The sequence below is a fragment of the Hydra viridissima genome, unplaced genomic scaffold (genome assembly GCF_058129835.1).
Source record: "Hydra viridissima isolate aposymbiotic clone 2 unplaced genomic scaffold, HvirCarnegie_v1 scaffold_5, whole genome shotgun sequence".
Classification (NCBI taxonomy): domain Eukaryota; kingdom Metazoa; phylum Cnidaria; class Hydrozoa; order Anthoathecata; family Hydridae; genus Hydra; species Hydra viridissima.
In genome coordinates, this window is record NW_028324304.1 from 5,005,115 (window position 1) to 5,127,010 (window position 121,896).

The 121,896-nt window shown below is 29.9% G+C and overlaps 10 protein-coding genes and 2 long non-coding RNA genes across 17 annotated transcripts in view; 10 read left to right on the plus strand and 2 right to left on the minus strand.

The window, feature by feature from the left end:
* Window positions 1-13,823, plus strand: part of LOC145188553 (diacylglycerol kinase theta-like) — a 19,618-nt gene extending 5,795 nt beyond the window's left edge. Inside the window, exons 9-28 of one of the 2 annotated variants that reach the window (XM_090087348.1) lie at window positions 171-243; window positions 1,900-1,982; window positions 2,255-2,295; window positions 3,043-3,133; window positions 3,272-3,326; window positions 3,613-3,674; window positions 4,870-5,005; window positions 5,155-5,196; window positions 5,353-5,468; window positions 5,697-5,848; window positions 6,117-6,268; window positions 6,358-6,463; window positions 6,710-6,871; window positions 6,951-7,041; window positions 7,196-7,257; window positions 7,340-7,382; window positions 10,166-10,234; window positions 10,608-10,661; window positions 10,807-10,905; window positions 13,166-13,823. In XM_090087348.1, the coding sequence (XP_089943474.1) occupies window positions 171-243; window positions 1,900-1,982; window positions 2,255-2,295; window positions 3,043-3,133; window positions 3,272-3,326; window positions 3,613-3,674; window positions 4,870-5,005; window positions 5,155-5,196; window positions 5,353-5,468; window positions 5,697-5,848; window positions 6,117-6,268; window positions 6,358-6,463; window positions 6,710-6,871; window positions 6,951-7,041; window positions 7,196-7,257; window positions 7,340-7,382; window positions 10,166-10,234; window positions 10,608-10,661; window positions 10,807-10,905; window positions 13,166-13,321 (1,845 nt within the window). In that variant the 3' untranslated portion in view covers window positions 13,322-13,823. Of the gene's footprint in view, window positions 1-170; window positions 244-1,899; window positions 1,983-2,254; window positions 2,296-3,042; window positions 3,134-3,271; window positions 3,327-3,513; window positions 3,565-3,612; window positions 3,675-4,869; window positions 5,006-5,154; window positions 5,197-5,352; window positions 5,469-5,696; window positions 5,849-6,116; window positions 6,269-6,357; window positions 6,464-6,709; window positions 6,872-6,950; window positions 7,042-7,195; window positions 7,258-7,339; window positions 7,383-10,165; window positions 10,235-10,607; window positions 10,662-10,806; window positions 10,906-13,165 lie in introns of those variants that run through there. The other variant, XM_090087349.1, reaches the window with a different exon arrangement.
* On the minus strand, window positions 9,242-12,690 carry LOC149888122 (uncharacterized). The gene is made up of 3 exons (XR_016452479.1): window positions 12,530-12,690; window positions 9,454-9,525; window positions 9,242-9,360 (listed from the first exon to the last, which is right to left on the minus strand). It is a non-coding gene; the product is annotated as an uncharacterized LOC149888122 (long non-coding RNA).
* Window positions 13,824-17,730: 3,907 nt separating the features above from the next.
* On the plus strand, window positions 17,731-37,642 carry LOC145189372 (PAS domain-containing serine/threonine-protein kinase-like). 2 transcript variants are annotated; one of them, XM_090087281.1, is made up of 18 exons: window positions 17,731-17,855; window positions 18,172-18,378; window positions 18,553-18,716; window positions 19,456-19,668; window positions 19,813-19,953; window positions 21,106-21,240; window positions 21,929-22,053; window positions 27,886-28,042; window positions 28,483-29,100; window positions 29,624-29,767; window positions 29,885-30,025; window positions 31,092-31,217; window positions 33,314-33,448; window positions 33,577-33,633; window positions 36,177-36,319; window positions 36,515-36,648; window positions 36,756-36,887; window positions 36,966-37,642. In XM_090087281.1, the coding sequence occupies exons 2-18, from the start codon at window positions 18,174-18,176 to the stop codon at window positions 37,103-37,105; spliced, it is 2,910 nt and encodes a 969-aa protein (XP_089943407.1). In that variant the 5' UTR covers window positions 17,731-17,855; window positions 18,172-18,173; the 3' UTR covers window positions 37,106-37,642. The 2 variants fall into 2 exon arrangements, with proteins under 2 accessions (XP_089943407.1, XP_089943408.1); XM_090087282.1 differs by lacking the exons at window positions 17,731-17,855; window positions 18,172-18,378; window positions 18,553-18,716; window positions 19,456-19,668; window positions 19,813-19,953 and having other exon boundaries at window positions 21,106-21,247.
* A 3,007-nt stretch (window positions 37,643-40,649) lies between these two features.
* LOC149888123 (metabotropic glutamate receptor 3-like) lies at window positions 40,650-44,655 on the plus strand. Its single transcript, XM_090088389.1, has 2 exons — window positions 40,650-40,714; window positions 41,506-44,655. The coding sequence occupies exon 2, from the start codon at window positions 41,571-41,573 to the stop codon at window positions 44,196-44,198; it is 2,628 nt and encodes an 875-aa protein (XP_089944515.1). The 5' UTR covers window positions 40,650-40,714; window positions 41,506-41,570; the 3' UTR covers window positions 44,199-44,655.
* A 6,195-nt stretch (window positions 44,656-50,850) lies between these two features.
* LOC145189388 (metabotropic glutamate receptor 7-like) lies at window positions 50,851-53,982 on the plus strand. The gene has a single exon (XM_080066012.2). It carries the CDS (start codon window positions 51,016-51,018, stop codon window positions 53,605-53,607), a length of 2,592 nt encoding a protein of 863 aa, XP_079922138.2. The 5' UTR covers window positions 50,851-51,015; the 3' UTR covers window positions 53,608-53,982.
* Window positions 53,983-59,522: 5,540 nt separating this feature from the next.
* On the plus strand, window positions 59,523-64,447 carry LOC149888124 (uncharacterized). The gene is made up of 4 exons (XM_090088070.1): window positions 59,523-59,937; window positions 60,103-63,403; window positions 63,602-63,892; window positions 64,037-64,447. The coding sequence occupies exons 1-2, from the start codon at window positions 59,850-59,852 to the stop codon at window positions 62,649-62,651; spliced, it is 2,637 nt and encodes an 878-aa protein (XP_089944196.1). The 5' UTR covers window positions 59,523-59,849; the 3' UTR covers window positions 62,652-63,403; window positions 63,602-63,892; window positions 64,037-64,447.
* Window positions 64,448-72,001: 7,554 nt separating this feature from the next.
* Window positions 72,002-75,746, plus strand: LOC145189263 (metabotropic glutamate receptor 7-like). 2 transcript variants are annotated; one of them, XM_090088663.1, is made up of 2 exons: window positions 72,002-72,109; window positions 72,616-75,746. In XM_090088663.1, the coding sequence occupies exon 2, from the start codon at window positions 72,628-72,630 to the stop codon at window positions 75,196-75,198; it is 2,571 nt and encodes an 856-aa protein (XP_089944789.1). In that variant the 5' UTR covers window positions 72,002-72,109; window positions 72,616-72,627; the 3' UTR covers window positions 75,199-75,746. The 2 variants fall into 2 exon arrangements, with proteins under 2 accessions (XP_089944789.1, XP_089944788.1); XM_090088662.1 differs by having other exon boundaries at window positions 72,014-72,121.
* A 7,616-nt stretch (window positions 75,747-83,362) lies between these two features.
* Window positions 83,363-89,539, plus strand: LOC149888125 (uncharacterized). Its single transcript, XR_016452570.1, has 3 exons — window positions 83,363-83,497; window positions 87,770-87,899; window positions 89,002-89,539. It is a non-coding gene; the product is annotated as an uncharacterized LOC149888125 (long non-coding RNA).
* Window positions 83,527-87,478, plus strand: LOC149888126 (metabotropic glutamate receptor 3-like). Its single transcript, XM_090087760.1, has one exon. The coding sequence runs from the start codon at window positions 84,703-84,705 to the stop codon at window positions 87,334-87,336; it is 2,634 nt and encodes an 877-aa protein (XP_089943886.1). The 5' UTR covers window positions 83,527-84,702; the 3' UTR covers window positions 87,337-87,478.
* A 14,035-nt stretch (window positions 89,540-103,574) lies between the features above and the next one.
* Window positions 103,575-107,336, plus strand: LOC145189401 (metabotropic glutamate receptor 3-like). The gene is made up of 2 exons (XM_090087731.1): window positions 103,575-103,822; window positions 104,521-107,336. The coding sequence occupies exon 2, from the start codon at window positions 104,534-104,536 to the stop codon at window positions 107,183-107,185; it is 2,652 nt and encodes an 883-aa protein (XP_089943857.1). The 5' UTR covers window positions 103,575-103,822; window positions 104,521-104,533; the 3' UTR covers window positions 107,186-107,336.
* Window positions 107,337-108,034: 698 nt separating this feature from the next.
* On the plus strand, window positions 108,035-110,066 carry LOC145189473 (uncharacterized). The gene is made up of 4 exons (XM_090087732.1): window positions 108,035-108,205; window positions 108,447-108,607; window positions 109,304-109,460; window positions 109,722-110,066. Exons 1-4 carry the CDS (start codon window positions 108,086-108,088, stop codon window positions 110,031-110,033), a joined length of 750 nt encoding a protein of 249 aa, XP_089943858.1. The 5' UTR covers window positions 108,035-108,085; the 3' UTR covers window positions 110,034-110,066.
* Window positions 110,067-113,378: 3,312 nt separating this feature from the next.
* On the minus strand, window positions 113,379-121,346 carry LOC145189398 (uncharacterized). 3 transcript variants are annotated; one of them, XM_090087777.1, is made up of 14 exons: window positions 121,260-121,346; window positions 119,601-119,641; window positions 119,411-119,504; window positions 118,560-118,685; window positions 117,731-117,970; window positions 117,494-117,586; window positions 117,102-117,149; window positions 116,524-116,683; window positions 115,936-116,122; window positions 115,784-115,835; window positions 115,397-115,487; window positions 114,267-115,228; window positions 114,077-114,151; window positions 113,379-113,944 (listed from the first exon to the last, which is right to left on the minus strand). In XM_090087777.1, exons 2-14 carry the CDS (start codon window positions 119,621-119,623, stop codon window positions 113,753-113,755), a joined length of 2,343 nt encoding a protein of 780 aa, XP_089943903.1. In that variant the 5' UTR covers window positions 119,624-119,641; window positions 121,260-121,346; the 3' UTR covers window positions 113,379-113,752. The 3 variants fall into 3 exon arrangements, with proteins under 3 accessions (XP_089943903.1, XP_089943904.1, XP_089943902.1); XM_090087778.1 differs by lacking the exon at window positions 121,260-121,346 and adding an exon at window positions 119,955-120,457; XM_090087776.1 differs by lacking the exon at window positions 121,260-121,346 and having other exon boundaries at window positions 119,601-119,750.
* Window positions 121,347-121,896: the final 550 nt, after the last annotated feature.

Here is a 121,896-nt window from a genome sequence, read left to right on the forward strand (position 1 = left end):
TTGTCTTTCAACTTTTGTAACTAATACTTTTTTTTTCTCTAAGCACACTGACCAAGTATTATATGTTTTAAACTGAACTCTCATTCAAAGGAATGAAATAATTGAGTTTTTATAGCTTTTTGATAACGATAAATATATTTTTATTCACAAAATGTTTTCTAAACTTTTAGGCTTCTGCTCTAAAATGCTTTAACATAACAGAAGACAGTTCCAAATATCATCTAGCAGGAATTGATAATTATGGTATAAGTTATTACAACTCTTACATAAAGATTTTTTTTTTAAATCTTTATATCAGGTAGAGCAATCTTTTTGGTTTTGCTGTATTATTTCATGTTACTATCATGGTCTACTTTATTTGTACACTTAGATATCCTTTATTTTAACCCCTCAGAAAATAAAGTTGTTGCTTGCATATATTTTTACAAATTAAAATATCTTACTAATTAATATTAGGAGATTAAAAAAAAAAAAGAAAATTAAAAAACTTTCCTAACTGTATTCTGTCCTACAAATTCTACTGAAGTGAGTTTATCACAACATGTGAAGTCCCTTATTACTCCCTGAAGAAAATCACCAAACAAAACAATATTTTAAATATGTTTCAATAAGACCAATTGGACCAGTCTTTATTTAATATCTTTCTTAAAAACCTTGATGCTTTGTGAAAATCTATTTTTTAATGTTTTCTAAAATATAATGATCTTGTAATTTGTCTCCAGATGTTACAGAATGTTTATATTGCTGACTTTAATTTTAGAGTTAACACACCATCCTAAATTCAAAAAAAAAAGTATAAAGTGAAAATGATTCATGACTGTTAAATATCAACATTTAAAATTACATATAAAAACATTTCTGTGCAGTTCTGTGTATTTACAGTAAATATATTTTAAAAACATTTTAAGTGAAATCTTATCTTTAAAAAATAAAAAAATTAAAAAAGAGAAGACTTAACTCAAAGACTTTTTTAAATTCATCATAGCAGTCATATCTTATGTTTGCTGTGCAACATCAATTAAAAGACGTTAATATTGAGATGCACGTCAAGTTGTTTTTAAAGGGTCGCTATTTACCTTAATATTTTCTTCATGGGAGTTTTCTGCATTTTATGTGGTTTCATATGGTTCATCACATAAAAGTTTCAGTTACATAAATTCACAATTAGAAAAATATTCATTAGTATTAGATTAAATGCAAAAATATAACTCATGTACAGCTATTCATTCAATCAAAATTATTGCCTTTACCATTGACATTATTACTAAAAAAATATAAGCAATGTCAAAATTGATTCTTTAAGCTTACCAATGTATCTGAAATTTAAAAGATATCAAGATATTAGCTTGAGTTTTGAACTTACTTGCAGAATTGTGAAAAGTATTTTGGTGGATTTGTAGTGATGAGACTAGAGAATTGTATAAAGGAAACAGATTTTTTTATCATTAATTTACAAGTGGTGGGCTTATTGCACACACCAATTGTGATACAGCTCACTAGTAGGATTATCCCTAAAAGAAAGAATACCTACTAGCAAAGTAGCTGTTAATCCAATCTTTTAAAAAGAAAAAAAATGCAGAAAACTGAATTTCTTAATCTTTATTGCATGTTTTAGTATGTTTGTATTGATACCTTTATATGTTTTGGTATTCATCCTTTGTTATTTATGTTTATTTATTTAAATACTTTATCTTAGAATATATACATCTTTGTGGTTTATTATTTTGTTTAAATTTTACAAAAAATTCATTTTGCAAACATGCAAAATGCCCTCATTTATTAAACTTTTCTCTAATGAAAACTGGCTTCTACTTTTTTTTGTTTAAAATTCAGAACATGTGGCAGTGTAAATAAAGTTGATCATGGTACCATCATCATGCGTCATTCTGTTTTTTTTAGAAAATGAAATTGTCTTGCATCAAGATGAAATATTCTCCAATATTTATCCTGTTTGCCATCAAAAAATATTTTTAAGACATGAAGTAAAATTTTGATTTTTGAAATTAGAATTTTTTTTACATTTGCAAGTTGAAACTTTTTGTTGCACAAATATTTAAATAATTTATTATAGTATAGTTATAGTTTATTAAAGTGTAAATGTTGTTACAGTAGTTATTGTAATAACTACTGTAACAAAGTTTATACTATAATAATATTTAAGTTGGAATCATAGGGTATTGTATATATTTTTATAGTTGACTCATTCATTCAGTTTATTTTTAAATGTATACATTCTTTTTTTTAATGTTTGAAGGCCAATGAGATTAATATGACCATTTATGCAGGAAATATCAAGTAAGTATAAATTATTTTGCTTTTTCTTCTTTCTATGAGGTACTTTATGTAGAAAAAAATATAGTGATGTAGAAAAAAATATAATAATGTAGAAAAAAAAATAATAATGTAAAAAAAAAAAATGTAGAAAAAAAAAACAGTTTCTTGCTTGTTGTAAAAATGATTAAAAAATTTTTTTTAATTTGAATTTACTCAATTTATGCAGCCAAATGTGATCATTTATCCTCAACTGCTAAAAAATGGCTGTCATTTGTTAGTTTTCACACCAAGCTTATTTTTCCTGATCTAATTTTAACAGTAGTCTTCCATGAAAGGGATTTGATTTTTAAAATTTCACCATTTTTGCATCAGGATTTTTTTTTTTTGTATTCATTTTCTTCGTTGGGATTAACAAATATTTTTCTTAAGAATATTGATTTATATTTAATTAATAATTGATATTTATAAATTTTATGATTTAATAATTTCATCATAAAAAACCAAAGCATAAACTTGTTTTTTTGAGTTGGAAGAAAATTTTAAAACTAATTTAGTAGAATGTGTCCATATATACTTCTGTTGGTGTCCATGTATGTTTTGTTTAATCAGAAATTTTTTAAAAGTTGTTTTATCTATCTATTTAATTTTTTTAATGAATAGTTATTTAAAGTAGTATTTTAGGATTAATTCTGATAGCCGCATTTGTCTTTGTATTTTAAACTTTAACTTACACCATGGAAACACAAAGTTAATTCATTTTTGTTTCAGTTCTGGGATATCAAGAGTGAACTTAAAAATAAATTCAAAATCTTCTGTGAATGATATAGTCAAAAACGCTTTAGAGCAGTTCCAGCTCAAAGTAAGATATTTCAACTGCAGATTGGTAAAGTAGAAAACGAAACCCTTTTAAACTGAACCAATAGATAAAAACTGAATAAAAATCTGATTTTAAATACAATGAGTAACTCTAGATGTTTTTTTTTTTTTTTTTTTTAAGGACAAATGTTCTCTGGATTTTTCTATAACAAGAATGAAGCTTGAAACTGATTTTGGTAATGTTTTTGTATTTGTTTTATTGGTCACTGATTTCTTGTGTAAGTTCAGAACCTCTTATGCTGTTGCAGTAGCAGTCCATGTTGTATTTGTATTTGTATTTCCATGTTGTATTTTGTAGGATGGTTTTATTAGATTTTAGGTTCTTAAATAGAAGCTGTTTATTTTTTCTATAATTTGTCCTAGGATTGATGCCATAATGGTTGATAATGGATGTGGATGGTTGTAATGTACAAAGTGGAGTATTTTTTTAGTTCTTACATTTTATTATCGTTTTGCATTTAGTAATGGAGTCTTATTTACAATACAATGAATCGTTGTATGACGAAGTTGTTAAAGAATTTGAGGCAGGCTAATTTTCTTGTTAATTTTTCCTCTTTTTTTGTTTGTTTGTTTATAAAATAAAGTTTCCAACATTTTTATAACAAAGTTTTGTTTCGATAAAAGTTGTAATAAATGATAAATAGGTTTCTGCTTAAAACTAGTGAAAAAATTTTTTTTCATAATATTTAACCTTTTTAAAAGAGTTTTTAGAATGATTTTTATACAAGTATCATAATTTTAAAATAATTATCATAATTTACAAATTATCAAACAGTTAAAAGTTAGCGCTTTTAAATATGCTTTTAAATTGATGCTTTGTTTTTAGGTTTATTATTTTAAAAAAATTGAAGAAAAAGGAAAAAGGATCAAGCTACATTTTTATTGTTTTGAGTAAATTAGATTTTAAACTTCAAAACAACATAGCTCACTTATTTGTTAAGCTAAATATCTGTGTAATTTGATTGGTTTTCTAGTTATATAGTCAATTATTATATAGTTAAACTGTAGCCGAATATAACAGGGGACAAAAACCCAAAAAAAGCAAAAATGTAGCTTGATTGTTTTTCCAGTGTGGTCTTCAATTGTGTACATTCAATTTTCTATGGCTTAGTTTTCTCCTAGTGAAATAAGTGAATGTTGTGTGTATTTTGTGGGGATATTGATTTTCTTTGTGATGTTTTAAGTAAAGAAAACTGAGGTGTCAGAAAGTGAAGAGTCATTTTTTCTCTTTTAGTTTATAACTAACAGAGAAGAAATTGACTCCTCATTTTTTTTTTTTTTTTTTTTGTAGAAAATTTTCTAACTTGTAAAGATTGTTTTGTAAAAAAAAAAAAAATGAAAGAATCGTTCAGTTTATTTATTACTAAAAATGTTAAATTTTTTCTTTTCTTCTCACAGCAAAATGTAATAATTACAAGTTTTACTTTTAATAATAAAAAAGAAAAAAAGCCTTTTTCTCTACAAAATTAGAATTGTTTTTTGGTAAAAAAAAACAACAACAATTTTTTTTGTTATTTTGTAAAAAAGTCAAACTCATTGCAATATTTAAATGGTGATTTGAAACATAATTAAGTTAAAAATATAAAAATTGTGTTTATTTTTTAATACTAATCATGTAATATTTGTGATATTAATAAAGAGTGGATAAATTATTAGTTGAGTTATTCAACATTTTTATTATTTTAATTTTGATACTATTTTTTTATTTTCTGTTTGTAGTCAAAGGATGCAACACGGTTTTATCTTCAACCAAAAAAGGAACCTATGTCCGAATATTCTCTTTTTATAGGAAATTTACCAACAGATTTGCCTAAAGATAAATATATTGCTCTTCTTTCTAATGCCTTAGGTGGATGTAAGTTTCTCTTTTTAATATTTGTTTTATTTTTTTTTTTTAATGTTTAATAGTCGTAATTTTTGATTTTTACAAAATAATAATATATTTATGTTTGATAGTCTTAATTTTTGATTTTTACAAAATAATATTGTAAAATTCAAATTTAGGGGAGAATGACATGAAGTTGGAAGCTTTTTTTCCTAACAATGGTGAACCTTTTTTTATGATTTTGTTATTTACATTAACTTTACTACTTAATAATTTTTAAGTTCCTAGATTGTTTTTTTGTTGTTTTTTTTTTAGTTTCTACATATATATAAATAAAGAGTTTAAGCTTTATAATAATTTTAACTTTCTTTTTATAGGTGGGGCAGTTATATCTTTTAATTCAGAGAAAACCCTTGAAAAGTTATCTTCAAAAGTTAAAAAGATCATAGTCGATGGCAAAACTTTGTTTTCAAGTTTTTTATCTGAGATTGAGGTAAAAAGTTGGTAATCATGCTGATAAAATCTTCTTAAAAATCTTTAGAATGAAATAATAGAAGTCTGCTTTGAAGTTCAACAAAAGTTACAAAATTCTTTTTTTATGTTTTCTCCACATTTTTTTCTGTTTTTTTAAAATTTCATTTAAGAACTAAAATGCATAATTATGTGTAATTGTATGTGTAATATGTGCTGGGTACGTACAAATTTTTACAAAATTATATAGGAGGACTATATAAGTAAAGGTGTTACTCCATTGTTGGTTCTTGTTAATTCAAAAAGTGGGGGAGGACAAGGTGAAAAGCTACTTACAACTTTCAAACGACTTCTTAACCCTTTTCAAGTGGTTGACTTATTACAAGGAGGACCATTACCTGCGTCAGTAAATGTTACATGTGTTTAGTATTAGAATTGTGTTGTGCTAAGTACTACTTATTGAATATATATACATATATATATATATATATATATATATATATATATATATACATATATATATATATATATATATATATATATATATATACATATATATATATATATATATATATATATATATATATATATATATATATATATATATATATATATATATATAATTTTGTTTCTTTTAATTTCTTCGTACTGGATAAAATTAATTTTCTAGCTTATACATGTTTCGAAATCTCCAACAGTTTCGAATTCTTATATGTGGAGGAGATGGAACATTTGGATGGGTCTTGTCATGTTTGGATGAGATTTCTTACAATATTTTAAAATGCAAGCAACCAGCATCTGCTCTTCTTCCTCTGGGAACTGGTATGAGATTTTAAATAATCATTCATATTCCACTTTTTCATTTCTTTTTTTCATTATTTCTTATCATGAAAAGACTTTTCTTGACATAGGCAATGATCTTTCACGTGTGCTGAACTGGGGGGCAGGCTATACTGGTGAATCTCCTCTTAATATTTTGCAGTTGGTTGATACTGCTGAAGTAGTAATGTTTGATCGGTTCGGTTTAAGAAATTTTTATGTTTTGGTTCATTTTTGTTAAAAGAAAGTTGCATATTAAAAGGATTTACATGTTAATTTTTTTTTCATGTGAAAAAACATACGAAGCTAACACAATTTAATAATTTTGAAACAACAAAAAAGCATATACCATATATGTAAATTGTATGTTTTTAATCTGTGCTATAGTTCTATTTGCTTTTTTGCATTAATTTCTTACTCTAAGGTTGTAATTAATATGTTTAGATGGAATGTTGTTTTTGACAATCCTTATGGTGTTTCCAATTCAAAGAAGGAGCCTACCAATTTAGTTCCAATGAATAATTATTTTAGCATTGGTATAGATGCAGAACTGTGTTTAGAATTTCATTTATCAAGAGAAGAAAATCCAGAAAAGTTTAGTAGCAGGTTAACCTTCATCATTTAAAATGTTATTGTTTGTTACAAGATTTCTCTTTGTTGATTTAAATGGATATCAAATTTTAAGGATGCATAACAAAGGAGTCTACTTTAAAGCTGGTCTTCGTAGACTCACCAAAAGTAATATGGCGGATCTGCAAAATAAACTTACTTTAAAGGTAAATCTTTAGCATCAGTGAAAGGTTCTGTTTATGAAAATAAATTAAAAGTATTTTTTTTACAATTTTTTTTACAATTTTTTTTTTTTTAAGAAAAAAAAAATTGTGAAAAAAGTTTGAGAAAATTTAAGTATTAAACTGAATAAATATTTAGGTGGATGGCAAAGAATGTAAAATTCCTTCAATCCAAGGATTAGCCATAGTAAATATTAACAGGTAAGAAACAAAATTCGAGTATTTGTTTGTAATTCCAGCCGTATCACAAATTTAATTTTTTTTTTTATTTTTATTTCTTCAGTTGGGGTGGTGGTGCAGATCCATGGGGTAAAGATGCTGATGAGGTTTTTAGTCATTTCTGCTTTCTCATTTTGATTCAATATTAATTAACAAAAGTTTATCTAAAATGTGACGTTATTTCAATTAAAATATCTTTCAACTCATCTAGTATGTTGTACAGTAATGAATAGATTTCTGTGCAAAATAAAGTTCCATAATTTATTTTGCAGTAGAGATATGAAAAAGTTATAATCTCTAATGCAAAGGCTATAAATAAATTTTCATTTAAATTAAATTGCTTAAGACAATTTTTTTTAAACAGGTTTAACCACAAAATAAATTGTGAAAATGAAAACGAAAACATAAATTTTAAAGAAGTTGAAATAATTGGCTTATGAGATATTGCCTAACTAGATGTAAGCTTTTTGTACCATGTAGACTTGGTATGTTAAATTTGCAATGAGATCGATATAAAACCCTGAAATAACAAGTTTTTTTTTCTCCAAATAAACAATGATATTCAATATCATTCTACTAATGAAAAATTAGCAAAAGAAAAGCTGATAAACTTTTTAGCTGGAAAATCAATGCCTAGACTTTCACAAAATATACATTGGGATGCAAAAGTTTTGTGTTAGTGGCTTTTTAAACTCTAATTTGTTTTAAAAAAAGGCCATATATTATAATCATTATGTTAGTATGAGATAGGAAACAAAATAATATAAGAAAATAATATTATTTATGTTTGTGAATGCATTTATTATTGTAATTATTATATTTACATGTGCAAAAGTCTTTGGCTGCATAAAATACATTGATGCTGTAGGATGTTCATAGATGCGTTTATCAACAATAGTGGGTTGAATGTTTACAATTAGTTCATAGAAAGTTGTTGGAGCATAACTAAGGGTCAGCATCAGCTGAGCCATAGTTGTTCTCCCACTTCATTGGTTGTGACAATACCAATATAAATACTACAAGACTCATGCACAAGCCATTTAGCTGTTGCTGTAATTTACATAAAATTTACAAATCTTGATGCTGCTACATCAGGTTCTCATGTTCTTGATCATCCAAATTCATGAGAGAGTAATAAAGTTTTCAAAAGAAGAAAGTTCTTCTTGTAATATATAAATACTATAAGACTCATGAACAAACCAGCTGTTGCTGTAATTTACATTCAAGTTACAAATCTTGATTGTTGCTACATCAGGTTTTCATGTTCTCATTCAAATTCATGAGAGTAATAAAATTTTCAAAAGAAGAATATTGTTCTTGTAAAATTCCTTCACTATTTCTTCTCTTAAAATTGCTTCATTAATTCTTCTTGTAAAATTGTAAATCAACCATGAACAATATTCTTGTAAAATTGTAAATCAACCATGAACAATAAATAATGTAAGATACCATTGTGGATATGGTTTAAAAGGTTGTCTACTACTTACACAACCTTTTGAACCAAGAAAAATATTTAAATGACCAAGATGACCAAGAAAAACATCTAAACACCAATGACCAAGAAAAACATCTAAAAAAATAGATTCTATCATTAAATGCAAATCAACTGAACATGTCAAGAAAACTGCTATCAAAATTGTATGCAAGCTATAGGATGACTAGGTAATGTTAGTTGTAATACTGTGACACGAAGGCTAATTTTGTGAGACTTTTTGGCTATATAAGTGTAAAAAAACCATTGATCAGTAAAAAGAATAAGAAGGTCCAATTCTAATCTCCCAAAGATTTCTTAAAGTGGACAATCAAAGATTGGGAAAAAGTTATTTTCTCAGTTGAATCTAAATTTGATCTTTTTGAAAGTCAACAACATGTACAATGTCTTATTATTTGAAAGCAATAGTCAACAACATGTACAATGTCCTATCTTTTGAAAGCAAAAGTCAACAACATGTACAATGTCCTATTGGCATGAGAAATGATGTTTGGTACCAAATTTGAACTGTAAACCACAGTGGAGGTAGTGTGGAATAGGGAATTTTCTCTACACAAGGAATCCATCCATTGGTCAACTTCTTTTGCAGAGACCTAAAAAAAAAATACTTCAGTTTCAAAAGCATAGATATTCAAATAAAACTGCATTATTCAAATCATTGAAGGAAGAATATGATAAAACTCTACCTGCGTGCATTAATCTGTTAATTATATCAATCCTACATTGTTGTGTGGATATTATTGCTGCAAAGGTTATGTCTGCAAAATAATAATATAAAAATTTAATCAAATCTGTTGCAGAACATGTTGACTAACAATGTTTCTTGTCGTACAGAATGGCTGGAAACCTTTACACATGTTATATTTACAATTGTAACAATAAATATATTCACAAACATTATTTTTTTTATAACTCATACTAACATCTCATAATGATTAAAAATGATAAGCCTTTTTTAAAACTTCATTAGAGTACAAAATGTCACTAGCTGGAAAATTTTGCACACTATTGTATTTAGTACTGCTCAGGATTTTTACTATTGCCTGCAGAAATCAAGACCTGAAGATGAACTGAAGTTGGTTGCTCCAACAAAGGTTTTTATTTATACCTGTCATGATAATCAGTTTCACATTAGATGATTGTTAAGACTCTCAACCATAACGCTTTGAGTTTACAGCAAAATGGCAGAAATTTGTTCAAAATCAGACCTTTTTGGGCTGTGTGGAAACCTTTAAAGTAATCAATAGTTCTTCATATAAAAATATGGGTTTCACATCATATGGCTCTAATGTTTATTTTCCATGACCCAGTTTTGAATAGCATTATTTTATAATATGGGGTTAAAAAGAGAAAACCTTTTTTTAAACTCACTTATATACACTTAAAATGTTGGTTTAGAAATTCAAGTCTCAATCATTTAATGATGGTCTTCTGGAGGTGGTTGGGTTTACAGGTGTTTATCATATGGTAGGTCTTCAAAACCTAATAGATGCGTATTTTACATTACATTTATTGTTAAGTTAATAAAGTTGTTTTTTTTTCCAAATAAAAAATTTTGCATTCCACTTAATTTAACCTTCTTTTATGGCTGTAGGCTATCTTCCATTTGTTAGGAAAACTTCAGATTGATTTATTTATTTCATAAATTTGGTAGTAATACAAAATTCTATAATACTTATTTTACATTAAGCTCTCTTGAAAGGAATTGAATCTTGAAATTAATCTTGAAAGTTTGTCTGGCAATAGGGTTTTGTAATGATCTATGATGAATAGAGTCTCGTGTAATAATAGCACCAATATTAACATGCTTTACTAATTTATATTTTTAACATATTTGCAGGGTAAAATCAAAAGTGGTCTTTCAACGGCGATCAGAATTGCTCAAGGAGCTCAAGTAAAAGCTTTTATAATTCATGCGTTCCAATGATAATTTATCCAACAATATTTCCCATCGTTAATTGCTGTTTTTAATAATTACTTTGTGTGTTCATATGATAATATATCCAACAATATTTCCCGTTGTTAATTGCTGTTTTTAGATTGATTTAGAATTGAAAGCTGAACTTCCTGTACAAGTAGATGGTGAACCTTGGCTTCAACCGGAAGCGTGTATACTTGTTAGGCCGATGTTACACCAAGTAAATGATTTAATAATATTAAATTTAAAACGATCATTAGTTAAGGGGATTGATTATATTGGTAATCGAGATGAAATACTAACAGAGGCTTTTTGAGAGAGCGTGGAAAATAGTTAATAAGCCATTTTAACTCTCATCGATAGTTTCTAATGATCTCGGGGAAATTTTACATGAGCGTGAATGAGACGATTGGTGTGAATTACTTATGCAAGATATTTCAATATTTTTCGATCATCGAAATAAGATCCTAATAGAGACTAATTGGTAATCTCTTGTATATCCGTTAAAAAAACGAAATCAAAAAAAATCTTGCAAAAGTTTGACCACAACAGCATGAGAGTTAAAATTTCGTTCACCGTCGAGAAACAAGCATATTTACAATTACATCAGTTAATATAAATAATATTGACGAATTTTTAATTTTGCTTAACCAATAGGTGAACTTCTTACGAGAAAAACGCTGCCCTCACGTTTTTCTTGTCACAATCAACGCTTCTATATGTCGCTTTTTACCTATTTCCTGGCCTTTGACATTTGCAACTTCTAGAATTATTTTTAAGTTATCTACACCGATAGTAACAGCCCAAGATCTTTTTGTGTGTGAGAGGAAAAAAAAAAAAAAATTTCTCCAAATTAAGTATTTTACTAATCGGTTAAAAAAAAGTCCATGTAAACGCAGTTTCATGTAAACATTTCACAGATTGCCAAATATTGTCAAATAAATAACACTGGTCAACAAAAACAATTTTTTTTTTTCTTACTTGGGTTTGATAGTTGTTTTTAGGCAATTAGGGTCTCTGAATTCGAATGTCAATTTTTTTTTCTATTGCATCAAGTTATTTTATCTATGGACATTTTAATATTTACCATGTTTCCCCAACCTGTTACTACATATTTCAGAAACCTATCATTACTTTGTGGTTGGCCTTGTCTTGAGGTTGTGGACTATATTCAGTTTGATTTGACTGTGCAGTGAATGAGGGTTAGTGTCAGGGAGCTGCGTGGTTCTACCAAAACAACGGTAGCCTATGAGGGTTTTCTGCCGTTTTGGCTGCTTTACTAACGGTTTTAGGTGACACCTATTACTTTATTCCCCTCAAAATCAACCCACCAACGGAAGTTTAGTGGTCAATCAATCAGAGCGTACCTCATCTGTAATTGGATTGAGTGGTCAAAGAAACACTCATGAGTACGTTTCCGTTACCAAATCCAAAATCACTTGTATTGGATTACAATTATCATCACTACACTCAGTTCAATGTAATGGTATTAATACGAATGAGTTATCAATACGAAATATGTTTGAGTTCTCCAGACAAATTTTCTGTTACATTTGTAGGAATTTTACAGTATCAAGTCAAAGTATGAAGATTAGTGACTTTGTCAAAAGAGTTTACTTACTTTAAGATTAAACTGGGTGATCAGGGTAAATCGTGGGCATTTCATAATATACGTAAACCATTTGTTGAAAATTTACGACAATAGGCAAAGAACACAAGGATGAGACAAATATTTGGTACTCCTATGATATGGCGGGAGCAAAAAAAACCAAATATACGATTGTTACTTCTGTCTCACAAACACTTCTGATTATACGAAGAAATCGAGATAAAACACAAATTACCCAAATATAGCTTCAGCGATTCGTCAAGTACTTCACTCAAGTGAGATACCAGTGCCTACTTTCAAGGAAATTCCTTCACAGGCAAGTGTATCAGAAGCAAGTGTATCAGATGCAAGCCATCAATAACCATCTCGATGTAAGCGACGAGCATGGCGAGCGGTTTTATCAAGATTTGAAAATGATGGAAAATAGATATCAAGGCCGATGGGGAATACACATGATGGCAGACTACTGTTGGAATATTCAACGAGAATGTCTGGACATGAAACACTCAAGACGTGAATATGTCTCATGTTTATATGTCTGTATGTAAAAAAAATGCGATGTTACCTTGTCATTGTTCGTTTCAGTTCAATGGACTGTATTAAACTTTTGTTTTGAGCCTTTTTCACTCATTGACGCACCCTGAGAAGTCAATTTGTAATTTTAAATTTTATTATCCATTTAATCATAAAACACGAATATGTTGTAGAATAAAAAGTTGATGTGATAGACAAAAAAAGAAGCCAGATTTGGAATCAGCGAATCGATTTGAGCAAAAAACAACCACCAAATCTAAGTCAACACAAAAATTGTGTTGACCAGTGTAACTTTTTCGATTGATTAAAATTCCATTTGCATTTTTTGATGGTTTAGACTCAAATGCTGTTCAAGTGTAATGATATTCGTCGACGAGCATTTACGTCTGTGCCACCCCCTCCTAAAAGGGTAGATGGGGAAGCGACATTGGAACTGCGCGACTCGATTCGTCTTGGTCTCGATAATTGGTACAAAAAAGTAAAATCTCGATGATTGTGACGTAATCGATGAGTAAACTTTCGGAAGGTTTTTGCTGCTTGTATTATTTTTGAATACTTAACAAATTTTTTACTTGCTTTAGTGTTAACGTTCATTTTGATATTTACGCTTGTTTTTGTGAAATACTTTCTCTTTTCGTTGGTTAATTAGATCGGAAATATATTTTGTTTTGTATCCAAATGTATGGGAGAATTCGATGACGTTCATTTTGGCTTTTTTTTTTTTTTTTTTTTTTTATTCACTTTGGTCAAATTTATTATATATATGTTACATTTTAGTTTTATATTTTTATTGTGACAGTCAAAAAATTAAAACCTCTGAATATTATATAAAATGTTTTTCGAATTGTTTTTTAAAACTTTTAGGTTGTGTATTTTTTAACATTTTGTTACGTTTTTTCATTTAACTTTATTTTTTAAATGTAAATCGCCAGCTCATTACTTTATTCTCATTTGTTGAGCAAATTTTCGTGCGAAGTAGGTTTTCTTTTACAACCAGACAAAGAAATATTTCAAATAATTCTTTACTCTATTTTTAAGACTAATTAAAACTAATGAATTTCTTTCTATTTCATCGTTTTTCTCACTTTTTTATTTAATAAAAAAAAAAAGCAAAAAAAAAAAAAAATCCTTTGTAATATTTATAGCGACGCCAGTATCTTCTTTTTAAATTTTTATACATAGGACTAAAAATATTTGCAGTGTGTAAAACGTTATTTTATTTTAGCCGTTTTTTTGTTCAGATTTTTTTGTTAAACGGTCGAATTGTTTAAACATGTACGATGTATATATTAGAAATCGACCGAATTTCGGATAAAAAACGTGATTTTCTCTCTTTTTATTATGAACGTAATCAGCATGAATATGACACTGAATATGTCTATCGGTGTTTCTCACAAAATACACAGAGTACTTATTTTCTGTTAAGTTAGATTTTTCACATGATTTAGACTGAATTTGTTTGTTTTTAAAAGCCAACTCAGTTTGTGTATTTTTTTGCGTCAACTTTCTTCTTTATGTAAAACTCTTTGAATAAGTAAAATAGTCTTGTTTGCCCGTAAATAGTCTTGTTTGCCCGTAAATAACTGGAGTAGCCGGCAAATGCTTTGTAGTTTTTATTAAACAACTATTTTAAGTTAAAAATCTAAACGGGTGATTTTATTAATTTTAATAGTTTGGCCGCTGAATGCAGGTACTATCGTATTCTGCAAACAATACATAAAGGTCTATATAAATGAGAAAGGACTTTAGAAACTTGTGACTGTTCAACCAAAAATTTTGAATTCATATGCGGCGTTGCAACATACTTGTTTCTTTTAACCTCTTGACTAAGGATTTCCAACTTTTAACACCAAAGAACTAAAATTGCTAGTGACGTGACGAGTACGGCTTACTTTTTTGAGGGAAAGTTGTAATGAGTGTTAATAATGAAATAATTTTCATGCCCTTCTTCTAAGCCTTCCTAAAATTTGGACCATCTTTCCCCACCCCACCCTCTTCCCTAAATGTAAATTGTTCACTGAAGAAACTTAATTGTTGTCCTTATTAATAACCGAAGTACCCTTCTGTAGGGCGTGATCCCACCTCGGGAAACACTATTTTAATGTAGATTTCAAAAATAATTCAAGAGATTTCGATACAAAGCAACTTTACAATTAGTTTCAGAAAAGAAATATTAACATAATCTTTGTCACCTAATACCCATGGTCTCTCTCATGTTAGCTATCAAGTTAGGATTGTAAGCTAATTTTCCTGTCCGCAGATAGTTCTCAATTAGTATAATTGATATTCGTGGAATGAATTTGTGTAATTTGTGTAAATAAGTTTTTGTAATAAAAAAAAAAAAAAAGTATTTTTTTAGTCTTGTATGCTTAATTAAAACTCTTGCGTACTTAAAGTTTTATTTACAATGAAGAGTTCGTTACAAAATATTCAAAATCGATTTAAACTCTTTTTCAAATTGGATGTATTACTTTTCTTTCTCGCTTCTTTTTAATTCTTTTATAACATATAAAAAAAGCCGCCGGGCGCCATGGCACCCGCCCACTGTCTTGTGGTTTAAGGAGACCACGACTCTAAACTATTCGTAGACGTCTTGGCCGGCTGCATTATTACAAGCAAAAGGTTTATTGTTTTCTATCGGCAAAAAACCACGAAATTTTTCCCAGACCCAATAATGCAAATCACAAAATGTAAAAAGATTTCTTATATTCAAAATTGAAACGAATAATCTAAAAAATTGATAAACATAACTAATTTAATGTTAATACTATTTATTTACAACAATATTTTTCGAGATGGTTTAAATTCTCGTTGAAATAAAGAAGAAGTTGAAATAAAGAAGAAATAAATTCAACTTCAAAATTGAATTGCGGTGAGGCCACAAGTTTAATTTAATCTAGTCAATCGCACTTACTTAGATTTCGTTGCATTTATAGAGCTTGCAATATATTTAAGTCAAGTAGTAAAATTTTTTGTCTATAAATATTTGAATAAAAACTTGTTATCAAATTTTCAAGATTTATGATGAAAAATGTTTTTGGTATAAGTTTTATGTTTTAACTTACACACCAAATTCAATGTATGCACTAAATTTTATTATATGCACCAAATTTAGTATGAACACTAAACTTAATATATACATCTAATCTAACATGTGCACTAAATTTATTGAGTTGGAAAGAAAGTTCATTCGAACTTGCGCTATTACAAATGGATCTCATATAGAGATTGGGAAGTTCTATGATTTTGTAGAATGTCCTAGCATTTTGTTTAAATGCTTTAACGTTTCATTATTTTCTAGAAATTTCCTCGAAACAATATAAGCGAGTACAGGTGATTTTTCAGAAATCCCAAATTCGACACTGCATCTTATATGAGTTCTAGCACGGTTATTCCGCCGACGAGGCCTAACATAACATATGCCAAGCTCTAGGCCAAAGCATTAATAAAAAAACGCACCTGTCAACTTTGGTTTCAACGTTTTCGTTCCAATGATGCAGCAAGTGGACAGCCCTTTTAACACTTTTCGAGAATCGTATGCAAATACATGTTTTATTTCAAAATGGGACTGAATTGTCTTCATGCACTTCATGGCGTTTTAAAAAGACAAACATCAACGTAAAAGATTTCTTAATCTTGATAAAATTTAAAAAAATGAATACACATTCGTTTCGAAACGGCAGAACTAGTTTTTCGAATATTTTTAAAATTGAGAACTCAGTACTGGTCCAGTTCTGATAAATTTTAGAAATGTTTTTCAAAAAAGTTTAATAATAATAAGTTAAGAAAGTCAACTTTTAAATATATTTCAATTTTAACAGAACACAAAAGAAATTCAAATAATCAAATGTCCGTTTAGGGCCATTAGTATTTCAATTTTATGATTTCTTAGTTGATTTTTTTTTTTTAATCTTACAAGTACGATTGTGAAGGCTACAAAATGTTGTAACTTTCATCGTTGAGCGACAGTCCAACTTTGTAAAATTTTTCCATACCTAGAAAAAATTGTTCGGATTTCACGCTTGATGAGCTGGTATCAAGATTAGGTCCTTATAACGTTATTCGAAGTTTGTCTAGTTAACCTACTAACCTTATAACTTAATGTTAACTTTAATTGCAAAAAAAATGACCGATTCTTTTCTTAATTCTTTGGTGAGATCCTTCGCTGTTCAGGTTATTCTTTTTTTTAATCCATGTTTTGATTTCAAAGACGTCTTTCTAACAACTTTTTCCTTAAATCAGATTCAGACGAAGTAATACCTATTGATGCGATCTCCGTTTTTCTCATAAATTCATAGATTCGAAGCATCTGACTTACTGCGCACTCTTACGCCAAATACCGATAGCTTTCCGATATTATCCACCCTTCATGATACACAATCCTAAATTTTGTAAAAATCGGGTTTATATTTAATGGAGTCAGCTGTTTGAAAGCCATCATGACGCTCCAAGAAAAAAAACTCCTTATTGTTAATTTAAAAAAAAAGTTTTAATTGCAGCGTCATCATGGTCAATTGAAATTCGAATTTGTCCTTGAAAATGGTATATTAAAATGAAAATTTATCCTTGAAAATGGTTCATTAAAATGAATATTGACAGACTCCTCAGCAAGAGTTTGCCGAACTCCATCCCCCCTTCTCCCCCTCTGCTTAACCATCCTAGGACGTATAATCTTGGTAATCTCTATTTAGAGACATTTTTTGCAATTTTGAGAAGATTAATTTCGGAAATTTAGCTCATTCTAAAATTTCACAAAGCTTGTTTTGTTGTTAAGTTTAGTGGTCACCTTTACAAAATACAAACAAACAAGAAAAAAAAAAAAAAAATACAGCCGAGTCTATTCAGAAAGCGCGTTTTTTAAATAAATTCTTGTTGATAAACAGGTACTTCTCAACGGGTGATGATTTAACCTTAGTTACAATTCCATGCTCTAAAGCTATAAAGCTTGTCTAACAACGTTACAAACATTAGTATTCACTCTGTTAATACTTCTGTTATTATTGTATTGTGTAATAAATTTTTTAAAGGTATAATGTAGTTATACTTAACATTAAAATTGGTTCTCTAAAAGCAACACTTTGCACGCATATATATATATATATATATGTATATATATATATATATATATATATATATATATATATATATATATATATATATATATATATATATATATATATATATAAACACACACACACACACACACACACACACACACCTAATCTTGTATCAAAAGTTAAATTTCTAGCTTTATATATATACAAGTATACATACATAAATATTTTTTTGGTGTAAAAGTATTTGTTTATACTGTAGATTATATATGTATATGCATTTACACAGCTATGTCTTCTTCAATGCCTGGACTCCGTCACTCCAATCACTCATCTCAACTTAGTCATATTCGTGACTATGGATTGAATCCTGAGTCAATAAATATTACAGAAATACATGATTTGGCATCAAATCACTTTGAAGAAGGAGTTCTTCAAGATATGGAAGCACATGTTGCACAAACTAAATCTATGACTGAAACTAATGAGAACCAAGGTATATCCAATATTTTTATGTGTGTATGTGCGTCCGTGCGTGTGTGTATATATACACACACATGAATATGAGTTTTTGTGTTAAAATAAATATTATATATATAAAAATACATGTATACAAGTTTATGTTACTCCCTAAAAGTTTGCAGCTTATACCTTGCTGTTTTTGATTTAGATAAGCTATCTGAATCTTTCAGAAGTTTCAGTTTTGCTTCTTCATTTCATACCGGACCAACTCCCAGTCCTCTAATTAATGAATCACTTAATGCATCATGGAAGTTTTACAATTTTGTGGGAGTAAATGAGGACTGTTCAAGTTCATTTTCTAACCGAAAATCTGTAAGTGTATACAGAATTATTGTTATCCAAAGATCATAAAAATAGCAAGTTTTTGCTATTTTTATTTAAGTTGAAATGGTATAATGCCTTGACATCTTGAAGTCTGATTATAGTGAAAAACTAGGGATACCTCATTTAATCTATAATAGGTATATTGGTTGTTCATAGAGACTGTGTTAAAATTTTTATACCATGATTTAATTCATTTTTATATTAATTAACTTATTTCTTTTTTGTTAATAAAGTAAATTGAATAATCAATTATAAAATTACAAAAAAAAACTGTAATCTTTATAAATTCATTCAAAAAGAGAGAGAGCTTCTGCTATCTGAGTTCCCAACTTTACGAAGTTCTTCAAATATTGCTCATTTTTATGACCTTGGTAACAAGAAAAACCAGAAATCCCAGGTCTTGAGTTAAAGTTAGTCAAATCTCAAATAGAAAAACCGGAAGTACAGTTGCTCTTCAATTAGCAGGCAGTGGCATTACTGGAGCAAAGAAGCTTTGTTTTAAAAAATAAAGGATTAACAGGGAAAGTGCTTGAAATTGTTGTTAGTGTTAGTAATGATCTTGATAAAAATAATAGCAGTCACTAACATTAAAAATACAATTCAAATCATAAAATGTTCTGATTTAGTCCATTGCACAGCATAAAAAATAACTTTAATAATGGTAGATATTTTTTTTGTGTGTCCAGCTCCATTTATTCTAATTTCAATTTTATCTTTTCTTTTAAAGACTGAAGCAGTGTTAACTATTAATGGAATGACATCTGAAATAATAATGGCAAATGAAACAGCTTGTTTACTATTTGGATACAGCGAGCAAGAGCTGTGTAATAATATGAAAATTTATAACCTTTTTACAATGGAGGAGCGTGCAAAACAAGAAATACTTATTGAGAAATCTATTGATGTATCAGGAAACATTGTTATGGCATCTGGAAAAGTAGTATGTAATTATTAAAAACTATAGCCATGAATAGTAAAAATCTTCTTGTTATCTTTTAATAAACTTTTATAAGCAATTTTTTGTTATTTATAGTATTTTGTAATTGCACTCCTTGAAATAGCATTGTGTAATAACATAATTTAGTTAGAAGCCATGGATTCTTCTGGTAATGTCTTTGCAGTTTCCGTTTGGATGAAACGCATACAGAGCGGTAAAGATCCTCGCTTCCTTGTAATTTTAGAACCAGTTCAAGTAACTAAAGCAAGTTTCCTGATTGATCTTAATGTAAGTATTATTGATTCTTATTAGATTTTGATCATTTACTTCTTTTGATTTAGCTATTTTCTAATCTTGGTTTAAGTTGTATAAAATGTATGACATCTTTGTACAAGTTATTTGCTTGTTTTATGATTTTTTTCTTTTGGTTATGTAGTTGTAGTTAAAGATTTTATATAAAGATAAAACAGGCTGGAAGACTCAAAGAGCTGTTTGAAACACCCTCTATGGGGTTCAGTAAAGCATTTAACCATCTAAAACAAAGTGTTTTTTTTTCTTTACTTGGTATTGATTTCAGTTGTCAATAAAATACAAATTTTTATGAAGCAGTTTTTTTTTTTTTTTAATTAGTAAGTTTAAGTAATTTCACTTAAAGTAATTAAAATAATTTGCATCAATTTGTGTTTTTCAGATGCATTACACATATAAAACAAAGCCACCCATTCTAGATGAATATAACATAAATTTGAGTTTTAATTCTTGGGAATTGAGTGTGCTTCCAGACAATAATTCTGGTATTGATTTACTGTGTTCACCAGAAGAGGATTTAGAAGAATCTATATTGAATTATCATTTTATATTTATATCAAATTGCTGTAAATTACCCCATGATCCTTTTTCCTAAAACATTATTTGAGAATCAGTATTTGAAAAATGTCAGATAGTGCTAAACTTGGAGTTTTATTAAATGATCTAAATGATCAATTAAATGATCTAAATGATCGATTACTTTAAGATAACTGCTTTCTCTTAATCTAAACATATTTTGAAATAAATAAATTTAGAAAGAGCAATAGTGAGAAAATATTTTTATGGCATTAATATCCAATCAGAAAATATAAATATTTTCTGATTGCATTCCTTAAACACATTATTTTTGCATTATATTGTTATCCTTTTATTTTTAGTTTATGTGATTAAATTTTGTTCTTTTCTTATTTAACAATTACATACTGAAACCAGGAAATTTTTATACCAATATCTTATATTGAAATAATAATCACTTATTTTACATCTGAAAGAAAAGTTTGATGAATAAGTGAAACAAATTACTTTGAATATTATTTAAAATTAATGCTAGCATTCAAAACTAGTTTTAGCATTTAAAGTTGTTAAAAACTTATCTAAGATTTGTTGTAAATGATTTGTATTTTAATGTAGGGCGAGATTACAGATTGTGATTTTTCATTTGCAATCTTGCACGGTTTTGATGATCCACAAGATGTTATTGGAATGAGTGTCTTCAAACTTATTCCTGCTCTCCTTTTACCCACACCAGGAGTCCCAATGGAAAAAGTAAGGGGTACATGAATTACATTTTATCTTTTGGTTTGTTTTAGAAGCTATTCTGTTTTAGAATCTGTTTAAAAACATTTTTAAGCCGTAAAATGTGTTTATTTTAGGAGTTTTTTTGCATAAGCACCAGAAAAAATATCTCTAAAGATTTCTCTGAAGATTTTCAACTCACTTTGACCATTTAAGAGATTCTTATCCTTATAGGATTCTTTGATAACTTTGTATATGTAAGTTACTCTGAGTCTATAGGCTTTTCTTGTAGTATCTATTTTACATAAGACGCTAGAAAATCATTTAATAACATTTTTGCATTTTTTAAAAAAATCTCTGACTTGCAATTCAGCTGAATTTAGATAAAGTATGCAGTCATTTTGTTACATAGAGGTCTTAAAAAATAAAAAGGCTGAATACAATTACAACAAATTATTTCTGTATATATACAAGTTAAAATACTACCACTAATCTTAGAGATTAAATTTTGTAAGGTTTAATATCAAGTTGTATACATATAAATATACATTTATATATCAGAATGCAAAGCTAATTTTAAATGCACCATACACAAATCTTGTATTTAAATGATGTAGTTAAAAGGTGATGTGCATACAGGAAAATTTTTCTTACTTTACAAATTTTTGTTTTTTCTGTGTCATATACCCTTTTTATACTGTACCTAATTCCTTACAAGATTGTGCGCAAGCAGCAGCCAACGTGTCGTACTAAAGACATGATTCCATTTCCCTCTACAATCAAGATGAAAGAGCATGACCCAGAGTTTCATAAGCTATATATTGAAAGAACAAAAAAGTCAAGGTAAGAAGTCTTAATTATTAATTTATTATAGTTTATTTATTATTTCCTTTTTATATTATTACTTTTTTTAATAGTTAAGTTTATAAACAGTTTTTTTTTTTTGGCTCCTTTATATATGTATATATGCTGTTATATACATGTATATATTTTTTAAGTGCTCTTGTTCATAGGGTAATTTTGTCATGGGTTCGGCATTTTTAAGTCATATTTTGATATCATACTTTTTTAAGGTGCTTTTATGATTTTACAAGAATATTTGTGGAATTCAGACAAATGTTAATAATACACTTTGCTCACAGCATTCCATGAGTTTTTATAATGTCCGAAATAATCAGAGTACAGCAAATTTGAAAGAATTAGAGTGTTGCTTTAAAGATGCCATTAAAAACAAAATAAACATAAGGAAAAGTGCTAACAAATGACACCACAAATAAGTAGAGATACTAAAAGAACTTATCAACTCACAAATTAAAAACGAAGCACAAAATAAATTGTAAAAACGGAAGAAAAATATTTAGTGCTGTTTTATAAAGAAAAATGAACTCAAATGTTCAAAACCAGAGAAACAAAGTTAGTAGGCAAAAGGAAAAAGAAACAGTTGCTATAGGATTATATTTCCTCTCTACAACAAAGCATTTGATAAAGAAGATTGGAAACACTCCATTGGGAATAGAGATTATTTCCAAGTTTTTTTAATTTGCAGATAATTACTAGTGCATTGAACAGAATGCTTGTCATGTGAGTAAAAATAATAATCAATATTAAAAATGGTTAGAAATATAACCCACAGTTGCACTATTCATAAAATTTATGAGATTTTATTGAAACAAAGTAGAAAAATTGTCTAGATGAAATAAGTACTAAAGAAAATTATTAGCAAAAGTTACAGTGTTCTTAAGCATCAGCTTACTTTTATAACGATTTCTTGATTCATTAAAAAATATCAATATTCCAATCACTCGTGCGCTACTGATCAGTTGGAAATTCAAGTCAAATAAAAAGTTATTGAAACTTTACATGTTTATTATCTCATGAAGAAAATTACAAAATCATATCTGATTGGACTGTATTTCATGTCATAACTCCAACTGTGACTTCATGCTGCCATTGCAATTCTTATTTTAAATCTGTCCTTCACAAGAGAAAATTTCATTTGGTAAAAATTTTTTTAAGAAATGTTGCAAATTAACATCTCCTAACTGTCCTTGTCTTAACCATTCAAAAGAACTAAACAAAGGTAAATGATATGGCAAGTGCTAAAAATAAACTTAACTTTGCGAAACACTGAGTTTATTTCTTTTTTAACTTACTACATTTTTTCATCACCGTTCTGGAATGGTACAGGCTGAGCCATAAAAAAAAAATTTTTTTATCTTAACATTTCTTTAATTTTACTCATTTTTATCTAACATAGTTTTAAGATTTGCTTAATCTTAACATTAAGTTCAAGAAATATGAAAGTTTTGATTAATGCTTTTATATAGGGATTGCAATCCCGCAATCCCGCGGGATCCCGCATTAATTTAGCGCATGCAAGATCCCGCAAAAACTACTGCGGGATCCGCGGGATTTGCGGGATTTTGAAACAATTACTTTTAAACAAAAAAGGTCAATTCTTTTAAACAAAAAAGACAAAAAAGATATCAAATTAAAAGTGTTTATTGTATTTGTGAAACAAATCAATTTAAAAATTTATCTTCAGCTATTAAAATATTTTTCTTAGCTATAAATATAAAAAAATCATTCAAAAATAAGCAATTATTTAGCAAAACATTAGTCGAACTCGTTCAAATTTTTTTTTGTTTAATTAATGATTATGTTGAAATTTTTGCTAATGAGTATGTTCAAATTTTTGTTAATGAGTATGTTGAAAACGTAAAATTGAAAACGTGCGTGTATAATTGTAAAAAATATACTTTTAAAAACTACTTTTTAAAGTCTTTAAAAATTATTTACATCAAGATTTTAAAACAAAAGTACTAAGCATGTCGCAAATTAAAACTATATGGAATTATTTTAAAAAAAGTGATAATGAAGAAAATGCGAAGTGCATGTTATGTTCGGCTATTTTAAAAATTAATCAAAGATCAACTAAAGGGTTATTAATCCATTTAAAAACTAAACGTGGCACCGATTTAAAATCAAACGTTTTACAACAAGACGGAGCTTCAACTTCAAAACAGCATGAATCAGTTGAACTAGAGCCTAAAATATACATCGACTGCGAAGACGAAGAAGTAATTCCATCGAAAAAAGTCAGAACAATTGACACGTTTTTCGTAAAGGAAATTTCTATGGAAAAAAATGGTATCGCGCATGGTTGCAAAAGATGGCTTTACATTTAATAGTTTTTGCACATCTTCAGATTTACGGTACTTGTTTTCAAAGAGTGGTTTCCGGCTCCCTACTTCACCTAATACTATAAGATTAATGGTAGTTAAATTCTCAGATTCTGTAAAAACCGATATAATGCAAAAACTCACATCACTAAAAAAGCAAAATCAAAAGTTTTAGATAACGTTTGACGAATGGGCATCACAAAATAGTCAGAGATACTTAAACTTAAATGTACATATAGAGGCGAAACACTTTAATCTTGGATTGATTCGAATCCATGGATCGTGTAATGCAGAATATTGCGTCAAGTTAGTTTCAGAAAGGCTAAATAGCTTCGATATTGACCTCCAAGAAGACATTATTGCCATGACCACTGATAGAGCAAGTGTGATGGTAAAAGTCGGTAAAATGATGTCTTGCTATCAACAGCTATGTTATGCTCATGGAATACAAACTTGCAGTTATTGATATCTTATACAAGAAAAACAGCGGAGAAGTCGAAGAATCGTTTATTACATATGAAAATTGTGAAGAAGAAGATGAATGTGGTAAAACTGAGGATGATGAAGCTATAAATAAAGAATATGGTTTGACAATGATTTTGGACCGAGCATCAGCTGAATTGGTTAGCAATTACAAAGATCTCATGAAAAAAGTGAGAAAGGTTGTAAAAATATTTAAAAACTCTCCTGTCAAAAAGGAAATATTTACAGAAAGATATCCTACAAGAACACGGGAAAAAGCTTCAGTTGATTCTTGATTGTAACACTAGGTGGGACAGTATGTTCGATATGTTAGAAAGATTTCATAGACTAAAAGTGTGTATTGAAAAAGCCTTAATTAATGTTGGGTCAGAAATTTGTTTCACCCAAGAAGAGTGGTCCCAAATCAATGACTTAATTATTTGCCTGGCACCACTAAAACTTGGTCTCGAACTTTAATGCAGAAGAGAATCGAACCTTGTCACGGTGGAAACAACTTTTCAATTTATGCTAAATAAATTGCGAAAGCAATCATCACTTTTGAGCAAAGATTTAGCCGCGGCACTTCGTGAGAGGTTTACACAACGTCGTAATAAGAATTTAAATGGACTACTAGTTTACTTAAAAAATTCGACGAAGAAAATGAACTCGAAGAAAAAGAAGCTGTAGATTTTATTAACAATTCCCAAATACTTATTCCTACAATTCTATCGCTGAAAAAAGAATTGGAAAATCAAGCACAGAAAGACAAGAACAGCTGGACAGAAAATGTAAAGGAGAGACCAAATTTAGATTCTTTAGACTTTGATAAATTATTGAAGCCGGAAATGTCTGCCTATGAAAGTAATGGAGTAAGAGGCACGTTTCTAGATATAGCGCATAGTTACTTGATGACCATACCACCAATAAGCGTAGAGGCCGAGCAAGCTTTTTCAGCTGCTGGTTACATATGCAGTCCTTTGAGGAGTAGATTAAGTGATGATACTTTAAGTAGGGTCTGTTTCTTAAGAGCCCATTTCTTACAATCATTTTCTCAATTTGATATTTCAAAAAACAAATAAAGCTAATAGTTCTACGTAAAGCTAAAAGATGTTCTATGTACTTTGGCTTATCTTTTTGTTCATTAAATGTTAAGAATTATATTGATTTACAAATGAATTGCGTTTTTTGGCTTTATTTACCTTATCTTATCAATCTAATAAGTTGAGTATATTTTTTCTAAAATACTTGAAAGAAAAATACAATTGTCATTTTGCCTTTTATAATGTGCATAAGAAACCTACTAATCCCGCGGGATCCGCACAAAAATTAAAAAAATCCGCGCGGATCCCGCGGAATTGAAAAGTGTGCGGGATTGCAATCCCTACTTTTATATCTTTATTTAAATATATCTTTTTATAAAAATATATATATGTCATATCTTTTATATCTCTATATAAAACTCTCTTACAAATGGTTGTGAGTTTTGAGATATCTCTGCTTGCAAAGAAACTTAAACATAACATGAAATGGAAACATAAGCTTGATAAGTTATTAGGTTATTAAGTTTATTTTGGTCTGATGTGTTGTTTCAGGGTTAGAATAGTTGTTTATTGTTATTCAGGGTAAGAATAGTTGTTTATATGAGAAAATGATACCTCAACTGATTTAGTTGAACTTAAATTGTAAAATGATAAAATAAGTCAAAATCTTCTTATCAGATGAGTCAGTAGACAAGATAGAAACTGAAAGTCAGGTTAAGGTAGAAAAAAACTTAAATTGCCTCTTGACAAACACAGAAGATTATAAATCAAAGAAGGAAACATGAGAAGGGTGCTTAAAAATGTTGTTCTTATCTAACTTTTTACCTGCCAAAGGTAAAAAAAACCAATGGTGAATGCTGTTGCTGTTGTTGTTGGGCTTAACAAATGGATAATTCCCAAAGAAATACATCAAGCCATAATGATCAGGCTCAAGTTCCTGTAATTAATTGACAGACTCAGATAAGGATGGTGTTGTGTCAATTCATTAGGCTAGTTTGGAGAAAACATTTCTGTTCTGCCTTTTGTATCTGATAAGTTGCCCTTAAGACATCTCATTATAAACATGGATGGACTTCAAAGGATAGATTCACTGGTCCCATTGGCAGGCTTTGACAAAAGATAAGTTATATGAAGAGGCTTTTATACCAATAAAGCAGATTGAATTACTTATTTAAATCCATAGTGACAATTTCACAACAATAACTCCTAAACAAGTAGTGTCAGACAAAATTAGCCCTTGTGTAAAATAAGTTTATAGCCAACTTATAAACACTCCCCATCAAATGTTTTTAGAAAATTTAAAAAATCCATCAAAATATTTGAAGGTATGATGAGATTTTTGCTTTACAAATGCATAATATAATGCTTCATAGTATTACAGATAACATGATTTTACAAAGAAAAGTTAGAGGGTGCTCATTTTTTTCATCAAAAAATCCACCTTTAACTTTTGAAACTTTTGTGATTATTCAAGGAATTCCATTGAAAGGTTTTTCAAGAACTGATGGTTCAAGCTGCTCTCACATCTTTTTCAACATATTCCAGAATGTTTCTTACAAAATAGACGCTGTTTCCTGTTTTGATCAAGCTTGTTCCAAAGAAGATTGGTTGGGTTTAAATCATGGAATTGAGCTGGCCAATCCATGATCTTTAATGTATTTTCTTTTTGGTTACTAAGCAGATAGCTTACATAATTACAGATTCTACTACAAACATTAAGTGTAACTTTTGGCTAACAATTTATAAAAATACATAAAAAAAAAATAAAAAAAAAAAAGAAAGGAAAAGTTTTCATAAGATACTTAATTTATAAATTTATAAAAATACATTAAAAAAAAAAAAATTGTATAAGATACTTAAACATAAAAAATACAGGTTTTTTTTATATGTAATTAACAAATGATATTTAATGTTGTAATTTTTCAATTAATAGTTGATACAGCATTTTATTAATTTTAACAGTTTCTATGATCAACAAAGTTAACTTTTAGATTAAATGCATCAAAACTTCTTTACAAATGTTTTATGTGGGTTTTTGCAAATATCAGTGGTTTAGTGGCAGTGTCCGAAGATGGCACAATAAGTAGTTGTAATTGCAATTTTGTGCGAGCATTTCTTGGTTACACTGCTAAAGAACTTGTAAATAAAGTAAGTATTTAAAGATAGTTAACCTGGTTTTGTTAAAAGATAATACCCTGGTTATACTACAATTTTTTTCTCAGAAAGGTGGTTTTTAAAAATGTTAAACTAGAATAGAGCAGAGTAAAATTTCAAGTAATACAAACTTTACATTTTTTAAAACAAAAAACAAAAATAAACAGCGAAATATGAAGCAACAAACTAGGTAGATATTACTTTTTAGTTAAAATAATTTCTAATAGCAATTAATCAAAGTAACTGCTATTAAAATCCAGCAATTGCAGCTAATTGTGATTTTACTCTTTTAATTCTGCTAAAGATGCTAATTACTATTGATCTGAGTAAATAAATTGATTTGCAACTTTTTTTTTGCAACTTTTTTAAGTTTGAGATTTTCTTTTTGTTTCTTATACGTTGAGCAATAAAATATTATATTTTCATTGCTTTAGAGAATTACATCTATTATACCTGAGTTTTACACACAAATTGAGCTACTTTCTGTTGAAAGTAAACTTCCTTCGAAATGTAAGTTGGCAACTTTAACAGAATGTAAAATCTTAGAAGGTATTTCTGATGAATATGTGAGCAAAGTGCATTTAGACGGAAATATAGAAGAAAAGTTTCCTGACGAAATATCACCATATGTAGAATCTAGTACTCCAAAATCCAGTTGTAGACATGAGTTGGGGAAAGATCTTAAAAATGTTGGAGTAGATGAAAAAAAACAATTGAACTTCAGTGAATGTTCTTGTGAAGAAAAATTAGTTTTTTGCAAAAGTTACAACAATCATAAACAAAATGATCAGTGTATTGCTAATGAAGCAAAAGAAGCAACATCTGGGAATTCTTATTCTCTAAGTAGTTCTTTTAGTGAGCTTTCAATTTGTTCTTTAAAAAAGAATTCAAGCCCCTTTCTTGTGGAAAACAAACAGTCTGATCACGTTTTTGAAAAATCAGATAGTTTTGTGGATAGTGAAAGTGCAAAGACGCAAGGTAGAATTGTGGAAGGTCAGTATTATGGACAAGCAAAACATAAAGATGGTTCACTTCTTCCTATTCTGTTTGAGGTATCAGATTCTTGCATTAAATTAATAAGTTTAATTTGAATTTGTTTGAACAAAGAAAAGAAAATGAAATAAACTTATAAAATGATGTGAAATGCACTCTTTTTTTAACATATTTAAATTTGACGTTGAAGTTTTAAAGTAAATGAACTGCCTTGTGGGATTTTGTATCATAAATCATTTTAAAATCTTTTAACTGTATATGAACTCCTGTTTAACATAATCTGATATCGCTCTAACATTTTCTATAAACATTTTTTTCTTTATTCCATTTGTAAAAATAAAAAGTACAGGCTGCTTGAAGAAGCTTAAGTATGAGAATAACCGCAAGATAAGATATAGCTTGGTAATTTTAGATAACCATAGTTTTCTATAGTAACTAAATGTTTAATTTGATTATAAAATGATGCATGAAATGACATAAACAATGTTTGGTTTAGTAAATGATATAGTTGACACTTGTGAAAAGCAAAAAAATGAATCTACAAATATGATGTGAAAATCTTAGTTAATTTAAATCCTTTAGATTAAAAAGATTAACAAGAAGAATGAGCAAATCTTTTGTATATGGATAACACGAGACCCAGAGGAAGAGAGCGAAGGAAGACAGCATCTGCTTCTGGCCAGCTATAACACTACATTTAATGCTTCAACAGGAAACTTCCAAGAGGTGTAAGAAAAGTTATTTTAAATGGAAGCATTATTAAAGCACAATTCCCACTTTTCATGGATGCAATTTATTTTATCATTAAGAACTGTACAACTTATGATGATTCTTCATGCTTAGTTACTGAAATCTGTGTCCGAAGTGTCTACTGAAGATCCTGGTTTTGGTGCATTTAAGGAGCAGTACAATACTTTAGACTGCATTGGAAAGGGTGCTTTTGGTTTTGTAAGTTTTGCAGAGCGAAAATCTGACAAAGAACAGGTATAGATACCCTTTTTTCTTTTTTTTTCTTTCTTTTTATACTGAATAAGATTTTTAAAGTTTTATATCCTTAAGCAGCTATCTTTTGGCATAAATGATAAATATGAACTTTTAATATGAGTTTCCTTTATTACATATCTTTTTGTTTCATTGAATAGAAAGTAAAGAATATTTGTTTTTACCAAATTTACAGTTGCAATTAGCAATTATTTGAATTATCATTGTTTTTCTTGGGGCAATTAAAAGTCTTTTGATTTAAATATATATTTCGATAAGCAATTCTTGACCCTGTTAAAATAGAGATGTTTTATAATTGGAAGAAAATGTTCTGAGGATTGGAACATTAATTGCTGCACTTTTCTTTCACTTGTAAATGGTTTTTTAAAAAGGTTGTTTAAAAATGCTAATAAATAATTTTAAATATTAGTTCCTTGTTTAAAAGAGTTGCTTGCAGAAGAGTTGCTTAAAAAAAAAATTGCAGAAAGTCTGGAAACTATAGTTGTACATAAAAAGTTTGTTAAACAGGGAACTGGGGCTGAGACAAGAAATTTTTACTTTAGAGCAATAGAACCTAAAAAAGAGGGGATTTTATGTATAAACAGGGAATAGGGCTGAGACAAGAAATTTTTACTTTAGAGCAATAGAACCTAAAAAAGAGGGGATTTTATGTATAAGACAAGAAAGTTATATTGCATATCTTTTGCAAATCAAGCAACAATCGGATCAACTGACTTGAAATGGTATTGAATTAGAAAATGTTTTACTTTCACTGTATCACTTTCAATCCCCTGTTTATTATTTATATATTTGTGTATATTGTCAAAGTTTGAAGTACATACAATTTGGTTGGCCTAAAAAAATCTTTAGTATTTAAGTTTTTTTTAGGTTTTTGAGTGTTTGTTTTTTAATATTTATAACCAATTATATATTTGTATAATTATTGATAGGTAAGCTTTTTATACATATTAAAAAATATCTTTTACTTGCATCCTTAACAATTTAGTTTTTCTTGTAATCAATACATCATAGAGGCACAGTTTTAATTTAAAGTTTTCTCGATCTTTAGGTTGTTGTGAAGTTCATTAAAAAAGAGAAGGTTCTTAAAGATGCATGGATAAACGATGACCAGTTAGGAAAAGTGTCTTTTGAAGTTTATATCTTATCAAGAATTAGTCATCCAAATATTGTTAAGGTTTGAAGAGTTAAATATTATAAACATACAGTGGCGAGCAAAATAATAGGTGCGAACCAAAAGATTAACAAATACGAGAATATCTTTGAAACAAATAAAATAAAAATTTGAATTTTTATTAGAACTTTTATTTTATTACATAAATAAATAGAAATTAATAAAAATTAAGTTATTAAATGTATATAATATATTTTAATTTAAAAAAAATAAATTCCACACCGAGCAAAATAATAGGTGTAAAATAAAAAATGAAGATGGAAGTCAATAGGGTTGCAAATTGTTAATACTTTGTTGCATACCCTTTACTTTTTAATACTTCCGTGCATCTTGACGGCATTGAATCCACTAGTTTTCTTCAAACTTCTACAGGAATGCTGTACCAAGCCTCCTGGAGCATCATCCACAGTTCATTTCTATTTTTTGGATTTTGTCCAGAAATTTTAAGTTTTAACTGCCTCCATAAATTTTCAATAGGATTTAGATCCGGTGACTGAGGTGACCATTCTAAAACTTTTACATTATTGGTCGTAAACCACTCTTTCGCAGCTTTGGATGTATATTTTGGGTCGCAGTCCTGTTAGAAATGCCAAATTATCGGCATATTTTCTTCAGCAAATGGCAACATGACATTATTTAGTATGTCTACGTATGTATATTGGGTCATAAGATCTTTAATCGAAAAAAGTGGCCCCACACCGTACCAGGAAAAGCAACCCCACACCATTATATTTCCTCCGCCGTGTTTCACTGTTTTCTCAGTGAAACGAGGTGAAAGTTCTTGCTTTGATGGTCTTCTTACATACTGTTTTCCATCAGAATTAAATTAATTAATCTTAGTTTCATCACTCCACAAAATATTACGCCATTTTTTGGTCATATCTGGTCCCCGCCAAGCAATATGATTTTTTGGAAAAATCTTTCTACCAAATAATGGTACTTTCCTCGGAGTTCGAGCTGGCAACTTACTTTCTAAAAGCCTTCTTCTAACTGTCCAAACACTAATATTTTCATTAATTTCATTTAAAATTTTTGTTGCTGGCTTGAATGGGTCTTTTTTTGAAATAATTGTAATGTGATCATCCGTACGCTGACACGTTTTGCGTGGTCTTCCTCTATTCTCACGTGATTTTTCTGGTTTTAAGGCATTTGTAACTTTATTTTGAGAACATCCCATCGTAACTGAAATTTCCTTGTAAGTTTTTCCTTGTTTTCTTAAATTTCTAATAAGTTTTCTTTCTATCGCTGTGCAATGTTTTCCTTGTCGCATTTTATATCTAATTCTAATTCAATACAAATATGATATGTTATTATTTTATATAAGTTGCATAAATATTGACCTTACCTTTACATCAACAACAAATAAAAGTAATAAAATGTTTTTAATCCTACAGCAAACAGGTTAAAATAAACACACACCTAATATTTTGCTCCACCAAATTTGTAGGTTAAATATATAAATAGGGTATTCCCCTCATAAATTTGTAAGAAATTGGAAATATACTGCTCTCTGTTATAATAAAATAAGCATAGTTTGTGTAGCAATCAGTTCCTAGATGTCACTTTATAAAATATACTGTAAAATGTCAATTTAAGTGAGATTTATTATTCACACCTATTATTTTGCTCGCCACTGTATGTTTTCTTTTTGTAGTAGTTTTTTATATTTGTTCAAAAATAATTGCATAATTAGCTGTGTTACTTATGTGATTAATTATTACATAATTATATAATTATTATTTTCTAATTCTTTAATTAATGCATGAGCTATTTAATTAGAATGTTTGCTTTGCATTTAAAATTTAACTTAAGACTTAACTTTCATTGTTGCATTTATCTTTTTATAGCTTTTTTCCACCCAAAGTAAATTATTAGTTTACTACATGCACTAAATAAACTATCTGGGATTATAAAATATAACAGATGATTATTAAATATGAAGGAGGTAGTAAAATACCATGGGCTTGTTGTCTTGTATACTTTTCTGTGTTGAATTTTCTACATGTTTTTTTTTAACAGCTAAAGTGAAATAAAAAATGTTTTAGGTCTAAAAGAGCGAACTTTTTTTTTCAGTTTTTTTTTCTTTTATTTTTTTGAAGATGGTTGCTGTTTATGAAAACGAGAAGTTTTTCCAACTTGTTATGAAGAAACATGGTGATGGAATAGACCTATTTGCTTTCATTGAATTCAAACCTGTTTTAGATGAAGCTCTAATTAGCTATATGTTCAGACAGGTATCTGGGTTTCTTTCTCAAACAGACATTGTCTGTTGTAAATATGATTGCAGGCATAACGTATTTAAAGGTTGCATCTGCGAAAAAGCAACATTAACTGTCATTAAAGCCTATATAATGTTTTTTAGGTGTTATTCGGTGTAGAATACTTGCATTCTCAACGTATTCTCCATCGGGATATAAAGGTAACTTCCACAGGTTTCTTTGCTTTTTTCTATCATTAAAATGGCTAACTGTAAGGATGATGAGTATCTTTTATTAGAATGATTTTTTTTTTTATTTATTTTTTTTGTTGCAAAATAAAAAACGAAGTTAAGCTATGTTCAGTTTAATGAACATAACTTAAATTCCTTTTTTATCTCGCCCATTACCATCCCAGCAGGGTGTCTCATAAAAGCAATATGGTTATTTTAACCGCATTGCTATGCAAATTAACATATGAATAAACTTTTTTTTTGTCTCTAACGATATGGATAGAGATTAATCACATTGTTAAGATAAAATAACTATGTGGTTAAACAAATATTTTCTCATAAAATGTAAAGATATTTGGCAAAATTAAAAAATGTGGCAATTATTGTGGAAATTCCTTGCTAAATTTACAGCATCAAGCAAGCAGCTGTTATTTCGATTTCCTTGACAACAGATAGAACTTCTGATCCGAGAATACCAAGTTTTTTCTCAAAAGATCTACGTTCAGAAATCTTTGCCTTGTCAGCGCATATTGTGATTTTAATTGGACTAACGTACTTGGCATGTGGAAACGGGTGGAGAAGTATAGCCGAATTATTTGGTGTTTGCAAAGCTTCAGTTGGTCGTTGTGTGAAATAATTTGAGGAGACTTTTTGTGAAAGTTAAGAATAAAACAAAACAATTTGTGGAGACAACAAGAATCAACTTTTGATTGTAAGAATTGGACGGATTACCTTTCCAACTGAAAAAAAAGCGTTGGACAAATTGACGAATTCTTCAAAAATTACACAATTTTCAAACTGTATTGCGGCCATTGATGGTTCATTGATTCGAATAAAAAAGCTACGTCTGAATGACCATGTTTACGTGAGCCGGAAAAGCAATACGAAAAAATAAATTTTAGAATTCTCTTTTGAAGGTAAATTAAGAAAACATTAACATTAAAGCTTTAAGCACATCACACTTTTTTGCAAATGTTAATTACACAAAATCTTTTCATCGCCGTATGAAGAGTTGTATTACGAATGTTTAAAAATGTAAACCAAATTTTTTAGACAATAGCACACACGAATTTTAATCCGTGGTTACACTCGTTCGAATTAAGTCTTTCATAATACTCTGCATCAGTAGAGAAGCATCTTGTCATTGCTTGCCACATCAGTTTGAGTATTAGCGGCCACTTTCTTTTCATCTAAAACAATTTTACGTGATTTTTTGTCCTGACTACCTTTGTTTCCTTAAGTACCATGAAAGGATGCAAAGCTTTCATTACGACTTGTACTACACTGACTTTCCCCAACCTCTGTCACATTGTTTTGTTCTACAACCATAGTTAAAAGTTGTATTTTCATTCAAAAACTGGGGTATGTCTCTCATTATTGTGGACTCTTTATCATTATTGTTCTGTATCTGAATGAAAACAAGATACTGATTATCAAGAAATGTAAAATGTTAGTGATTATATGGACACTACTGAAGATGATGCTTTTACTGTTTACATTTTAGTTCTTTTGAAACTTTTGTATACGATAAGGTTTAGATTTAATGTTAAAAAAAGAAACTTAATATTGTTTCTGATGATTCATATACTACCGAAATCTCTTCACTGCAAAGAAGAGCACTTATTTGCGTGTCGAGTGGATGTGAGATGGAGTATATCATGGGGACTGCCTCCACCAGTTTGTATAGTACACCTATTTTTCACGGCCTCCTTCTGCTTCACTTTTGATTTAAGCTCAGTGAATTTGTCTCTGCATTGCTGCCATTTTTTGGTAGCGCCTGTTGTATTGAATTTGGAAACTTCGTCTCTTATTTTCTTCCACACCCGTTTTTTATCATCATTTAGTCTATCACTTGATACTTTCTGCATTAGAATATTTTTATGCTTTAAAACGCCGTCAACAAGAATCTCCAGCATGCCCTTTGTCCATTTCGGATTTCGTTGACGCTTTCTCAGCACCTGCCCGGTAGTTAGCATGTTACCATCCATTATAAAAACGACTTAAAGGCTAAAAAGTACTTACAACTGAAAGAGTTATGAAGGTATGTAGATATGTTTGGGATTTTTTATACCTGTAAGCAGGCTTTGGCTCGAATCCAATATAAAACACTATATTGTTAATACACATTGCGTGAATTGATAGAAAATTTCTTATGTAGTCATTATTCCAAAAATATGGTATTAACGTGCTTAAGCTTTTAATTATGCTAAATTTAGTTTTACGATGTTGTTAGAATTAACGATATGGTAAAAAGTTTTTCCAGAGACAAGATTTTAAGCACATGTTAAAAAATAAACATATTGCTAAAATAACCATATTGCTTTTATGAGACACCCTGCTGGTACGTATGATAAAGAAACAGCGCATAAAACTATTATGCAACTAATTATTGTACAGATTATATAGACTTATGGGTCAGTTATGTTAAAACGCGATATGAGACTTTCTTGTAGTTTTTAATGAAATATTTTTTCATTAAGCCCAAAGTTTAAACGAGTCAAGAATGTTCTCAATGAATCAAACTTTTTTTGCAGGATGAAAATATAATTGTAGATCGTAAGTTTCAACTTCAGCTCATCGATTTCGGTTCTGCAACATATATAGAGCACGGAAAGATGTTTAACACCTTTTGCGGCACTGTCGAATATTGCTCGCCTGAAGTATTACTAGGAAATTGGTAAATTATCATCGCTTTATCTTGCACAATTTCATGTGCCATCGCATCGCTCGTGAGCTGATAGTTCTACGCGTTTATGTTGATTATACTTTTTAAGGTTTTTTATGAAATTTTGTAGTTTTTCTCAAGAGGTGCTGCTTCGAACGCCTTCAGATGATATAGGTCAGTCTAGAGTTTTGTTAATGCCTTATTTAGGTACGAAGGTTTTGAGTTGGAGATGTGGTCGTTAGGGGTCACTCTCTATACTTTAGTATTTGGTGAACACCCGTTTTTTGAAGTGGAAGAAACAATTAATGCCGAACTCTACCCGCCGTGTAAAGTTTCCAACGGTAAGATTTTTGCACGAAGTTTCTTCTGCCGTTGAGTTGTTTATATGTTGTAAATGCGTTGTTGTCGTCAACATTTGTCGTTACTGGTTCTGTTGCTTGTCTTGTAGAGCTAATGTTTATTATTTGCTGGATGCTTCATCCCGATGTCAAGTTTCGTGCAAAGCTAAAAGATGTTTTAAAATACCCCTGGTTCACTCGACCTGTCGACATTTCAAAGTATAAATACGAAAACGTCGTAGGTAATATTGCTTGATGCATGAAACAGGTAGAAAAGTTCGGTTGTTTGTTTTCTGTTTAAACGTTCTCTCTTATTTTAGATGAAAGATGCGATTCAAATTTAAGTTCCACGTCATCCTCATCTTTAACCAGCATAACGTCTTCTGACGAAGAGACTCCAAGTTTGAATGTTCACAGAATCGAGTCTGTGTCTGCAAACTCACTATCGAAATCTTTTTGAGGTCTTATAAACGTTATGTGCGATTCCAAGAGAATATTTAGGCATGTGCGTTTATTTAAAGAAAAAGGTCCAACTATTTGCGGTTATTTGAAAGAAGAGTTTGTTTATTATTAGAGATCACAAAAACCTGCTTAAAAATCCTCATTTTAGAGATGCAGCATAGGTTAGACTTTACGCATTTAACAATTTAAGATGCGAGTTTTAAATTAAAATTACCAAGACAATTGAGTTCTTCTCTCATATTTTATATGATTTTTATATATTCTAGGAGTTATATTACATATATTTACCTTTTCATAACTTATCAATCAGCTTTTCTTATTAGTATTTTTACCTACTTTAGCAATCTTACAAAACTCTATCCTTCCCTTCCTCCATAGCTACCCCCAGTTTGTTAGTATATATATATAAACGAACTTTTTAAAAACGGTATTGTATATTCAGACGGACGTTTTATATACGGTTGTTACAGCCGTACTTTAGTTCTGACTTTTTAACTAAAAAGATGGCGATTTAAGAATAAATTTCAGTGATTTATGAATTTTCTTGTTTATTTTAATCCTCCTTCGTGCTTCGCGACGTTTTATAAAAGATTGGAGTAAAATTAGAAGTTCTTCATTCGACTGTAGGTTTTATTTTTTTTCCCTTTTAGAAATGTGTTTTTAAAACATTTTAGTGCTGAGACCAAAGTTACGTCAGTATTTATTACTTATTTTTACACGTTTGACGAATTTTTTTCTTTTACAAAGAAATAATGGAAATTTCGCCTTTAGTTATAATACACCATCTCTACAACATACCATCAACATTCAATGCACCACAACCAAAATTCAATGCCCTAACACCATTTTTTTGTAGAACGCCTGTCAACATTGAATGATCTGGTCTAGTGACCCTAGGTAAAGTTTCGACACAGTTGACAGTTACGAAGAATCATCAAGGTTAGGGGTAGAAGATTAATTGGTATTTTAAATTGATTATTGATTGATTTTCAAAATAATTAACCGAATAATTTAAAAATGATTTTTTAAATTATTAAATAATACATTGCTGCTCATAAAGGTATTCATTCTCTTTTTTCGTCTTGAAAAACATGGGTTGTTCATAGTATATTCATTTAAACTAATTCGTTTTTTATTTCAAATTCTGCCATTTCACGTTGATTAAAAGTCAAAACTTCTTGAGGGGATGAAGTTCAAGATCGCAGTTCTTCCTGTTAATGAAGTTGTAGGTGAGATTTTGCTTTTCTGCTGTTTCCGTTCCTGAATTTCTTTTCTTTTTTTTTTTTATAAAGGATTTTTCACATACTGCAAAAATGGCATCTATTGCAATGGCAAAGTTTTTGGAGGACTCTCATTTCTTTTCCCATTTTCTTCATAATTAAAGCACTTTCAGTAACACACCTAAAGATACAGTTGAAAAAGCTCATTAAATTTTATTTAGTTATTAAAATACTGTTGCTTGTCAGAAAAAATAATAACTGCTCTTTTTTTTGAAGACATTGATTTGTTCTAATGATTCCATGACGTAATGACATTTGTTTGAGGAATATACACTAAGACACAAGTTTCTTCTGTTTCCACTCATCAAGAGAAATTGAAAGTCTTTCTGCTTTTTTTTTTTTTTTTTCTTTTTTTTTTTTTTTTTCGCTGAAGCACTTGAGGAAAATTATGACTTTATTGAGTTCGCATTAAATGAATAAGGTAGAGTAGAGTACTTACTTTGGTAAAATTTGCCTTTATTTTTTTATGGGGGGAAGGGGGGGAGGTATAATAACTAAATAAAATTTAATGAGCATTTTAATAATTAAATAAATCAATTAAAATCATAACAGTTGCTTTTATAGCATGTCGATCGTTAAAGATTTTTAGTCAAGATATTAAAAATAATTTTCCAGCCACTTTAAATATAGTTGCCATTGACCAAAGTTGCAAAAAGATACGATCTAGAGCTGTGAAACGAGCAAATATCTCTTCAGCTCTATTATTTATCTTCCAAAAGTTGGCAGCAGTACTTGACTGTATGACTTAACTTTTTTAAAACAGTTTTGGTTGGCAAAGTTTTATGTTAGCGTTGTAAATGATACAATGACATAATAAAATGGAACAAGAAACTTATGGTTGATGAACGGAATTGAAGTTCAGCTGAACATTTCACTTGATTATTGGTTTGTCTTTATTTTCTGATAAAAAAAAAATAATAATAAAAAAATAAAGTTTTTTAAACTTCAGAGCGAGTTTTTTCTAATGAGTTTGTAAATGGCGGACAGGCTAGTTGTACTGCCGTACTGAGAAAGTATTTTTATTTACATTTCTCAGCGGAACCAGATAATAATAAAATTCCTGTTTGTTATCAAAAAACACCGCGCATCTTTTATTTTTAAAAGAGAAAGCTTATCGATTAATTGTTTAGTTATTAATCGATTTTTTTTAAAAATTGATTAATCGGTTAACACCCCTAATCGAGATTTGGTTTTTCTGTTGATAACAAATAATAACGATTAAAGAATTGTTTTTGAAATTTGTTTGTACCATTTCTTATCTTAGCCTTACTTGTGCTATGGCTTATCTCAGCCTTTATAGATTCTATTTGCCGCCCATCTAAATTGTATAATTCTTGCATTCAAAAATTAAATCGTTTACTTAAGAAACATACTTGAACTATTCTCCCCTGTGGGGCGTGAGAAACACTCGGTCTTAAAATAAAACTTTTTATTCTTTAAAATTGAAAAGTTTTTAAAATGAAAAATTAATAACTAAATGTTGGTTCGTTATTTTTTTAAAAGCAAGTTGTAGGATTTTAATTAAAAAGCGCCATTGCGCAGCTTAAAGGTATGATAAAGTTTGAAAATATAACCAAATAATTTTTTTAACTACGCATATTAATTATTTCAGCTTTGATTTATTTCAAACTGATGAACTTCGTTCTTTATTATTCAATAATAAAAAATCTCCAACCCTAAGTTACGATGTAATTCTTTCGTACAGCCGCATAGAGTACGTATACCTGGCTCTTGTAAGAAGCCACTTTTTAAGACAATTTTGTTTTCAAGGATTTCAACGTAGCAACTGTCAAGAATGTTATTGTTACGAGCGTCACAAATAGGATATAAAACACTTTTTAGAGAGTTCTACAGATGCTCTGTTTTTCAGAGTTGTGTTCATCTTGTCACCAAACATCTTCGCCGTTTAATCTCGAAACTGGCTATTGATACTAAAAGAGTTGAAAACGTTTTACAGTACAATTGTGTACTCGATGTGGTATTATATAAAAGTACCCACTTTTTTGTAATAACGTTCAATGATTCTTTTTTGTTTTATTATATATTTGTTATCATTATATATGTTGCAACCGCATTAATCTGTCTTTAATGTACAGCCATCTCACTAGCTTTGCAGAAAACACTGGTGACGTCAGTGGTGAGCAAAGTCAAGCAATATATATATATATATATATATATATATATATATATATATATATATATATATATATATATATATATATATTGCTTATATATGTATATATATTGCTTATAGCTATAGCAAATGTCGGAATTCAACAAAAAATTTGTTCTTCAGAGTTATAGAACGAACAAAACAGTTAATTCGGGTAAGTCTGTCAATTTTTTGTGCATTTTATAAGTTCCATTAAAAGGGATTTTAAATCATTTCAACAGAAACTTCAAGTATTTAACACATTCTATAGACCGAAACAAATCATCGAAAATCCCATTCGAAAAAAAGATTAAGTTTTTATAGATAACTGGTTTTTAAAATAGGTTTTTCTACCAACGAAACTTCGACTTATTTAAATTTTTCAACGCAAACATCTCTCTCTTTCTGAAGCATTTAATCCTTATTCTAAAAAGGCATTAGAATAATGCTATTTGTTTGCAAATCCTTTGTGCTCTTCTGGTCTACAATTCTAGTAAAAGTTAATCTGCTGACTTTTTTCACATTAAATCTTATAATAGAATTAAATCAACGATCTCTTAATCCGTGTTTGAATGGTGAACAATGCGAAGACTTCAAAAGTCTATTTAAGTTTGAAGATTTAAGAAGTTCAGATTTTGGGTTCACGACATATTTGTGGACAACTATGTTTATTTGTGGATAACTATGTTTATTGACGGTTTTCATTTATCATTTATAATTTTTAAGTTTGTATCTGTTGAACTTTTATTGCGTTTGGTTCTCTGGGAAAATAAAATAAAGATTTTTACTACAAACAATAATGGGATTTACATTTTAAAATATCAGCACATAAAACAATAAAAAAACTTAATTTAAAAGTAACATTTCTGAGAAGAGGGCGACTTTTACCATATATGGCAACATAATTTATTATAACTATTTTACCAATATGGCAACATAATTTATTATAATAATTCTCACTATCAGTTTAGATTAGTAAAAAAATATCAAAGTCAAACGGTTTTTTAAAATAATCTTTAAGTGGTGATACAATGATACTGTTACTATGGTTGAGCGTTTTCATTAAGAGAAACGCAGTACTTACGGAAGATTGTCCTCATGTAACGAGCATCACAGAAAAGGATTCTTATAACTTTACTCGACTGACTAGCATTATTGATGGAAATTACACCATACAAGCGCTTCTTACATTCACTAAACCTGGCGGCCGTTGTGATGAAGTGAGTCTTTCTGGTTTGAATAACTATTATTCGATTAAGTACGCCATTGATCAAGCTAATAAAAAAACTAATCTAACGCAACCGGTAACGATTGGGATGCAATTAGATGATAACTGTGATATGTTATCGGTGACAATGGCCAGAGGTATCGAAGTCACAACTTTAGCTAAAAAGGCATCTGAATGTCATGATGAATTCTTGCAGTGTAACACCACACAGGGAGAATTATACGGTGTTAAAATTCCAACAGCAGTTGTTGGCACAGAAAAAAGCGTCACAACTATTCCCCTTGCAACCTTAATGTCTCTTTATCAAATTCCGTTGATTAGCCATTCCTCATCCAATCGTTTATTAAGTAGTAAAGAGATGTATCGCTCATTTGTTCGCACGATTCCATCAGATAGTTCGCAGGTGAAAGCAATGTTGGAGGTCATGAATCACTTTAATTGGAACTACGTTTTTGCCATCGGTTCAAACGACGATTACGGTAAACTGGCAATCGCTGAGCTTAAAAGCGAAGCAAAAAAACTAAACATTTGTATTGTTGATAATTTCTTTATCACGTATAGAGGGAGAAATATGTTAAATGAGATAGATAGTGCCCTTAACAGGATAAACACCGAAGAAAAAGCCAAAGTTGTTGTCTTGTTTTGCTACTTTTTAGGCTTAGGCGATGCTATCTTAAACAAAGCCCATGAGAAAAATATGTTGCGCATGTGGTTAACAAGCGATGCGTGGAATCCGGAAGCACTAAATAAAAACTACATAAATAACGTTCCAGTAAATCAAATGCACGGTCTCTTATCAATCTCAATGAAATTTTACCCACATCCTGAACTACATAGTTATATAGAGAATGAGGTCGTTACAGACTTTAGATGTAACATGTGGCTGCAGAACTACTTTAAAAATAACTTTAATTGTGAGCCACATAACATTTCTAGCAATAATAAGACGTTGTTGGGAAATAATTGTAGCATTGAAGTAAGCCGCATAACTAAGCTGCTGAATGACGAAGGTCAGAACTTCAGTAGTTTAACAAATGCTGTGACCGTGCTGACATCAGGAATTCAAGCATATCTGGAAACTTACTGCAAACCCGGAAACTGTTCTATCCCCACAATTAATCATACAATCTTAACAGGAATCATCAAAAACATCTTCATTCAAAATGACGACGGTAGTTTCATCAGCTTCAATAACTCAAATGATCCTATGAATGCGTCTTACACTATTGACAACTTGCAGTATGACAATAATGTCTGGAAGTATGTTACCGTAGGGAAATGGTCAACAAACCGAGATCCTATGCTTACTATTGAAGAAAATTATATTAAATGGCCCACGTGGTTAAACGGGTCGTTGCCACAATCTCGTTGCACAGAACCATGTGAAAAAAAACAATACCGTACATTTAGGCCGAACGGATGTTGCTGGGATTGTTTCTACTGCACAGGGCTCAGATACTTTTGTAATGGAACTCATCAAAGCAATTGCCCAGATGATTGTCACACCGAGAACAATCTCAATTGCACAAAAACCGAAATAAATTGGTTTAGTTACAAAGATGAACTTGGGATCGCAGTTATTATTGTCACCAGTACAGGTTTACTTTTCAACATTCTCGCTAGCAGTCTTCTCTTTAAGTTCCGACGCTTCCTGGAGGAGGATGGACCATTTTCACGTACTTTATTGTTTTCTAGCATTTTGCCTTTTCTCAGTTTTTCCTTCGGGTTTTTGAATGTTTTCGAGCCAACCGGTTGGTTGTGCAGCATACGCTATGTAGTTTTCTTTTTGCTTCTAATGTCTTTCTCGGCTTGTTTGTTAGTTAAAACAAAAATAGTAGATGAGTACTTAGAAGACAAGACACGTAACTATAAGTGCAATCTGCTGACTGCACAAGTTGTGGTTTTCATACTTCTGCTTCTAGTGGAGATGATTCCGATTTTTATTCTGATTTTTACCCAGGACCGAATTAAAATCGTTGACAACGGAACTTCAATAACAAAAAGCTGCTCTCTCGCTTTCACTGCGCCAAGCCTCGTCTCCAACTTTCTTCCGTTGATCTTACTTATTGTAGCAACTTGCTGTGCATTCCGTGAACGCAATCTGGAACATGTTTTTTACGAGCCAAAGTTTTTTAGCTTTACTTGTATTGCTTTATGTGTTGTCATGGCTGCATATCTGCTTACATTTAACTTCGTTAAAGACGAATTGAAATCCATAGTTATGACGTTTACGCTGACTATCTTCGCTTTGATTTACATGGCTTGTTTGATACTGCCAAAAATATATGTCGGACAGGGACGCCATCGTCATGGGAACTCGTTTCTCCAAAAGAAGCCAGCAAATACATTTAGAGAAAGAAAAAACACAGCGTTAAGTAAACGTGACTCAAATACAAACAATAACAGAGAAAACAATACCTCAGAGCAATGAACTTATACATTATAAAGCTTTCAAATTTCAAGTTCTCTTCTGTGACGTCTTTTGAACAGATTAAGTTTTACACTTTTATTTAACTTTACCTAAACGTTTCGATGTTGCGATAAAACTTCAGGCTTTGAAATATTTTGGATCCAGATCGGACATTATTCTACGGACTTTAATCAAGTTCATCACGGTTAACAGAAGCTCATTTGCATCGGACATGAATGTATAAAGTAGAGAGGACGCACCCCGCTTTCAGTGGCGTCACCCGTCACAACTAGAAGATTAAACTGTAAAGTCACAGCAGCTTAACTGCATTAAAATGTTTTCTAGCCAATAATGGCAGTTCTAGCATGTTACGCAAGAAGTGTTGTCCATGTAACTCCAAAAGTCTAAACATTCATTTAATTTTTCTTCAACCCATGAGCTTAAATTTATAAAGAAAAAGCATGAAGCTTTGTTGAAAGAGGTTTCTTTTTTTTTTGCCTAAAAAGAGTTTCTACTCTTTTTACATTATTTCATCAACTGTTATTAGCAGCATACGTTTTTTAACACCCTGGGAGGACATTTTTTGTTCTAGAATGTCATCAAAGTATCCACAGTTTTTAATCTGCAAACTGGATATGATACATCAAGAATTTGAATATGTGATTGATGATATTGATAAGAAAAGTAAAGAAATATAAAACCTAACTCTTATCGTAGACCATCTACAAAAAAACCTTGGTTGCGAAAAAGAATTTCTGGTGAACTTAAGCTTTAATATTACCTCAGTTTCGCTTTTTTTAAGTGTCGATTAGCCATGAAAATCCTTCAGTGGCTATTATTTCCATTATTTGATGTCCGACAAATAAGCTTTTAATTTGGTTTTAAATAACTTTCGAAAAAAGTTCTTCAAACAGTCAAAAGCTTCAAAACATTAAAGAATCGCTTCATAAGACCTAACTTTACATGCACTGGAGGCATCAACTTTACATGCACTGGAGGCATCAACTTTACATGCACTGGAGGCATCAATTCATTGAGACAAAGACGTGTTTTATTACGTTACGTAGCTTTATAATACTTTTGTTTAGAAAAGCATCAGGAAATGCTGTTTACAAGTGTTTATAAGCTTTTAAAATGTGATTGGGTCTATATTGAAAACTGCACCAAGGTGAGAATCAGTTTGGGAAAAATTTGGGAAGCAAATATTTCAATTTTTGTACTACGCTTATTTAGAGTTCATATTCAAAGCTCTACTTTATTTAATTACATAACTTGATTAATTTGATTAATGATAATTATGTAATTAAATTAATTACATAATTATCACTTTTTTTTTTAAAAAAAATTATTATTTCGAAAAGAAATATTTAGTTTATTTCCGAAAAGAAAGAAAATTTCAAAAAGAAAGAAAATGAAAGTAGCGCTTATTTAGAGTTTTCATTTGGCAAAAAATCTGTAAGTCCTGCAGCGAGCTGAAAAACGGGAGTTTCTGTGACCTTGTCTTTGATGTTTAGAAATTTAAAATTGAAATTTGAAATGTTAATTTGTCTATAGTTTTGCTGACGATAGATAACTATTGGTGTGACGGATTTAAATTTTCTCCTGATAAGGTAAAAATGCTATCACTAAAAATGCTAAACAGACGATCACTCTCTGCAGAGATTATTAAAATATATAAAATATCTCAAATATGATAAATCTAAAATAATAATATATCTAAAAATATAAAGGTTAGAGTTAGGTTGCTTGGCAAGCGGGGGAAGTTTGGTTTTGTTACTCTTCCGCCATTTTATTGGATTGACGTTACCTTTTTTAACATGTCTTGGCAAACCTAACAAGTGCTGTAGCTCCAATGCTAACGGAGGATTGCCACTAGATAACTCCTCCTTGGTATGTGTGTGTATATATATATATATATATATATATATATATATATATATATATATATATATATATATATATATACAACTTATGTAAAAACTCAATCTATATAAAAAATTTTTTGAAGTTTTAATATAAAAAATATTACCGTTAGTTACAAGTTAATGTACGGATATCTTACACGTTATTTAACAACGAAGAAGTTTTCGGATCAGTAATTTTTTATTTATTTTTATTTTTATTTTTTTACATTTATTTAATGATAAAACAAAAGATCTTTAAATAAGGTATGGCACCGTCTTGTAGAGAATTTTATGCTCTATCTAAATGGGTAAAAATTATTTTAAAAAACTTAATTGTGCTTTAGCAAACTTCAAAACTCTTTTCGTTAAAACTTTTTTTTTTTAAAAAAAAATTGACTTCAAACTCTCGATGCTAAAATTAAATTTTATTAAACTAAAAAGGGCAGTTTTATAGAGAATTTTATAAAAAGGTTCTAGTTTCAAATTTGAATTTGCTAATTCCGGAAAAAAGTTATGAAACAAAAGCTGAGGAAATGATTGTCGGGGGGTGGGGGGGTGGGCGTGGGCGTGGGGGAGAAAAGAAATTGCAATTTGCTGCAAAACAATATCAAAGTGGGCGAAGTATAGAGGTATTCAACGTATAACATTTAGCTTTTCATAAGAGCGTGCATAACAACAACGTCTAATCACATACTAGAGGTACAGCAACCGGGCGAAACACAACCGGGTTAAACACAACCGGGCGAAACACAACGTTTCAATTTATTTCTGTTTCAATACACATCAGTTTTGCTAATTTGGGATCAAAATAAAAAGTTATTTCAAAGTACTTTAAAAACAATTTCATGATGCAAAAGTCAACAACTTCGTGCAATTTGTGGAATTTTGAAGATGTTGGTATTTCAAGCGATCAAAACAGACAGCATGTAATTTTCAAGCGTGGTGCTTAAATTTGACAGGTAAATGTTTAAGTCTACGTGAAATTCCTTAATCTCAGGCCAGCAGATGTGGTGACGCTTCAGGGAGTGTTTTACAACTCCAAAAAGAAGCTGAAGTTCCATTGGTGGAAACAAATCTAAAAGAATGAGTTGATCTAAAAGAGTGAGAAGTGGCTGGTAAACAACATTCTGAAATTCTTTTGCCCTTTTGGTTCTGCTTTGCTAAACCAAATGTCCTTGGCGAGTCACAAAGATAAAGTTGTTTTTTGTGCAGGGATAGGAACTGGCATGCGATTGCAACCAATAGATAATGATGGCAAGTTAGGTCACAAAAAATAATGGATTGAATTCCTTTGCCTAAACCAAGTCAAAACTTTTTCAACATTTTTATAGTTTTCAGGAAGATCCTTACAAACTGAATCAAGAAGTTGCTCTTTGACTCCAGCGGCCTAAGATGTTTTGTGTGTCAACAGCCGTTTTTATAGTGAAGAATTTATATCCTCTGAAGGCTAAAGATCAGTAATGCCAAGAGAGACTTTCAAAAAACTAACTCCATCAATACCAAGCTTTATAATGTGGTCTTTGCTTGTACCTTTGTGTTGAGTGGTTTTTTTAAGAAAGTTGTTCAAACATTGACAACGAACAATTGTTTTGGCTAAAGATCTTTGATCTGTGGAGATAGAAGCAGTGGAGTTCACAAAGTCTTCTGAAAGCTGTTGACCAAACTCATGTTCAGCAAATTTGGCCTGAAATTTTTTCTCCAGAATACACTTATCCAAGACATGGTTTAAAGTAAATGCAATGATTTTTGTGCTTTTGTTTGATAGATCAGATTTGACCTGTACTTTTAGCCATTGTTTAATGCACTGAAGCAAGGACTCGGGCTTGAAATTTTTAGAAAATTTGAAGACCCTAAATTAGAAAGGAAAATAGTTTCAATATTAATAACAATAAATGCTAAGTATGAAATTAGAGGATGAAATTCTTAATGACTTGAAAGTTTCCTGAGAAAAAAAATGGCTAAGGGCATCAAGCAATTCAGTGGTAAGTACCGAATTTTGCGACAAATGCACAGAAATGCTTAGAATTTGCTTGTAATGTCAATTCTGTGATTATTTAGTCAAATTGGAGCCTTTCACCGAGATTTCTTGGAGCCTTTGGACATTTTCTGTTGTAACCTATCAGGCTGAGCACGAAAATGACAAAGACAATAGTTTAAGAGATTCAAAGTAACACTTTCTAAACATTTTTAAATTTATAATATCCATAAAAAAACTTTTTTACTGAATGATTTTTAACATTTTTTTTAGTTGTATTGCATCATACAATCAAAAAATATCAAATTATTCCCCCTAATATTTGAAGAAAAAAAAATTTGTGAATATTTATTTACCCTGTTTACATTTTCAAATTTATAATCAACTTTTCTTTCTCGGATGTTGTAACCGAATTTCAGCCATTTCATTTTTGTAATCCTGGAGGTGTATATTATCATACCCTAAAAGGGTTTTGTTGACTTTATCCCATGTACCAGTTTTTGAACCATCGAGTTTATGAAAAGACTGGTGTATAGGGGGGGGGGGACCACCAAACACCGTATTTACAACATCCAAATTGGATTGGATGAAACAGAAACAAATTATTCAACGGCTCAATAAAGTAATCATTTCAGCTATTAAATTGATTCCAGTTTACTTCAGTTAGTCAACTCAAACTGGTCGAATTTTCATTAAAAAAAAATCAATTAATAAATCAATTAATTTTTTCAGTTATGGGTATTTACGATTTATTTATTTACTACGATTACGGCAGATTCGTTCGTACGTATCACTTAAAATAGTACGTATTTTCAGTGATAATTATACCAAGCTAATATGTTTACCAACTCATTCGTCCCACATCCTTCAACTTTTAAACGAGTTGGCCGCAAATTACTTAGAGAATTTCATCCAACTACAAATTTCAACAATTTAACAAAGAAGGTTTTATTCTTCGAGCCAAAACTTTTTAGCTTTGGTGACGAATTGGGTGAGGAATTTACATGAACATAAATAATCGGTGGATTTCAAAACACTGGTTTTTTCACTTGATATCAGTAAAGTTGATCAATCAATATTACAAGTTACTTAAATATTTCAAGTACCATCTTAGCCTACTTCATCAACTTCATCTGAGTCTGCTTCATTATCCTCGTCCCAGCCTACATAATTGTTTAAAATTAGCCAACATCGAATTCCGACGATTTAGCAATTTAAAAATTTACAACAGCACTAGTGACTTCTGCTCAAACGTAACAAATATTTTAATACTTCACAGAATGACTCGAAGGTAATTTGAAAAATGTTTTACAGCGCCACCATGTTGACACACAAAAACCCAAGAGCTAACATTCTGAGACTTGACGCCTGAGACTTGAATTGTCTAAGAACGTCTGAGTTGCTCAAGAAACTGAAGCAAAACAATGTTTTTAATTTCTCAAACTCAAGTTTTATTGAAAACATAACCGTGCAAAAGATTATAAAATGAAAAAATTCAAAAAAGAGATATTATTTCTGTTCCTCCACATTTTTTCATCACAGCACATCAGTATTATGCTTAATAGCCTCTAGAGGCATAGAATCAATTACGTTGATAAGAACATTTGTAAGGATATCTACTCAACAATCCGAAAGCATCTGGAATAAATCATTTTTATTGGTCAGTTTTTCGCTTATCAATTGACGATCTAAATATTCCTAACGATTTTGGATTTAAATCTGGGTATTGAGAATGATTTTCTGCAAATTTCGTTTTTGGATTTTTGTTTTCATTTTGAGTTGAGCGATTGTTTAATAATGTTAATGGTTTCTTAGCAGGACAATGACCAAACAGATTATGCTGACGCAATCGACGTTTTGTAGTATCTACGCTGCACTTAACAACAAAATTCTTGCTCGAAATCTTATTTTACTTGAAAGCACTTATGCGGGGAACTTGTTTTGATTTTCTTACCAAAGTTGAAATCTGTCTGAAGTTCTGTAGTCATCATTGGCCAGCCTGGACGATGCTTGTTTTCAACTGTCTTTTGCTCTCTATATCTCTTAATTTGAGCGCTAATTGTTTATTAAGCCACATCATAAAGCTCAAAAATTTGCTTATAAAGAATGTCCTTTTCTACATCACGTGTTAATAAATTTTTCTTTTCTCATGACGATTCCTTAGACTTTCCCATTATTTTTTAAAATTCAATTCAAGTTAAATATTATCTCCAGAAAATTAATTTTAACATAAATACATTTTTCTGAATAAAATTTTGATTTTCTAAACGGGGCATGGAACTGTTTATAAACTTTTGCACGGTTATGTTTTCAATAAAATTTGAATTTCTCCCTTCGGTTACAAGTAATCATTTTTTTGAGTAAGTTATACTATGTAATCCCATAGGACCAATTTTTAAAAATTTCATTCGTTTTCAGTGAAAAGTCAAAATGTTAAGACGAAAAAACTTAAAAAACTTAAGCTGTTTGTAAACTTTTGCACCCTACTGTATGTTGTTACTTATAAATAAAACTTTTCTTTCTCCATAATGAAAAATGGGTGCTTTGTTTTATTTTTAATTTGAAGATATGTCAATTCTTTTTGATATTATCACGTAGCAATCTTATTTTTTTGATAATTCATTTTTCAGTCGCAATAAGATTATGTAAAAAAACAATTAGTTTTATATCATATAAAAATTTAAACAAAAGAAAATCTTCTATTATGAAAAAATAAGTATTTTATGAAAGGAGCTTTTTTTTATTTGCTTTTCGTCAAAAATCTTCAATGGGAATTGAGAAACGATTGATTTTTTTCACGTATGGCAATAGAATTGCACAAATTATTGAATAAAAGAATAAATTTTTAGTTTCAGAGAACAATTTTCTGTTTAAACAAATGAAATATTTCGAAATTTTACAAAAACTCCAGAGGAAGCATACTTATCGATTTAAGTAAATTAATAGCTTTGAAAAAGAAATGCAACGGATTGCATATTGTAATTGCTTGTATATTATAATAATAGAAATTTATGCAGAGATGACTGTCAAATGCCCCAACAGAAAAAACATTTTTATACCCAGCAACATTACATCAACTAGGCTCACTAGTTTTATTGAGGGAAATTACACAATACAAGCTCTCCTTACATTCACTGATTTGCAGAGCCAATGTGATAAAGTCACACTCAGCGGTTTGGTTTATTCCTATGAAATTAAGTACGCGATTGACTTAGCTAATAACAACACTAACCTTACACAATGGGCAACAATCGGGATGCGATTGGATGATATCTGTGACAGCTTACCGGTGGCAATGTCAAGAGGTTTAGAAGCTGTATCGTTGGTTAAGAATGCATACGTTTGTCAAGAGGAGTTTCTGCAGTGTTCACGCTTCATCAAAACCTCGTCAGTTAAGCTGCAGAGAGCAACTGGCATTATTGGCGCAGATAGAAGTTACACAACCATTCCTCTAGCAGCTTTGATGTCGTATTTACGGATTCCTACCATAAGCTTCAGTGCTTCGAGTCGCTTGCTAAGCGACAGTGGAACTTACAAGTCGTTTTTTCGAACCATTCCTTCTGACAGCAACCAGGTTTTAGCAATGCTGGATATTATTGCAGAGTTGGGCTGGAACTATATTTTTGCTATTGGCTCTGATGATGATTACGGTAAATTTGCTATTAACGAGCTCGAAAGCCAATCTCTTTCAAGAAACATTTGCATTGTTGCAGTTCAATACATTCCTTACAAATCTGTAAATACAACATTAAGAATCAAAGAAGCTGTATCCAAATTACAAAACAACCCCAACGCGACTGCCGTGCTTTTGTTTTGCTATATGTTTGGATTAGGAGATATACTTTTAAAAGAAGCACACGAACAAGGTTTAAACCGGTTATGGTTAACTAGCGATGCATGGAATCCTGGAGCAGAAAGCTTAAATATGTCGCTCGTAAATCAAGCGCACGGACTGTTAGCAGTTTCTTTTAAAAGGTATGAGATTCCTCGATTCACGAGTTATATTGAAAACGAAATACAAACGGACTTTATGTGTAACATGTGGTTACAGAACTTTCTCAAAAACAACTTCCAATGCGAGCCGACAAACATTTCTAGCGATAAATCGGTGTTGCTGCGTCCGAACAATTGTTCTGTACCGATAAATCAACTCATGGACATGCTGTCAAATACGATAAAGAGATCCAGCAAGTTAATCGATGCCGTTACTATCCTCACACGCTCCATTCAAAAATACTTGGAGCTTAACTGCGTGACAGGTAAAAGCTGTTCCATTCCGAATATCGATTACGAAAGCTTGACAAACATAGTCAAGAACATCTCATTCGTTAACGAAGTGGGAGAACAGATCGCATTCAACAACTCCAACGACCCTCAGTACGTATTCTACACTATTGAAAACCTTCAGATGAACAAATCGTCCGGATCGTTGAACTTTGTTGTTGTCGGTAACTGGAGCAAAACTCTCTCTCTTGACAAAGACCGAATACAGTGGCCGTACTGGTTCGAAAAAACAGAAACTAGTCAGTACCCTATTTCACGTTGCAATCAAGCGTGTCAACCGGGTCAAATGGTCACCGCTCAAATCGATTGTTGCTGGAGTTGTGAACCTTGTAAAAATAACACTTATTCAAAGACGGTCATGGCAGCGAATTGTTCGCAGTGCGAAAGCGGTTACCATACCGTCAATCATGTCGAGTGCGTTGTGACTCCGGTGTTGTGGCTGACGTACAATGACCCCGAGGGAGTCGCAATAATAGCGGTATGCAGCATCGGTATGATACTCAACTCTATGGCTTGTTTGCTCGTTTACATGTTTCGAGGCTTTCTTAAGACGGACGAGTCGTCTGTGCACATTGAGTTTTCATGTTTTTTGTCGTTTTTCTGTTTTATGTTCGGGTTTTTACACATATTTGAGCCCACAGTTTTTTTGTGTCACTCGCGAAACGCCGCATTTGTGCTGCTGTTGATGGCATTTTCTGTTTCTCTAATCATGAAAACAAAAATAACGAGCGAATACTTGGCAATGAAAGCCAAAAGCACGCTGAACGGCAACTTGCTTATCACAAAAGCTGTATTTGTATCGTTGTTGATGGTCCTTGAATTGGCTTCTGTCGCTGCTTGGATTAGCGATTCTAAGAAAAACGTCGTCGAGGAAGAGGTTATAAAAAACGGACTATTAATCGACAGACGTTGCTCGGTTGAATTCACTACCGCTGGTTTGGTATCCCACTTTATTCCACTCATTTTGCTCATAATTGCGACTTGTTGTGCGGTCCGCGAGCGCAATATCGCTCATTCTTTTCACGAACCAAAGTTTTTGAGTTTTATGTGTATTGCTTTGTGCGTTTTAATGGTAGCCTACTTTATTACATTCAATTTTGCAGCGAGTACATTGAAAATAGTAATAAAAGTGTTTACATTGGCCATCTTTGGATATATTCACTTAGTCTGCATCATTCTTCCAAAATTGTATGTTGCCTATCTACGTTACACTGATTTATTTATATCGATGAAACCTCGAAAACGTAAAACATCGATTGAAATGTAAATCCAGTTGCATGCAATCTTAAAGCATAATTGTTTGCGGTTATCAATTATATTAATTATGAAAAGCATATTTATATTTAGGAAAGCTGGTGATTTTGATAATATTAATTTGTTTTAAATTCAATGAAAAAAAATCAAATTGCTGATGCTTTTTTTTTTTAATTACTATTTTATTCGCTTTAAAACTCTTCTAATAAACATGATAATAATAAAACGGTACCTTATCTTCGGTACCTAATCTTAATAAATAATCTTAAGTGCAAAACTTTTTTACAGTTGATTTCTTTTTATAAATTTCTTAACTCGGATTTTTTTTATACTAAGCCTCTTTTATAATGAATTCTGATAACCAATGAAATAAATCACTTAAAAACGATCCCTTTCTTGTTCAATGGTGTTCTTGGAAAAATTATGTAAGTGCTCAATGCCCCAATTTGTAAAGAAGCATTATTCTCACTTCCCATTGCTGAACACTACAGCATGTAGTGATCTGCAGCGGGAAGTTTAACATTTAGGGTAAAGTAGGGTAATTTCGGCAGGGAGATAATTTCGGCACCCCTTCAAAAAACACCTAAAAATATTTATTTATTGGAATAATTAAATCATAGTTGGGTATTGTAGCAAGATAAACAATTTTCCTAAAAATATTGCTTTAAACTTTTATTTTTACATTATAGGTGCATTAATTTATGATTATTAGCTTTTTCTTAACATTTTTACCTATTTGAAAATGTTGGATAAATGATTTTTTCTCGAAAATTTTTACCAAAAGTTGTTATTTATTTTATTCAAAAATATAAACTGAATAAAATGTGAGCAGCAATAAGATAAAAATCAAAGTATGTTACAAGATATAAAAGTTTCTCCAAGGACTGCTCTAAGGAGATAATTTCGGCTTATTAATAGTTTTTAATTTCGGCAGTGCCGAATTTGCCGACCTGTGCTTTCTCTGAAACCAAAATGTAAATAACCGTTTGAAATATTATGTATAGAAGAAGTTGATTTTAGTAATTCAGATAGTAATAAGATAATAACGAGTTAGGAAAAACTTGAATTCGTTAGTGTCTCTGTGAAACTTAATAAAATAATAGTTCCCCACCATATAAATTAAATTTATGTCATACAATAAATTAATAGTTCATTAATTATATATATATATATATATATATATATATATATATATATATATATATATATATATATATATATATATATATATATATATATATATATATATATATATATATTATTGTGTGTTAGCATTATATAATGGATTCAAAACGTGTAAAATATGGTAATTGGTCAAATGAATCATTAAAACTAGCAGTAAATGCAGTTTTAGTTGATGGATGCTCGAAATATTCTGCTGCTAAACAATATAAAATACCAAGGCAAACGCTACATGACTATATAAAACGAGTTTCTGTTGATAATTGTGTTAAAAAGTTAAGAGCAGGGCACCCAATAACACTCTCAGCTTTTCAAGAAAAAGAACTTGTTGAAGTTCTTCTGACTATGTCACAGAGATTATTTGGTCTGTCTCCAAAAGATGTAAAACAAATGGTATTCCAGTTTTGTGAAGAAAATGGGATTATTCATAAGTTTAATTGTGCAACTAAGTCAGCAGGAAAAGAATGGTTTAGGGGTTTTTTGAAACGTCATAATAAACTCTCTGTAAGAGTTGCTGAATCAACGTCATTGCATCGAGCCATTGGTTTTAATAGAATAAAAGTTAATCGTTTTTATGATGAACTAGAAAAAATAATGTTTAATGCTGATGAAATGCAGATTATTCCACCAGCAAACTTATTCAACGTAGACGAATCTGGATTGTCTATATGCCATAAACCAGGAAAAGTTGTTGCCCTGAAGGGAAAACATAGTGTTGGTGGCTTAACAAGCTCTGAAAGAGGAAAAACAATCACAATAGTTTGTTGCCAATCAGCAAGCGGATTTTTTGTCCCTCCAATGTTGATTTATCCACGTATTCGAGTGAGACCTGAATTTTTAGATAAAGCCCCAATCGGTTCTATTTCTGGTGGCAGCAAAAATGGGTGGATAACAACTGATTTGTTTGAAAAATGGTTTGATCATTTTTTAAAAGCAGTCCAGCCACAGTCAAGAGACCAACCAGTTCTTCTAATTTTAGATGGACATTCAAGTCATAAAAAAAATCTTAGTGTTATTATAAAAAAAATCTTAGTGTTATTATAAAAGCAAGACAAATGTTATTATACTATCACTTCCGTCTCACTGCACGCACAAACTGCAACCACTTGATGTTTCATTTTTTAAAAGTCTCAAAATATTCTATGATCAAGAAGTTGGTACTTGGCTTCGTCACCATCCAGGTCGTCCTGTAACTGAATTAGAGGTTAGTGAATTATTTGGAATAGCTTATGGGAAAGCTGCAACTGTTCAAAATTGTCAGTCAGGGTTTAAAAAATGTGGAATATATCCATTTGATAGAAATGTGTTTACTGAAGAAGACTTTGCTGCAGCTAAGGCTACTGATCACTCGTATATTGTATCAAAAATTTCAAAACCAAATATTACCTCTGAAATGCACCCTACTCTCGACAATGGGTTAGACTCTGCTAAAGATTTAGATCATGTTGATTTTGTCACAGAATGTATAATTGCTTCTCAAAAAGGTAAATCATTTTAAAAGATGTATTATTTTTACTATCTTCCACCATTTATTTAAAACACAAATGTAATTTTTTTAAAATCAAGCAAAATAATAACTTATCTGTTGTTTTATTAACCTAAAAAAAAGTTTCTTAAACAAATAGTTCAAATTTTTTATAATTTATATGTTGCCTAATTTTATTCACCTTTTTTAGTTAAATATTTTTATTTAGAATCTGCTTCACCAAACTCATCATTTACACTTCAGAAGTCATTAGAATTAGCCACCTCTGATGAAACCTCACAACCTCATGGTGTTACATTCGGATCACTAGCTGGACTTGACATTAAAAATAAAAAACGAACAGGTATAAAAAGGAGGGTAAATCATGCTGAAAAAATTACTGGATCACCATATAAATCTCAGCTAGAGGAATCTTTAACTTTGAAATATAAGAACAGGCAGCCACGTAAAAAGTGCATTAAAGAAAATATATCTACACATCAAAAGACGTGTTTGAGTAACCTTGATGCTAAAAGTGCAATTAATAAACAACTTTGTGCAATGTGTCAATACAGTTATGGGGATCCTGTCGATCCATACTTAAAGGATAATTGGGATAAATGCCATAAATGCTGTAGATGGTGGCATGAGACATGTGCTGCTATATGTGGTGTTTATGCTAAAAAAGTATTTACTTGTGATGACTGTATGAAACACTGATTCTTTAAGCTGTTTTTTAACTTTCTTAAATAAATCTCTTTTTATAAAGTTTTCTTTGTATTTTATTTTTTTATGTTTAACTATTGTAGTTATGTAAAATATTATTTTATGAACTACTTATGAGCTTATAAACATGAATTCTTATTTAAACAGAATTTAGAAATAATCATCGAAATCATAGAAATTAGTAATCATTTTATTTACAATTTTACTTTACAGGCACATTTTTCTAATAAGGTTTCTGTTTTGGGTGATGTATTCATACTTTACTAAAATAGGTGGTTCAAAAAATATGAATCTTTGCAATTGCAACGCCCTTAATTAAATGTCAATTAGGTGTAACAAATTCCATTTAAGAGACAATTACTTTATACAATGCAGATTTATAGCTGTTTATAATATTTTAATTATATTAATGCGTTTTCAACGAACATCTTAATTTTCTTAAGTATGCCGAATTTACCGTATCATTGTGCCGAAATTACCATACTAGGTCGCTAATTTCGTCATTTTTGAGTATTTTGTAAAACAAATTTTACATAAAACTTTGTAAGTTTGAAACAATTTTTTAACTATTACTTAATAGATATATCTGCAGGACATCGATATGCATGATTTTTTAACGTTATTAAAGCAACCATTGTCTATAAACAACAAAATAGCTTAATACGCCGAAATTACCCTACTTTACCCTAATTAATAAACATTTAATTAATAAACATTTAATTAATAAACATTTAATTAATAAACATTTAATTAATAAACATTTAATTAATAAACATGGGAATCACATTCCTAAAGTTGATTTTTGTTTAAAAACATTTTTCATTGGTTAATCTTTCGTTTTCTTTTTTTAGCCTCCAAATGAAAATTTTCGTTATACTGTTTTCATTTTACTCTCGTTGTACTGCTCTCGTTAAACTCTGGTTTTACTGCTCTCGTTACATTCTCGCTATACTTTCGTTATACTACTTTTGTTATAATTTCGTTTTACTGCTCTCGTTACATTCTCGCTATACTTTCGTTATACTACTTGTGTTATACTGCTTTCATTACACTGCTTTCGTTATACTCCTTTCGTTTTACTGCTTTCGTTATACTGCTTTCGTTTCACTGCTTTCGTTTCACTGCTTTCGTTTCACTGCTTTCGTTTCACTGCTTTCGTTATACTAATTTCGTTATACTGCTTTCGTTATAATTTCGTTATACTGCTTTCGTTATAATTTCGTTATACTGCTTTCGTTATAATTTCGTTATACTGCTTTCGTTATAATTTCGTTATACTGCTTTCGTTATAATTTTGTTATACTGCTCTCATTATTGTTTCTTTATACTGCTCTCGTTATGCTCTTGTTATATTCTTGTGATCCAAATTCCAAGGAAGACAAAATATTTTCAATCACAAAATATTTTCAATCACAAAAGAGGAAAACAAAATATTTTCAATCACATATCAAGTGATGATATCAAAAAGCTAAGGCCTAAATTGAAGAAAATTAGTCAAAGTATGAAATAAATCATTCTTCTGACATAAATCATTCTTCTGAAAAATGTATCTATATTAAAATTAATTTACTGGAGATAATATTTAACTTAAGTTGAGTTTTAAAAAAAGGGAAAGCCAAAAGAATCGTCAAGAGAAAAGAAAATATTAATAAAACTTGCTGTAGAGAAGGATTCCTTTGTAAATTTTCAAGCTTTATGATGAGGCTAAACAACAATTAGCGTACTAGTAAAGAGATAGGCCAATAAAAATCATTTATTGACCAATAAAAATCATTTACTCCAGGTGCTTTCGGATTGTTGGGCAAATATCCCCATAGATGTTTTTATCAACTGACTTTACATGTTGTTGTTGCAATGTTAAAATCTAGAGGCTATCCAACAAAATGTTGGTGTGGTGTAATTAAAAATTGTGGAGGAATTAGAAATAAAATTTGTTTTTTGAACTTTTTTCATTTGTTTATAAACTTTTGCACGATTATGGTTTCGATATAATTTGAATTTCTCCATTCCGTTACAAGTTATCATTTTTTTGAGTAAATAATACTATTTATTCACATTACAATTTCATTCATTTTCAGTGAAAATTCACAAAGTTATGTCGAAAAGACTTGAAAAAGTTAGCTGTTTATACACAGCAAAAAACATAACGCAAAAATAACGGTTACATAACGGTAAACGAAAATTTTGGCGTTATGTTTACCGTTATGTTAAGTTGAAATAGTGTTGAAAGTGTTATAATGCGTAAATGGTGCTTAAATCATTAGTATAGTAATATATATTTGCAAAGCGTTATGTTTAACCGTTATGTTAAACAGATTATTTTATCAGTAAAAAATAGCGCGAGTTTAAAGAATCTTTGCAATTTTTGTTTATAAGGTCTTTACTGTTTTAGTTTTCTTATTTTATTTTCTCAAGGTAGTTACTTCTTAGCATTTAAACGACATTTGGGTTGTTAATAATTAATATTATATATTTATTTATATTATTAATATTATTTAATAATATTGATAATCATAATAATAATAATAATAACAATATATGTATGTATGTATGTATGTATGTATGTATGTATGTATGTATGTATGTATGTATGTATGTATGTATGTATGTATGTATGTATGTAATATTGCTAATTCAACTATTTTCTTGGTCCCTTGGAGGCTTCAAGATATTAGGAGTTCACTGTATTTGTATGTTGCTTAATAATGTTCTTTACTACTATTTATTTAATACTTACCATTTTTTACTTATTACTATTCTTAAAATTAATTTTATTTTATATTGCGATTATTAAATAATGTTAAATATACTATTTGTGTAATTTAAGTTTTCTAAGTAATAATAACTATATTACTGATTTCTACAATAATTAACAGTTCAAAATGATAAAGGCTGTTGTTGTCAAGTATCTTGGTGAAAAGAAAATTGTTCTTGCTAGTAATAGCAATATTGCAGACTTTTTAACTAATGGTAAGCTTATTTTTTAATGCACATTCTTTGTTTATTCAATCTTCTTTTTTTTTTTAATCAATCTTCAAATTCTTTACAGTTCATTTTTGTCTTCATACTAATCAAGTTATTATATATGCCAAAAACAATGGTTGAGCTATTTAATTTAAAATTATACTTTTTTAGCTTCTAAAAAGTTTGATAACAGTGATATAAGTGGCATCATGTGGAATGGATGTGAAGTCGATTCTGAAACATTTGTTGCCATTTTAAATGAACAAAATCTAGAAGTGGAAGTTGTATCCTTAGCAAAAAATAATGAGCTCAGCACTTTTGTTCAAAGTTTAAAGGGATTTTCTCCCGTTAAAGCTGTTTTTTCAGCTGTAGATAGACACTCTGATCCTGTTTCATTCGATTTTAACAACCAACAATCCATTATTCCTCAACTTCCAACTGAATCAACATTATACCAAGACTCTAATTATGAAGATGTACTTGAGGATTTAGATGTTTCTTCAAGATCGCAAAATTTAAGTTTAATATCAACTGCTGCACAAGTTGCTGAACCACCAAAATCAAGTGCTGAACCACCTGGATCTCAAAAAGTAATTTTATCTTGTTCTAATTGTAGTTTTCAAACAAGTAAACAATATGTAATGATATCACATCTTAAATTACATGGTCAGGAAGGTTCAGTTGTATGTGAAAACTGTTTTTCAAAATTTAAAAGTGTTAAAGGTTTTAAACTTCACAATAGAAATTGTTTTGCTCCTTTTGATACTGAAATTGAAGTAATTAACAATAATAATGATTTTAATATTGAAAAACCGGATGATTTTCAATTTTTGAAGGAGAATAGAAAAGATCAACTTGCTGCATTAGCTCTTCATTTGCGAGGAAAATATCGATGCTCTGAAAATGTGGTAAACATTATTTTTTCAAGCTTGCAAAATATTTTTAATAATAAATCACAAAATGAAGAGATTTCTACAATTTGTAAAGAACTATCAACAGAATATTCTAGAACAAGATATTTTCAAACTGCTTTTAAAATGCCAAAAATTCAGTTAGTATACAAAAACAGTTTACATGGATGTTTTATTCCATTTAAAGAAATACTTCAGTTTATTTTTACATCAAATGAATATGATAAGTTTCTAGAGTATTCTTCAGAAATACCTATCTCATTGTATTCAGATGATTTAGGTGTAACTAATCCAATAGGCAAATCTAGAGGAAAGCACAAGTTGTGGGTTTTATATTTTCAGTTGTTAAACATTCCGCAATGCTGCTTAAGTAAATCTTTCTCAATATTCCCTTTAGCAATAACTGGTTCTAAATCTGTTAAGGTAAAAGGCTTTATGAAATCTCTTCTTCTTGACTTGGTACAATCTCTAAATGAACTATCATCGATTGATTCCTCAACTTTAACTAATGCTAATGGTAAAAAATTCATGGTAAAGTTAAAACACTTTATTGGAGATTCATTAACTTGCAATGCAATTGCTGGTTTTAAAGAGGGTTTTAGCAAGAAAGTTGTTAGGTGCTGTAGAGTTTGTAATTCAACCAGGTCAGAAATGTTAGTTTATAATAAACATTCTCAGTGTAAAATAAGGAGTTTAGAGGAACACAAGATGAGAGTCAAAGAACTAGATAATTCTAGTCTTCCCCGAGTTGAACGTTTAAAATGGTCAAAACTATATGGCGTTCAATCTAACAGTGTTCTATCTGAAATTAATGAATTTGATGTGACAAAGCAAGTTCTTTTTGATCCAATGCATGATTTGTTAGAAGGTGTAATACCTTTGCAGATAGAACTTTACTTGAATCATGGGGTTTTGAAAGGTTTTTTTACAATAGATAGCTTGAACAACTTTATAAAATTGTTTCAATACCCAAAAGACAGTGAAAAACCACCTGTAATAGTAGATTTGGTTATTAAGGGGAAATTTGGCAGTGCTCAAGTTCTTTCTATTTGTCGTATTTTACCAATTTTTTTAAGAAGTATCACTATTGATTGTCATTTCTTGTGTCTTATTAAGCTGCTGCGTATTCTTCAAATGTGTCTCTCTCCAGTTACCACTGAGGCTTACTTCGTCTCTTTAGAAGAAACAATTGCAGCCCATCATACTCTTTTTATGAATTTATACCCAGATAAGTTTATACCTAAGCTTCATTTTCTTATTCATTATCCTGAGCAATCCAGACAATTTGGTTCACTACGATACCACATGTGTATGGCTTTTGAGAGGAAACATCAAGTAATAAAAAATGTTAGGCATTTTAATTTCAAAAATATGCCTTTAAGTGCTATGAAGAGTATGGTTTTAAACACTGTTGCATCTTTTTATAATTCTTTTGGAGAAATTAGTAATGGAGTTCTTTGTGAATTAAATCAAGTTACTATAAAAAAAAATATTGTTGCCTGCATCCAGATTAATGGAATTAAATACTGTCCTGAATCGTCTTTATGGTTTCATGATGGTTTTCAATCTTCTGCTTTTATTATTAAAGAAATTCAAGTAAAAGGAGAAAAAACAGTATTTATTACCTCACAGCTTCAGTGCCTTAATTACAATGTGTTACGAGGTTTTTTTACTGCTGTTGAGGACAACACAGTTCCTTTTAGAACTATTGCAGCTGAAGGCTTAGCTTTTCCTTGGCCAGCATTTTATTTTAAAGAAGGGGATATTTTCTATATTGTACCCCCAGCATTGCCATTCCTTATCATATAGTTGCATTGAAATTTTATAAAAAGTTTATATTATTTGCAATAAATATGATTACTTTAGTCTAATTTGTTTTCTTTATTTTGTCAACTTTAGTAGTTGTAAATGCTTTCTTTTGTCAATTTTCACATGATGATACAAAATGTTTTTTATTATTCCTATGTTTTTAACATTTACATTAATGATAAATTTTTAGATTAACAGAATCCCTTTTGATGGTGATGTTAAACAAACTCTCATTGATTTTTTTCCACCTCACATTAAACTATTTCTGAGCAACAAGTTTTCTATTGAAGATAAGGTGATATCTAGAGAGCTAATGTCTTGTTTATTAGCTTTTTGCTGTTTGCATGCGCCTAATCATAATAATATCAAAAATAGAATATTGTTACGGAAAATATTCTTTGCAAAGTTAAAGTCTACTTGCATTTCTTTATATCCTTCTTACATTTTTGATCTCCTTCCTTTTCCATCATTTTTATATTTTACTTCAGATTTTCAAATTTGCTGCTGTATACATAAATTGTTTGATTCAATTTATTTAATTAAAGTTTTTAATTTTCTATTAGGATTTCTTGTTCAAAAAGTTGCCTAATAATTATCGCTAAAGACAATTTAGTAAATGTCATAGTTTAAAGGTTAAGCGATTTCCTCATTTTTCTGTTGTAAATAGTTCCATCAATAATAGTAGCCGAGCAGTAAATCCAATTTTGTTCGAATCAGTTGTAGATAAAGAACAGCTATTACAAGATGTTGAAGTAAGATTTTTTCTGTGTTTATTAATTTTTGGATAAAAATGATTTCTAATTCTAATATCAGAAATTATAGTCTAGTTAAGTAAACTTAGACGCAAAAAATTTTGAAATGTTATAATTAATATTAAGTGTCAGGTCATTACTTTATTTTATTAAATAGTTATAAAATAAGGAATGTATATAACTCTTTCTTTCACCTAGAATGAACTTAATAAGAAAAAGCCATCACTTTCAACACTGCCTATTCTAAACAGACATCTTTTTAATAACGAGACTTATAGTATATTTCCGAAAAGAGTTACATATGCTCCTGGATTGATGCTGGAAGAAGCGATTCGTTTGTATCCTATTTTTAATGATTCGTCTCTTAAGATTCAAAAGATGTTGATTTGGATTTCTCCCGATTCGCAAACCCATACTGAAAGTTTAATGCTGCTCCAGAAATCACTTATTTCTAAGAAGACAACTGATAAATTGTTTATGAAAGTTGATGTAAATTTTATTTTATTTTTTTTATTTGGTATTAAGCCAGTTCTATAAAATATAAACTTAACATTGATTCAAACCCATTTAATGTATTAATAATAGTTTCTTTTTTATGGTTGCAATACTTATTTTGTATTTATAATATTTTAGTGTGATTCAATACATGAATACTTAAGAGTGCCAAGCTTGTATGGTCCACAAGTTATCTATAATAAAACGGAATATGGAGTAAGGAGTCGTAGAGGTGTCGAGATGGATGTTCAGCCCTTGATCAGTACATGTGAAATGGTGGTTGTTTTGATGGCCGTTTACTATTTGCTAGATTTGACATATCCTTCTTGTTTTGGGCAGCTTCTGGGATGTTTGCAAGATATTTGCGACTTCGGACGATCAGCTTTACTTTCTAAAAAATGCATTTTTCTTTTGCAATCTTTTTACAGCAATGTGAAGTATTTTTGAATTAATAAATGTCATTAAGTTAATTTCTTCATTTATTTTGTAAATGATTTTCATGATTATGAAAAATAGTTTAACATAAATATATTAGGAAATTAAACTGGATGAATTTGTTTTATTTTTTAAATTAACTTTTATAAACATAAAAAATGTTCAATGTTAGTTAGTTTATTTAGCAATTTCTGTTATTAATCATGGGTTTCAAAAAACCTACTTTAAAATAATTATAATTTGACATAACGGGTAACAACGGATAAATACCCGTTATATCAGGTTTTAAACATAACGGTAAAATACGCGTTATATAACGGGAGTTTTCCTCTCACATAACGGCTAATTGGCGTTATGTAACCGTTATGTTCAAGGCAATTTTGCTATGAAAAAACATAACGCTAAAACCGTTATGTTATTTTCATACATATTAAGTATTAAACATAACGGCAATGAACCGTTATGTGCGAAGAAAACTCCCGTTATGTTTTTTAAAAATATAACGGGTTTTTTATTTACTGTGTAAAGTTTTGCACGCTACTGTAGATAAAAATTTGGAGAATTTATTGTCTTCTTTGAGCTTAAACAAAACTCTTGGTGTTAGAAATCGTTACTCTTGGTGTTAGAAATGGTGTTAGCAAATTACAACTGAACTCAAAAGTGAATTTAAACTGTTATTCACAGTATTGGTTTGAAGCATTTTAAGCAATAAACTTCACCCACTCCCCCTCTCCCCGTCGGTAAAGAAACTTAAAGGTTAACAATTTTGTATGTAAAGTAGTTTTAGGAAGAGAAGGGGTACTTTGAACAACGTGCAAAAAAAAATTGATGTTTGATGAATATAATGTTTGAGGTTAAAATGTGGAATGTTGCTCCAAACGTCAAAGATGATCATCAAATCGCGAGGTTAGAATTATTTTGTTCTATCTCCAATTTTAAAAGTTGGGAGAAAATGAGTTATTAATTTTAGTTAGTAATAATAACTTTTAAAATACGCATTATTTTATAAATTTTTTTCTAAATAATTTGTTTAAACATAAATTATTTAAAGCATAAGCTATTATTTCTTTAAAGATAAAAGCTAAAACTTTAAACAATTTTTACTTTTAAAAAAAATCAAAAACTTTCTCCCAAGGCTTAAACTTGGAGATAGAACAAAATAATTCTAACCTCGCGAAATGTCAAAGAACATAAAACTACAACTTTTTTAAGTTCAAGCTAATTTTTAATACCAGCAAAGTTATTTCATATTTCTTCAATCAACTTAACTAATTTTCAACATAACTAAATAATTTTTTTTTCCAAAATCTCCTGATGTTATTGAAAATTGGAGGGGTCAGAAAATACAATGAGTATGAAGAGGGTAACCTATTCAAATGTCATAAGAATGCCAAATCTGAAAGGGCTGCAAAATATAGTATAGGTCTAAGATTTGTCACAAATTGAAAGAAAAACACGAGTTTAAAATTGATAAACCAACTTTTAAAATGTCTGCCTTTGTCAACTTACATTTGAGTCAGTTTTGATTACCAATGGGTGAAAAACTCTTATGTCATATCATGCTAAGTTATCTCCTTAGTTTGGTTGCAAAGTAAAAGAATATAAACACTCGGTCTTTCCCAGAGCTGTTTTAATCGAAGCATTACTACAAAGACACCCAAAGCCAATAAACAAACTGGTATCAACGTAAAAAAAATCCCATGCAAGTTTTAATGAATGTTATTAACACTTGTAGCTTTTTCCATAATGATATCATTCGTAGGTTGCTCCATATGTCAGTTTCAGAGCAGGTAAACTTTTCCTCTTTTTCGTTTTTTTTAAGGATATTTTTTTCTAGTTTACTTGATGCATGAAGGACATCCCAAAAGAAGCAAGATACTTCAGCACTCAAAGGAGATGGTTTGATGAGGTAGCTTTTGAAAAGTGGTTTTACTCTTTACTTTTATCTCCTTAAAAAAAAGAAAAAGAGTGTTAAAATTTTGATGGGTGATGAATTATCCTCTTATATCTCACCAAAAACATATATTGAAGATTGTGAAGAAAATGAAGTTTGGGTTTTTTTGGCTGCCACCTAACAACATACGTACAACTCAACTTCTTTTCGTAGTTTTCTTTAAACTTCTCAAAATAGTTCAGCATTAAATCATCATAAAGAATCAGCAGAGGTATGTACAAAGATGTTTTTTGACAAACAACAAATTTCAAGAGCTTTTTTTCCCACTTAATTGTCACGTTCGTCATTGTAAATAAATCTGTTGTTTCAGTTTTTTAATAATGTAACGTGAAAGTTTAATCAATATAGTTTAACAAGGTTTTTACTTAAAAATGAAAGCCGTGAAATGTTTTTGAGTCCACTAATAAGACAGACCCAGTTTTGTAGATCTTTTTTTCTTGAGGGCTCGTTTATCCAAGTATATTTCAAGAGCTTTTAAACAAGTAGTGGAGTCGAATCAGGTTCTTAAATTATAATCAGGTTTCAGAAAGCCATCCAAACAAAAAGCATCATACACAATTTATAGAAAGAGAATATGATAAAGAAGCAGTAGAAGACGTCTCTAATTTTTTTTTTTAATAGAGCAAATTTAATTATTTGGGACCTGTATGTAGAAACCAGTAAACGAATAAAGAAGCTGTCTCTTCTTGCTGGTGAAAAGACTTTACTTTGAAGATGCAGAAAACTTTAATGAGGTTTATGATGTTATTTCCGTAAGCTAATTTAACAACCAATTGGAAAAACCGGATGCTAAATATGAATAAGAATAAGTCAAACGTTCAAACTGAAGAAGATGGTATGACAATAGTTCTTGTTCAAAACTATTCATGAAAAATGAGCTAGAGTAAGAAACTAGCCCAAATAACTGGACATCTGTACAAAGAGAAAAGGAAAGAATTTGAAGTCTTGACTGATAAAAATGAAAAAAAGTTGTTCATCATCCGGGAAAGTCCTGGAAAAAATCAATGGTGAAAACTGCAAAGACTTTTGGGGAGGAATCTAAAATACGATATAAGATGATAAATTCTTTGAATGGAATGATGTTTTGATTCACATAAAGGAATTTCAAAAAATAAGCAAAACTTTGGAACTGTACAAAGTGCCCGAATTGGGCTTTCAAAGGGGATCTTGACCTATGTTTAACTACTCTTGGTTTTTTTATTTAAAAAAGAAGCTTTTAATTCTTTTTAATTAAACTTACGTATTCTGGGAATTTATTTTATGTTTTGTGTTTTTAATAACATTTTTTAAAATGCTTTAAAAACCAAATATATTATATTTATATAACTTTGTTAACGAAATGAAAAACAAAGAGATTTGTTACCTTAGTCCCGGTCATTCGTACTTAATTAAATTTTTTATTAAATATAGAATGATATTTAATATACTCCACTATTAACTTATATGATGCGTGAAACCAAGCAATTGGTTTTCCATACATCATAAGATAAGATGACATTATTTCTACATATCATATATTCAAAGTATTAAAAGTATGACGTACTTTATAAATATGATTGATCCTGTTTAAATTTAAAAAATAAATATCACTACTGATTATGAAAAATATATTATATGATTCATATTGGTAACAATATATATATATATATATATATATATATATATATATATATATATATATATATATATATATATATATATATATATATATATATATATATATGTATATATATATTTATGTATGTGTGTGTATTTTTGAATTTATATATGTATGTATGCATGCATGTATGTCTATGTGTATGTCTTTTCACATACATACAAACATACATACAAACATGCATACATACATACATACATACATACATACATACATACATACATACATACATACATACATACATACATACATACATACATACATACATACATACATACATACATACATACATACATACATACATACATACATACATACATACATACATACATACATACATACATACATACATACATACATACATACATACATACATACATACATACATACATACATACATACATACATACATACATACATACATACATACATACATACATACATACATACATACATACATACATACATACATACATACATACATACATACATACATACATACATACATACATACATACATACATACATACATACATACATACATACATCTTTAGGGTGTTTCCAAGACGTTTAATGCCCGCCCATTTTTCTTTAACGACTCTATCTTGCGACAATATCTTGCCATACTAAAAGAACACTTATTACCAGAACTGAGAAAAAAGCGGATAGTGCGTTTAGCTATTTTAAGCAGGCGTACCTCCCCACCATTTTAGCAGTTTGGTAAAAGTCGAGTTATTGGCAGACATTTCAAATATTTCTTGCCTCCTTGTTCCTCAGACCTTAATCCATGAGATTACTGACTCTGGGGAGAGTTGCAAGCAACACTATATCATCGCAATCGGCCCAAATCTAAAGAAGAATTAATTAATTGCATTGAGCAAACAATAGAAAATATTTCATAAGAAAAAACTAAGAGCTTTTAAAGCTTCTTTTTCGTAATCCTTCAAAAATTTAATAAAAAATAAATCACAAACTATTTTAAAAGCATACTTTAAATTATCTTTTTCTTTTGTTATACTGCTTCTGAATAGCACTGATAATTTAATTAACTAAATTTTGGCGCAACCTATGATTAACCCCCCAAAACTTTACGGTATTTCATTAAGATCAAAGAAAAGCCGCAGGAACATATTTGTTCCGGTGGATGAAAAATTGCATTAGCGCAAAAACCAAAGTTTTCTCGTCTGACTTCCCAAAGTTCACGGGAAAAAAAAGTCAGACGAACTATCGTCTATTTGGTGACACGTTTAGAAACTGTTGTGCAAGGAAATTGAGGCCATTTTGAGCATCTATTATAAATTACGAAAAATATTCCTAATTTAGTTGTGCTTTTGCAAAAAAAAATTTCTTTTTGCTAGCTTATGTTAGAATTGTGTGTTACTTTTCGAACACCCAGTATAAATATACATACAACTTTGTAATAAAGCTGAGAAAAGTTGGGTTAAAGTTTTAGCTATTTTCAAAGTCTTATTAAACTATATATATATATACATATATATATATATATATATATATATATATATATATATATATATATATATATATATATATATATATATATATATATATATATATAGTATTGGACAAAGCATTTGCAACCAAATGATGCTAATTTAGTTTCTTTATATAAAAGTGCTGCATTTTTTCAATTTAGAGAAATAACTATGTAGCTGTTTAGAGACAAAGTTCTTCAAGTTTTATTCATCACAAAGTTTATTATTTGTACACGAAAGTTAATAAATTAATCAAAAGTATTAAAAAAAGTTGATTTCCTTCTGGACAAAACAAGTGCAACTCGACAAAATGTTGACCAAGCTTTATTTCGCTATCAATATTTCGTGGCGAATCCTTTGTTGTTGATCACAGCCTTGCATCTTCGAGGCATAGATTCGATCAGGTGATCAATGAAACTTTGTGGAATCGCTACCCAGGCCTTTTGGATTTGTTCAAACAGTTGATCCTTATTACGAACACCTTCACGATTAATTCTGCGGTTGACAATCTCCCACAGGTTCTCGATAGGGTTGAGATCCGGAGATTGAGGCGGCCAATCCATCACCGATAGGTGGTTGTCTTGAAACCACTGCTTGACTACTTTTGCAGTGTGTTTTGGATCGTTGTCTTGCTGAAAAACCCATTTTATTGTCATATTCCATTTAGCATGAGGCAACATAACATCTTTCAGGATATTTTTATACAAGAAACGGTCCATTATTCCATCGTTTCGATGTATTGAACCTAGACCGTTAGCAGAAAAACACCCTCAGACCATTACATTGCCTCCACCATGCTTCACGGTCTTATGGCAGTAACGTAAATTGAGGCGTTTTCCGGCCGGTCGACGTACACGGCAAATGCCATCGCTCCCAATGATGTTGAACTTCGATTCATCACTGAACAGGACAGTCCGCCATTTCTGCACATTCCAGTCAATATGAGATGTAGCAAACAGGAGTCTTTTCTTCTGGTTTTTAGAGAAATCAGCGATTTCTTTGCAGGGCATCGAGAAAACAATCCGGCTTCAACAGCACGTCGTCTGATTGTTTGGTCCGATACAGACAGCTCTAATTGCTTTTGTATCTCAACTGATGATATCCAGGGATCCTTCTTGACGGATCTGACGGTCATAGAATCCTCTCTAGAAGTGGTGTAATGCGGTCTTCCACCTTTGTTATCTGCTGCCAACTTCCCCGTAGAACGATATTTGGAACATAGTCTTGATACGGTCCATTTTTTCACGCGATATTTATCACAAATACTTTTTTGTGACATTCTACTTACGTAATCGCCAATAATTTTCTTTCTTAGTTTCAATCCAAGACTATCGGGAGCCATTTTTGCACTTGAAGTCATAAAAATATTTCTGGATGCTCCTGGATGCCTCCAGATGCTTCTTCTGGAAACTTCTGGAAGCTTCTGCATGCTTCTGGAAACTTCTGGAAACTTCTGGATACTTCCTTTATTATTAAAAAACTTCCATGACGTTGACACAGACCAGACTTAAGAAAATGAAACAAACCAAAAAAGTTGCACTTGTTTTGTCCGCTGCAAAATGGCACTTGTCAACGAAATTCTGCCTGTGTGCTGTCACCTGTCAGCTGATTGCTCATGTCATGGCATGCTATGACTCCAGACTCCTGAACTGTTTGCTGTGGTAGTATAGTTCGTTTCGTTTTTAAGACATGTAAAATTAGGAGCACTTTTTAGCATTGTTCGATGTTGGTTGCAAATGTTTTGTCCAATACTGTATACATATATATATATATATATATATATATATATATATATATATATATATATATATATATATATATATATATATATATATATATATATATAATGAAATGCGAAAAATTTTAATTTTTGTTTGCTGCTTTTATCCTATTTAAATGGGCAGTTAGAGAGGTCCACATTAAACAACTATTTCGTTAGTTTCTTTTTTTATAACGCGCCCTACCGCTGAAAATTATGGAGTTGCTTTAAAACATTTTCTTGTCTTTTTTCTATAGTTGTAGGTTTTGATTTAAATGCTTAAAAGCAATTAGCTTGGCCTTGATCTTAGCCTTGACTTGCGCTAAAGTTAAAAGACGCGTAATACCTCTCATTTTTACATGCGGTACGTAGGTAAAGTACGTATTAATTATTTACACACCTTAATAGTGAAATAGTTTTAGAAGCTTAATTCTTTTAGTTTGTTTTTATTTAACTCGACCTTTGTAGAATAAATTAATTTTTAGTATCGGTTATTTTACTTTTCATTTACTTTCTTTTTTATTGAGACACTTTTTCAGAAATAATTAATTTATGAAACCAGCAAAACAAAAAAATCGGTAACTCTTCTTTTGATTTCAGTTAACGAAATTGAAGCAGATTTTTCGAATACTTAACAATAAACGTTTTAAAAAATGCAACTTTATCAATAAAAGTTTTTAAAAATATTTTAACTAATGTTATTGTTATTGATTTGTTATATTTATTTTACAATTAATGTAATTAAATAATAAATATAACTGAAATGTTTTTTTTTTTTTTTTTTTTTATTTTATCTGCAATCACACCAATCATCAAGTGGTATCATTTTTCTAGTAAATACTTCAAAAATTTATTTTGAATATGGCGAACTACGTTACGCATCGGCGTTTGGTTTGCCCGTTAATAACGAATAGTAAGGAATCAAGTAAAAATTTCTATAGCAATTTTTTTTAAACAAATCGATTTTTTTTGAAGTTTATTAAAAATAGAGCTCTTTACACGTTTAAAACAGACTAAGTTTTTAATATGAAAAACTTAAATTCATCTTAATTTATCGTTTTTAAAAAATAAGTTCAACGGATTTAATTGAATTGTAGTTCTATCTTAAAGAGTTCAAACAAAATAATATAAGGCATGCGAGGCTTTCTTGACACCTTTACTTTAGTACATATGAATATGCAATTTCATATTCAATTTACTTCAAATTACTGATATAGAAGTTTGTAATTTTTAGTCATTGTTCGTTCTAACGGAAAATCAAAACACCGGCGCTTAAAATACAGTATCATTTCAATTGAAAATGTGTTTTAAGTAACTTATTATATTTTGGTATTTATTAAAATTTTTTTATTGCTAGTGACACTCACTAGCAATAAAAAAAATAACTAATAAATAACAAAATATAAATCGTTTCTTTAGATTAAACCAACAATGCAATGGCTTCTTTACTTGAGAATAACCTTTTTGTTAACATCGGGACATTTCATAAAATGCATAAAAACTGTTAACATCATTCTGAAGAGCAATTCATCAACTAGGCTCACTAGTTTTATTGAGGGAAATTACACAATACAAGCTCTCCTTACATTCACTGATTGGGAGAGCCAATGTGATAATGTTACACTGTTTGGTTTGGTTAACTCGTATGGAATTAAGTATGCAATTGATTTAGCTAATAACAACACTAACCTTACACAATGGGCAACAATCGGGATGCGATTGGATGATATCTGTGACAGCTTACCGGTGGCAATGTCAAGAGGTTTAGAAGTTCTATCGTTGGTTATGAATGCATACGTTTGTCAAGAGGAGTTCTTACAATGTTCAAGCTACGTCCAAACCTCGTCAGTTAAGCTGCAGAGAGCAACTGGCATTATTGGCGCAGATAGAAGTTACACAACCATTCCTCTAGCAGCTTTGATGTCGTATTTACGGATTCCTACCATAAGCTTCAGTGCTTCGAGTCGCTTGCTAAGCGACAGTGGAACTTACAAGTCGTTTTTTCGAACCATTCCTTCTGACAGCAACCAGGTTTTAGCAATGCTGGATATTATTGCAGAGTTGGGCTGGAACTATATTTTTGCTATTGGCTCTGATGATGATTACGGTAAATTTGCTATTAACGAGCTCGAAAGCCAATCTCTTTCAAGAAACATTTGCATTGTTGCAGTTCAATACATTCCTTACAAATCTGTAAATACAACATTAAGAATCAAAGAAGCTGTATCCAAATTACAAAACAACCCCAACGCGACTGCCGTGCTTTTGTTTTGCTATATGTTTGGATTAGGAGATATACTTTTAAAAGAAGCACACGAACAAGGTTTAAACCGGTTATGGTTAACTAGCGATGCATGGAATCCTGGAGCAGAAAGCTTAAATATGTCGCTCGTAAATCAAGCGCACGGACTGTTAGCAGTTTCTTTTAAAAGGTATGAGATTCCTCGATTCACGAGTTATATTGAAAACGAAATACAAACGGACTTTATGTGTAACATGTGGTTACAGAACTTTCTCAAAAACAACTTCCAATGCGAGCCGACAAACATTTCTAGCGATAAATCGGTGTTGCTGCGTCCGAACAATTGTTCTGTACCGATAAATCAACTCATGGACATGCTGTCAAATACGATAAAGAGATCCAGCAAGTTAATCGATGCCGTTACTATCCTCACACGCTCCATTCAAAAATACTTGGAGCTTAACTGCGTGACAGGTAAAAGCTGTTCCATTCCGAATATCGATTACGAAAGCTTGACAAACATAGTCAAGAACATCTCATTCGTTAACGAAGTGGGAGAACAGATCGCATTCAACAACTCCAACGACCCTCAGTACGTATTCTACACTATTGAAAACCTTCAGATGAACAAATCGTCCGGATCGTTGAACTTTGTTGTTGTCGGTAACTGGAGCAAAACTCTCTCTCTTGACAAAGACCGAATACAGTGGCCGTACTGGTTCGAAAAAACAGAAACTAGTCAGTACCCTATTTCACGTTGCAATCAAGCGTGTCAACCGGGTCAAATGGTCACCGCTCAAATCGATTGTTGCTGGAGTTGTGAACCTTGTAAAAATAACACTTATTCAAAGACGGTCATGGCAGCGAATTGTTCGCAGTGCGAAAGCGGTTACCATACCGTCAATCATGTCGAGTGCGTTGTGACTCCGGTGTTGTGGCTGACGTACAATGACCCCGAGGGAGTCGCAATAATAGCGGTATGCAGCATCGGTATGATACTCAACTCTATGGCTTGTTTGCTCGTTTACATGTTTCGAGGCTTTCTTAAGACGGACGAGTCGTCTGTGCACATTGAGTTTTCATGTTTTTTGTCGTTTTTCTGTTTTATGTTCGGGTTTTTACACATATTTGAGCCCACAGTTTTTTTGTGTCACTCGCGAAACGCCGCATTTGTGCTGCTGTTGATGGCATTTTCTGTTTCTCTAATCATGAAAACAAAAATAACGAGCGAATACTTGGCAATGAAAGCCAAAAGCACGCTGAACGGCAACTTGCTTATCACAAAAGCTGTATTTGTATCGTTGTTGATGGTCCTTGAATTGGCTTCTGTCGCTGCTTGGATTAGCGATTCTAAGAAAAACGTCGTCGAGGAAGAGGTTATAAAAAACGGACTATTAATCGACAGACGTTGCTCGGTTGAATTCACTACCGCTGGTTTGGTATCCCACTTTATTCCACTCATTTTGCTCATAATTGCGACTTGTTGTGCGGTCCGCGAGCGCAATATCGCTCATTCTTTTCACGAACCAAAGTTTTTGAGTTTTATGTGTATTGCTTTGTGCGTTTTAATGGTAGCCTACTTTATTACATTCAATTTTGCAACGAGCACTCTGAAAATAGCAATAAAAGTGTTTACTTTGGCCATTTTTAGATATATTCACATAGTCTGCATCATTCTTCCAAAATTGTATGATGCGTATCTTCATTACGATCAAACTTTTTGTTCAAGAAATTCGGTTCTTCCCTCTGGACTTAATTGAATTCTTCGTAAATACAAGAGTAAAAAAATATTAAACGCTGTAATTCATTAATATAACTTTATAACTACTTGATTTAAATTATACATGTGGATTTTTTGTCCGTTGACTTTCCAGGAGTGAAAACTATTAGCCTAGGAAATAACTTTATAGCCTTGAAAAACTTTTTACGCTCATTTTTTGTTATTCAACCTTATTTAACCCTTTTATTGTTATATTAAAATAAAACCAAAAATTGTAAATTTTAAAAATTTTAAAGTGATTGTTGAAGTAAAAGTTTTAACTAAAAATTTTAAAAATAAGGAAATAATTTGAAATATTTGACATTAACTTTTTTTGTCTTCAAACTTGATTAGAAATGTGGAAATGGAAAATTTTCACTAACCATTCATCTCCAGTTTTAAACGACTCAGGTTTTAACGACCAAATTGTTTAGCTTTTTTTGTTTTTTTTCCTATTTTTTGTTTTATCCTGTTTATTTCCCAATATAATGTTTTATGTATAATACTATTTTGTGTATAATCTTTTATAAAAAATCATTACACATTGAATTTGCATTTAAAAATTGATTATTAGTTTTAGAAGAATCCAAGTTTTTAGAAGAATCGCGGTTTTGATTTTTCGTTTTATTTAGGAATGATAACAAAGAATTTAGAAAACTTTAAATCTTTAAAAATTTTAACTTTAAAAATTTTGAATTTGAAATAAATCAAATTTAAGTTATTGATTTAATTTATATATTTTGATATACAAAGTTGTAAGATTCCAAATATAAATTAGCAATACCTCGCATCATTTTGTTTCAACCCTTCTTGGCATTTCTATTTTAATAAACTTCAGGAAATTTGATTTACCTTGAAAGACTGATATGAAACACCTATTTTATTCGTTAATATCGGAAAAACCAAACAACCCCGATGCTTAAAATAATCCATTACGCAATAACATGTGATAAACTAAAAATCAGGACAAACTTTGTTGCTTCAATATGTAAATTTAATAATGCTTTATAACTTTATAATCCTACCTATCATGTTATTTTATATACTTATATATTTTATATAGATATGTATATACTTTTGGTAAATTTCTTTTCAATCGAGTTGTTGGCAGACATTTCAAACAATTCTGACTTCCTCGTTCCCCAAACCTTTATCCGTGTGATTACTGGCTCTGGGGAGAGTTGCAAGCAACTCTATATTATAGCTTTTTACGCTGATTATATAGTTTATATATATACATATATATATATATATATATATATATATATATATATATATATATATATATATATATATATATATATATATATATATATATATATATATATATATATATATATATAATCAGCGTAAAAATCTGCAACAGCCTCCGCTATATTTTCTTCAGTATATCCATATCTAGTAGCCATTCTAGATATGCTAAAACGTTTTTTTTATTTATTTTTAATTTGATAAGTTAAATAAAGTACTTGAAATTTAAATAATGGTAACAAGTTTAAATTTAGTAGCTAACTGGTATTAAATGTAAAATTGTATTTTAGATGTAAAGTTGGTTTTAAGATTGTTTAAAACCTATTTAGAAAGTCTGAAAATTGAAAATAAACATGCATAACATTATTAATCAAAATATAAAAAAGATATTTCTCTATGACGACGACGATTACTATTTACTGATTTAATTTAAAAGCGTTATAACTATTCAATTATATATTTTAACTTTTTCTTCAATAAATGTTAAAAAAAAAAAAAAAATCGGTGTTGTATAATGATTTATAAAAAAATTAGTGACAATTATTAACGGTGGTGACAAGTGGGGGTGGCGACTACTAGCAAGTGGGTGTGGCGAAGACTGGCAAAGAGTTAACTGCTTATTACATGACTTTTTTTTAAATAAAATTGAGCAATACGTGTATTGACATATGAGTCAGAGTTTATGTTTTATGATAGTTATAAAAAAATTTTGATTACGATTACTAGCTAGGAGGTTATATTCCTTCCAGTGTTCGCTACCGCCATCCCACGCCCATCCTTTCAAATTCATCCCCTAATTCTGCGTCTATAAGATATTCCTGCATCCTAATAACACCCTGAAAAAGATAAAAAATAAATTAGATTGTAAACAACAAGTTTTTTTAGTGATTATCCAAAAGCTTTTCTAAAATTTGTCATCAAGCAGTAATGATTTTTTTTGAATATTTTTTTTTTCCAAAAAATTCTCAGCCTTTATTTTTAAAGTTATGATCATCTAATTTTTGTCATTTATAAAGAGAACATCAAAGTCTTTTTTTGAGATTCAAATTCTGAACTTTCCAGCAATTAGTTTTTGCTCTGCAAGTTTTTTACCGATCAAATGGGGAAGACTAGGTCGCATGGCAAACACTGGGTGTTTTACCCTATTAGGGTTTTTAATTGGAACTTTTAAAACTTTGAGTTCAAATTAGAGCACTGTCCATTGATTTTCAGGCCTGTGTTTTATATTTTTCTGAATCAGCATAAAATTCTCGATCATAATCAATCATAAAATGAGGTAGGGAAGGGGGAGCAGAAAGTCGAGTAGCGCCGAATCAGACTCCATTTACAAGATAAAATACCAAAAAAAGAAGTCAAAAATAAAGTTGAATTTATTGGAAGCAATGAAGTTGAATATATTAGTACAAGCAATCTAACAGCTGTCAAAAACCTCTTTTAGAAATAAGTATTTGTTATCTCAAGTAAAAGTTTTGTCGAATTTAAAAAAAGGTAGAGAACCTAAAGTTAAAGCAAAAAGTCCTAAAAATGTGTGATATTTCAAAAGAGCACATCAGTTTATCTAAAAAAATATTAACAAACACACAACTACAGTTTTTTGAAATTCAATTACGTAGGAATAACTATGTTAAAAAAGGAAAACATTGAACTGCTACAGATAAACTTTTAGCTTTGAGGATTATGTATCAAAGTCCAAAAGCCGTCAAAATGCCTAGAAGAAGTTTTTTCATTACCTGCTTGAAGCACGGTTTTAATGTTTCTTGAAAAATTTTTTGGGAGCCTTGAGCCTGGGTTTTCCAATAAGATTATGGTTTTACTAAAAATGAGAGAAGACACCATGACAAAGTTGGAACGGAGCAGTAGCCTTTTTTTTGATGAAATGTCTTTAAAGCAACATCTTGATTTTGACAAAAATAGTGACAAGGTTTTTGGAATTCTATCTAATGGCAAACCAGTGAATCAAGTTCTTGTATTGATGGTCCATAGGCTATCAACAAAATAGAAACAACTGATTGTTTATTTTTATAGCAATAATTCCATGTGTTCAACAAATTTAGGATAGTACATACTGCTATGATTCATCTACATACAACAGGTTTAACTAGCAACTAGTTTAACAGGTTTACCTTGTTTGTGATCAAAACTTATGTAATATTAGAGCTCTCAAATTTCTAGGATTTTCATTATTAAATCAACAAATTACACATCCAACTACAAGAGCAAAAGTATATATAATATTTGATCCACCACATGTAATAAAAAATGTCAGAAATAATTTAATGACACTTTATCTGATGCTAAGATAATATCATGGAAGCATCTGCAAGAACTCTATAATTTGGACAAGGTTAATTCTGTCCGCATTGTTCCAGAATTGACTGATCATCATTTAGATCTAGGATCACAATTGGCTAAAGTTAGCAACATAAATATTTAGTAGTTAAGTTGCTACTGCTTTGAGTGTATATTCTTCTTTCCAACTATTTCCTGAAAATGTTTTGTCTACAGCCTTTTTCATTCAAAATATGGATATTTTGTTTGATTTTCTGAATTCTCGTAAACCAAAAGCAGGTAAACCAACACGTTCTGCTTTAACTCTAAATAATAAGTTTATACAACAACTCAAAGATTTGAGAGTTTGGATCAAGGAGTTGCATTTTTGTGGTGCTCACAGTCAAAAAGGTATATCCAGCCGTTGGGGTTTACATGTCACTATTTCTAATATTATTTGTCTCACAAACGAAATGTGTTATGAGGATTTCTTTTATGTTTGAACAGCTCAGTTTAATAAGGACTGTGTAGAGGATTTTTTTTTTGCATCAATACGAAGCAAAGGAGATTGAAATGACAGACCAACAGCAATACAATTCAGATCAGCTTATCAAAATGTGTTAGTACTCCTTTTTAATAGAACAATCTAATTCTAATAGTAGTTATCTCCCAGAGTCGGATTTAACTGTTGCAGTTACAATCGACTCAATTACCAACATAGTATTTGAGAACAAAATCTCAACAAATGAACAAGTGATTTTCAAACAGCCATCTGCATTATTTAAAAAAAAAAAATAAATAAAACCTCTTGTATTACCAAAGGTTTCAAATGATTTAGTTTCCTCACACTCAGTTAAAGAAGTTTTGAAATCAATTGCTGATTATCTGACAAAGTTCAAGTTTGTCAAGAATGTATTCAAGTTCTTTCAAGTTTGACACCAAGTGAATGTAATTTATTTAATTGATTCTTTTTTTACAAAACTTGCTTCACGAAATGGAATTTGTTTTTCTAATGCAAATGAAAATTTTATTAACTAAAAGAAATATTATATAAGAAATTATTGAAATAATAAAAAGTGATTGCATTTTTACATATCTTTATAATGAACATGTTGATCATACCTTTTACTTGAAAGAAAGTCTAATTAGAAACTTTGTTTATATGAGAATATCTTATTTTATAAGGTTTTATAATCGAGATAAGGCACCACGAAACAAGACGTAAAAAAAAGTTGGCTCGTATAATCCATGCTTAATTTTATTTTTAAGCCATTTTTCAGAGAAACATTTCTTTAAAACAGCTTTTTTTCTTTTTTTTTTCTTTTTTCTCTCAGTATCATTAGCTATTTATTTAATATCTAAGTAGGGAATATATATTTAAACAAATAAGAAACGAACAAATTGATATTAAGTGATTAAAAAGATTTACGCAAAAGCTGAGTTCCAAATAATCTATTTATTTTATCTTTTATCATTTTTATCAATAATCACATATATACCAGTTATCATTTTTATCAATAATCTATTTATAAAAGCTGAGTTACAAATTATCTATTTATATCAAATCTATTTATATCATCAAAGTATATTAAAGTACGATTAACGTAAAAGTTGATATATTTCATTAAGTTGCGTTTTATTAAGACTATTTGGTCCCGCAAGACACCCCACAATTCTTTGTGCCTAAAATTACACTAATTTATCGGGAGTTGGCTGGCATTGATTTAGACCAAGGACGTATTAATAGATGGACGTTCAACACATTGTTATAGATCAAAGGTGCCGCCAAATAGCCAAAAACTATGCGTGTTACTGTCAATTTTCTAAATTCATAATACAGATATTCCGACTTCTACCCGTCAAATTTGTTTCACTAACCCTCCCTCAGTAAACCCGTTACAAATATGCATTTACTGAAGCTTATGGTTAAAAAAGACAAAAAATTAATCAAGAATAGCTCACAAATTTGAAAAAGGTTGATTTGAGCTATAAACTTTGCTTCATAAAAATTTAACTGTTTAAACTTTGACGTCTAAAACTAGGCTTTTGCAAAAAGGCTATGTACGGCTTACTAGAATGGATAGAGTAAAATGAAACAAAATTTCTTTTTTAAGTCGAAGTTGCTATGATGTAGTTTAAAGGTCGAATAAGAGATTTTCTGTGTTCTTTTCACCCCACTCTCAGATTATGCTTCCCACCTTAAGGCTCAAGTCAAAGAGTATTTCTTATTTTTGTCGGAAGTGTTGAACTTATTTGCCTCGGTTTTTTTCTTCTTAAATTTGTAATTTTTTTATTTTTCGCAAATGACCTTGTCATAAATTTTCATATTTTCGATACCTAAATTTTGTGTAAAGGTATAATAACTAAATGCATCTTAAAGTTCATAAAAAACTATTGATTTTAGAAGTTGGAAAGAAATATAAAGTATGTATTTTTGATGAGCATTTTTGATGAGCATTTTTGAAGAAACATTTTTAAACAGTCAGTCATGTAAAGCTACTTTAACTTATAATGATCTTATTATTTTTATTATTATTGTTGTTACTTATAGTAACAACATATGATAATAAAAACAATAGGACCACACCTTTAGTTGCATATTCTTGAGTCTTCTACAACTGATGTACAACCTTATTTTTAACCTTTTCTAAATATGTAAAAAGAAGTAATCTTATATTCCTATCTATTATCTCATTACTGGATAAATAATGAGTCTTCATGATGAATCATTAAAGCATTTCTGTAGAAAGTGTGGCTGCATAATAAAACAGGATAGTCACTATCAATTAAAACCAGTTGTTATATTTAAACAAGATGCTCTTAGTTTTTACAAGCTGGATATAACTTCAGACAATCAAAAAGTTCATCCTGAATATTTATGCAAATCATGTTGAGAGTGATAAATTCTTCACTTTTTCTGAACATACAGAAGCCTGTTATGTATGTAAAACACTCACGAGAGTTGGAAGAAAAAAAAAGAAGTACATGTGATAAGTATTTATCAACAGTTAAAAGCATTTCCATCAAAACATGGTTTTGACTGTTACAATGAAAATAACAAAAATTATTTTGTAATAGTTAAAATCAATAGTTATTGCCAATCAAATGGCATGTGGAGACTAATTATTTTAAATTATGAAGTGCCATTATAAATTAATATTAACAAATCTCTTCCAGATCAACTAAGTCTTTAATCTGCTAATATTATATTCTCTAACATTTCAAGTATAAACAGCTGTAAGGGTAATAATGACTTCCACTATCTTTTTTTTCTAATCAGAAAATTTATTTCTGATTTTAAAAAATTCTGAAGTACATAAAATGAGGATGTTGGAATAATTGAAACGAAAGAAGGCAATACAGTTGAAAACTTTAAAGTTATTAGACATAAAGATTGTTCATTAAAATGTTCAGTAGTCTGTTGTGATTTTTGTATCATCTACCATACTAACTTGCATGTAATTGGATCCAGGTTAAAAAGTAACGAGAGTCAACCATCTATTACCTTTAATTAGCAATTTTTTAATTGTGCACATTTTCTTACACCAGTATATGTAATAAATGTAATAAAGACAACTTGCATTCTTCAATATGGAAGTTCAATAGTACATTACAACAATTTATAGTTTTGAATAATTTCTGAAATCAAAATTAAGAATTTTTACAATATTTTCATAATCTGGGAGTATTTGCAAATATAAAATAGCACCAGTTTAGACATTAAGTTCCACAACATCCGAGTATAAACACATCTTTAGTACCAATTTAACATTTCTTTTCATGCTTTTAAAATTCGATTCTCTAAGATATTTATTATGACATTTCGGACATGTAAATTTAGTTATTAACTGTTCTTCTGTTTTTTTCCAGCTTTTTTTGTTTATTCTTCTGCAATCGACTTCTCAGTAGAAATTGCGGATGGTATGAGTTCTAATTCGAAATCCTCTATTAACAAGTCCGCTAAAACTTCAAGATCTAGCTCAATAAAATCTTCAACAACCTCCTTTCAATTTCATTATCAATATTTTCGAGTAAAAAATAATCTTCTTGATTAATGTTGAAGTTTTCTGTCATACTCATTTCATGTGTCGCTGCTCGGAAAAATATTTTGAAATATTTTTATTGGATAGTCGAGACAATCTTTTTCCGACGTCGAATCAAATAAAAACAATCCCAGGTTTTGCAATTATCCCCTATTGTTTCCCTATTGTTATCTAAACAACTCCGTAACATGCAAACAAAATAAAGAAGGACCTATTACTAGATGGATGTCCATCGCATTGTTTCTTTTTTTTTTTGAAAAAATGCGTTGAACATCCAGCTATTAATAGGTCCTTGTTAAGGCTTAGTCGGAAACACGCATGATTCGCTGAAATCTCTGGAGAAAAAAAATCTCCGAAATCGGCCTCTTTAATGTTAAACAATAAGTTGCACGTCTATCCCTTATATGTCCATGGGTAGATCGAACGTCTAAAAAGGTTTTCTTTATCTAATTTTAGCTTCACAAGTGTCTACAAAATCTGCTCTATTTGGTCATGCTTTATTTACATCATCACTTAGATAACATTTTTGGACTTAGTTATATGCCGACAGATTTTGAGAGTTACTGCGATCTAATTCAAATAACGATGTATTTTCAAATAATACAGTTTTAAAAGCGTCTGTATTTTGTAGCGTTTACTTGAGAAAAAGGAAAAAGATGACTATGTATTGCGCGATATTATTATACTTATAAATTTGTTGCTGGTAATTAAGCTCAATCTCTTCCGTACACATTCCACGTATGTACACTTTTTACATTTTTGATTAGCTCAAATTAAAATTGAAATTCGTTAACTTATTGCTAGAAATTGCATTTAAAATAATTCGATTTCAGAAATATTCTTAACATTTTTATGCTATACACTTGCATGTTCCAACAGTATCCTTATATTAGAAAAAGAGTTAATTTTGTTGCCATAATTTATTGGTTCATATTCATTATTCACAAGTTTTGTGAATCTGCTATTACAACTTCATTTAATTGTTTCAGATACAAGCATTCAGTCGTCTTTTAATAAATTTTTCTATTTTTATAAAACTTTTGTAATGTTAGAAATTTTATGCTTGTGATTTGTAGATTAGGCTTGCAATATTATATTTTTCATATCATATGTTTTTCATAACACGATTTTAAAAATATCATACATTCTTCTCATAATTATACCATCAAACAGGGTGAAAGAGCAAATTTGGCATTGTTTGTTTGACAAACAAATGTTAAACCTATCAAGGGGAACATTCTGAAAGAGGTTTATCATCAACAGTATATGCTATTTAGCTTCTGAATTTTATTGATGTTAACCACCATTTTTTGTGCTTTCATTTTTTTTTTGTGCATTCATTTTTCATTTCTTTGTGCTTTCATTTTTTTTTTTTTTTTTTCCTCATTGTTTAGTGTATTATGGCGTTCCAAACTGTTTGCTTGCTTTCTGTAAACCCATTTTTCTTAACAGTAATTAACAGCTGCTTAGAATACTTCAGGAAAGTTAGTTGTGACCAAAAGTTAGGAACATAATAAAATTTATATTTTTTATTATTACTTCAAGTTTAACCTTCAAGTTTAGTTAGACCTAGTAGAAATTATATTTAGTTTTTTCCAATTGTTCAAAACCATCAACATATCAGTATGTATTAATGTGAAGAAAAAGAATTTACCATTATAAACGAATAAATTAAAAGTTAAAACTCTAAAACAACGATGTAAGCAAGCATCAATAGAATCCTATTGTGGCATAATCATCATCAAAAAATAAAAAATAGGAAAGTTACCATATTTTCAAAGTTAGAACTTTAGGTAAATTTAGCTGTAAAAAATGTGCACATTATCAACTAAGATACTGATTTGATCAATTTCATGCCACTGATCAACTTCACCTTGTTTAATGATATATTTAATATTAAAAAAGATATTTTAACATGTTCTATTCTTAGGTAGCAGACTAAAATGCATATACATGAATTGATAAGTGCTTTCATTATATCTTTTGCATCCAGTAAATGTCCAACAACTAAGAATTTTAAGAAACAAGATGAATACTCAGGAAATCGCTTGACCAGTATTACTAATGGAAACTATACCATACAAGCTCTTACCACCTTCACTGTTGGTGATTTACCATGTAATAATGTCAGCCGTGAAGGCTTGGTGCGTGCTTATGCAATTAAGTATGCTATTGATTCTGCCAATAATAATACCCAACTTAGAAGATGGGCTAAAATTGGAATGAGATTGGATGATGACTGTTCCACTCTACCAGTAACAATGGCTAGAGGTATTGAAGTTATATCAATGATAAGAGAGCACTCCATGTGCAGTGCTGAATTCCTACAGTGTTCTGATACAAATCCAACTAATGGTAGTTCTAATAATATGCAAGCACCTGTAGGGATAATTGGCACATCTATGAGTTTTACTACAATTCCTTTAGCAAGTTTAATGTCACTTTATATGATTCCTCAAGTCAGTTTCTCTGCCTCAAGTCGTGTGCTCAGTAATGTGGAATTGTATAAATCTTTTTTTCGAACTATTCCATCAGATGTTAACCAAATTTCAGTTATGCTAGATGTAATTGAAGCCTTTAAGTGGAACTACATTTTTGCAGTTGGTTCAGATGATGATTATGGGAAGCTTGGTATATCAGAGCTAGAGTTGAAAGCTAATAATAGAAGTATATGCATATCTGATATACATTATGTATCTCACAATGTGTCCCAAAAAGAAATTGACACTGTGATACAAAGTATGATAAAAAATTCAAAGGCATTAGTGGTTGTATTATTTTGTTATAAAACTGGATTGGGAGATAAGATTTTGAAAGAAGCAAAAAATAAAAATGTTCAGCGAGTATGGTTGACTAGTGATGCTTGGAACCCATCAGCAACAGGTTTTAGCAATGACCTTAAAGACCAAGCTCATGGGATTTTATCAGTTTCACAACAGAATCACAAGCTCCCAGAATTTGTTAAATACATGACTAATGAAGTGAAGACTGATTTTTTATGTAACATGTGGCTGCAGAACTTTCTTAAAAATAACTTTCAATGTAAACCAACACACATTTCGAGTGACAATTTATTTTTAATGGGTAATAACTGCTCTGTTGCAGTAAGTGATATCATAATTGCTTTATCTAAATTTCCTGGAAAAATTAGCAATTTAATAGATGCTGTTACTGTGCTCACACATGCCATCCAAAAGTATTTAGAAATGAACTGTAAATCAGATAACAGTTGTTGGATACCCACTATTGATTATGGAAATCTAACTAATATAGTAAGGAGTATCACTTTTAATAACAGTCTTGGTGAGTTAATTAAGTTCGACAGAAATGGAGATCCTGAGTTTATTTTCTACACAGTTGAAAACCTACAATACATTAATGACACTTACAAGTTTGTCCCTGTTGGAAACTGGAGCAAAACTCGTTTAAACAAAAGTCTCATAATTGATAATCAACTAATTAAATGGCCATATTGGTTTGATGTTAAATTCAACAATTCTCGTTGCAGTAAAGATTGTCAAAAAGGACAGTTTGTTACTGCAAAAGATGTATGTTGCTGGAAATGTGAGAATTGCACAAATAATAACTATAGTAATATAATAAATGCTGATAAATGCAATACATGTGGTGATGGTTATCATACAGTTAATCATATTTTTTGTGAAGTTACACCAATAAAATGGCTGAAGTACACAGACACAGAAGGAATGGCAATAATTGTGGTTAGCAGTGTGGGTTTGCTTTTGAACTTAGTTGCTTGTATACTTCTGATAAAACTGCGCCAGTTTCTTACAATAGATGGGTCTTCTCTCCATATCATGTTATCATGTGTGTTGCCTTTTTTCACTTTTTCCTCAGGATTTCTTTATATTTTGCAACCAACAGTTTACTTGTGCCATGCACGCAATGCAGTTTTCTTTTTATTGCTGATGGCTTTTTCTTCTGTTTTAATGATCAAAACAAAAATAACAAGAAGTTACTTGGAGAAACACTTTGAAAAGATTGCCAAAGGTCATTTGTTGATTAAACAGAGTCTTTTATTGTTACTGTTATTGATGATTGAAGTAGTATCTATTGTTGTATGGATTAAAGTTGATGCCAACCTTGATATTGTTCAAAATGAGCCTTTTGAATATGAGATTCAGAGACGCTGTTTTGTTGAATTTACTGCTGCCAGATTTGTTTCCACATTTATTCCATTTATTTTGCTTATTATTGTCACATGTTGTGCATTTCGTGAACGCAATACTGAGCATAGATTTCATGAACCAAAGTTTTTAAGTTTTACATGCATTACCTTGTGTATTATTGTAATAGTTTTTCTGCCGACATTTAAGTATGTGAAGGGTGACTTTAAAGGTATTGTTATGGCTTTTACTACCAGTGTTTTTGGACTTACATATATAGCCTGTTTAGTTGTACCAAAATTGTTTGTTGTACATGCGCGTCAGCACCGCAAAGATTCATTTTTTGATTTATACTTTAAACCAAGCAAAGTATCAAAGTCTGAGAAAGATCAAAAAGATAATGATTTTGCCTTTGAAATTCCACTGGTTGCTGAAACAGGTTTCTTCTGAAAATTTCATATTTCCCAAAATGCTTTAATTAGCTCATATTGGATGATGGGATAAATTTTTAGTATAACTCCAACCAAATTTCTGTGGAAGAAACAATATATATGTAAATATGTAACAAGATATCATAAAAATAATTTTAATATGAAAGTATTTTTAATTTATGTGCTTAGAATAAGTAGCAATGACTCTATTAAAAATAAAGTTTTTACATGTGTAATTTTACCTGAAATCAACCTCAAAGCTTGAAGAAACTTAACAATTTTCTAATTATATGCAACAAATAAATATTATGGTGTGTAAATATTCACCTTTCATTTTTTTTGAAATAAAATTATAAACTTCACACTAAATAATCATCAAGAAAGTTGCCAATGGTTATGATGAGGCATTTTCCTGATTATTTCAATATATATAATTCTATTGATATTGTTAGATAATGTAAAAGGTTATGGACTGTGCTCTGGGCATAGAAAGACTGGAGAGAAAGGTACACAAGTTGGACTCAAAGGCAATCAGACACTATGCTATAGGCTTGTCCCAAAACATGGATTTAATAATAAGCTGTAAGTACAAGTTTATGATTCAGTGATGATTGTGATGATGATGATGATGAGGAGGAGGAGGAGGAGGAGGAGGAGGAGGAGGATTTTTTGAACAGAATTTTGTAGGAACAAACTATTAAACATCATTGTTAAATACTAAGTCTGTGTATCGTTTCATTTCTGTATCGCTATCATTCCGATATGATATTGGAAAAAAGTGTCATTCTGATGACACAATGAGTTTTGGTATATATCGAGATTTAAACTAACTACAATACCGGTTAAAAAATTTTTACCATTGTTTTGTCGTAATCATTCCGGCGACACTTTTTTTCTCCAATATCATATCAGAATGATAACTATACGGAAATGAAACGATATGCAGACGCTTATTAAATACTTGCAAAACACTCTAAGAATGAAAGTTTTATAAATGGAAAATTCATTACCTAATTAAATTTAATCTAGTGATTTCTTTAAGTTTTAACCTGCAAATCAAATATATACATGCTCCAATAAGCATGTAAATATTCAAATATATACATGCTCCAATAAGCATGTAAATATTCAAATCAGTAGTGTATGTTTTTTATTAATTCTGAATATATTTTAATTTTGATTGTAACAAAGACTTTATTAAACTGAGTTGAAACTGCTCTTCATAATTGACATAATTGACTCATGCATACACCTACACTTTTTTACTTTGCCTCTTACTATTTTTGGAACATTCTTGACGAAAGCATAATTGGAGGCATGGAAATGGGGCGCAGTGAATCTGTAGATTCACTGTGCCCCATTATTGATCTGAAGATTAAATTCATGCATTTTTAACAAACTAATTACATGAAAATGAATTTATAAATTTCAAGTTATGAGATATTGTGCTATTATTTTTTTCTTTTTTTAACAACTTTTAGATATATGAATATAATAGAAAAATATATATTTGGAGTAGTTTTTTTAATTTCATAAAATAACAAAATTTTTCAACTAAGTATTATTTCATTATTGTTTTATAATATTTGATGTGTATATTACTTTGAAAAAATAGTTTAACAAAATACTACCCATATAATTTCATTATAGACAATAATGATTCTTTATGTTTTATTTGCTTTAGTCAATAGGCTCAGAAACCGAAAAAAAGTTGGTAACACAAGTTCTATAAATATGAAGTAGGCAGTGCGTATGGTAAATAAGAAAGGGCAAAGCATTTCTGCTATAAGTAAACAGTAAAATTGCATTTTCAAGTTTACGTTGGTTTTTAGAAAAAGCTAAACAACATGTTCTTGATTAAAAAAGTAGAAACCAAACAACAAATGCAGACTGGTTATCACTAATGAAGAAGAGATATTGCTAAAAGATTAGTAGTGAAGGTCTCCATGATACATTATGGACTTACTAACACTCCGCTAAAATATTTAGCATATGATTTTGCTGACCACAACAGAAAACTGTTCCCTAATCAATGACAAAAAAACTGACTGCTGGAGAAGATTGGATGTATGGTTTTATGAATAGGTTTAAAGGTTCTTACAAAACATAAATTTAATCCTAATGACATCTATAATGCAGATGAGGTTGAGGTTGTTGTAAAGTACAGAAACTAAGGAATACAGAAGTCAATGCCTGTAAAAAAGATAAGCAAGTAGGAAAAATTATTTCAGCAGAGAGGAGTATTCTGGTTACAATGTTTGCTGCGGTAAATGCTGTAGGAAATACAATTGCTCCATTTATGGTTACCTTACTGATCCAGAAGAAATCATAAAAAAGACGAGAAGATATGGTCAAATTATGCCCTGTTGCCGAAGAGTTTCCTTATCGTTGTAAAAAAAGTAATTTTTTGCACATATATCTTTTAAATACGATGTTTATTGCGTCATTTTTTAATAGTGTGTTCATTATGAATGCTGTCTTGAGTTAAGTTACGGATAGTCTTAGTCAAAAACTTAAACGAATTTTCTTCAGAGACTCAGTAATTAGCTACAGCTTATTGTTATTGTTTTTCTTCAGTAGTTATAGTTTTTCCATTTAATTGGATAATGTTGTCTTAACTGTAAAACCTTATTTTTATGTAAGAAATCGACTTTTAAAAAGGAAAGCAGTTTTATGAATGTTATAATTTTTCGTATGATGCAAGGCCTTTAAGTATTGGACAATCTGAATACCTCCCTAGCATCAAAAGTTGAAATTAGTTTTAGACTAAAAATATTAGTCTCAAAGTATTTTTAATTGTTTCCTGAAAAGAATTTTAACTAACCAAAAGATTTCACAAGTATTCTGACGGCCGTCCATCATATCATGATCAGACTTCCAGCACAGCGCATTAAAAATTATTTGTTGTTATACAAAATGCCTAACACCAAAACCATGAAAAGAAAAGCAAACTCTACCATGACAATGCGTCAGGTTAGAATTATTTTGTTCTATCTCCCATTTTATACGTTGAAAGAAAGTTTTTAATTTTTTTCTATAAGTAAAAATTATTTAAAATTTTACTATTACTTTTTTAAGAAATAATAACTTATTCTTTAAATAATTTATATTTAAAGAAACTATTTAGGAAAAAAAATTAAAAAAAAAAATTTATTTTAAAAGTAATCATTACTTAGTAAAATTAACAATTCATTTTCTCCCAACGTTTAAAATTGGAGATAGAACAAAATAATTCTAACCATGACAATGGACGAATCACGAAAAAGAAAAACAGCATTTCTAGAAGATGAACTAATAGACTGCCCCAATCAGCAACAGTATGTTGAGACATTAAAGGAACTAATGTTTACGACTGGAGACCCTGCCATGAAATATTAAAGAATTTTAACTCAATTCGGCGAAGAAGATGAGTCGTTATGGTTTCCAGTGACAGGGTTTAAGCAAAGACCCTCACCCAGAGGCACCTTCGAGTCACGTTGAAGCAAAAAATATGCATATTTTTCCAACTGAGCACAAAGTCCTTGTCGTTAGATAAAAATTTTAATCGAAGCACAAAGGTCCTCTATCCCAAAAATCAAGGCTTAAATAAGAAAATTGAGTCAATGAATACAATGTCTTAAAATTTTGAATATTTGTTTATAATCTTATTTCTTAACACAAGTTCTGGAGCAATTAATATTAGTTTTCACTTATTATTATTTTTATCACCTATCAAATAAAAATAGTTAAAGCTTGGTTTAAAACTTAAAAACAAGAAATAAATTCAAGGAGTATTGAAAAGAACTCCCCTTTCCCTCAAATTATTCATCGATTTTTAACGGAGAAAAACAGAAGTTTTTCTTTCTAGAAGCTTTTCTTTTTTTTTTTAACCGAATTTTTTTTTTATTAAGAGAATTTTACCCTGGTCAAACGAAATAAATACTTCATATCGACACGTCAACCTTCATTTTCGTAAAGTTCTGCAGTACCTTATATTACATCATTTTCCAACAGCTCTGGCTCAAATTTGTATTCGATATTCAAATTTTTTATTTACAACATGTTGTATAACTAACATGTGAATTTTGAAATCTAATAAAAGTAAATTTGTCTTTACATATCTGTTTTCACACATTTATTTTCAAACCTCTTTTACAGATGCATAATTTTTACAAGCTGTAATGCAACTGGTTGTTTCCGAAACAATTATTTTGATGTAACTCCAAAGATTATATTTATCCAAAATCATCTTAATTCTTTCAGCAATATTTTCTCCTGTATCATTTTCAAAACAAAGAGCTCTCAGATTTCTTTTTCGACTTCTTTTTCAGGATTTTTTAACATTACAACTTGCCACTCAATCATGCCTAGTTGTTTTCCAACGCAGTGAATGTAATCAGATTTCCAGGAAAAGTTTCAGACATCAGCTTTTTAAATTCTTCAACTTTTTTAAAGTCTGATTTGTTGGTGATGAATTTGTTGAGAGTACGTGTAATACTTATTGGAATAATTTACCAACTTTTATGCTCTTTTCTGGTAACAAGACTTGTAAACGTCTTACGTTTTGTGTTAATCCAGCCTATCAAGGGGGTAAAATTTTACCTACTACTGTTAGGGGTCGTATAAGACTATATGTTTCAGACACAACCAGTTCCATCACAGCGTGCAAAAATTATGCGTCTGCAAAAGACGTTTGAAAACTTGATTGACTAGGAGTGTGAATATTAATTCCTCCATTTGTCAGTTAAATGCAATTCAAATGATTTATATCCAGGTTTTATAGCCACAGGGTTCAAAAGTTTACCCACATCAGTCAACACAGAGCGCAGAATGGTTGCATTTAGGCTAGAAATATACCGAGCAGAAACTTAAACCAATTAGAAATGTGATTTTTTTAAAAAAAACGAATATTGACGCTGGGCTAGAAATAAGAAATTTAGACTAAGAAATGAACTACGAGATTTAGACTATAAATAAACCGAGCAGAAACCTAATGCAATTAGAAATGCCGATCTTGTAAGAAAAAAATTTTTAATTTAGGCTAGAATTCTATTAATTAAGCTAGGAACATACTGAGCGTGAACTTAATCCAATAAAGAATGACAACTTTAAAATGAATTAAGACTCTGGGCTAAAAAAGTTAACTAGGCTAAAATTAGACTGAGAAAATATCTAATTTTTTAGAGTGACCATTAGCTGTATAACGATCTGGTGGATGAGCGACATTTGGACATAGAAACCTTTTTATTTGCGTGAGTCTTGAATTTGTCCATCTACGTGACTTTTTAATTTGCTGTGGACATCTGTCCGAAAATGGTTTTAACTCCTAATCTGAAGGTTTTTACTATCTCTTTCCTGAGGCATTCCCTGCTTAGTCTTGACCAAGTAACGCATAAATAAAATGGTTGTAGATTACAGGAAAAAAAACTAGAAAAGCTTTAATCAGTAAAATTCCTTTTTAAATGCTAATTTGCACGCACTAAACCCTCAGTTCTGGATCTTAGGGTTAGTTAGCATAGCAGGAAAATTCTCTGTAGATGTGTCTATCGAGTTATTTGAAGAAATGCTTGTAGAATATGGACTTAACTTGCGAAAATACATTGTCGGTATTATGATTAATGGGGCGAGTGACACTCGGAGTGTTATGAAAAAAAACTTAAAAACCGGCACGGTGAAAAAACAGCAAAAATTATGACTGTCAAATATAAACATGTGATAAATCAATACAATAGCTTTTGGGTCAGAAAATTTAAACTTGTAATTAGAAAATAAATTTTACCCGTACCAAAGACGCTTATTACGCGCGCGTGCGCGTCTCAGTGTCATTTACGCGCGCAAATAATCATTTAAGTAAAAAAATTTAGATTCCACGATCCCAAATACCATATAATACTACGTTTTTTTTTAACAAATGTTACGAGTATCTAAGGCGCGTATTACTTACACGTATGCTTATTAGAGTCTTTTACGCGCACAAAGATTAATTTAAATTAAAAAAATTAGGCTTCCTCAAACCATAACGCGCACATATACTAATTAAAATAAAAAACCGAAATACAGTATTATCTTATCTTAGTATTCTATGACAAGAGCAAAAATAGAAAAAACTGTCATTGGCAAAAAAGCTTTATTTTGTTACTACGCCATTAAAAAAGACGAAATATCAGCGGAAGTGGTTTTCCATTTTTAAATTTGTGGGCTTTGAGACTAATGCGGTTAATTTAATTAATATTTTCAAGGGTTGCCTTCTGCTACTTCTAGCTTTACCTCAGACCCGACCAGTGAATTCGTTTTAGCTTTGAGATGCTCATCTTCATCTCTGATCAACTCTTTCGTTTCCTTTTGATATTAGAGATGATTCCTTTTGATATTAGAGATGTAGGGGGTCAACAATATTGTGTACAAAACAAAAATGAGGGCTTCTTATTCAACAAAACTATTTCCTTTATGATGGTTCATTTAAGCCAGGATTTGTAGCATTTCTCATGATAATAACAAAATCTTTCTTGGTAGGATCTCCAGAGGCTTTTTTTTTTTGAAGTTAACGCTCCAGCAGGATGTTCATGTTGCTTGGCAACCTTAAATCAGATAATATTTAAGTGAGCAAACTATTTTTTGAATTGGTTTGAATTCAATTGACTTATTGCTACCTTAAATCTTTTGCTTATCTCGCTTAAATCTTCTCAGTCCTTTTTGTTTTTACGTGGACTTGCTGCAACATCTTTTCCATTTACTGATATTTCTTTATCCAACCAGGTTAGCTCATGTTCCAGAAATCTTGAGAAGGCTCTTGAATGTTTCAGTAATTTAGATTTAAATTTACATTTTAGTGCTGATAGAGTTTTCTTGAGAGTTATCATTTCATGTTCATCAATATTTTCATTGATCCTCTAATCTACTAAACTCAAGTAGAAGAGCCTCAAGTAAATTATTATAATTAATTCCAAACTCTTGAATGATAGGAACTAAATGTATTCTTTTCATGATGAATGTAAGCAATGAACTATTATTTGCTATTTTGCATGAAAGTTTTATTTTAAACGCTTAATTCAGGCAGTGGGTCGTCAAATCATGCAAATCTTGGTTTTTGAGGTTTTAAAAATTAACAATTGTTTGAGAATGAGTTTTTGAATGTTGGCTTTTAAGTTATGACAAATTCTCTCTGTAGTTTTAATGCAGTGTGAGAAATATATGTGAAAAAAATGTGTAAAAAAAAATTGTGTGAAAAATAATTAATATGGATTTTTACATTTTACTTTTTTTTAAAAGTTGTATAATGAATTGGGACAAGTTCGGGCAACTGATTTATTTTTCTTTCTGTTTTCATATATACCTATAAATAGGCAAAAAAAAAGTTGCCCATATTGATTTTTTTTATTTGTTTGATCATAAGTTCGGTTGAAAAACTAAGAGATTTCACCAGATTCCATGAAAATTTTAAAAGTTTCCAAATATTTCAAAAAATATGCCTTCAAACTAAATTTTGAACTGTTTTACTTTTTTTTTTACTGTTTAACCTTAAAAGAGTGGCATAAAAGAGAGCACTTTGTGCGCAAGTTTTGCAATAAAAAGAATTAACTATCAGGAAAAACTCCAGAAATTGGTAAATCAATAAACTCAAGTTATTGATTCTTAGCAATTTTTTTTTTCTTTGGGGATGTTTTTTGCCAGTTTTTTAAGATTTTGACTGTGCGTTGCTGCAAAGTATCATAGTTAGCAGAGACCGAACAGCATTTTTGAAAGTTTATTCACTTTTGAAAACACATCTTAAAATTTCGTTCATTTTCGTTATTCATTTACTAAATGTCTCTCTCTAGTTAACTCATTTGATAGAGAAACAAAAACATTTTTGACAACCTGTTTTCAAGGGGATGTTCCTATTGTAAATTTTGAGGAAAAAATTTTTGCCATCATTTATTGCTTTCCCAACGTAGAATAGCGAAATGATGCGAAATGATGGGATGATGCGAAAAAACAGCATAATTAGATTTTTATGTAAGTTTAACCGGAAAAATAAATTTAAAAGCTTGAAACTCGTGTGGTATTTTTTTACTATTATTGGTTATCAATAACACAACTTAATCATTTTCTTTCATATTTACAAACATTTCAATGAATGTATGGTGCGATGAAGAGGAAGCAGTTACAGCTGTTTTTATTTAAACCGCTTACGCACTGTAAATATTTACATCTTGGTTGAAAGTGCATAGATGAGGTATCGAAGTATTTTGTATTTATTGCATTCTTTGTATTTAGTATTTTAAATTTTTTTTTGTAGAAAAAAAGTTCTAGAACAAGTTAAGGACAGACCCTGCATAATCGATGGGGCCGATATCATGTTTCCTCTTTACTATTTTTTTTTCAAATTTTTCTATTACTTTTAACTTTAAAACAACTTTTAAAAAAGATTCTATTTTTGGACAATCTGATGCAGTGAAATCATAGAAATATTATAAACTTTCAAAACTGTACCCATACATCATACAAAAACCAATTGTCCACATTAGGGCAGAAAAAAAAGACTTTATGAAGAAATATTTTTTCAATAATTATTATATAAAAATAATTATAATAGTTATTGCTAAAATGCCTTTTAAATCCCATTAAATTTACATTTGATATTTCTTCTATATATATATATACATTTTAAAATTGCAGAATTTTTCAAAATAAATTTCGTACGTAGAGCATACTTATTGACAATTATTTATAATGGTATTAATAAAAATAAAAACAACAGCAACAACAGTATTTATTATTATTATTACAATGATCATCATCATCATCATCATCATCATCATCATCATCATCATCATCATCATCATCATCATCATCATCATCATCATCAACATCATTATCATGATAATCATCATGATAGTAATTAGTGTGAACATGCCAATGTAAGGCACCTAATCTTCATCATCATCACAGTTGGTTTCTTTTCATAACTACATTTTTTTTTTTTTAAACAATAGATTAAAAGTATCTCATAGGCTACTTTTAAGTAACTATTTTAGGTTAAAAATGTGCATATAGCTGTATAGTGAATGTAGTTGATTAACTGGTTAGATATATAATGGCTACTGTAACTGGCTCTTTTTCATTATCACCAATTTTATGATTTTATTACTGACCGTACGTAACCACTCTCCAACAACTTTATATCCTATACTGTGCACTTCCTAGTCCGCAACGGTAAATTTTGTTTTACGCTTATAAGCGTAAAACAAAATTTAATATATTTAATCTCTAAAACTCTTCATTATTATTATAGGGTTTATAAACATGTTTTAAAATAATTTAAAATTCTAGCAAACTTCTAAACATAAAAATATATACTAAATTAAAGTAGGCGCTACTCAACTTTCTTCCCCCCCCCCCCCCCCTATTTTTATGATTGATTCTGATAGAGAATTTTATGCTGATTAAGATTCGTATAAAAACATGGGTCTCAAAATTGATGGAAAGTGCTCTAATCTGAAGTTGAAAGTACAAAAATATACGACAAATCCCTAATATTCGCCATCTTGAAAAGTTACTTTTTTTGTTTTAAAAATTCTTTTTAAAGTACTAACAACCTGGTTTTTATACTCTATAACAAAAACTTCTAATTATGGAACGTTTTGAGAATTCATTGACATTTGAATTTATCACGCAAATTTGGTTTAGCCGGGATCATTTCTTTATTGTCTAGAATATCTTTTAAAATTTTTATTAAATAAGTTGAAAATTTTTTTATTGTTTATATACTAAAGTAAATATAAAATTACTAAATTTTTTGCATTAAAAATATACATATTTCAAACTGTTGATTTTTTTTCTAATACTTTAAGTTAACCCCCCGTGAAAATTTATTTTTCTTGTAACTGTCATATAAAAAGAAATGTTTCGGTACTAACTTTCCAGTAAGTTCAATTATCTATATATCATGGCCCTTCGAAGACCAACAATAAAAGAATTTGACTCTCTTTCCTTAACAGAAATAGGAGCAAAATTCAAATACAACATTGAAGCTACAATCCACCTGTGCAGAACTTATGGTTTATACTCGCCGAAAGTATGAATTGCAGTATAGGGGAAAACCTCAATAAATGGGACAGTTTTTGCAAAATGCTTTTTAAACGTAGATAAAATTGTTTTATATATATATATTTAAATATGTTTGATAACCACCGACTCTTGCTCAATGATATATTAAAACAAAAAAATTGGATTTGCATTTGTTTATTGGTAAAAAGAGAGTTTTATTGGAGCATGACATTTGTCCCATTCATTAAGTATGTCTCATTGAATGGGACAAACATAAAAGAATTAAAAATAAACGTATTTAATTCAATCATTTTTCAAATTAGTTTGTTAATTGTAAATGTAGTTAAATATATAGATACATACATAAAGACCACACAAAAAATATTTTTAACTTTAAACATTTTAACTCCAAATAAATTTCAATCAAAGTAGAACTTTCTTATTTTAGAATATTATATTTAGTTATTTTTATTTAAGTAAAATATTACAGTATAAAAGTGTGTGAATAATACCCATTACCCATGGGGATAAAAGTAAGGGACTGCAGCATCCCTCTGCTGAGCTGTAAATAATACTTTATTAAATTCATTGATTTGTAGTATTTTGTCCCATTCAATATGCGCATCACTTTATCCAAAAATGATTAGTCGCACCAAAAACACCATTATCTAAGCTTGAATGTTTTACTCACTGTAGTACTAGAGACTGCTATCTATTTAAGCATGGAATTTTATTTTCCATAACTTCAAAAATTGCTGCAAAATCAGAAAAAAAAAATATTTTTAAAAATTACTTTTTACATTCGAAAACGCAATAACATCAATTGTCATTACGGTCATTGAGCAATAGGATGGATTAGTCGGTCAGTTGAGTTCTTGTTTCTATCACTCTTTGTTACAGGAATTTGAATATCCTTACATCAATGCTTCTATGAGAATCTGAGCTTGTCCCATTCAATAATCGTCCCATTCATTAAGGTTCTCCCCTATGTAACGTGGCCTGCACATAGCAAGTGAAGAATGGATCAATTGATCAGTTCATTTGGAGATGTCCAGTTAAGCGGTGCAAAAGAACATTCAGCATAAGAAAAGGCAGCTATTTTAAGAAATCCCACCTACATCTTTGGCAAATATTAGGATTAAATTGCGTTTGGAGTAGAAGTGCAGGTAAGAGTCGGGGATTATCAATTAGCGATATAAGGCAAGAACTTAACATAGGAAGTGATGACACCATTGTTGATTGGAATCAATTTTGCAGAGATATTTGTGTCTCATATTTCATCCCTGATAACCCTGATCCAATAAATGGTCCAGGGTGCATTGTTGAAATAGATGAATCTGTTTTCTGTCGAAGGAAGTATCACGTTGGTAGAGTAATCCCGCAGCAGTGGATATTTGGTGGGTATGAACCTGCTACTAAAAAAGGCTTTTTAATTCCCGTCCAAAATCGCGACTCTGCAACATTGATTCCAATCATACATCAATCGATACTTCCTGGCTCTATTGTCTGGAGTGATATGTGGGCAGCTTATAGTGATTTGCAAGCTCCTGCATATTTACATGGCACTGTCAACCACACTCTAAACTTTGTAGAACTTCAGACTGGCGTAACAACAAATCATGTAGAAGCTATGTGGTGTCGAGCGAAAGCAAAATTCAAATCAATGATGGGACCAACTAACCGTGAAATAATAGCTGACTATTTGTCTGAATTTATGTGGATGCAGAGATTTCCCGAACATCGGTTTTTTCGTTTTTGGGATCAAGTTGTGACTGCGCATCCTGTTTGGCTTCCTCGAAAGCTTACTGTGTGCATTAAACGTTACTAACGTTATAATTCATGCCGAGGACTTCGTTAATCAAAAAAGGCTATTTTCATATCCACTTACATTCACTAAAAATATTTTTGCAAAGAACATAAGGATTTCTATTTTTGTTATTCAAAGAAAGTTTGTCTTTTCAATTACACTTTCTTTATTATTAAAGATTTAATATTACCTGACAATTGTGGTAAATTCTCTTAAAAATTTAAAATTTACAAAAAGGAATCATGTCGCAAGAGTAACACGCTTTATAGCTAGTTTTTCTGTCCGATTACACATAAGAAACGAAGCAAATGAGCTTATACTAGAAAGTCTCTTATTTTAAGAGTACTTTTTTTCAACTCTAATACTAAAAAGTACTAAAAGTTACTTAATTATCGAAAGTGAAAAAAAGTGTATAAAATGAACTTTGTAAATATGTTATCAAGTTTTATTGTCAGCTAACATAGTTTGAATCCCATCACTGTCATATAATCCTAAGGTTTGTCCCTGAACAGAGCACAAATTAGGAAATGTTTCTCGAATGTTAATAAAATAAGTTTCTTATCGAAAAGTTTTTAAGTACTAATAGTTTCTTAAAATTTTGGCGGCTTAGAGTACTACTTTCTTATAAAACAAGTTTCTTATTTAAAAAAAAAAAAAAAAAAAGAAAAAAGAAAAAGTGTATACTCGAAGGAACTTAGCCGTTTATATTAAACCAAAAAAAAAAACTTTTATTGTAAAAACCGGGCTGGCATTTTTTGCTTTTGAAAATAAAACCAACCGTAAAGTTAGTTATTCAAGATGGCGAATATTAGGGATTTGTCGTATATTTTTGTACTTTTAACTTCAGATTAGAGCACTTTCTATCAATTTTGAGACCAATGTTTTTGTACGATTCTTAATCAGCATAAAATTCTCTATCAGAATCAATCATAAAAATAGGGGGGGGGAGAAAGTCGAGTAGCGCCATTAAAGTATCCTTAAGTATCCAAGTTCGGTTATTTTATGATTGCACCTTTTATGCAAGTTTTTAAAAATATCAAAATACGTTCTTCTTTAAATAATCATTAAAAACTGGAATTAAATACTATCAAAATGGCTAAAGCAAAACATCTAATATGTGCTTGTTTTTTTTATTATATTTGGAAAAGGTTTACATAAACTTACTAAAGTAACTCATGGAATCCAAATCCATATTCAAAATTTTCTTTGGAGAGAATATGATAAAGAGAAAGAGTGTTGTCCTAAAAACATTAGTACTTCTTACAAAACAAACACATGTAACAAACACAAGGGGAGTGGGGGGAAAGAAAAATGAAATGATTGACTTGAGAAAACACTTCAAGTATTTAACAGACAAAGACTCTGAAGGTCATATACATTAATAATATATCCAAACAGATTATAATAAAGTAATCAAGAGATTGCCAATACATCCCTAAATTTAAATAAAATAGTCTTAAATTTTTTTTGTTTAAAAAGCAAACAGTTTTTAAAAAGTTCTGTTATTAATAATGTGTTTGGGTTAAATTATTACTTTGATTCCAATTCTTATTTTGCTTAAGGAATTTCTTCCTACTGCTGTAAAAGTCAAGCTGTTTGAAGTCTAATTAATTAAGCAGAAGGTCTTGGAAATGTGTACAGTAAGTAATTTACTTAAGGGATTCTAAAAAAAAAAAAAAAACAAAAGAGACAACATAAAATCTGGAGAGAAGTTTTCTCTAAAGATCATCAACATTTTTGTAATTTATAGTTTTATCAACAACTTTTTTGTTTTTCTTGGTACACCTAATAATAAATCTAGCAGCTCTTAAAATATAATCTTTAGAAGCTTTTTTTAAAATCTTAAAAACTCTACAATCTAAGTAAAAAAAAGACAAAGCTATTTTGCAACAATCTGTAATAAAACTTAGGAAAGAAAGCGTTTTATTAAAATCTTTCAAGTCAAATTGAAGAGCTACATACATTCATAATTAGATTCTTATAATCTTAAACTGAACCAATCATTTGAGGAGATGAAGAAATAAGTCATAGTTTAGTTTTTGTTACCATGAAAGATGGCAACTAAACTGTGACCTATTTAATTTTCACAGACGGTAACAATTCACAAAGACTTTTGATAAATTAGACAACCTAGAAATTAACCTCCTTAGTGCAATCTCTATTCAACGAAATATGATCCTTCTGAAACCTTTGATCAGTTGACTTCTGCAACCTGTGATCAGTTGTCTTCTGCAACCTGTGATCAGTTATCTTAAAACATTTTTAATAATTAAAGGAAAAGTTTTTTGGAATGAAAAGTATAATCAATCAGTGGAATCAGCTTTAAATTTCAAAAAAAGCTTTTAAAAAACTTAAGCTCTATCTTTACAAAAAGTTTGACTATCAATTAAGAACTAGCTGGAAAGTTCACATGCTTATCTTGTTCCCATTGTGCATGATCCTCTTACAACAATTGTTGCTGTTGATGAAATCCTGGCTGAATCAGGTGTGTTGCAAGAAAATTGGTGTTTAATGGAGCAATAATTTTCTATCTTGTGTGCCTCCTCAGTATCCTTTGTAATTGACAGATAAAACAACTATTTTCATAGCCGCATATCTTTTAAAAACACATTGGCAAGAACAATAATTGTAGTATCCTATATTCTATAGTTATAATTAGTAGTGTTGGAAAGTATTTAAATACTAGCATTTTAAATATGTAGTTTAAATATTTTTAAATATTCTTTTCATTTCTACTTAAAAAGTTACGCTTTACTTTATTCTTTAACTCTATGACTGTTTTCTTTATGTTTATGTACATTTTATAATTTCTTATTTGTGCATATGTGTATTTGCATATGTGTATGTGTATTTGCATATGTATATGTGTATTTGCATATGTATATGTGAATACATTACAATAACTATTTGACCAATATTTTAACTCTTTTAAAAGTCTGTTTTATAAGTGTTATTTTTTTATGTTTTTCTCTTGTCTTTTCTTTTGAACTGTGTTTTTTGTAACATCCTTAACACGAAATATATTGATATTGATTCATATTTTGTATTTTAAATACTTCTTCCACCAAGTATTTTGTATTTGTATTTTAAATACAATTTTGGATGCATTTTGTATTTACAATGTCTTTCAAAATACAAAATATTTAAAAAAATTTTTTTATGTATGAAATAAAGATTTTATTACGAATAATTTATTAGTTTAATATAGTTGTGATTTTTTAAAAGTATTTTTTAACAACTCTGATAATAATTAGTGTGAAACAATCTGAAATTATACAATCTTACAATAAAGAACTTAAAATATTTTTACATAGTTAAACAAAAACGTCTTTAAACAAAACAAGCAAATAACTACTTTGAAAATTATCTACTTTGATTTTATTATCTTTTTAAAGAACTTTTTATGTCTCTACGAACGAGAGCGCTAAAAGCAATAATTGTAAATTATTTTACGCCACTTAACTGCAGGATTACTGGGAAGGTTAAAAATGCTGCTTTTCTACTCGCCATTTGATAACCTTGCAAACCTGCTTTGTTACATCATGAGTGCAAAAGTCATCAAACATTGTTAATTTGACATGGGAATCCTCAGAAAATGTTCAAATAAAATTTATGATAAAAATATTTCTCTCTGCATTTGATAAATTCAATCGAAAAATTTTCAAACAGATTTTTTACAATTGCAGAAATCAGAGCAGGTAAACGCGAATTTAGATCATGTAGTTTTTTGTGTGAAAAAATCATTACTTTTACTACCAATCAAACTTATTTCAACTGCTGCTTAAGACATTTTCTCTGTTCTTAATTAACCAATTTCTAGAAATACTTTGCTTCGATGGCATTTTGTAATCCATGATTATTTTTTTAAAGATTTTGTTCTTAACTTAGTCCATCTAAGTCCTGAAGTAAAAGTTAACTCAACTATCTATATATTTGATTACAGCTGTTTAGTTACATATTCTTTAATTGACTGTGAGATACTGAAGATAAATTAATTCCCTTCAAAGTGTTTTTAACTTTTTTAGATAAACATAACTGACGGAAAACACGTGTAATCAAAGAATAAAAAAAACCTTGAAAAAATTGCGTTTAGTTTTTGAAGAACTTTAAAAATATTCAAAAAAAAAATTGATTCAAAAAATTACGCAGTGTTTATACACTTTGCATTTTTTGAATCAACTTTGCAAAATTTTCCTATCCTTCTTCTTGTGTAATAAGAATTTTATGGCAGAGTTTTGCATTGGCGAATACCACTAACTTTCGAATTCGCCAAGCTCTTATCTCTAAAATCTTAGTGGAACAAAAACAATTTAGTAAACATTTGGTGAATTCAGATGGCAGAAATTGGTGAATCCTCCATAGTAAATAAACATCATTGGGATGTCTTTGCTCTTAACCTTTGAGGATTTTGACTCTCATCCGTCGCGATTGAAAATGAATCTAGAACCGCTCAGTACTCCGTTTGATTCGGTCACAGTTAAAAGTTCAGATTTGAATTGTCAACAATCGGCCTATGTAGGAATACAATGGTCTGGCTGTCAAGCAATACTATCAATAAGGATAAAAGCTATAACTCCGTTTAATACAAATATTACAATTATGGTACACGCAACATCATTATACGTATAAATCTGTTGCTGGTAGCTTATGCATTTGTAATAAGTGACAATCTCTATTGTACATGTTCTGCGTATGTATTTTTTTTTCATTTTTGATTAGCATAAATTAAAATTTAAAATTAGGTAATTCTGCAGCTAAAAGTTGCAATCAAGATCATATGATTTTAGAAATAATCTTAACATTTTTATTCTATACACCTGCATACCAACAATACATATTCTAACATTAAAATTTAATAAGTTGATTTTTTTGCTATAATTTATTGATCCATATTTTCATTATTCACAAATTTTGTAAATCTACATCACTTATACGTTACAACTTCATTCAATTGTTTTAAATAAAAGTATTGAATCTTCTTTTAATACATGTTTCTATTTTTATAAAGCTTTTAAGTTAAAAGTTTTATACGTTTACGATAATAATATTAAAGATATGATATATATGTTGCAAGCCAAATCCACAAATTTTACATTTTGGTTTGCAACATATATAGTTGTATTTTTAATATTACTATCATTATTATTATTATTATTATTATTATTATTATTATTATTATTATTATTATTATTATTATTATTATTATTATTATTATTATTATTATTATATATGTATATATATATATATATATATATATATATATATATATATATATATATATATATATATATATATATATATATATATATGTATATATATATATGTATATATATATATGTCTTTCCTATAGTTTTTAATTATCTTATCTAAAATATATTTCATTCTTAGGCAACCAACTAAAATGCATCTATATGAATTGATAAGCATCTTCATTATATCTGTTGCATCTCAAGCTTCAAATGAGTGTCCAACAAATAAAAATTATGAGAAACAAGATGAATACTCAGGAAATCGCTTGACCAGTATTACTGAGGGCAATTATACCATACAAGCTCTTACTACCTTTACTGTTGGTGATTCACCATGTAATAATGTCAGCCGTGAAGGCTTGGTGCGTGCTTATGCAATTAAGTATGCTATTGATTCTGCCAATAATAATACCCAACTTAGAAGATGGGCTAAAATTGGAATGAGATTGGATGATGACTGTTCCACTCTACCAGTAACAATGGCTAGAGGTATTGAAGTTATATCAATGATAAGAGAGCACTCTGTGTGCCGTGCTGAATTCCTACAGTGTTCTGATACAAATCTAACTGATGGTAGTTCTAATAGTATGCAAGCACCTGCAGGAATTATTGGCACAGCTATGAGTTTTACTACAATTCCTTTAGCAAGTTTAATGTCCCTTTACTCAATTCCCCAAGTCAGCTTCTCTGCTTCAAGTCGTTTACTTAGTAAAGTGGAGTTGTATAAATCTTTTTTTCGAACTATTCCATCAGATGTTAACCAAATTTCAGTTATGCTAGATGTAATTGAAGCTTTTAAGTGGAACTACATTTTTGCAGTTGGTTCAGATGATGATTATGGGAAGCTTGGTATATCAGAGCTTGAGTCAAGAGCTCGTAATAGAAGTATATGCATAACTGAAACACATTATGTAGCTTACAAATCTTTACAAATTCAAAGTCGTATCAAAACTGTAATACAAAGTATGATAAAAAATTCAAAGGCAGTAGTAGTTGTTTTATTCTGTTATGTAAATGGATTAGGAGATCTGATTTTGAAAGAAGCAAAGCAAAGTAATGTTCAGAGAGTATGGTTGACTAGTGATGCTTGGAACCCACCAGCAACAGGTTTAAGCAATGACCTTAAAGACCAAGCTCATGGGATTTTATCAGTTTCACAACAGAATCACAAGCTCCCAGAATTTGTTAAATACATGACTAATGAAGTGAAGACTGATTTTTTATGTAACATGTGGCTGCAGAACTTTCTTAAAAATAACTTTCAATGTAAACCAACACACATTTCGAGTGACAATTTATTTTTAATGGGTAATAACTGCTCTATCGCCATAAGTGTTATCACAAATGAGTTATCCAACCTTCCTGGAAAAATTAGCAATTTAATAGATGCTGTTACTGTGCTCACGCGTGCCATTCAAACATATTTAGAAATAAACTGTAAATCAGATAGCAGTTGTTGGATACCCACTATTGATTATGGAAATCTAACTAATTTAGTAAAGAATATCACTTTTAATAACAGTCTTGGTGAGTTAATTAAGTTCGACAGAAATGGAGATCCTGAGTTTATTTTCTACACAGTTGAAAACCTACAATACATTAATGACACTTACAAGTTTGTCCCTGTTGGAAACTGGAGCAAAACTCGTTTAAACAAAAGTCTCATAATTGATAATCAACTAATTAAATGGCCATATTGGTTTGATGTTAAATTCAACACTTCTCGCTGCAGTGAAGATTGTCAAAAAGGGCAGTTTGTTACTGCAAAAATTGGATGTTGCTGGAAATGTGAGAATTGCACAAATAATAACTATAGTAATATAATAAATGCTGATAAATGCAATACATGTGGTGATGGTTATCATACAGTTAATCATATTTTTTGTGAAGTTACACCAATAAAATGGCTGAAGTACACAGACACAGAAGGAATGGCAATAATTGTGGTTAGCAGTGTGGGTTTGCTTTTGAACTTAGTTGCTTGTATACTTCTGATAAAACTGCGCCAGTTTCTTACAATAGATGGGTCTTCTCTCCATATCATGTTATCATGTGTGTTGCCTTTTTTCACTTTTTCCTCAGGATTTCTTTATATTTTGCAACCAACAATTTACTTGTGCCATGCACGCAATGCAGTTTTCTTTTTATTGCTGATGGCTTTTTCTTCTGTTTTAATGATCAAAACAAAAATAATAAGAAGTTACTTGGAGAAACACTTTGAAAAGATTGCCAAAGGTCATTTGTTGATTAAACAGAGTCTTTTATTGTTACTGTTGTTGATGATTGAAGTAGTATCTATTGTTGTATGGATTAAAGTTGATGCCAACCTTGATATTGTTCAAAATGAGCCTGTTGAATATGAGATTCAGAGACGCTGTTTTGTTGAATTTACTGCTGCCAGATTGGTATCAACCTTTATTCCATTTATTTTGCTTATTATTGCCACATGTTGTGCATTTCGTGAACGCAATACTGAGCATCCATTTTATGAACCAAAGTTTTTAAGTTTTACATGCATTGCTTTGTGTATCATTACAGTGGCATTTTTACCAACATTTAAGTATGTGAAGGGTAACTTTAAAGGTATTGTTATGGCTTTTACTACCAGTGTTTTTGGATTTACATATATGGCTTGTTTAGTTGTACCAAAAATATATGTTGTACATGCACGTCAGCGACGCAAAGATTCATTTTCTGAACCATACTTTAAACCAAGCAAAGTATCCAAGCCTGAGAAAGATAAAAAAGATAATGATTTTGCTGTTGAAACCTCACTGGCAGCTGATACAGGAGTTTCTTCTTAAAGTCTCTTCCCAAAATGCTTCAATTAGTACATAAAAGATATTGTGGTAAAATTTCATAAATTCAAATAATTTATTATGGAAGCAACAAAGATTGTATATAAATATATAACAAAATGTTGTAGTAAATTTTTATGAAGATGTTTTAAAAGCATGTACTAAGCATAATTATCTAATACTCTGTTGAAAAAAATGCTTTTACATTTATTAAAATTTGAAGAAATTTAAAAATTCTTTTAAACTATCCGTTATATGTAAGTGTGTTTTTGTGTGTGTGTGCGCGCGCGTGTGTGTATGCGTGTGTGTGTGTAATTTATGTATATATTTAAACTCATACACTGATAACTGATATGTTGATTTTAAATAGATTTATATTATAATTGGGAAATTTTTTTAAATTTCCTGTTGGTTTTGGATGTTTAACAAATACAAGAATTATTTTCTTAATTTATAATATATAAATTATATATCTATATTATGCAGGGTTTTTGACCTGTAAAAAATAATTTTTTTTTTGCTATAGCACTTCTTAACTTTTAACTAGCAAATGAAAACTCTCTATCAATCATTTATGTATATTATTTATCAGTGAGTTGAGTTTATTTACAATTTTTATGATAAAGAAAAGTATGTAAGTAAGAGCAATGCATAGGTAATAAGTGTTGTCAGTCAAATGTGTTTTCTTTTGAAATCTAACTGCACATAAGTAGCCATCTTTTTTACCAGAACTCAGATTTTGTGAATTATGTTACAAGTTTATGTTTTGTAACTGATAATTTTATATTAAATATTTAATATAAAATTATCAGTTTTATGTTAAAAAATTATTAAGAAATTTGTTAGTGTTATGATGTTTGTACTTTTATTTGTTTTTGTTTTGTTTTGAAAGAATTTTTTCCAGAAATGGTACTCAGTGAAATGTTTAGGAACATGTGCCATATTGAAAGAAATCTTCAATGTATTAAAGATATGCCTCGAGTTGGTATTAATAATATCAGAGACTTTAAAGGAGCTTTTAAGAAGGTTCATTATGATTTCAACTCTTTTTTTTTTTTTTTTTTTTTCAATTACATATTTTGTTTATCAAATAATGTTTATATTGTTTATATTTGAATAAAACTTTTGAACTGAACTGTTTATAATGCAAATAGAGTTAGTTGTTAGGTTTTAGCAAAGAAAAAAGTTTAATTTCCTCAGTATTTTTAGTATACTATAAGGATTCTCCTGACTATTTTAATCAATAGTTTTTTTTTATAATTATTAGCGCAAAGTAAAAGGTCGAGGACCTGGTTCTGGGCATGGAAAGACTGGAGGGACAGGACACAAAGGTCAGGGACAACGTGGTACACATCCTCGAATTGGATTTGAAGGTGGTCAGACACCTTTCTATAGGCTTGTGCCAAAACATGGATTTACTAATAAGCTGTTAGTAGAAAGTTATTGTTTTGCTGTTGTGATGATGATAATGATGATGATGATGATGATGATGATGATGATGATGATGATGATGATGATGATGATGATGATGATGATGATGATGATGATGATGATGATGATGATGATGATGATGATGATGATGATGATGATGATGATGATGATGATGATGATGATGATGATGATGATGATGATGATGATGATGATGATGATGATGATGATGATGATGATGATGATGATGATGATGATGATGATGATGATGATGATGATGATGATGATGATGATGATGATGATGATGATGATGATGATGATGATGATGATGATGATGATGATGATGATGATGATGATGATGATGATGATGATGATGATGATGATGATGATGATGATGATGATGATGATGATGATGATGATGATGATGATGATGATGATGATGATGATGATGATGATGATGATGATGATGATGATGATGATGATGATGATGATGATGATGATGATGATGATGATGATGATGATGATGATGATGATGATGATGATGATGATGATGATGATGATGATGATGATGATGATGATGATGATGATGATGATGATGATGATGATGATGATGATGATGATGATGATGATGATGATGATGATGATGGTGATGGTGATGATGATGATGATGATGATGATGATGATGATGATTTTTAGGTTCAAAAAAGAGTTCGCCACTGTACATTTAAACCGTTTACAATACATGATTGACAGTAAAAGAATTGATCCTAATGAAAAAATTACGCTAAGTACTTTATGGAAGTCTGGTGCCGTTTCCGGAAGAGTCAAAGATGGCATTAAACTACTTGGCGGGGTTTGAATTGTTATCTAATTTGTTATTTATTGTGTTCGTTTATGTAATTTATGTGACATGTAAATTATCTGTAAATAGAAATAGTTTTCATATTAAAAATTTTTATTACCGTGTTAAAGGAACTAGTAAAATGAAACGCAGCTCCTTAATTTAATTTTTTTTTTTATCGTATCAGAAAAAAAGATACCTCTAGGGTTATAAGATGTTTTTGATTTGCAATGTGATCTGAGATTTATCATCTTCGTAACGCTATTTTTCTAGGGAGCTACTTGGTTTGAAGGAAAGATTGATATCGAAGTTACTCGTGCATCAAAATCTGCGATCGAGGCGGTTGAACGAAATGGAGGTACTTTAAAAGCTGTCTATAATGACCGAGTAGCCCTAAGATATGCACTGAAGCCGGAAAAGTATGAAATTACACCGAGGTCTGCTCGGCCTAATAATAAACTGATTTTATGGTATTCGGATCCTGATAACCGAGGTTATCTTGCTGATCCAGAGGAAGTTAAAAAAAGACGAGAAAGTATGGTCAAACTAGGTCCTGTTCTCCAAAGAGTTTCCTCATCGTTGTGAAAAAAAGCTATTTATACACGTAAATGCTTTAAATATCCCATTTTTTGCGCCGTTTTCTGACAGTGCGTTCGTTATGGACGCTGTCTTGCATTAGTTTGAGTAAAGTAACGTATAGTCATAGCCAAAAGCTGAAACGAATTTTTTTCATTGGCTCGCTAAGTAGTAGTTATAGCTTTTTCGTTTTATTGGTTGGCTTAATTGTAAAACCTGATTTTTATGTAAGAAACTGGCCGAATGCACTTTTATGAAAAGTTTAATTTTACACATACTCAATGGCGCTAAAAATTGGATCAGAATATGTCCCTAGCTTCAAAATTTAGAAACATTTTTTGGACAAAATTTTGCTGTTTCAGAGTGTTTTGATTGTTTCCAGAAAATTTTTGTTAGCCAGGTTTTACAAATAATCCAACGTTACCACGTTAATAATCCGACAATATCAACAGAGTCACATTGATGCAATAGGCCGGGTGAATAAAAATGAGCAACTGCTTTTACTCAGTAATTGGTCAACTTTACGTGATTTAAAAACTTCAGCAGTTTTTTTCATATTTTTATTCGCGTAAAGGTAAGCAATTTACTCAGTAATTGCTCAATTTTACGTGAATAAAAACTCAAGAAAAGTTCTTGAAGTTTTTATTCACGTAAAGCTGACCAATAACTGAATAAAAGCGATTTCTCATTTTTATTCACCCGGCCTAATAGCTTACATGTTTTTTGTATGACTAAACACAGTCCTTTTCGCTTGATAAAAATTAATCAAAGCACAAAGTAACCTCGATTCCAGAAATCGAGTCTAAAATGGACCCCGTTATGCAATAGGGAACCAATCATCGTTTTTTTTTAAAAACGAGTCAATTGGAAAAGAAGCTTACTATAAATATCTATAATAATATTCAACTTATAATCACATTAGTAAGAGGCTGTGAATGTATTTACTAATAACTTCATATTGGAAAACTGATATATTTCTAACTAAGAATTTTCAAACGAGAACCAAAGTCACTTGGTTCTATATTGCATAACAAAACTTATTTGGTTCTGTTACATATCTCCAGCAGTTATTGTTATGCGTATTACCTATAATAATAATTACTATTATTATTGCGCAAATAATTTATTTGCGTAAAAATAATTTAATGTGTATTACGCATAATAATAGTAGTTATTATAGGCAATTATTATTATAATATTATAGACAATACCCATTAAATTGAAAATGTGCTCTAGTGTTCCAGTTGCATCGCAAGAAATTCAAAAAATAATGAATAATCTACAATTATCAACAGGTCAGCTAATTAAAAGTGATGAAAAGGTCAGTAACTCGGAACTTTACTATTCTAACTTAAAATATTTCTATGTATTATTTAAAAACATGAAAAAACACTTTCTTTTCGTCAGGGTTCTGCAGAGCAAGAAAATAGCCGACTAATTACGGGACGACCAAAAAAAGTCAGAAAACTTTTTTTTTATGAAGATCTTTTACTGTCAATCATGTACTGTCAATCATGTATTGTAAACGGTTTAAATGTACAGCGGCGAACTCTTTTTTGAACCTAATCTGCGGAAGAACAAAAAGAATTTTTGACCATTGTTGCAATTTGGGCGACTATAATCTGCAGATAAGTTTAATTGCAAAATGCGCTAAAGAATAGTCAAAACGACGAACTTTGCACATTCTAGTGCGAAACGACAGTTTTCAAGGCAATATTTTGTTAATAAAATACGGATTTGGAAAGAAATGTTTATTAATATCTTAAATGCTTCAACAAAACGTATAAATACTGTCCTTTACAAAACAAGAAGCTTGAAAGTTTGTGATCAATGAGGTACATGAATATTTATAAGAAGGCACAAAATTATCTTTAATGTATGATCTTTACAAAGCCGATAATGCCAATGCAGTAGGATTTTCATCGTACAAAAAAAAATGTTTTGGAACAAAAACAAAGACCCCCAAAAAAGATACAAAAAGATACACAAATGTGATACATTTAAAACAAAAATAGACAGTCTTCTATTGGATGACGAAAATAACCTGATAATTTTAGAAAGAGATAAACATTAAGCTGAGCAAGCTAGGGAAAGCATGAATTTAGATTTAAAGACATCAGAGAAAAAACAGAAAATTTAACTTATGATATGGAGAAAACGCTACCGTTACCTCGCCTCACAACAATTATTATACTTTAAAAAAGACAAGTATAGTTGTATAACTGTGGCATTTAGGCAGGAAAATGAAAAAATTCTACCTTTCACGTCTGGATTGAAGGTGAGGCAGGCCGTGGTGCCCAAGAGGTTGACTCCTGCTTAAGTAAAAGTATATTAAAAGTATGTTAGATTAAGGTTCTTATTATCAGGTCATACCTTTTTACCCAACGACAATGATTTTAGGGACGTTAAATGTAAAATTAAAAAACAAAATAAAACTTTTTCTCCTGAAGATTACGTCTAAATTATGAAAGATTTTAGGAAGAAACATTTTATTGTAGTTTATAGAAAGAAAAAAGAAGATTTTGTTCGTACTAAAAAATTAGAAAAAGAGATTGTTAATAGAAAGAAAACCTGTTCTGGCGAACCAATAAACTGGTTGCACTTGCGGGAAATAAAATTGATAAAAGAAGAGCACTTTAATATTTTCATTAAAACAGTTCACATTAATGATGAATATCATTAATGTGAACTGTTTTAATGAAAATACTAAAGGAAATCAATTTTAAAGAAAGGGAAAAGTCAAGTGAAGAATTATTTTCCAAATATTTATAAACATTGTGGCCGAACGGTAAACCCGTTGCTGAACCTAAACTCAAAGATAAAAAAAAGTTATTTGCACTTAATTCCTGCGGTAGATCACGTGTTTTATAACAATTTAATATCATATTTAATAGTTGAAGAGGGCATAGACGGCTACAATGGCGAAATAAATTTTTAACTCGAAGACAACATTTAAAAAACTTACCTTTGTCCGCCACAAGAATAACTCCAAAGAATAATATTATTTAAAACTTTTTATTCTAGCGTCTTAATTTCATATTTGCATTATGCAAAAAAGAACCAACACTCACCCTGAGTACTTACAATAAACTATGACTTTTTCTTTGTAATGCTTAATCGTTGTGAATGTGTAATAAAAATGTTTAATTGTCATATTGTTTTGTTTTTTTTTCCTAGAAAATAATTACGTCTCGTTTTAAAGTTGTTTTTCGTAATTATCTCGAGATATTGTAAATGTTGGTTAGTTCCCTATTGCATAACGGGGTCCAAACAAGACTATTAACTCATGGATTAAACAATGTCCTAAAAATTAATCGTCTGGTTTCTTATCTACCAGGATTAGTGAATGACAAGTTTTTGAGCAACGCATAATATTTCTGATAAAAAATTTATATACAAAATCACAATATAAATCATCTATTTACAATAAAAGTAAATAAATATAGCTCCTAAAAAACTTTTTATTGGTGAAAATTAAAAGCGGTGAAAACTCTTTCTATTAATTTTAAAAGTTGAAAAGCTGAAATATACATACACATATGTAATATACGTATTTAATATACGTATACGTTTACATACATATATTCACCCTCAAATGGCATTAACGAATTTTCGAACGCTCTTATCAGGACGGAAAACTGAAGTCGAGACAAAATATAACCGGGAAGTAATTTACACTTAGAAATGCCTAGTCTTTATTGCTGTTGCTTCTGATTCATTTAAAGAGTTCAATTATTTACATCTATAGTCATTTCTTCTTCGGACAATTTTTCAGCAGCTTCATCATCACTGCTTTGACCAAGATCAGTTAGTATAACCCTACCATCAGTATTTTTGACGAAATTGTAGTCGCTTTCTGATATATCTTCATCGGAGCGCGGTGTTAATTGAGGAGATACTTCGTCATTTTTAGCGTAGTGCTAAAGAGTAAAAGTCAACAATTAAGAATCAATTAAAATTAAGAAATTTTAATGAGAATAGCTGACACTGATGCTGACCGCTTAACGAGAAAATTTGAACTAAAACTACATAATCTAAATCACAGTAATTACCACAACGTCGACTTCTTCGTTAAACTGTATCGTTTTGTTTGCACTGTCAAAGTGACCATCCTCATTTCCTGTCAGCTAAATAAAAGAAATTTCAATGAACGAGACCAAACAAAAATGACAAGACATAAACTCTTATATATTGCAAAACGGACCGATTTCAGATCTGAATCAACGAAACAAGTTTTCATACCATGGTACTCTCTCTGCTAATCACAGAAGACATGTATCCACTCCTCTTCTCACTTGCATCATCATCGTCACTTTTATCGTCTTTATCGGTATCTTTTTCAAAACTACTCTCATAATCAACTGAAAGTTTTCGTTCGAGGTTCGCTTCTTCGTTCTTAGAATTATTTGGATCAATGATAGTATCATTAGTATTTGCTTGTTGACCAGAGGTGCTTTCATGGTAATAGCTTGAATCATAGTCAAAGCCTCCATCACGAGTTGCTTTCTTTTCGGAAACATTTTCTTCGTTGTCCTCCTTTTGGTCAAAATGTCCGTCACTATCGTCATTGTCACTGTCATCCTTTTCACTATCATCCTTGTCACTATCGTCCTTATTATTTTCTGATCCCTTATATTTGTCAATATGTATTTTATTATCTGTATCTTTTTTTATAGAATTATTTTCTTCATGACCATCTGTGTCTGATAGTTTTGATGATTGGTCATTGTTACTATGAATACTTTCCGTGTCACTATCACTTTCCTCCAAATCGCTGCCATTTTCAGATCTTTGGTCCTCGTGGGTTTCGGTGGGTTCGTCACTATTTGTATCTCTGCTGTCGTTTTCATCGTCAGAGGAGTTTATGCTGGCTTTTTGCTCGCTATAAGGATGAGGAGACTCGTCTTGTTCATTCGGCTTATTATCTTTATAATTTAAAAGTTCTTTTTCTTGTTCATACGATTTCTCTTCTCCCTCTTCACTGTTGCTGCTGTCGCTTTTTTTCTCTTTCGCAATATACCTTTCTTTAGATTTCTTTTCATTATCAACATCGGATTCAGACTCGGAGGATTCTTCTGACGTTAATTTACTATCATGTAAGCCAGTCATCTTTTCTTCATCATCTTCTTCAAATTGAGCCTCCACATAGTCGTGATTTCCTTTTTCCTCCATAGTTTGAGTTGCAGTATGAACGGCAGCTGAAACTGAAATTTTTTCAAAATTTAGTTAAAATAAGTAAAACTTGAATAAAATTTAAAAAAAAAAATTTGTCCCTTTTTATTTACCTAGAGCGCCATGTTTAAGAGCTAATTTTTTATAAAGTAAAACCTTTACTTAAAAACCACAAATTTCCGTTGACTATCGAACAATACCTGGTCTTTTTTGCTCGCTCCTGTGACCAGCACGACTCACAATGACATCAAAACTATTGGCTGCTTCTTCTTCGTCACTAGATGAGTCATTCTGAAAATGACAAAAACGGAATTTTTTAAACGATGCTAAATGATGTATTTTGTTGCATAAGGCGTCGTCCAGCATTTAAATGTTAAGTTTTAACCAAACTCAAAATAAGCAAGTGAATCAACTGCGGCTGTAATCAAACTTATTACAAAAACTCTATAAAAAAAATCTCTCTTGAATTTACAACACAGTGAACAAGAAAACTGCCCAAAGAAAATAAAAAAAACTGTCATTTTTTGCTGTCCTTAAAAAAGCATTCGTTAGTTTTTAGTTATAGATCTTTAAGAAAACTTTGCAACCTCTTTATCGTTAGGATTGTTGCCAGAATTCATTTTTAATTGCACTTGGCATCTAAAAAAGAAAAAAGTATGTTATCTTGATTTTTACTTTTTACGGATAAAAGTTTTTACTTTTTACGGATAAAAAAAATGGGGAAAAAAATTAAAGAAACCTGTAACAAGGGGCGGCTCCCTGTACTGAAACCAGCATGAACTGACTGTTTTTTCCGCCAATCTTGTAACCAGGTGTGTGCTTGTATTCGCAACAAGAACTGAGTCTAATATTTCTGATACCGTTAATGTTTATGGTTAAACCGAACGGAGATCCTCGATGCCGCCGAGAAACAAATGTAAAAATAGCTATAAAGAAACCAAGAACAACATTTGTTGGGAGATCCAAACCAAGTTGCAATTTAGAAAAATATTAACTGATTTAATCGATTAAAACAAGTCTTAAGAAACAATTTTACGTATGAATGTTAACATATCACACCAAAAACCTGGCTGTTTTAAACGCATAAAGAGTTCAATTTTAGTAAATCTTAGAAAACTTGATTTGTCTTATATTGATAAAGAAATTTGTACATTATTTTTATTTGTACTTTTTATTTTAATTTGTACTCTTTTATTATTATTCGTTTAAAACCGAAAGACGAAATGCCGATGCTTATTTTTTTTTATTGAAAATTAAATTTTTTATTAATTTAAAAAGGAAATTTACTTTCTAAAACTTACGAAAGAAGTTTTCAAAAAATTCTTACTGTTAGGAGGAAGAAGTTCCCTAAATATGCAAACGGTGTTCCCGCCACAATGTTGTTGTACAACCTGAATTTCGCTTAGTCGGTTCGAAGGAAACATGTCATTCGCCAAATTTAACGAGGAACCTAAGTATTTCATTGTGACTTCTGCCATCGATTGAAGCTAGAAATTTAAATAGAAAAAAAATATTTCGATGTTTTCAGGCTGATAATAAATTTAAAATAAAAAAACCAGCTACAGTCGATTTAAAATAATAAATTATTCATTCAAAAATTAAATAGCAATTTTTAATCAAACTCATTTTGCCAGAAAACAGAAACAGATGTTTCACACCACAGCGGTCATTTAAAATCTTTTTATTATGTGAAATTAAGCAATTTAATTAAGATTTTATTTATATAATTTGCATAACTTGCATAATTTGCATAATTTGCATAATTTGCATAATTAACATGAAATTTGCAAAATTTTATCTAAATACCATTTAGAATTTATGAACAATCAATTCTTTATTTTTATCAATTTTTAATGCTACATTTAAAAAGTAACCTTTCTTAGTGTTAAACATAAAACTTGGTACCTGAATTCGATGTCCGATCATTAAATCACTTCTTGCTAACTTTAGCCCCTGAAAGTCACGATAAAACAAGTGAACAAAAATAGGAGCAAACAACAATACAACACTCTTAATATTTTAAATTTTCCTTTAAAAATTACTGTCTATATTTATATGCAGAGACAGCAAAGATATACACATACTATTTTCAACAAATGTTTTAATTGATAAAATTTTTTAAAGTAAATGTAAAATGTTATGTGTTTAAGAGTTTTTTAAAGTTATGTTAAATGAGTATATGTAAATATGTAAATATGTATATATATATATATATATATATATATATATATATATATATATATATATATATATATATATATATATATATATATATATATATATATTATATATATTACCCTGTGTGTTTTCTTTTTCTTTTTTATTTTGCCTGGAGGTGGATGAGGCTTAAACAATGCTTGCTGTGTGCTGCTTTTAGAAGTGTGATTGCCCTGTTAGAAAAAAAAAAAAACATTTACAGAAAAAATCTATTTTAAAAATAAATTTCAATAAAAACTTGTTGAAAATCAATAATCTTAAGTGCATGATGAAATCTAAAAGAAGGAACCATTTTAAATGTCATTTTTTTAGATTACCTCATAAGTACTTTGGTTTCTCCCATCAAAATTGATATTTGGTAATCTGGTTTGTTCTTTATTATAGTGAGTTGCACTCTTAACCATCCTGGATGGAGAGAATTTTGACTGAGGGGATAGCAAAGCAATTAGTTCTTCTTCTCCTGTAGGCCTTGATGCTCTATCACTTTTGATTTTATTTACCAACTCAATCTTATATAATTCATCAAGTCGCTTGCGAATTTCATGTTGTCTTAATCGCTAAAAAGATAAATTTATGAATTAAAAAGATGCCATAGAGTAAACAACTGTATAACAAATTTTGTCTAAAAATAGTTTAACAAGGAGCATGAAAATGAATTTATATGTGGTCAGTAATTAGTAAATAACATGTAGTTAGTAATATAAAAATGATTAGGATAGTGTGAAAATAGAGTATCTAATACAGGTCAAAAAAATAAACTATAAAAATATAAAACCATCTAAATAAAGACTCATTTATATTTTTTTGTCTTCCCATATTGTCTTAAAAAATACTACCAAACATTTTTTATGACAGTCAAAGTGCAGAAAAAAACAAACATCAAGTGCTTAAAAATTACATCTACCACAGGTAGGTACCTCTGTGATATGATGTAAATATTGGGTTGATAAACAGGTATGCCACTGATTTAAAAAAATGAAATATTAATAAAATTTCAAAAATTCAACTCATTAAAAAAAGATTCTTTTAATTAAATTGAAAGAATGTTTTTAAATATATAGTTGTAAAAAAAGAACTTCGCTATAAAGAAAACTTTTAGCTTTTAACACCAAGAACCTAAATATGCAAAGTGAACAAACAACCAACCTCCATGTCTAAAGCTTTTTCAACAATTGCTGAAGCTAAAAAATCCCTCACATGCTTGCGATGTTCTAATTTAGCCATTTTCAAACGGTATGCACTTTCGCTGGTTACCACACCATCTCTCGAAACCTTAAAAAGGAAGTTAATAAATTACAAGTTACCGCTATGTATGCACAATTGACATGTTTGCATTATTTATACATATGTGCATACTGCTGTATGCACAATCAACTAATAAAGATTAGGTATAGATTAGGTTAAGATTAGGAATACAACTAACTCACAATTTACACAAGTTAATAGAACTGCAACTTACATTGTACATTATACAGATATATTAGATTGATTATAGCATAATTAAATTTAAAGAGATATATTTTCCAACAGCAAACAGCCATATATTTTATGTATGTTAGAAGAAAAAACTGGTTAAAATATTATGAAAAAGAATTAAGTTTATTTTTAAATCAATACTTAACAAAACATGTAACATTAAAATTTTGAAGAGAAAAAAATTGTTTGAGAATCTCATTATAAAAAATAATAGTCTTGAGTCCTGACTCTAGTACTAGTTAGTACTCAAGTTAGGAGTCAAGATTCAAGATCATTTTTTTCAGACTTAGAATTTGGGATGACAACAAGTAATGGTATTTAAAACTTAAATAACTCAGATTTTGAACCAGTACTTTGACTCTAAAGACTTGAGCACTAGCGAGTTGGATTTAGACTTTGGACTTGGCAATACTTATTACAAATCTGGGATAGAAATTATTTGTAAATCAGTAAAAAATCAATTTTTAGATATGCATTCTTCTATGGTTTTAGAACACTTTTTTAAAAAGAATAAAAATTACCAATCCAGACTTCATTAAGTGCTTCCTCATTCTTAAGTTTGCAAAATAGCCACTCAAGTGTTTATCAGTAAGACTGTTGTAATTTGCCAATGGTCTAAGAAATTTTTAAATAAAACTCTTTAATATAAATTAAATGAGTCAATAATGCAAACATTTATTTTACACATAGTGAACTAGAAGGATTACAAACCCTGGGTCTGCTCCTCGTATCATTTTTAATGTATTGATTTACTAAAAGGAAAAAAAACAAAAACAGAATACATACATACATACATACATACATACATACATACATACATACATACATACATACATACATACATACATACATACATACATACATACATACATACATACATACATACATACATACATACATACATACATACATACATACATACATACATACATACATACATACATACATACATACATACATACATACATACATACATACATACATACATACATACATACATACATACATACATACATACATACATACATACATACATATAGACAACTTATGTTTAAGAAAATTTACAACGACCATGTTGCTAGTTTATATCTGATTTGTCAATGCCTTTACTCGTTGCTATGATAAATATTTAAACAGAAGCTCTTCTTCTTTGAGTTAAAAATTTAAATCAAAAGTTTGTTTAGCTCAGCAAAACGATAAGTTGCCGGGTTTCACGTGATTGCAAATTTGTGTTTTTTGGATCATGACATACACCAGTCAATTTAACCTTTGAGGTTAAAATGATAGGGTTTAAGCTTTTTTATCACTATTTTTCTCCAAAGTATATATAAAGATCAGATCCGTTAAAACTTTAAAGACCTCAAAGGGTATTCAACTATTGAAAGGATGTAAAAGAGAATTCTCATCGAGTTATAGGAACCATTAAGTTATTAGAGCCTTAAAATTTTCTGAACTAAATACGTCTTTAAACAAAGAACCAAGCACACTTGTAGAAAGTACTAGATAACAGCATTTTAAAATATACAAAATAACTTTCTTAGTTTCCAAGGTTTTCTTCGTTTTCATTTAAAATGGCCGACGTTTAAAAATGTATATGCCACCCTGGCAATATTTATTTGTCAAAAGCATAAAAGATTTGAATTTTTGACAGATGATTAAAAATACATTGACCAAAAAATTGAACAAAGGAGCTTAACAAAAACTAAGCATTTGATTTTTACTGAAATTTTCGAAATGGCGACTTAAAAAATGCATTTTTTATAGGTTCAACCTTCTGGTATATCGATTTCCATGAAATCCTCTTTTTTTACTTTAGTACTTCGTTTTACTTTGCATACTAAACTTTATTATAAAATAATAATAATAAGTAAATAGTAATATATTTAAAAGGTTTATATATAATAAAAACAAAAAAGCTGTTTGCAGCAAAATTAAGTTGCTCTGACTATTGCAAATCAGATTAAAATTTACTGAGTTGAATGAAATATATCTATAGAATTAAATCTAGTTTTTTTGAATGTCTTTCAAGTTTGTGCTCCGCAATAAATTTCGTACCAAAATCAAATTTTTATTTGTTTTAGAGTTTTGATGGGTATTATACCTTGATGTGAAGCTTTCAATGGATCAAAAGTTTTGTAAAGAGATGTGGTATTTTTTTAAATCCAGAATTAGTGTAAAGGTTGTTGATTTTACATCGAGTTTGCCTAAAAAGTTTTTAAAAAATCTTCCTTTCGACATCAACTTTAGTCTTATTTTTTTATTTTAAACTTAATAACAAATAAGAAAAAAAGATTTCAATGTTTTTTTTGAAGAGAAAAAAAAAAAGAGGTCGATGAATTCTATAGAGTGTTTTTATATCAACATATTTACCATTTAATGAAAGAAAAAAGTCTTCGCTTGCTTCAAAATACTCTTAGTGTGCTCCTGGATATATCCAAATTACGAAAGCTTATTGTCAAGCTAGTAAAAATTGTTTCTTTCATCACACCATTCTTTTCATTTTTAAGTAATTGCATCAAAAACAAGTGCATCACATTTGTTTTGCTAAATTCTTTTACATCAATTTCACGTTGAATAAAAAGAAAATAAAAAAGCACTCTGTACATTATTTATGACTCAAAATGATCAGAAAGAAATTTTTTTATTGCTTTTATTGTCAAATAAACTTTTGATATTTTATGTCGTTATTTATGATTTTTATATTATTGTTTTTGAATCTTTTACGTGAAAAGTTTTTCCATTCTTTCTTTGTTTCAAAAACTCTGCACCTGCACCTGGGTAGCAGAGTTTGTTTTTTTAGTAACTTTCGAAATGTTGCTGTAAAAAATATTAGCGCCAAAACTAGTGTCAAAGCCTAAAAATTCAGACTTGAATGTAAAATGGTATAAAATGATGAAAAACGATGGTTGAATGAATTTGGTTGTAAAATTTTAACAGCAAAAATTAAATACAGAGAACACTAAGAGATCAAGTTGTTGCTATGAAAAAAAACTCTGCTACCTCAAGA

Coding starts and splice junctions, on each gene's coding strand:
- LOC145189473 (XM_090087732.1), top strand. CDS start 108,086: ATGGTACTCAGTGAAATGTTTAGGAACATGTGCCATATTGAAAGAAAT. Junction 108,206..108,446: donor TTAAAGGAGCTTTTAAGAAG/GTTCATTATGAT, acceptor TATAATTATTAG/CGCAAAGTAAAAGGTCGAGG. Junction 108,608..109,303: donor CATGGATTTACTAATAAGCT/GTTAGTAGAAAG, acceptor GATGATTTTTAG/GTTCAAAAAAGAGTTCGCCA.
- LOC145189398 (XM_090087777.1), bottom strand. CDS start 119,623: ATGATACGAGGAGCAGACCCAGG. Junction 117,971..118,559: donor AAAAAGCTTTAGACATGGAG/GTTGGTTGTTTG, acceptor TTATCTTTTTAG/CGATTAAGACAACATGAAAT. Junction 113,945..114,076: donor ACGAAGAAGTCGACGTTGTG/GTAATTACTGTG, acceptor TTTACTCTTTAG/CACTACGCTAAAAATGACGA.
- LOC145189263 (XM_090088663.1), top strand. CDS start 72,628: ATGCAATGGCTTCTTTACTTGAGAATAACCTTTTTGTTAACATCGGGA.
- LOC149888123 (XM_090088389.1), top strand. CDS start 41,571: ATGATACTGTTACTATGGTTGAGCGTTTTCATTAAGAGAAACGCAGTA.
- LOC149888124 (XM_090088070.1), top strand. CDS start 59,850: ATGATAAAGGCTGTTGTTGTCAAGTATCTTGGTGAAAAGAAAATTGTT. Junction 59,938..60,102: donor TGCAGACTTTTTAACTAATG/GTAAGCTTATTT, acceptor ATACTTTTTTAG/CTTCTAAAAAGTTTGATAAC.
- LOC145189372 (XM_090087281.1), top strand. CDS start 18,174: ATGTCTTCTTCAATGCCTGGACTCCGTCACTCCAATCACTCATCTCAA. Junction 21,241..21,928: donor CAGGAGTCCCAATGGAAAAA/GTAAGGGGTACA, acceptor ATTCCTTACAAG/ATTGTGCGCAAGCAGCAGCC. Junction 30,026..31,091: donor GAAAATCTGACAAAGAACAG/GTATAGATACCC, acceptor CTCGATCTTTAG/GTTGTTGTGAAGTTCATTAA.
- LOC145189401 (XM_090087731.1), top strand. CDS start 104,534: ATGCATCTATATGAATTGATAAGCATCTTCATTATATCTGTTGCATCT.
- LOC149888126 (XM_090087760.1), top strand. CDS start 84,703: ATGCATATACATGAATTGATAAGTGCTTTCATTATATCTTTTGCATCC.
- LOC145189388 (XM_080066012.2), top strand. CDS start 51,016: ATGCAACGGATTGCATATTGTAATTGCTTGTATATTATAATAATAGAA.